This window comes from Heptranchias perlo, chromosome 25, assembly GCF_035084215.1.
Source record: "Heptranchias perlo isolate sHepPer1 chromosome 25, sHepPer1.hap1, whole genome shotgun sequence".
NCBI classification, from domain to species: domain Eukaryota; kingdom Metazoa; phylum Chordata; class Chondrichthyes; order Hexanchiformes; family Hexanchidae; genus Heptranchias; species Heptranchias perlo.
Genome location: NC_090349.1, coordinates 4,262,178 through 4,384,073, shown reverse-complemented (window position 1 = coordinate 4,384,073; position 121,896 = coordinate 4,262,178). Strand labels below are relative to the sequence as shown.

The following is a 121,896-nucleotide window of genomic DNA, read 5'->3' as shown; positions in this document are numbered from 1 at the left end:
CTGTGTTATTCCCAGCATATATACTGTGTGTTATTCTCTATATAATATATACTGCCTGTGTTATTCCCAGCATATATACTGTGTGTTATTCTCTATATAATATATACTGCCTGTGTTATTCCCAGCATATATACTGTGTGTTATTCTCTATATAATATATACTGCCTGTGTTATTCCCAGCATATATACTGTGTGTTATTCTCTATATAATATATACTGCCTGTGTTATTCCCAGCATATATACTGTGTGTTATTCTCTATATAATATATACTGCCTGTGTTATTCCCAGCATATATACTGTGTGTTATTCTCTATATAATATATACTGCCTGTGTTATTCCCAGCATATATACTGTGTGTTATTCTCTATATAATGTATATTGCTTTTGTTATTACCAGCATATATGCTGTGTGTTATTCTCAGTACGGTGTGTATTATCTCCCATATACTATATACCAGGTGTTATTCCCAGTGTAATATATACTGTGTGTTATTTTCTATATAATATATACTGCTTATAGTACTCCCAGTATATATACTGTGTTATTCCCTTTGTAAGAGATAGTGCTTGTGTTATTCCTTGTATAATACATAGTATAGTATTCCTGTACAATATATACCATGTGCTTTCCCTGTATAATATATAGTGTGTGTATTCCCTGTGCAATATTTACGTGCTTTCCCAGTACAATATATTTACTGTGTGTTATTTTCATGATAATATATACCATGTGCTTCCCCTGTATATTATATACCATGTGCATTTCCTTTATAATATATACTGTGTGTTATTCCCAGTAAAATGTATACAGTGTGCTTTCCCTGTACTGTGTGTTATTCTCTTAATATATATTATGTAATATTCCCAGTATATAGCACCTTTAGTAAAACGTCCCAAAGTGCTTCACAGGAGCGATTATCAAACAAAATTTGACACCAAGCCACATAATGAGACATTAGAACAGGTGCAAAGAGGTAGGTTTTAAGGAGCATCTTAAAGCAGGAGAGAGAGGTGGAGAGGTTTAGGGAGGGAATTCCAGAGCTCAGGGCCTAGACAGCTGAAGGCACGGCCGCCAATGGTGGAGCGATTAAAATTGAGGATGTACAAGAGGCCAGAATGAGAGGAGCGCAGAGATCTCGGAGGGTTGTAGGGCTGGAGGAGGTCACAGAGATAGGGAGGGGTGAAGCCATGGAGGGATTTGAAATTTAAAATGGTGGAGAGGTCAGGAAAGACAGTGGGGGGTCAGGAGAGGAGGTGGAGGTGGAGGGGTCGGGGGAGATGGTGAGGGGTCGGGAGAGGAGGGGGAGGGGTCGGGAGAGGAAATGGAGGGGTCGGGAGAGGAGGGGGAGGGGTCGGGAGAGGAGGTGGAGGGGTCGGGAGAGGAGGGGGAGGGGTCGGGAGAGGAGGGGGAGGGGTCGGGAGAGGAGGTGGAGGGGTCGGGAGAGGAGGGGGAGGGGGAGGGAGAGGAGGGGGAGGGGTCGGGAGAGGAGGGGGAGGGGTCGGGAGGTCGGGAGAGGAGGGGGAGGGGTCGGGAGAGGAGGGGGAGGGGTCGGGAGAGGAGGGGGAGGGGTCGGGAGAGGAGGGGGAGGGGGAGGGAGAGGAGGTGGAGGGGTCGGGAGAGGAGGGGGAGGGGTCGGGAGAGGAGGGGGAGGGGTCGGGAGAGGAGGGGGAGGGGTCGGGAGAGGAGGGGGAGGGGTCGGGAGAGGAGGGGGAGGGGTCGGGAGAGGAGGTGGAGGGGTCGGGAGAGGAGGGGGAGGGGTCGGGAGAGGAGGTGGAGGGGTCGGGAGAGGAGGTGGAGGGGTCGGGAGAGGAGGTGGAGGGGTCGGGAGAGGAGGGGGAGGGGTCGAACTGGGTGTCGTCAGCGAACGTGTGGAAACTGGCCCCATGTCTTTGGATGATGTTGACGAGGGGAACCAAGTAAATGAAGAGTAGGAGGGGAATGAGGATATATCCTCGGGGGCCGCAGATGGTGCGGGGAGTAGGAGGAGAAGCCATTGCAGGAGCTGCTCTGGCTGCATTTAGATTGGTGGGAATGGAACCCTGCGAGGGAAGACCCATGGAGCTGGACAGCAGAGGAGAGACGTCAGAGGAGGAGGATGGTGTGGTCGATCGAGTCAAATGCTGCAGAATGTCGAGGAGGATGAGGAGGCAGAATGTGCCATGGTTACTGTTTCAGAGAATGACATTTAAGACTGAGATGAGGAGGAATTTCTTCACTCAGATCTTTGGAATTCTCTACCCAGGCGGGCTGTGGATGCTGAGTCGTTGAATATATTCAAGGCTGAGATCGATAGATTTCTAGACTCTAGGAGTTTGGGCAGGAAAGTGGAGTTGAGGTCGAAGATCAGCCATGATCTGATTGAATGGCGGAGTAGACTCGAGGGGCCATGTGGCCCACTCCTGCTCCTATTTCTTATGTTCTTATGTGTAGAGGAGCAGAGGGATCTGGGGGTACAGATACACAAATCACTAAAAGTAGTGACACAGGTTAATAAGGCCATAAAAAAAGCAAACCAAGCACTGGGGTTCATTTCTAGAGGGATATAATTGAAAAGCAGGGAATTTATGTTGAACATGTATAGAACCTTGGTTAGACCACATTTTGGAGTACTGTGCACAGTTGTGGTCTCCATATTATAAAAAGGATACAGAGGCATTGGAGAAGCAACAAAAAAGATTCACAAGGATGATACCAGAACTGAGGATATCCTTATCAGGAAAGACTGAACAGGCTGGGACTGTTTTCTGTAGAAAAGAGAAGGCTGAGGGGTGACCTGATGGAGGTCTTTAAAATTATGAAAGGGTTTGATAGGGTAGACCTAGAGAAAATGTTTCCACTTGTGGGGGAGACCAGAACTAGGGACCACAAAATCTAAGATAGTCACTAATAAATCCAATCGGGAATTCAGGAGCAACTTCTTTACCCAGAGAGTGGTTAGAATGTGGAACTTGTTATTACAAGGAGTAGTTGAGGTGAATAGCATTTAAGGGGAAGCTGGATAAACACATGAGGGAGAAAGGAATAGAAGGAAATGCTGATAGGGTGAGATGAAGTAGAGAGGGAGGAGGCTCTTGTGGAGCATAAAGACTGGGATAGACCAGTTGGACCGAATGGCCTGTTCCTGCACTGTAGACCGGATGTAACTCCATGTCATTTAAACAAAGACCCTGCCAGCTTCGGTCAACTGCCCTTGGTGCCTGCAATTTAAAATTGCAGTCGGCAGGATCGGGGCCAGACATTAGCAGTTAAGCTCCATTTTAGATGCCCCCTACCTGCTTTCTGCCAGGCAGGGGGGAGAGGTGTTTAACTCCCCCCACCCACATTCTACCAGAATCAGAACTAAAGAGGCTGCACTAGAAAACTAGTGCTACACAGGCCCACCAGGAGGTCCGTGTGTGGGGAGCTCACCGTGATCCTGAGGCAGGAGGCCGCCATCTGCAGCGTGTAACTCCCACTCGCTGATGGGAGAGTCGGCCAGGCCGGTGAAATCAGGACCCAGCAATCAAGCGACTTGTAGCTCCAAACACCCGAGGAAATCTGGGAGCTGCACCCATCAGCCCTCACCCTTCACCTCAGTACAGCACACCGGGTGGGGGAAGGGGGTCAATTTAACAGTGGAGCATGAATCGTGCCCCTGCCCCTGCCCCTGCCCCGACAGAACGGGCGTGGGGCCTGTGCCATCTTCCTGCTCGGGCCGAAGTTAAATGGATTTGGCGGGCTGCCGGAGTGAAAGGCACGCCCTGTGGCAGCTCGACGATTGGGAGGGAGGGAAATCAGGCAGGGTGGCCCGATTTTAAAGGCACCTTAAAGGGAAGGGGGTGGGAGAGTCTGGGCTGAAAGGAAGCACTGGGTTAGGGCAGCATTTTTACAGCACTGATGGCAGCGAGGACGCTGAGTGTGGAAACCTTGAAGCCCATGAGTGACCGGTAAAAAAATGTGCGCCAACCCCATGTACAGGTTTCCCATAGCTGAGGGTCCCTTTAATGCACCAGACGTTTGGGGGGGGGTTGGCGGTAATCCAGAGAACAGAATTGGCCTCAGAGTCGGCAGGGGTTGGGGGTTGGCGAGAGGTCGTGACTATGTCATTTGACCCTGATATTCATGAATCTCCTTCCGTATTCAGGCCCCAACTAGAGTTGCCAACCCTCCTGGAGACTCCAGGAATTAAAGATTAATCTCCAGGGACAGAAATCAAAGGAGCATTAAAAAGGATTGTGTTTTCTTTCATTTTCTTTGAACACTTTCGTTTATTAGCTATAAAAATATTGGAGATGGGAATAAGGCTGTTTGACCGAGTGGACAAGAATCATCCAACGAAAAGTCGCTTTCCAATTGGCCACGGGAAGGCGGAGCATCACGAGGGTGGAGGCAGGAGTTGGGGGGGGAGGGGGCATGTGATGAAACCTCCAGGAATTTGGCCAACCACAGTTGGCAACCGCTCATCCCAGCTCTCACCACCCGGACTGAGGTCCACCTGAAAATCGGAATGGTCAGCGAGAGCTTGGAGGGAGGCCGGAGGGAGGTCAGAGGGGGCTGGGAGGGAGGTCGGTGGGAGATCGGAGGGGGCTCGGAGGGAGGTCGGTGGGAGCTCGGTGGGAGCTCGGAGGGAGATCGGAGGGAGCTCGGAGGGAGCTCGGAGGGAGCTCGGAGGGAGCTCGGAGGGAGCATGGAGGGAGCTCGGAGGGAGGTCGGAGGGAGCTCGGTGGGAGGTCGGAGGGAGCTCAGAGGGAGGTCGGAGGGAGCTTGGTGGGAGCTCGGAGGGAGCTCGGAGGGAGCTCGGAGGGAGGTCGGAGGGAGGTCGGAGGGAGGTCAGTGCTTCCGATGCCCGTGCTATTCTAACCCCGCTGCCTCTCCCAGTTTAAGCCCCAGGCGGGAGAGAAGGGGGGCAGGGGCGAGGACATCTCCCCTTCCGGTTTATAAATCAGAGAATCATAGAAAGGTTACAGCACGGAAGGAGGCCATTCGGCCCATTGAGTCCGTGCCGGCTCTATGCAAGAGCAATCCAGCCAGTCCCACTCCCCCGTCCTTTCCCCGTAGCCCAGCAATTAGTTCAGCTCTGCAGTACTCTGCTCCGAGAGGAGGGGAGGGAGGCCAGGGGGCAGGGGGCTGTATCAAAGGAGAGATTTGGTGAGTTATAAAGACTGTATCAGTTCTTGTTGACTGAAGATTTTTTTAAAAAGACACACCAGGAAATCAGGAATGCAGAAGTTACGAATTGTAAACGAATCTCCTTGATGTTTAATTGAACCACACCCTGAGTTTTGAGCTGTGTTCTCAGCTTCTTGTGAAGGGGCTGAGAACTGATGTTCTTTCCCTGTATTTCCTCCTGACTCAGACAATAGGTATGAATATTCTGCTGAAGTCCTTTTGAGACTTTGGGGACTATTCAAACATCCAGCTTTCGTCTAGACACTGGAATACACAGAGCGATGTGGAGAGAAACTTCAGACTGTAGCACATCTTTACACCCACATTAAACACTGTCAAACTCTCCCCCTAACACAGACAAGCTGGGCTGGCAGTCACCAAGCAGAAATGCAGAGTGGGGGAGGGCTTTGATTTATCCCCCTCCCTCCTGTAGGTGCTGACCATGTAGAGGGAGGTGGACTGTGCGGTGTTTAAGCTGCAGTATTCCTGCACACACCTAGGGGGGGCCCCTAAACCCTGACCTTCACCAACCTGCACCGAGCTCTCTGGACTCAGGTAAGCAGAGCGTGTCCCTCTGGAGAGGGAGTGTGCAGTCTGTCCTGGGCAAACAGAAACCCAGCCTGTGGGGTGTGTCAGGGCTCTGAGAGACCCGTAATCAACAACAACTTGCATTTATATAGCGCCTTTAATGTAGTAAAACGTCCCAAGGTGCTTCACAGGAACAACATCAAACTAAATTTGACCCTGAGCCACATAAGGAGATATTAGGACAGGTGACCAAAAGCTCGGTCAAAGAGGTAGGTTTTAAAGAGAGTCTTAAAGGAGGAGAGAGAGGTGGAGAGGTTTAGGGAGGGAATTCCAGAGCTTAGGGCCTAGACAGCTGAAGGCACGGCCGCCAATGGTGGAGTGATTAAAATTGGGGATGCACAAGAGGCCAGAATTAGAGGAGTGCAGAGATCTCGGAGGGTTGTAGGTCTGGAGGAGGTTACAGAGATAGGGAGAGGTGAGGCCATGGAGGGATTTGAAAACAAGGATGAGAATTTTTAAATCGATGTGTTGCCAGACCGGGAGCCAATGTAGGTCAGCGAGCACTGGGGGTGATGGGTGAATGGGACTTGGTGCGAGTTAGGATACGGATAGCAGAGATGTGGATGAGCTCAAGTTTATGGAGGGGAGAAGATGGGAGTCCGGCCAGGAGAGCATTGGAATAGTCCATTCTAGAGGTAACAAAGGCCTGGATGAGGATTTCAGGCTGTTGTCCTGTGACAGGGTAGTGATCCCTCACTGTTACCTCACCCAAGGGGGCATTCTTCATGTGTGAGCTCAGACAGTGTCAACTGACTATTCAGCCACAGAAGGCATGCCCAGAATTACCCTCAGCTCAAACACACACACTCAAACACACAGACACAAACACAGACACAAATACACAGACACAAATACACAGACACATACATACAAAACACACACAAATACAAAGACACACACATACACAAACATAACACAAATACACAGACAGACACATACACACAAATACACAGACACAAACATACACAAGCACACAAACTCAAACACAGACACAAATACACAGTCAGACACATAGACGAACACAGACACAAACATACATCACAGGAAAGTGATCACGAGCAGGAATCTGACTACTCTTCAGACTCCACTCTCTCTCAGTGTTACAGACCCCACTCCCTGTCAGTGTTTCAGACCCCACTCCCTGTCAGTGTTACAGACCCCACTCCCTGTCAGTGTTACAGACCCCACTCCCTGTCAGTGTTACAGACCCCACTCCCTGTCAGTGTTTCAGACCCCACTCCCTGTCAGTGTTACAGACCCCACTCCCTGTCAGTGTTACAGACCCCACTCCCTGTCAGTGTTTCAGACCCCACTCCCGGTCAGTGTTACAGACCCCACTCCCTGTCAGTGTTACAGACCCCACTCCCTGTCAGTGTTACAGACCCCACTCCCTGTCAGTGTTACAGACCCCACTCCCTGTCAGTGTTACAGACCCCACTCCCTGTCAGTGTTACAGACCCCACTCCCTGTCAGTGTTACAGACCCCACTCCCTGTCAGTGTTTCAGACCCCACTCCCTGTCAGTGTTTCAGACCCCACTCCCTGTCAGTGTTTCAGACCCCACTCCCTGTCAGTGTTTCAGACCCCACTCCCTGTCAGTGTTTCAGACCCCACTCCCTGTCAGTGTTACAGACCCCACTCCCTGTCAGTGTTACAGACCCCACTCCCTGTCAGTGTTTCAGGGCTGAGGGAGGGAGGCTGTTTGGCTGCTCTTAGAAACCGATACTCGCCCATTACAGCGTCTAAATAATTAGTTATTCCAGAAGGTAGGTGAGAGAGTGGGTACGTGGGATTAAGTGATAACGGATGAGGTAAAGTGATATGGGGGAAGGTGGGGATGAGGGATTTGGTGAGTGTGGGTAGGTGGGGTCCAATGGACTTTTTATATATTATTTTCAGTTTTCTCCCCTCCTTTTCTCTCGGCTTCTGCCTCTCACTGGGGTACAGTTCCACAGACACTGCCTCTCACTGGGGTACAGTTCCACAGACACTGCCTCTCACTGGGGTACAGTTCCACAGACACTGCCTCTCACTGGGGTACAGTTCCACAGACACTGCCTCTCACTGGGGTACAGTTCCACAGACACTGCCTCTCACTGGGGTACAGTTCCACATACACTGCCTCTCACTGGGGTACAGTTCCACAGACACTGCCTCTCACTGGGGTACAGTTCCACAGACACTGCCTCTCACTGGGGTACAGTTCCACAGACACTGCCTCTCACTGGGGTACAGTTCCACAGATACTGCCTCTCACTGGGGTACAGTTCCACAGACACTGCCTCTCACTGGGGTACAGTTCCTCATACACTGCCTCTCACTGGGGTACAGTTCCGTAGAGACTGCCTCTCACTGGGGTACAGTTCCGTAGAGACTGCCTCTCACTGGGGTACAGTTCCACAGATACTGCCTCTCACTGGGGTACAGTTCCGTAGACACTGCCTCTCACTGGGGTACAGTTCCACAGATACTGCCTCTCACTGGGGTACAGTTCCGTAGACACTGCCTCTCACTGGGGTACAGTTCCACAGACACTGCCTCTCACTGGGGTACAGTTCCACAGATACTGCCTCTCACTGGGGTACAGTTCCACAGATACTGCCTCTCACTGGGGTACAGTTCCACAGACACTGCCTCTCACTGGGGTACAGTTCCGTAGACACTGCCTCTCACTGGGGTACAGTTCCACAGACACTGCCTCTCACTGGGGTACAGTTCCGTAGACACTGCCTCTCACTGGGGTACAGTTCCACAGACACTGCCTCTCACTGGGGTACAGTTCCACAGACACTGCCTCTCACTGGGGTACAGTTCCACAGACACTGCCTCTCACTGGGGTACAGTTCCGTAGAGACTGCCTCTCACTGGGGTACAGTTCCGTAGACACTGCCTCTCACTGGGGTACAGTTCCACAGACACTACGGGGCCGATTGTCGTGTGATGGAGTGGGTGCGTTGGGGGCGGTTTGGCTCAGAGAATCGCTAAAATGCCGAGCAGGTTCGGAGCCCGGCTCCAAACTGCCGACTTCCGGGTTCCCCAGTGACGAGTCCGGGTGTGCGCGTGCCTCCCGAATGCGGGAGACCATCGGCAATTAAAGCCAGCGGGATGATAATTTGCATAGTTTCTCCGATAGTTGAAGTACTTGAAATACTTGATTGACTCGACATTTTGGCAGGGGAGTAATTTTGAAGGATCCTCAGTGTATTTCCTGTGCTGTGGGAAACAATCCCTGTTGGAGCAGGCGTGTTTCAGTCAGCCGCCAGTGGGAGATGCAAAGGATTATTTGACAGGTGGGGGGAAAACCTCATTTATTGCAGCAGGGCACTCTGTCACTTCAGACAAAGCTTTGGCTGCAACACCTTTGTGTTTTCACTCAAAATTCTTACTTTCCACCCAAACTCTGCTGTGCAAACACATTCACCTACTTTGCGACCCCCTCAAACTCACACCGTCAGGATGGGGGGGCACCATGGCTGCATTCATCACTTCATCCGAGGACAAGCAACATCACCAGCCTCGCCAGGCACAGCGTCCACCTCCACCACGTGGAGCTCCACAACACAGTGCTGCACCACAGGCACCTGCACAACAGCACGGAGGGCAACATCAGAGATAGCGACGTCGCAGGAGGCACTACCCTCGCCACAGGGTCTACAGACCGAGGCTCAGCTTCCTGGACCTCTTTGAGGAGCAGTGCGTACGGAGGCTCCATAAGACCATAAGACCATAAGCGATAGGAGCAGGAGTAGGCCATTCGGCCCCTCGAGCCTGCTCCGACATTTAATGAGATCATGGCTGATCTGATTTTTACCTCAACTCCACTTTCCCGCCCTTTCCCCATATCCTTTGACTCTCTTGCTGATCAAAAATTTGTCTAACTCAGCCTTGAATGTATTCAATCACTCAGCCTCCACAGCTTCTTGGAGTAAAGAATTCCAAAGATTCACGACCCTCTGGGAGAAGAAATTCCTCCTCATTTCCATCTTAAACGGGCGACCCCTTATTCTGAGACTATGCCCCCTAGTTTTAGATTCCCCCATGAGGGGTAACATCCCCTCAGCATCTACCCTATCGAGTCCCCTCAGAATCTTGTATGTTTCAATAAGATCTCCTCTCATTCTTCTAAACTCCAATGAGTATAGACCCAATCTGTTCAATCTTTCCTCATAAGACAACCCTTCCATACCCGGAATCAACCTAGTGAACCTTCTCTGAACTGCCTCCAGTGCAAGTATGTCCTTCCTTAAATAAGGGCACCAGAACTGTACGCAGTACTCCAGGTGTGGTCTCACCAGCACCCTGTACAGTTGTAGCATGACTTCCCTGCTTTTATACTCCATCCCCCTAGAAATAAAGGCCAATATTCCATTTGCCTTCCGGATTACCTGCTGCACCTGTATGTTGACTTTTTGTGTTTCATGTACGAGGACACCCAGATCCCTCTGTACCGCAGCATTTTGTAGTATTTCTCCATTCAAATAATATTTTACTTTTTTATTTTTCCTCCCAAAGTGGATGACTTCACATTTTCCCACATTATATTCCATCTGCCAAATTTTTCCCATTCGCTTAACCGGTCAATATCCCTCTGCAGACACTTTGTGTCCTCATTGCAACTTGCTTTTCCACCTATCTTTGTATCAGCAGCAAATTTGGCCACAAGACACTCTGTTCCTTCATCCAAGTCATTGATATATATTGTAAATAGTTGAGGCCCCAGCACTGAGCCCTGCAGCACCCCACTAGTTACAGATTGCCATATTGAAAATGACCCTTTTATCCCGACTCTTTGTTTTCTGTTAGTTATCCAATCCTCTACCCATGCCAGTATATTACCCCCAACACCATGAGCTCTTATCTTGTGCAGTAATCTTTTATGTGGCACCTTATCGAATGCCTTTTGGAAATCCAAATATACCTGCATCCTTTGGTTCCCCTTTATCCACCCTGCCCGTTACTTCCTCAAAGAACTCTAATAAATTTGTCAGACACGATTTCCCCTTTATAAAACCATGTTGACCCTCCTGGATTGTATTATGAGTCTCCAAATGTCCTGCTACTACTTCCTTAATAATGGATTCTAGCATTTTCCCAATGACAGATGTTAGGCTAACTGGTCTATAGTTACCTGCTTTCTGTCTCACTCCCTTCTTGAATAGGGGTGTTACGTTTGTGATTTTCCAATCCGCTGGGACCTTTCCAGAATCCAGTGAACTCTGGAAGATTACAACCAATGCATCCACTATCTCTGTAGCCACTTCCTTTAAGACCCTCGGATGCAAGTCATCAGATCCAGGGGACTTGTCAGCCTTTAGACCCATTAGTTTACCTAGTACTTTTTCTCTAGTGATAGTGATTGTTTTTAGTTCCTCCCTCCCCTTTGCCCCTTGATTTTCTACTATTATTGGTATATTATTAGTGTCTTCTACTGTGAAGACAGATACAAAATATCTGTTCAATTCCTCTGCCACTTCCTTGTTTTCCATTATTATTTCCCCAGTCTCATCCTCTAAGGGACCAATGCTTACTTTAGCTACCCTCTTCCTTTTTATATACTTGTCGAAGCTTTTACTGTCAGTTTTTATATTTCTTGCTAGTTTACTCTCATAATTTATTTTCTCCCTCTTTATTATTCTTTTAGTCATCCTTTGCTGGTTTTTAAAGTTTTCCCAATCTTCGGGCTTACCAGTAATCTGTGCCATGTTGTATGCTTTTTCTTTTAAACTGATACCATCCTTGACTTCCTTAGTTAGCCATGGTTGGTTCACCCTTTTTGTGGAGTCTTTCCTCTTCACAGGGATATATTTTTGTTGCGAGTCATAAAATATCTTTTCAAATGTTTGCCACGGCTTATCCACCATCATACCATCTAATCTGTTTACCCAGTCCACTTTAGCCAATTATTTTAGCAAATTATTTTCTTGATGGCAAGAGACTGGAAAGTACTGCAGTACAAAGGGATCTGGGGGTCCTAGTGCAAGAAGATCAAAAAGTTAGTATGCAGGTGCAGCAGGTGATCAAGAAGGCCAACGGAATGTTGGCTTTTATTGCTCGGGGGATAGAATATAAAAACAGGGAGGTATTGCTGCAGTTATATAAGGTATTGGTGAGACCGCACCTGGAATACTGCATACAGTTTTGGTCTCCATACTTAAGAAAAGACATACTTGCTCTCGAGGCAGTACAAAGAAGGTTCACTTGGTTAATCCCGGGGATGAGGGGGTGGACATATGAGGAGAGGTTGAGTAGATTGGGACTCTACTCATTAGAGTTCAGAAGAATGAGAGGCGATCTTATTGAAACATATAAGATTGTGAAGGGGCTTGATCGGGTGGATGCGGTAAGGATGTTCCCAAGGATGGGTGAAACTGGAACTAGGGGGCATAATCTTAGAATAAGGGGCTGCACTTTCAAAACTGAGATGAGGAGAAACTTCTTCACTCAGAGGGTAGTAGGTCTGTGGAATTTGCTGCCCCAGGAAGCTGTGGAAGCTACATCATTAAATAAATTTAAAACAGAAATCGACAGTTTCCTAGAAGTAAAGGGAATTAGGGGTTACGGGGAGCGGGCAGGAAATTGGACATGAATTTAGATTTGAGGTTAGGATCAGATCAGCCATGATCTTACTAAATGGCGGAGCAGGCTCGAGGGGCCGATTGGCCTACTCCTGCTCCTATTTCTTATGTTCTTATGTTCTTAATTCCGCCCTCATTCCTTTATAATTGCCCTTATTTAAGTTTAATACAGTAGTTTCAGACCCAAGATCCTCGCTCTCAAACTGGATGTGAAATTCTATCATGTTATGATCACTGCTTCCCAAGGGATCCTTTACTTTGAGATCATTAATTAATCCTGTTTCGTTACCCATTACCAGATCCAAAATGGCCTGTTCCCTGGTTGGTTCCCCGATGTATTGGTCTAAGAAACAGTCCCTAATACACTCTATGAACTCCTCCTCAGGGCTACTTTTGCCAATTTGATTTGTCCAATCTATGTGAAAGTTAAAATCGCCCATGATTATTGCATTACCTTTTTTACAAGCCCCCCTTATTTCCTGATTTATATTTTGCCCTACAGTGTAGCTACTGTTAGGGGGCCTATATACTACTCCCACCAGTGATTTCTTTCCCTTGCTATTTCTTACCTCCACCCAAATTGTTTCGACAGCTTGATCTTCTGAGCCAAGATCATTTCTCACTATTATACCAATTTCATCCTTTATTAACAGAGCTACCCCACCACCTTTACCTTTTTTCCTATCCTTCAGAAATGTTAAATAACCCTGAATATTTAGCTCCCAACCTTGGTCACCTTGCAACCAGGTCTCTGTAATGGCCACGAGATCATTCCCATTTGTTTCTATTTGTGCCGTCAATTCATCTCTCTTATTACGAATGCTCAGAGTCAGTCGCCAGGTAGTCGCAGACATCTGCAGCCTCCTTCATGCCGAGCTGCTCCCAGCTGGGCCGAGCAGCATCTCCTTACCTGTCGCTGTCAAAGTCACCACTGCCCTCAACTTCTTCGTCTCCGGATCATTCCAGGGTGCCACCGGGGACATCGCCGGGGTCTCTCAGTCATCTGCACACAAGTGCATAAGGCAGGTCACCGACGGCTTGTTTCACAGGGCCTCGCACTACGTCAACTTCCCCATGGATCACCTCAGCCAGACGGAGAGGGCAGTGGGATTCCACACTGTGGCTGGTTTCCCACGGGTGCAGGGTGTAATCGATTGCACACATATAGCAATACGAGCACCTCCACACGAGCCAGGACTGTTCATCAACAGGAAGGGCTATCACTCCATCAACACTCAGCTCATCTGTGACCACCGCAAGAGATTCCTTCACGTGTGCACCAGATTCCCTGGCAGCTGTTACGATTCCATCATCCTCCGGGAGTCCAACATCTCACCCCTCTTCCATGCACCGAACACCTGCAAGGGCTGGCTCCTCGAGGACAAGAGATACCCCCTGTACACGTGGCTCATGACACCTCTGAGGAACCCCTCCCACCGAGCAACAGCGTCGATATAACAACAGCCACATCGCTACCAGGTCTATAATTGAGCATGCTATAGGGCTGCTCAAGATGCGCTTCAGGTGCCTTGATCATTCTGGGGGAGCGTTTCAATACGCACCAGACAGAGTGGGACACATTATAGTCATGGCATAACAGAGAGGGGTGCCGCTGGAGGAGGCCCCATCCACATCTGCCACCCACATTGAGGAGGAGGAGCAGGAGGAGGAGCAACCCTTGGGCAGAACAGCGGCTCACCTGGCTGCTCGAGTGGCCAGCGAGTCACTGATATATGAACGGTTCTCCTAACATCAGACAGTGTGAAGAGTCCGGTCCTCACCACCTGGACAGAGCAGCGCCCACACCAGCTCCCAAAAAACAGTCCTGCAACTACACATACACCCACTGTAGAGTGACCCAATGGGTGGCATCAAGTGTATGACGTTCATGGTGAACCTCATGAAAGGGCCATATTACAGAAGCCAGTGAAGAATGGCCATGACGTGGCAGTAGTGGTGACAATAATACTTAATGTGAATTTAACAAAAAGCAAATATAAATAAGAAACATGACCAATTGTCAAACACCCTTGTGCATCCCCTTTGTGCTCACAAAACCTTCGCCTTTCGCTTCCGACTACTTCTACGTGATGCATCCCCTGTGGCTGCAGCAGAGGTAGTGGCAGGTTGCTCTTGGTCATGCCCTGACCGATTAGATGCTTTGGGCCTACGCCCTCTGGGTTTCGGTGCCCGTGCGGGCCCCTCCAAAGACTGCTCCACCTGCACCTGTGCAGGGGCAGATTCGGCCACCTGGAGAGGAGGCAGCATTGTGGGTACTGGTTGAGAGGGGGGCAACGGGTGAGAGGTGGGAGTGCTTTGAGTGGCGTCCCCACTTCCATGTCCCCTTTCACCATCATCCCTCTCCTGAGCCAGGCCCCACATCACTCCTACCACCCTGCTGGACGACAGTTTGGAGGACATGTTTGAAGCCTTGTAAGGCCAGTGCCAGAGTATCTGCCTGCCTGTTTAAGGCGACAGAATGTTGTTCACCCTGAGTCCGAAGGGCCGTTGTTGGGGCCTGAATGGACTCATTTGTGAGCCGTGCTTGAAGCTCCATGGAGGCAAACCTTCCCTCCATCGCAGACATTCCCACACTTACCCGTGACACTATCTCAGAGATGCCCTCACGTCCCTGTGACAGTATCTCGGAGATGCCCTCCCTTACCTGTGCCACCATTCCACTCATGCAGGAGTTGGACTCCTCCATCCTCTGCGCGATTGTGGAGCGTGCCCGTGGCACCTGTTCCAGCACTTCGCAAATGTGCTGCTGCCCCTCGATCATTCTCCTTTTCATGGATGGCCCCCAGGGTTCAGCATCTGCATCCAGCTGAGCAGAGCCTGGAGAAGAGTGCTCCCACCGACACGGACTCTCCACAGCTGCCCCTGCCACCAGGGTCTGCTCGTGCTCACGTGTGTGGTGACTCACCGTGTGCGACCCCAACTAACTGTGGACTGGGACCCCCCGAGGTGTGTGTATCTGTGCTGGTGGATGGCTCGCTCAGATGTGACGGTGCCCCCTCAGTGGCCGGCAGGTCCTCTGAGGAATCGCCCTCCGCCGTCACAGCGTTCGCTGAAGGCCCTGTAAGGGAACAGAAGGCAATATTAAACATGATCACAGATGTATCATGTTGTGATGAGCATACTGAGGTGCTGAAGATGGCAAGACATGTTAACATCAATTCATACTGTGTGTGCTGAATGTTAAAGTTCTGTCACCAGACGTTTGTCGGGTGGCAGTCTCAGCGTCCCCAATGGACAGGCACTCGAGGGTTCGGCTCATTTCCAGCAACTCCTGCTCCGTGTCTGTGAGGACGACGATTTGTTGCTGCCCCACTCCGGTCTTCGCCCTCTCCCGTGCATTCTGGGCTCTCCTCCTATAAGGGGAGAAAGTACAGACGCCTGAGTGAGGGATGGTGACGTGGCCAACCGATGAATGCATTGGATTGGGTGAGGCTGACCATGAAAGAGATGCATGAGAGGGTGAGTATGAGACAGAGCCATGAGATTGTATGAGGATTGGGTTGAGTGGTAGTGGTGGGGTGAGTACTGGGGAGGTGAGGAAGTGCAGGTAAGTTGAGGATGAGGTTTGAGTGGGTGTGAGGAGTGATGTGATAGAGTAGTGTTGGCAGTGCAGAATGAGTTGTGGGGTGGGGGCGGTGATGTGGAAGACGGAGTGTAGGAGAATGAGTAAGTGTACTCACTTTGGCTGACCTGGTTAGGTCATTGAAGCACTTCCTGCACTGGATCCAGGTATGGGAGATGTTGCGTTGCTGGTGACTTCTGGGTTGAGTGGTAATGGTGGGGTGACTAATGGGGAGGTGAGGAAGTGCAGGTGAGTTGAGGATGAGGTTTGAGTGGGTGTGAGGAGTGATGTGATAGAGTAGTGTTGGTAGTGCAGAATGAGTTGCGGGGTGGGGGCAGTGATGTGGAGGACTGCCCCTTTAAATTTAGCTCCTCCAGCTGGCAGCCTGTGATGCGGGTGCGCAGTCTGCCCCCTGCGCACCTTTCCGACGGCAAACCCGGAAGCCTCATTAAGTGGCTCCAATTGATCCGCAATCGCGTGGGGAACGGACGGATTTTACTGGGCAGGTTACCCACGCGCCCAATCGCCCTGCTGCCATCCCGCCTCCCCGCTAATATCCGGGCCTACCTCTCACTGGGGTACAGTTCCTCATACACTGCCTCTCACTGGGGTACAGTTCCTCATACACTGCCTCTCACTGGGGTACAGTTCCACATACACTGCCTCTCACTGGGATACAGTTCCACAGACACTGCCTCTCACTGGGGTACAGTTCCACATACACTGACTCTCACTGGGGTACAGTTCCTCATACACTGCCTCTCACTGGGGTACAGTTCCACAGACACTGCCTCTCACTGGGATACAGTTCCACATACACTGACTCTCACTGGGGTACAGTTCCTCATACACTGCCTCTCACTGGGGTACAGTTCCACATACACTGCCTCTCACTGGGGTACAGTTCCTCATACACTGCCTCTCACTGGGGTACAGTTCCTCATACACTGCCTCTCACTGGGGTACAGTTCCTCATACACTGCCTCTCACTGGGGTACAGTTCCACATACACTGCCTCTCACTGGGGTACAGTTCCACAGCTTCCAGTTATCCCCAGAGTCTCACGTATGTGGCCATTTTTGAGCTGTCACGCCAGACAGCGAACGCCCCTGGGCTATTCGACCATTGCGGGGGTGGGGGGTGTTGGGTGTGGGGGTGGGGGGGTGTTGGGTGTGGGGGTTGGGGGGTGTTGGATGCGGGGGTTGAGGGGGTGTTGGGTGGGGGGGTTGGGGGGGTGTTGGGTTGGGGGCATTGGGGGGGTGTTGGGTTGGGGGCGTTGGGGGGGTGTTGGGTTGGGGGGGTTGGGGGGTGTTGGGTGCGGGGGTTGTGGGGGTGTTGGGTGGGGGGGTTGGGGGGTTGTTGGGTTGGGGGGGTTGGGGGGTGTTGGGTTGGGGGGGTTGGGGGTGTTGGATGCGGGGGTTGGGGGGGTGTTGGGTGGGGGGGTTGGGGGGGTGTTGGGTTGGGGGGGTGTTGGGTGCGGGGGTTGGGGGGGTTGGGGGGTGTTTGGTTGGGGGGGTTGGGGGGTGTTGGGTTGGGGGGGTGTTGGGTTGGGGGGGTTGGGGGGGTGTTGGGTTGGGGGGGTTGGGGGGGTGTTGGGTTGGGGGGGTTGGGGGGGTTTGGGGGGTGTTGGGTGCGGGGCTGAGCCTGTCACTGGATGGTGATGAAGGAACAGGAAGGCTGGTTGAGCAGCTGAGTATTTGAAGCCTTGTGAGGTGTTTAAATGGCGGGCTGGGTCCCGGGAGGAGGGTGTGTGTCAGACTGCTCTCCCGGGCTGACTTTAACTCTTGTCGCCGATCTCCTTTGTGAGCTGATGGAAAAATAATGAGAGCGGGACAAGAAACGGTCACTGCACGTGTGCAGCAGAGTCGCATCATGAGGTCATCGGCCAGTGAGGTGCACAGAGCGCAGAGGGTAAAGGGCGGAGGATAGAGGGCAGAGGGCAGAGGGTGTCCGCTTGATGGTGTTATCGCTGACATCACCGGGGTGTGGGGGAGGGGGGGAACGTGTCTCGATCACTCCAACACTCAGGCGTGGTTATACAAACAGCAGGCACTAAGACCCAGGGGAAAATGGGTCTATAAGGCAGGTAAAGATGTCCTTTGATTTCTTCCCTCACCCTCTCCCCGGGTAACTAAGGGGTTCCATCGCATGTTGGCGCGGTGTGGCGCGGTGTGGCGCATTGGCGCAGTGTTGGCACGGTGTGGCGTGGTGTGGCGCATTGGCGCAGTGTTGGCACGGTGTGGCGTGGTGTGGCACGGTGTTGGCGCGGTGTGGCGCATTGGCGCAGTGTTGGCACGGTGTGGCACGGTGTGGCACGGTGTTGGCGCGGTGTGGCGCATTGGCGCAGTGTTGGCACGGTGTGGCGCGGTGTGGCACGGTGTTGGCATGGTGTGGCGCGGTGTGGCATGGTGTTGGCACGTTGGCGCGGCGTGGCACGGTGTTGGCGTGGTGTGGCGCGGTGTGGCACGGTGTTGGCATGGTGTGGCGCGGTGTGGCACGGTGTGGCGCATTGGCGCGGTGTTGGCACGGTGTGGCGCGGTGTGGCACGGTGTTGGCGTGGTGTAGCGCGGTGTGGCACGGTGTTGGCACGTTGGCGTGGTGTGGCACGGTGTGGCGCAGTGTTGGCACAGTGTGGCGCGGTGTGGCGCAGTGTTGGCGCGGCGTGGCACGGTGTGGCGCGGCGTGGCACGGTGTGGCGCGGTGTGGCGCGGCATGGCACGGTGTTGGCTCGGTGTGGCACGGTGTTGGCGCGGTGTGGCGCATTGGCGCAGTGTTGGCACGGTGTGGCGCGGCGTGGCACGGTGTGGCGCGGTGTGGCGCGGCATGGCACGGTGTTGGCGCGGTGTGGCACGGTGTTGGCGCGGTGTGGCGCATTGGCGCAGTGTTGGCACGGTGTGGCGCGGCGTGGCACGGTGTGGCGCGGCGTGGCACGGTGTGGCACGGTGTGGCACTCAGCTGTCGAGGCCGGACTGACGCAGCCAGCTGATCACCGAGGGCCGCCCAATATACATCTACCTGATCAAATGGACTGGCAGTTCCTTCCGTGGAAGTGGGCCTGGTGTTGTCCCCATTTCCTGTGGAGCTGTGCCTTGGTCATGCTAATTCTCTTTGATATCTGCCAAGCTCCGCAGAGGATGTCCCCTCCTATTGTCTGGGAGGCAGGACCACTTCAAAGGGAAGTGCAGACACCTAAAAAACTCCTGCAGCTCCACCCCAGCCCTTTTTCCCCAGGATATCGTCAATAAACGAGAGCAGCCTTCCCCCTCCCCTCTCCCACCACTCGCACCTCTCTCAGTGTGGGACACAAGCCCTGGGCTGCAGTCACTGATCACATTGCTCTGGCAGTCCCAGTATCGCAGTCTTGTTCTGGCTCCAGCGGATTATTAAACCCAAAGATTAGGCGAGTTTTTGTGTCGGAAACGATGGAGCAGGTGTCTCAGGGTGAGTTCACACTTTGTTGATCTACAACCTCTTGTCCTGTGTGTTGTATTTTTTTGTTGATCCCATGTCTGTACCTCTCTGGGAAAATTGGCATCGACAAATGGCCAGAGGCTGGTCTGTCCTGTCGTTCCTTTACCGTAATGTTTTATATTATCACAGGAAATCTTGTGCAAATCATAACCCAAAACCGGTAAATTGCCAGAAGGTTGAAGGAATGGGAAATGAAATTTAACACGGAGAAGTGTGAAATGATGCATTTTGGTAGGAAGAATGAGGAGAGGCAAAATAAACTAAATGGTACAATTTTAAAAGGGGGTGCAGGAACAGAGAGACCTGGGGGTGTATGTACACAAATCACTGGACGTGGCAGGACAAGTTGAGAAGGATGTTAAAAAAGTATATGGGATCCTGGGCTTTATTAATTGAGGTATAGAGTATAAAAGCAAGGAAGTTATTCTATACCTTTATAGGTTCAGCACAAATCTTTACTGGTTAGGCCTCAGCTGGAGTATTGTGTCCAATTCTGGGCACCACACTTTAGGAAGGATGTCAAGGGATGAGGGACTTCAGTTATGTGGAGAGACTGGAGAAGCTGGGGTTGTTCTCCTTACAGCAGAGAAGGTTAAGAAGAGATTTGATAGAGATGTTCACAATCGTGAAGTGTTTTGACAGAGTAAATAAGGAGAAACTGTTTCCAGTGGCAGAGGGTCGGTGACCAGAGGACACAGATTTAAGGTAATTGGCAAAAGAACCAGAGGGGAGATGAGGAGAATTTTTTTTTTATGCAGCGAGTTTTTATGATCTGGAATTTCTGCCTGAAAGGGCGGTGGAAGCAGATTCAATAATAACTTTCAAAATGGAATTGGATAAATATGTGAAAAGGAAAAATTTGCAGGGCTCTGGGGAAAGAGCGGGGGAGTGGGACTGATTGGCTAGCTCTTTCAAAGAGCCGGCACAGGCATGATGGGCCGAATGGCCTCCTCCTGTACTGTATCATTCTGTGAAGGAGTGAAGCTAGTCCTGTGTCGGGTGTCACAGACACACTGCAGTCTCTGGGAGGTCAGGGCAGCGGCCGGTCTTAATTGTATCAGTGATTTATATCAATTAGTGTTAATTGTATTCAGGTGGTGCGTATCAATCGGGGACTCTCGTATCCATTTATATGAGAGCTTATCCAGGGTGTGGAGTGGGTAATGTGGATCTCTGTGAATAAAGGCTTGGAAACAACTGAAGATCAGGCTCCAGGATTCTATCCTTCACCACAGGGCTATCCAATTTATAACAGCCGGTGAAATTTTCATACTCTGTACACTGGAGTTAACACAGAGAAACCCAGCTCACTCATCCCAGCAACAGAACCCGACACACAGCTAAAACTGGCTCGCAGACGCCAGTCTGACTCAGGCTGGTGTCTGTGAGTTAGACTGGCGTCTGTGAGTTAGACCGGTGTCTGTGAGCCAGACCAATATCTGTGAGTTAGACCGGTGTCTGTGAGCCAGACTGGTGTCTGTGAGTTAGACCGGTGTCTGTGAGTTAGACCGGTGTCTGTGAGTTAGACCGGTGTCTATGAGTTAGATCGGTGTCTGTGAGCCAGACCGGTGTCTGTGAGCCAGACCGGTGTCTGTGAGTTAGACCGGTATCTCTGAGTTAGACCGGTGTCTGTGAGTTAGACCGGTGTCTCTGAGTTAGACCGGTGTCTGTAAGCCAGACTGTGTCTGTGAGTTAGACCGGTGTCTGTGAGTTAGACCGGTATCTCTGAGTTAGACCGGTGTCTGTGAGCCAGACTGTGTCTGTGAGTTAGACCGGTGTCTGTGAGTTAGACCGGTGTCTGTGAGTTAGACCGGTGTCTGTGAGTTAGTCCGGCGTCTGTGATTTAGACCGGTGTCTGTGAGCCAGACCGGTGTCTGTGAGTTAGACCGGTATCTCTGAGTTAGACCGGTGTCTCTGAGTTAGACCGGTGTCTCTGAGTTAGACCGGTGTCTGTAAGCCAGACTGTGTCTGTGAGTTAGACCGGTGTCTGTGAGTTAGACCGGTATCTCTGAGTTAGACCGGTGTCTGTGAGCCAGACTGTGTCTGTGAGTTAGACCGGTGTCTGTGAGTTAGACCGGTGTCTGTGAGTTAGACCGGTGTCTGTGAGTTAGTCCGGCGTCTGTGATTTAGACCGGTGTCTGTGAGCCAGACCGGTGTCTGTGAGTTAGACCGGTGTCTGTGAGTTAGACTGGTGTCTGTGAGTTAGACCGGTGTCTGTGAGCCAGACCGGTGTCTGTGAGTTAGACCGGTGTCTGTGAGTTAGACCGGTGTCTGTGAGTTAGACCGGTGTCTGTGAGTTAGACCGGTGTCTGTGAGTTAGACCGGTGTCTGTGAGTTAGACCGGTGTCTGTGAGTTAGTCCGGCGTCTGTGAGTTAGACCGGTGTCTGTGAGTTAGACCGGTGTCTGTGAGTTAGACCGGTGTCTGTGAGTTAGACCGGTGTCTGTGAGTTAGACCGGTGTCTGTGAGTTAGACCGGTGTCTGTGAGCCAGACCGGTGTCTGTGAGTTAGACCGGTGTCTGTGAGTTAGACCGGTGTCTGTGAGTTAGTCCGGCGTCTGTGAGTTAGACCGGTGTCTGTGAGTTAGACCGGTGTCTGTGAGCCAGACCGGTGTCTGTGAGTTAGTCCGGTGTCTGTGAGTTAGACCGGTGTCTGTGAGCCAGACCGGTGTCTGTGAGTTAGACCGGCGAGTGATTTCCCTAGATTTAGAAGACATTAGTTATGTTCTTGGTTTTATAGCAGTTTATTTAGCAAAACAAAAATATCACAATTTGGCCAGTTTTATCTCCTGTGCACTTTGATTAATTTTTGCACATGTTGATATTTGTACAGTTATTGAATTTTGCAGGGCTATGTGGAAAGAGCTGGGGAATGGGTCTGATTGGATAGCTCTTTCAAAAAGCCGGCACAGGCAAGATGGGCCGAATGGCCTCCTTCTGTGCAAGATGATACTATGAAATACAAAGACGTCCTGTCGAGTGAGTTTTATTTCAAATGAAGCTTGTTTAAGCTAAACAAATACTGTAAACAAATTCCTCTTTTTATCAAGTGCTTTAAATGGGAAATTAAGTCGAGTAGTTCAGTCCAATGGTTATTGAATTAGCCTTTTTTTTTATTCGTTCATGGGATGTGGGCGTCGCTGGCGAGGCCGGCATTTATTGCCCATCCCTAATTGCCCTTGAGAAGGTGGTGGTGAGCCGCCTTCTTGAACCGCTGCAGTTCGTGTGGTGAAGGTTCTCCCACAGTGCTGTTAGGAAGGGAGTTCCAGGATTTTGACCCAGTGACGATGAAGGAACGGCGATATATTTCCAAGTCGGGATGGTGTGTGACTTGGAGGGGAACGTGCAGGTGGTGTTGTTCCCATGTACCTGCTGCCCTTGTCCTTCTAGGTGGTAGAGGTCGCGGGTTTGGGAGGTGCTGTCGAAGAAGCCTTGGCGAGTTGCTGCAGTGCATCCTGTGGATGGTGCACACTGCAGCCACAGTGCGCCGGTGGTGAAGGGAGTGAATGTTTAGGGTGGTGGATGGGGTGCCAATCAAGCGGGCTGCTTTGTCCTGGATGGTGTCGAGCTTCGAGTATTGTTGGAGCTGCACTCATCCAGGCAAGTGGAGAGTATTCCAACACACTCCTGACTTGTGCCTTGTAGATGGTGGAAAGGCTTTGGGGAGTCAGGATGTGAGTCACTCGCCACAGAATACCCAGCCTCTGACCTGCTCTTGTAGCCACAGTATTTATATGGCTGGTCCAGTTAAGTTTCTGGTCAATGGTGACCCCCCAGGACGTTGTTGGTGGGGGATTCGGCGATGGTAATGCCGTTGAATATCAAGGGGAGGTGATTAGACTCTCTCTTGTTGGAGATGGTCATTGCCTGGCACATCTTTGTTAAGAAATATAGTCTGAAGTTATTTCTGTTTTTAAAGTTTGTTGAAACCAGTCTTTTATTTGTGGTTTAACAAACATTGTGATTCCATCTCACCCCTTGTCCCAAACTTGGTGACCCCACCTTTCCCCGGTGTGACCCCTCTCATTCACTATGCTGACCACAGCCTTTTCGAGGTTCTCCTCCATCGGACTGGGGGCCAGGTCAGGAATGGTGGAGAGTCGGAACGTGAAGCTGTCACATGGGAGATCAGTCGTCGATTCCAGGAGACTCTCCGACAGTCCAGGAGGGGGATGGTAAATCTCGGTACATGGTGCCCATTTTAGGGATGGTGACCCTCGGTACATGGTGCCCATTTTAGGGTTGGTAAATCTCGGTACATGGTGCCCATTTTAGGGATGGTAAATCTCGGTACATGGTGCCCATTTTAGGGATGGTAAATCTCGGTACATGGTGCCCATTTTAGGGATGGTAAATCTCGGTACATGGTGCCCATTTTAGGGATGGTAAATCTCGGTACATGGTGCCCATTTTAGGGATGGTAAATCTCGGTACATGGTGCCCATTTTAGGGATGGTGACCCTCGGTACATGGTGCCCATTTTAGGGTTGGTAAATCTCGGTACATGGTGCCCATTTTAGGGATGGTGACCCTCGGTACATGGTGCCCATTTTAGGGTTGGTAAATCTCGGTACATGGTGCCCATTTTAGGGATGGTAACCCTCGATACACGGTGCCCATTTTAGGGATGGTAACCCTCGATACACGGTGCCCATTTTAGGGATGGTAACCCTCGATACATGGTGCCCATTTTAGGGACGGTGACCCTCGGTACATGGTGCCCATTTTAGGGACGGTGACCCTCGGTACATGGTGCCCATTTTAGGGATGGTAAATCTCGGTACATGGTGCCCATTTTAGGGATGGTAAATCTCGGTACATGGTGCCCATTTTAAGGATGGTAAATCTCGGTACATGGTGCCCATTTTAGGGATGGTAACCCTCGGTACATGGTGCCCATTTTAGGGTTGGTAAATCTCGATACATGGTGCCCATTTTAGGGATGGTAACCCTCGATACATGGTGCCCATTTTAGGGATGGTAACCCTCGGTACATGGTGCCCATTTTAGGGATGGTAACCCTCGATACACGGTGCCCATTTTAGGGATGGTGACCCTCGGTACATGGTGCCCATTTTAGGGTTGGTAAATCTCAGTACACGGTGCCCATTTTAGGGATGGTAACCCTCGGTACATGGTGCCCATTTTAGGGATGGTAACCCTCGGTACATGGTGCCCATTTTAGGGATGGTAACCCTCGGTACATGGTGCCCATTTTAGGGTTGGTAAATCTCGATACACGGTGCCCATTTTAGGGATGGTAAATCTCGGTACATGGTGCCCATTTTAGGGATGGTAAATCTCGGTACATGGTGCCCATTTTAGGGATGGTAAATCTCGGTACACGGTGCCCATTTTAGGGATGGTAACCCTCGGTACATGGTGCCCATTTTAGGGATGGTAACCCTCGGTACATGGTGCCCATTTTAGGGATGGTAAATCTCGGTACATGATGCCCATTTTAGGGATGGTAACCCTCGGTACATGGTGCCCATTTTAGGGATGGTGACCCTCAGTACATGGTGCCCATTTTAGGGTTGGTAAATCTCGGTACATGGTGCCCATTTTAGGGATGGTAACCCTCGGTACATGGTGCCCATTTTAGGGATGGTGACCCTCGGTACATGGTGCCCATTTTAGGGATGGTGACCCTCGGTACATGGTGCCCATTTTAGGGATGGTGACCCTCAGTACATGGTGCCCATTTTAGGGATGGTGACCCTCGGTACATGGTGCCCATTTTAGGGATGGTGACCCTCGGTACACGGTGCCCATTTTAGGGATGGTGACCCTCGGTACATGGTGCCCATTTTAGGGATGGTGACCCTCAGTACATGGTGCCCATTTTAGGAATGGTAAATCTCGGCACACGGTGCCCATTTTAGGGATGGTGACCCTCAGTACATGGTGCCCATTTTAGGGATGGTAAATCTCGGTACATGGTGCCCATTTTAGAGATGGTAAATCTCGATACACGGTGCCCATTTTAGAGATGATGTGGAGATGCCGGTGATGGACTGGGGTTGACAATTGTAAACAATTTTACAACACCAAGTTATAGTCCAGCAATTTTATTTTGATAATAAAATTGCTGGACTATAACTTGGTGTTGTAAAATTGTTTACATTTTAGAGATGGTAACCCTCGGTACATGGTGCCCATTTTACCTCCAGCAGGGTGTGAAGCCTCTCCGTTCTCACTCTGTAAAGAATTGGCTTTTCCCTCCTAAAGAAAGGAAGACTTGTATTTCTATAGCGCCTTTCATGACCTCAGGATGTCCCACAGTGCTTCACAGCAAATGAAGTCCTTTTAAAGTGTAGTCACTGTTGTAATGTCGGAAATTTGAGCACAGCAAGATCCCACAAACAGCAATGAGATAATGACCGAATAATTTGTATTGGTTATGTTGATTGAGGGATCAATATTGGCTGGGACACCGGGGAGAACTCCCCTGCTCTTCTTCCAGTAGTGCTCCCACGGGATCTTTTACATCTACCCGAGGGGGCAGATGGGGCCTTGGTTTAGCGTCACTCCCTCAGTACTGCACTGGAGTGTCAGCCGGGATTATGGGCTCAAGTCTCTAATTCTCCCTCTATAAAGAACGCAGACCTCTTTCACAAATTTTTAAACGGTGAAATTATTTCCGCTGCAGGTTTTGCGAAGGAGGGCAGGCTTTGGCCTAGGCCTAGGCCTCAGGCTGTGCGTGTTCAGGGTGCTGATTCTGGCTCACTAAATCCATTGTTTTTCTTCCTCAGTGCCAAAGCCACGCCTGGAGCGCGAGCCCTCACCATCCCCGAGGGCCGTTGCCAGCCAGGCCGACTCCTGGAGCAGCATCAGGGTGACCCTGGAAGACCAGCAACTGTGGCAGAAGTTTCATGAGATTGGCACCGAAATGATCATCACCAAAACGGGCAGGTAAAGTGCCCCAACAATCACAAGGGGCCACAGCGATCCCAGGATACGGGCAGATACAGGGAGGCAGAGAGAGAGGGAGGGGCAGGTGCAGAAGCAGAGAAAGGGAGAAGGTTGAGGGCTGGGGCAGAGGTACGGCCGAGGATACAGCTGACGGTGTCGATAGGGCCCGTGGCTAACTTTGCACCTGAACCTCCCACACGAAGGGCTCCCATCTCCCCATGCCATTGCAGGCCTGGGCCTGATGAAGTGCAGACAGGAGGTCGTGCACTGACCCATCTGTAGAGGCCTGGGATGAGGCTCCCCTGTACTCTTAGACTGGTGAAATGGGCAGACACATGGCAGATACAATTTAACGCAGAGAAGTGTGAAGTGATACATTTTGGTAGGAAGAGTGAGGAGATACAATATAAACTAAATGGTACAATTTTAAAGGGGGTGCAGGAACGGAGACCTGGGGGTATAGGTACACAAATCTTTGAAGGTGGCAGGACAAGTTGAGAAGGATGTTAAAAAAGCATACAGGATCCTTGGCGTTATAAGTAGAGGCCATAGACCATAAGACCATAAGAGATAGGAGCAGGAGCAGGCCATTTGGCCCTTCGAGCCTGCTCCGCCATTTAATGAGACCATGGCTGATTTGATTATTACCTCAACTCCACTTTTCCACCTTTTCCCCATATCCTTTGACTCCCTTGCTGATCACAGAGTACAAAAGCAAGGAAGTTATGCCAAATGTTTATAAATCACTGGTTAGGCCCCAGCTGGAGTGTTGTGTCCAATTCTGGGCACCACACTTTAGGAAGGATGTCAAGGCCTTGGAGAGGGTGCAGAGGAGATTTACTAGAATGGTTCCAGGGATGAGGGACTTCAAATACGTGGAGAGTCTGGAGAAGCTGGGGTTGTTCTCCTTAGGACAGAGATGGTTAAGAAGATATTTGACAGAGGTGTTCACAATCATGAGTGGTTTTGATAGAGTAAATAAGGAGAAACTGTTTCCAGTGGCAGAGGGTCGGTGACCAGAGGACACAGATTTAAGGTAATTGGCAAAAGAACCAGAGGGGAGATGAGGAGAATTTTTTTATGCAGCGAGTTGTGATGATCTGGAATGCGCTGCCTGAAAGGGTGGTGGAAGCAGATTCAACAATAACTTTCAAAAGGGAATTGGATAAAATACTTGAAGGGGAAAAATTTACAGGGCTATGGGGAAAGAGCAGGGGAGTGGGACTAATTAGATAACTCTTTGTGGTTGGTGTTAAGGGAATAATGCCCGGTTTCTGATGGCCCAGAGACTGCCTGCAATGAATCGCTGAGCCATACAGGCCCAGAATGGTCCAGGTTTGATTCCTATTCTGTACTGAGTTACTAATCTCAGCCGGGATAGGAGGACCAACACTACAACTGGCTCACCTGCCAAGCCCCACGTGACTCACCCTCCTGCAACCCCGCGGTCCTGAGTTCAAATCCCACCAGTGGCGGGTTATGAAATCTGGTAATTTGTGGAGCTGGCAGCAGAAAGAAATGGCCAATGGAAACTGTTGGGATTTTGTAAAAGCCCAACGGGTTCACTCGTTCTTCGGGCAAGGAATCTCAGCCCAGGTCCCGCTCTTCATTGCTGGAAACTGTCTAGATGTCGGGTAAGGACAGAATTGGGCTTGGTTGCGATGCCCCCCAGAGTTGAACATCATCACACCACTCGGCCTCCAGGCTCACACGCCAGGAATGGGTCACTTGGGCAACGTATTGAGAGTGTCGCCCAGCAGGTCTCAGGACCTCCAGGTGAGGAGGGGGAGGAAGAGTGGGGAGACCCTGAAGGGGGGGAAGGAAATGGATCAGACAGTAAAGAGGGAAGTGTTTGATTTGCTTTTTAATGGAGTGTGTTCCTTTAGGAGGATGTTCCCTCAGTGTAAGGTCAGCGTGACTGGGTTAATGCCGTTCTCCAGATACATGATCATGGTCGACCTGGTCCCCGCTGATGGAATGCGGTACAAGGTGAGGACTCGAGGGAACAAAAGCCCAGGGGACAACGGGGCATCGCTATAGCAACCGGTGCTGTCACTCAGCCTTCAGTGTCAACAACGGCTCGGTGGGAGCACACTCGCCTCCGAGTCAGAAGGTCATGGATTCAAGTCCCAATTCAGAGGCTTGAGCTCATATACAAGGCTGACATTTCAGTGAGGTACTGAGGGAGTGCTGCACTGTCGGAGGGTCAGTACTGAGGGAGCGCTGCACTGTCGGAGGGTCAGTACTGAGGGAGCGCTGCACTGTCGGAGGGTCAGTACTGAGGGAGCGCTGCACTGTCGGAGGGTCAGTACTGAGGGAGTGCTGCACTGTCGGAGGGTCAGTACTGAGGGAGTGCTGCACTGTCGGAGGGTCAGTGCTGAGGGAGTGCTGCACTGTCGGAGGGTCAGTACTGAGGGAGTGCTGCACTGTCGGAGGGTCAGTACTGAGGGAGTGCTGCACTGTCAGAGGGTCAGTACTGAGGGAGTGCTGCACTGTCGGAGGGTCAGTACTGAGGGAGCGCTGCACTGTCGGAGGGTCAGTACTGAGGGAGTGCTGCACTGTCGGAGGGTCAGTACTGAGGGAGCGCTGCACCGTCGGAGGGTCAGTACTGAGGGAGCGCTGCACTGTCGGAGGGTCAGTACTGAGGGAGCGCTGCACTGTCGGAGGGTCAGTACTGAGGGAGTGCTGCACTGTCGGAGGGTCAGTACTGAGGGAGCGCTGCACTGTCGGAGGGTCAGTACTGAGGGAGTGCTGCACTGTCGGAGGGTCAGTACTGAGGGAGTGCTGCACTGTCGGAGGGTCAGTACTGAGGGAGTGCTGCACTGTCGGAGGGTCAGTACTGAGGGAGCGCTGCACTGTCGGAGGGTCAGTACTGAGGGAGTGCTGCACTGTCGGAGGGTCAGTACTGAGGGAGCGCTGCACTGTCGGAGGGTCAGTACTGAGGGAGCGCTGCACTGTCGGAGGGTCAGTACTGAGGGAGCGCTGCACTGTCGGAGGGTCAGTACTGAGGGAGCGCTGCACTGTCGGAGGGTCAGTACTGAGGGAGTGCTGCACTGTCGGAGGGTCAGTACTGAGGGAGCGCTGCACTGTCGGAGGGTCAGTACTGAGGGAGTGCAGCACCGTCGGAGGGTCAGTGCTGAGGGAGTGCTGCACTGTCGGAGGGTCAGTACTGAGGGAGTGCTGCACTGTCGGAGGGTCAGTACTGAGGGAGTGCTGCACTGTCGGAGGGTCAGTGCTGAGGGAGCGCTGCACTGTCGGAGGGTCAGTACTGAGGGAGCGCTGCACTGTCGGAGGGTCAGTGCTGAGGGAGTGCAGCACCGTCGGAGGGTCAGTGCTGAGGGAGTGCAGCACTGTCGGAGGGTCAGTACTGAGGGAGTGCTGCACTGTCGGAGGGTCAGTGCTGAGGGAGCGCTGCACTGTCGGAGAGTCAGTGCTGAGGGAGCGCTGCACTGTCGGAGGGTCAGTGCTGAGGGAGCGCTGCACTGTCGGTGGGTCAGTGCTGAGGGAGCGCTGCACTGTCGGAGGGTCAGTGCTGAGGGAGCGCTGCACTGTCGGAGGGTCAGTGCTGAGGGAGCGCTGCACTGTCGGAGGGGCGGTACTGAGGGAGCGCTGCACTGTCGGAGGGGCGGTACTGAGGGAGCGCTGCACTGTCGGAGGGGCGGTACTGAGGGAGCGCTGCACTGTCGGAGGGTCAGTACTGAGGGAGCGCTGCACTGTCGGAGGGTCAGTACTGAGGGAGCGCTGCACTGTTGGAGGGTCAGTACTGAGGGAGTGCTGCACTGTCGGAGGGTCAGTGCTGAGGGAGCGCTGCACTGTCGGAGGGTCAGTACTGAGGGAGCACTGCACTGTCGGAGGGTCAGTGCTGAGGGAGCGCTGCACTGTCGGAGGGTCAGTACTGAGGGAGCGCTGCACTGTCGGAGGGTCAGTGCTGAGGGAGTGCAGCACCGTCGGAGGGTCAGTGCTGAGGGAGTGCTGCACTGTCGGAGGGTCAGTACTGAGGGAGCGCTGCACTGTCGGAGGGTCAGTGCTGAGGGAGCGCTGCACTGTCGGAGGGTCAGTGCTGAGGGAGCGCTGCACTGTCGGAGGGTCAGTGCTGAGGGAGCGCTGCACTGTCGGAGGGTCAGTGCTGAGGGAGCGCTGCACTGTCGGAGGGTCAGTGCTGAGGGAGCGCTGCACTGTCGGAGGGTCAGTGCTGAGGGAGCGCTGCACTGTCGGAGGGTCAGTGCTGAGGGAGCGCTGCACTGTCGGAGGGTCAGTGCTGAGGGAGCGCTGCACTGTCGGAGGGTCAGTGCTGAGGGAGCGCTGCACCGTCGGAGGGTCAGTACTGAGGGAGCGCTGCACTGTCGGAGGGTCAGTACTGAGGGAGTGCTGCACTGTCGGAGGGTCAGTGCTGAGGGAGCGCTGCACTGTCGGAGGGTCAGTACTGAGGGAGCGCTGCACTGTCGGAGGGGCGGTACTGAGGGAGCGCTGCACTGTCGGAGGGGCGGTACTGAGGGAGCGCTGCACTGTCGGAGGGGCGGTACTGAGGGAGCGCTGCACTGTCGGAGGGGCGGTACTGAGGGAGCGCTGCACTGTCGGAGGGTCCGTACTGAGGGAGCGCTGCACTGTCGGAGGGTCAGTACTGAGGGAGCGCTGCACTGTCGGAGGGTCAGTACTGAGGGAGCGCTGCACTGTCGGAGGGTCAGTACTGAGGGAGTGCTGCACTGTCGGAGGGTCAGTACTGAGGGAGTGCTGCACTGTCGGAGGGTCAGTACTGAGGGAGCGCTGCACTGTCGGAGGGTCAGTACTGAGGGAGCGCTGCACTGTCGGAGGGTCAGTACTGAGGGAGCGCTGCACTGTCGGAGGGTCAGTACTGAGGGAGTGCTGCACTGTCGGAGGGTCAGTACTGAGGGAGTGCTGCACTGTCGGAGGGTCAGTACTGAGGGAGTGCTGCACTGTCGGAGGGTCAGTACTGAGGGCGTGCTGCACTGTCGGAGGGTCAGTACTGAGGGAGCGCTGCACTGTCGGAGGGTCAGTACTGAGGGAGTGCTGCACTGTCGGAGGGTCAGTACTGAGGGAGCGCTGCACCGTCGGAGGGTCAGTACTGAGGGAGCGCTGCACTGTCGGAGGGTCAGTACTGAGGGAGCGCTGCACTGTCGGAGGGTCAGTACTGAGGGAGTGCTGCACTGTCGGAGGGTCAGTACTGAGGGAGCGCTGCACTGTCGGAGGGTCAGTACTGAGGGAGCGCTGCACTGTCGGAGGGTCAGTACTGAGGGAGTGCTGCACCGTCGGAGGGTCAGTACTGAGGGAGTGCTGCACTGTCGGAGGGTCAGTACTGAGGGAGTGCTGCACCGTCGGAGGGTCAGTACTGAGGGAGTGCTGCACTGTGGGAGGGTCAGTACTGAGGGAGCGCGACACTGTCGGAGGGTCAGTGCTGAGGGAGCGCTGCACTGTCGGAGGGTCAGTACTGAGGGAGCGCTGCACTGTCGGAGGGTCAGTACTGAGGGAGTGCTGCACCGTCGGAGGGTCAGTACTGAGGGAGCGCTGCACCGTCGGAGGGTCAGTACTGAGGGAGCGCTGCACTGTCGGAGGGTCAGTGCTGAGGGAGCGCTGCACTGTCGGAGGGTCAGTGCTGAGGGAGCGCTGCACTGTCGGAGGGTCAGTGCTGAGGGAGCGCTGCACTGTCGGAGGGTCAGTACTGAGGGAGTGCTGCACTGTCGGAGGGTCAGTACTGAGGGAGTGCTGCACTGTCGGTGGGTCAGTACTGAGGGAGCGCTGCACTGTCGGAGGGTCAGTGCTGAGGGAGCGCTGCACTGTCGGAGGGTCAGTGCTGAGGGAGCGCTGCACTGTCGGAGGGGCGGTACTGAGGGAGCGCTGCACTGTCGGAGGGGCGGTACTGAGGGAGCGCTGCACTGTCGGAGGGGCGGTACTGAGGGAGCGCTGCACTGTCGGAGGGTCTGTACTGAGGGAGCGCTGCACTGTCGGAGGGTCAGTACTGAGGGAGCGCTGCACTGTCGGAGGGTCAGTGCTGAGGGAGCGCTGCACTGTCGGAGGGTCAGTGCTGAGGGAGAGCTGCACTGTCGGAGGGTCAGTACTGAGGGAGCGCTGCACTGTCGGAGGGTCAGTACTGAGGGAGCGCTGCACTGTCGGAGGGGCGGTACTGAGGGAGCGCTGCACTGTCGGAGGGGCGGTACTGAGGGAGCGCTGCACTGTCGGAGGGTCAGTACTGAGGGAGTGCAGCACCGTCGGAGGGTCAGTGCTGAGGGAGTGCTGCACTGTCGGAGGGTCAGTACTGAGGGAGTGCTGCACTGTCGGAGGGTCAGTGCTGAGTGAGCGCTGCACTGTCGGAGGGTCAGTGCTGAGGGAGCGCTGCACTGTCGGAGGGTCAGTACTGAGGGAGAGCTGCACTGTCGGAGGGTCAGTGCTGAGGGAGCGCTGCACTGTCGGAGGGTCAGTGCTGAGGGAGCGCTGCACTGTCGGAGGGTCAGTGCTGAGGGAGCGCTGCACTGTCGGAGGGTCAGTGCTGAGGGAGCGCTGCACTGTCGGAGGGTCAGTACTGAGGGAGCGCTGCACTGTCGGAGGGTCAGTACTGAGGGAGCGCTGCACTGTCGGAGGGGCGGTACTGAGGGAGCGCTGCACTGTCGGAGGGGCGGTACTGAGGGAGCGCTGCACTGTCGGAGGGTCAGTACTGAGGGAGTGCAGCACCGTCGGAGGGTCAGTGCTGAGGGAGTGCTGCACTGTCGGAGGGTCAGTACTGAGGGAGTGCTGCACTGTCGGAGGGTCAGTGCTGAGGGAGCGCTGCACTGTCGGAGGGTCAGTGCTGAGGGAGCGCTGCACTGTCGGAGGGTCAGTACTGAGGGAGAGCTGCACTGTCGGAGGGTCAGTGCTGAGGGAGCGCTGCACTGTCGGAGGGTCAGTGCTGAGGGAGCGCTGCACTGTCGGAGGGTCAGTGCTGAGGGAGCGCTGCACTGTCGGAGGGTCAGTGCTGAGGGAGCGCTGCACTGTCGGAGGGGCGGTACTGAGGGAGCGCTGCACTGTCGGAGGGGCGGTACTGAGTGAGCGCTGCACTGTCGGAGGGTCCGTACTGAGGGAGCGCTGCACTGTCGGAGGGTCAGTACTGAGGGAGCGCTGCACTGTCGGAGGGTCAGTACTGAGGGAGCGCTGCACTGTCGGAGGGTCAGTACTGAGGGAGTGCTGCACCGTCGGAGGGTCAGTACTGAGGGAGTGCTGCACCGTCGGAGGGTCAGTACTGAGGGAGCGCTGCACTGTCGGAGGGTCAGTACTGAGGGAGCGCTGCACTGTCGGAGGGTCAGTACTGAGGGAGCGCTGCACTGTCGGAGGGTCAGTACTGAGGGAGCGCTGCACTGTCGGAGGGTCAGTACTGAGGGAGTGCTGCACTGTCGGAGGGTCAGTACTGAGGGAGTGCTGCACTGTCGGAGGGTCAGTACTGAGGGAGTGCTGCACTGTCGGAGGGTCAGTACTGAGGGAGTGCTGCACTGTCGGAGGGTCAGTACTGAGGGAGCGCTGCACTGTCGGAGGGTCAGTACTGAGGGAGTGCTGCACTGTCGGAGGGTCAGTACTGAGGGAGCGCTGCACCGTCGGAGGGTCAGTACTGAGGGAGCGCTGCACTGTCGGAGGGTCAGTACTGAGGGAGCGCTGCACTGTCGGAGGGTCAGTACTGAGGGAGTGCTGCACTGTCGGAGGGTCAGTACTGAGGGAGCGCTGCACTGTCGGAGGGTCAGTACTGAGGGAGTGCTGCACTGTCGGAGGGTCAGTACTGAGGGAGTGCTGCACCGTCGGAGGGTCAGTACTGAGGGAGTGCTGCACCGTCGGAGGGTCAGTACTGAGGGAGTGCTGCACTGTCGGAGGGTCAGTACTGAGGGAGTGCTGCACTGTCGGAGGGTCAGTACTGAGGGAGTGCTGCACTGTCGGAGGGTCAGTACTGAGGGAGTGCTGCACTGTCGGAGGGTCAGTACTGAGGGAGTGCTGCACTGTCGGAGGGTCAGTACTGAGGGAGTGCTGCACTGTCGGAGGGTCAGTACTGAGGGAGTGCTGCACCGTCGGAGGGTCAGTACTGAGGGAGTGCTGCACCGTCGGAGGGTCAGTACTGAGGGAGTGCTGCACCGTCGGAGGGTCAGTACTGAGGGAGTGCTGCACCGTCGGAGGGTCAGTACTGAGGGAGTGCTGCACCGTCGGAGGGTCAGTACTGAGGGAGTGCTGCACCGTCGGAGGGTCAGTACTGAGGGAGTGCTGCACTGTCGGAGGGTCAGTACTGAGGGAGTGCTGCACTGTCGGAGGGTCAGTACTGAGGGAGTGCTGCACCGTCGGAGGGTCAGTACTGAGGGAGTGCTGCACTGTCGGAGGGCCAGTACTGAGGGAGTGCTGCACTGTCGGAGGGTCAGTACTGAGGGAGTGCTGCACTGTCGGAGGGTCAGTACTGAGGGAGTGCTGCACTGTCGGAGGGTCAGTACTGAGGGAGTGCTGCACTGTCGGAGGGTCAGTACTGAGGGAGTGCTGCACTGTCGGAGGGTCAGTACTGAGGGAGTGCTGCACTGTCGGAGGGTCAGTACTGAGGGAGTGCTGCACTGTCGGAGGGTCAGTACTGAGGGAGTGCTGCACTGTCGGAGGGTCAGTACTGAGGGAGTGCTGCACTGTCGGAGGGTCAGTACTGAGGGAGTGCTGCACTGTCGGAGGGTCAGTACTGAGGGAGTGCTGCACTGTCGGAGGGTCAGTACTGAGGGAGTGCTGCACTGTCGGAGGGTCAGTACTGAGGGAGTGCTGCACTGTCGGAGGGTCAGTACTGAGGGAGTGCTGCACTGTCGGAGGGTCAGTACTTGGCAACTCCTCGCCCATACCCTGAGAATGAACATTTTAATCAATCCGGTTTTGAAACCGGTTTCAATCAGCAGGTTCAAACAGTGCCCTGGATTTTCCTGGCATATCCCCACGCTGAATTGACAGCATAGCGGCAGAAAATGCAGGAAACACAGGCCATCCCCGCATCCCTGTCCGTCCGAGACTTTCCTCCCCCCGGCCCGAGCCGGAGAGCCTGCCAGCTGTCCTTCACCGTGCTCTGCATGTCAGTGAGGCCAGGCCCGGTGACCTGGCCCATTACCCTACCTTTTGCTGCTGATCCCATCACCCTCGGGTGCTGCCAGGCGAGCAGGAGAGGGCAGTGGAAGAAATCAGAGAATCATAGAAAGGTTACAGCACGGAAGGAGGCCATTCGGCCCATCGAGTCCTCGCCGGTCTGTGCAAAAGCAATCCAGCTGGTCCCACTCCCCCGCCCTATCCCCGTAGACCTCCAATTTTTTTCCTTTCAAGTACTTATCCAATTCCCTTTTGAAGGCCATGATTGAATCTGCCTCCACCACCCCCTCGGGCCGTGCATTCCAGATCCTAACCACTCGCTGTGTAAAATAGTTTTTCCTCATGTCGCCTTTGGTTCTTTTGCCAATCACCTTAAATCTATGTCCTCTGGTCCTTGACCCTTTCGCCAATGGGAACAGTTTCTCTCTATCTACTCTGTCTAGACCCTTCATGATTTTGAATACCTCGATCAAATCTCCTCGCAACCGTCTCTGTTCCAAGGAGAACAACCCCAGCTTCTCCAGTCTATCCACGTAACTAAAGTCCCTCTTACCTGGAATCATTCTAGTAAATCTCTTCTGCACCCTCTCTAAGGCCCGGCACAGTAGCAAATGACTCCCAGATGTCCTTTTTGGAAAGAGAATGCCCTGTAATGGGAATCCCTCCTTCACCTTAGGTGCTAGTCCTTAAAGCACATTTTTCTGGGGCCTTGGCTTTGGCTCAGTCCATGGCCTAAAAAATGAATCCGATTTCTGATCTTTGGGGTTCTTCCACTCTGTTCAAGTGGTTCCTCCCCCTGCACTGGCGGGCTCCCTTTTGGGGGTGTCTAACCCAGTCCCAGCTGGGCTAGAGTGGACCGTGGAACACTGGGGTGAAGGCTTGTATCTGGGGCCTGTGGCCTGGGCCCTGGGTGAAGGCTGGTATCTGGGGCCTGTGGTCTGGGCCCTGGGGTGAAGGCTGGTATCTGGGGCCTGTGGCCTGGGCCCTGGGTGAAGGCTGGTATCTGGGGCCTGTGGTCTGGGCCCTGGGGTGAAGGCTGGTATCTGGGGCCTGTGGCCTGGGCCCTGGGTGAAGGCTGGTATCTGGGGCCTGTGGCCTGGGCCCTGGGTGAAGGCTGGTATCTGGGGCCTGTGGTCTGGGCCCTGGGTGAAGGCTGGTATCTGGGGCCTGTGGTCTGGGCCCTGGGGTGAAGGCTGGTATCTGGGGCCTGTGGCCTGGGCCCTGGGTGAAGGCTGGTATCTGGGGCCTGTGGCCTGGGCCCTGGGTGAAGGCTGGTATCTGGGGCCTGTGGCCTGGGCCCTGGGTGAAGGCTGGTATCTGGGGCCTGTGGCCTGGGCCCTGGGTGAAGGCTGGTATCTGGGGCCTGTGGTCTGGGCCCTGGGGTGAAGGCTGGTATCTGGGCCCTGGGGTGAAGGCTGGTATCTGGGGCCTGTGACCTGGGCCCTGGGGTGAAGGCTGGTATCTGGGCCCTGGGGTGAAGGCTGGTATCTGGGCCCTGGGGTGAAGGCTGGTATCTGGGGCCTGTGGCCTGGGCCCTGGGTGAAGGCTGGTATCTGGGGCCTGTGGCCTGGGCCCTGGGTGAAGGCTGGTATCTGGGCCCTGGGTGAAGGCTGGTATCTGGGGCCTGGGTGAAGGCTGGTATCTGGGGCCTGTGACCTGGGCCCTGGGTGAAGGCTGGTATCTGGGGCCTGGGAGAAGGCTGGTAACTGGGGCCTGTGGCCTGGGCCCTCGGTGAAGGCTGGTATCTGGGGCCTGTGGCCTGGGCCCTGGGTGAAGGCTGGTATCTGGGGCCTGGGTGAAGGCTGGTATCTGGGCCCTGGGTGAAGGCTGGTATCTGGGCCCTGGGTGAAGGCTGGTATCTGGGGCCTGTGGCCTGGGCCCTGGGTGAAGGCTGGTATCTGGGCCCTGGGTGAAGGCTGGTATCTGGGCCCTGGGTGAAGGCTGGTATCTGGGGCCTGTGGCCTGGGCCCTGGGTGAAGGCTGGTATCTGGGGCCTGTGGCCTGGGCCCTGGGTGAAGGCTGGTATCTGGGCCCTGGGTGAAGGCTGGTATCTGGGCCCTGGGTGAAGGCTGGTATCTGGGGCCTGTGGCCTGGGCCCTGGGTGAAGGCTGGTATCTGGGCCCTGGGTGAAGGCTGGTATCTGGGCCCTGGGTGAAGGCTGGTATCTGGGCCCTGTGTGAAGGCTGGTATCTGGGGCCTGGGTGAAGGCTGGTACCTGGGCCCTGGGTGAAGGCTGGTATCTGGGCCCTGGGTGAAGGCTGGTATCTGGGCCCTGTGTGAAGGCTGGTATCTGGGGCCTGGGTGAAGGCTGGTATCTGGGGCCTGTGGCCTGGGGCCTGGGTGAAGGCTGGTACCTGGGCCCTGGGTGAAGGCTGGTATCTGGGCCCTGGGTGAAGGCTGGTATCTGGGGCCTGGGTGAAGGCTGGTACCTGGGCCCTGGGTGAAGGCTGGTATCTGGGGCCTGGGTGAAGGCTGGTATCTGGGGCCTGGGTGAAGGCTGGTATCTGGGCCCTGGGTGAAGGCTGGTATCTGGGCCCTGGGTGAAGGCTGGTATCTGGGCCCTGGGTGAAGGCTGGTATCTGGGCCCTGGGTGAAGGCTGGTATCTGGGCCCTGGGTGAAGGCTGGTATCTGGGCCCTGGGTGAAGGCTGGTATCTGGGCCCTGGGTGAAGGCTGGTATCTGGGGCCTGTGGCCTGGGCCCTGGGTGAAGGCTGGTATCTGGGGCCTGTGGCCTGGGCCCTGTGTGAAGGCTGGTATCTGGGGCCTGTGGTCTGGGCCCTGGGGTGAAGGCTGGTATCTGGGGCCTGTGGCCTGGGCCCTGGGTGAAGGCTGGTATCTGGGGCCTGTGGTCTGGGCCCTGGGGTGAAGGCTGGTATCTGGGCCCTGGGGTGAAGGCTGGTATCTGGGGCCTGTGACCTGGGCCCTGGGGTGAAGGCTGGTATCTGGGCCCTGGGGTGAAGGCTGGTATCTGGGCCCTGGGGTGAAGGCTGGTATCTGGGGCCTGTGGCCTGGGCCCTGGGTGAAGGCTGGTATCTGGGGCCTGTGGCCTGGGCCCTGGGTGAAGGCTGGTATCTGGGCCCTGGGTGAAGGCTGGTATCTGGGGCCTGGGTGAAGGCTGGTATCTGGGGCCTGTGGCCTGGGCCCTGGGTGAAGGCTGGTATCTGGGGCCTGTGGCCTTGGCCCTGGGTGAAGGCTGGTATCTGGGGCCTGGGTGAAGGCTGGTATCTGGGCCCTGGGTGAAGGCTGGTATCTGGGCCCTGGGTGAAGGCTGGTATCTGGGGCCTGGGTGAAGGCTGGTATCTGGGGCCTGTGGTCTGGGCCCTGGGTGAAGGCTGGTATCTGGGCCCTGGGTGAAGGCTGGTATCTGGGCCCTGGGTGAAGGCTGGTATCTGGGGCCTGTGGCCTGGGCCCTGGGTGAAGGCTGGTATCTGGGCCCTGGGTGAAGGCTGGTATCTGGGCCCTGGGGTGAAGGCTGGTATCTGGGGCCTGTGGCCTGGGCCCTGGGTGAAGGCTGGTATCTGGGCCCTGGGTGAAGGCTGGTATCTGGGCCCTGGGTGAAGGCTGGTATCTGGGCCCTGGGTGAAGGATGGTATCTGGGGCCTGTGGCCTGGGGCCTGGGTGAAGGCTGTTACCTGGGCCCTGGGTGAAGGCTGGTATCTGGGGCCTGTGGCCTGGGGCCTGGGTGAAGGCTGGTACCTGGGCCCTGGGTGAAGGCTGGTATCTGGGCCCTGGGTGAAGGCTGGTATCTGGGCCCTGGGTGAAGGCTGGTATCTGGGGCCTGGGTGAAGGCTGGTATCTGGGCCCTGGGTGAAGGCTGGTATCTGGGCCCTGGGTGAAGGCTGGTATCTGGGCCCTGGGTGAAGGCTGGTATCTGGGGCCTGTGGCCTGGGGCCTGGGTGAAGGCTGGTACCTGGGCCCTGGGTGAAGGCTGGTATCTGGGCCCTGGGTGAAGGCTGGTATCTGGGCCCTGGGTGAAGGCTGGTATCTGGGTCCTGGGTGAAGGCTGGTACCTGGGCCCTGGGTGAAGGCTGGTATCTGGGCCCCGGGTGAAGGCTGGTATCTGGGGCCTGGGTGAAGGCTGGTATCTGGGGCCTGTGTGAAGGCTGGTATCTGGGCCCTGGGTGAAGGCTGGTATCTGGGCCCTGGGTGAAGGCTGGTATCTGGGGCCTGGGTGAAGGCTGGTATCTGGGGCCTGTGTGAAGGCTGGTATCTGGGCCCTGGGTGAAGGCTGGTATCTGGGCCCTGGGTGAAGGCTGGTATCTGGGCCCTGGGTGAAGGCTGGTATCTGGGCCCTGGGTGAAGGCTGGTATCTGGGGCCTGTGGCCTGGGGCCTGGGTGAAGGCTGGTACCTGGGCCCTGGGTGAAGGCTGGTATCTGGGCCCTGGGTGAAGGCTGGTATCTGGGCCCTGGGTGAAGGCTGGTATCTGGGCCCTGGGTGAAGGCTGGTATCTGGGCCCTGGGTGAAGGCTGGTATCTGGGCCCTGGGTGAAGGCTGGTATCTGGGCCCTGGGTGAAGGCTGGTATCTGGGCCCTGGGTGAAGGATGGTATCTGGGGCCTGGGTGAAGGCTGGTATCTGGGCCCTGTGTGAAGGCTGGTATCTGGGCCCTGGGTGAAGGCTGGTATCTGGGCCCTGGGTGAAGGCTGGTATCTGGGCCCTGGGTGAAGGCTGGTATCTGGGGCCTGGATGAAGGCTGGTATCTGGGGCCTGGGTGAAGGCTGGTATCTGGGCCCTGGGTGAAGGCTGGTACCTGGGCCCTGGGTGAAGGCTGGTACCTGGGACCTGGGTGAAGGCTGGTACCTGGGCCCTGGGTGAAGGCTGGTATCTGGGCCCTGGGTGAAGGCTGGTATCTGGGCCCTGGGTGAAGGCTGGTATCTGGGCCCTGGGTGAAGGCTGGTATCTGGGCCCTGGGTGAAGGATGGTATCTGGGGCCTGGGTGAAGGCTGGTACCTGGGCCCTGGGTGAAGGCTGGTATCTGGGCCCTGGGTGAAGGCTGGTATCTGGGCCTTGGGTGAAGGCTGGTATCTGGGCCCTGGGTGAAGGCTGGTATCTGGGGCCTGTGGTCTGGGCCCTGGGTGAAGGCTGGTATCTGGGTCCTGGGTGAAGGCTGGTATCTGGGCCTTGGGTGAAGGCTGGTATCTGGGCCCTGGGTGAAGGCTGGTATCTGGGGCCTGTGGTCTGGGCCCTGGGTGAAGGCTGGTACCTGGGCCCTGGGTGAAGGCTGGTATCTGGGCCTTGGGTGAAGGCTGGTATCTGGGCCCTGGGTGAAGGCTGGTATCTGGGCCCTGGGTGAAGGCTGGTATCTGGGGCCTGTGGTCTGGGCCCTGGGTGAAGGCTGGTATCTGGGCCCTGGGTGAAGGCTGGTATCTGGGGCCTGTGGTCTGGGCCCTGGGTGAAGGCTGGTATCTGGGGCCTGTGGTCTGGGTCCTGGGTGAAGGCTGGTATCTGGGCCCTGGGTGAAGGCTGGTATCTGGGCCCTGGGTGAAGGCTGGTATCTGGGGCCTGTGGTCTGGGCCCTGGGTGAAGGCTGGTACCTGGGCCCTGGGTGAAGGCTGGTATCTGGGCCCTGGGTGAAGGCTGGTATCTGGGCCCTGGGGTGAAGGCTGGTATCTGGGCCCTGGGTGAAGGCTGGTATCTGGGCCCTGGGTGAAGGCTGGTACCTGGGCCCTGGGGTGAAGGCTGGTACCTGGGCCCTGGGTGAAGGCTGGTACCTGGGCCCTGGGTGAAGGCTGGTACCTGGGCCCTGGGTGAAGGCTGGTACCTGGGCCCTGGGTGAAGGCTGGTACCTGGGCCCTGGGTGAAGGCTGGTACCTGGGCCCTGGGTGAAGGCTGGTACCTGGGCCCTGGGTAATGTTGCTCTGTTTCTCTCTGCAGTGGTATAAGGACCAATGGGGGGTGGCTGGAAAGTCTGAGCCCCAGCCTCCCTGTGTGACCTACATCCACCCGGACTCCCCGGCTCTGGGCAGCCACTGGATGAAACAGGCCGTCCACTTCCGCAAACTGAAGCTCACCAACAACACGCTCGACCAATCCGGACATGTAGGTGACAACGACCCCTGACCCCCACCTGCTGCTTGATTTACTGTTTCTGAACCTTTCTCTCCTGCTCATCGCTCGGTATCCGGCGTTCCCTGCTCAGGGACCACACGGCCCTTACAGCTTTCCCCGGGTGCTGCTTCCCACAGACCCATCAAGTCTCACTGCCAACAAGACCCAAATTCCCCAGGGTCATAGAGCCCGCCTGCTCTAACCGAGCCTCGTCAAAGTGCTGCACTGGCTGCATGCACTAGACACGCCTCTCGTTGATGACATCGTCATGTACATGCCACCATCCCATAATATATGTTTTGCGTGTCATGGCATTACTAATCAGTGCCGTTAATTACACCGCTTACTGGACAAACTGTCATCAACGGGTTAGATACAGAGTAAAGCTCCCTCTACACTGTCCCATCAAACACTCCCAGGGCAGGTACAGCACGGGTTAGATACAGAGTAAAGCTCCCTCTACACAGTCCCATCAAACACTCCCAGGGCAGGTACAGCACGGGTTAGATACAGAGTAAAGCTCCCTCTACACTGTCCCATCAAACACTCCCAGGACAGGTACAGCACGGGTTAGATACAGAGTAAAGCTCCCTCTACACTGTCCCATCAAACACTCCCAGGACAGGTACAGCACGGGTTAGATACAGAGTAAAGCTCCCTCTACACTGTCCCATCAAACACTCCCAGGGCAGGTACAGCACGGGTTAGATACAGAATAAAGCTCCCTCTACACTGTCCCATCAAACACTCCCAGGGCAGGTACAGCACAGGTTAGATACTGAGTAAAGCTCCCTCTACACTGTCCCATCAAACACTCCCAGGACAGGTACAGCACGGGTTAGATACAGAGTAAAGCTCCCTCTACACTGCCCCATCAAACACTCCCAGGGCAGGTACAGCACGGGTTAGATACAGAGTAAAGCTCCCTCTACACTGTCCCATCAAACACTCCCAGGGCAGGTACAGGGTTAGATACAGAGTAAAGCTCCCTCTACACTGTCCCATCAAACACTCCCAGGGCAGGTACAGCACGGGTTAGATACAGAATAAAGCTCCCTCTACACTGTCCCATCAAACACTCCCAGGGCAGGTACAGCACAGGTTAGATACTGAGTAAAGCTCCCTCTACACTGTCCCATCAAACACTCCCAGGACAGGTACAGCACGGGTTAGATACAGAGTAAAGCTCCCTCTACACTGTCCCATCAAACACTCCCAGGGCAGGTGCAGCACGGGTTAGATACAGAGTAAAGCTCCCTCTACACTGCCCCATCAAACACTCCCAGGGCAGGTACAGCACGGGTTAGATACAGAGTAAAGCTCCCTCTACACTGTCCCATCAAATACTCCCAGGGCAGGGACATCGACCTACATAAACCCTGCCCCAAAGGCCAAAGGTCACGTCCTTATTGAGGTCAGCTACTCAGTGTAAGGTGGGATTGAGGCCAGGACCTTGTGCTCCGTGTGGCCCACACTGGCTGGTGCCTTGACCCAGTGAGCTGGTGTGGGCCATGTAAGGATGTCTCCCTGCACTGATGCGCAGTCACTGACCATTTCACCCTTGCCCTGTTTCAGATTATCTTGCACTCGATGCACCGTTACCAGCCTCGCTTCCACATTGTGCAGGAGGAGAACCCGTTTGGTGTTCGATGGAGCATCTTCCAAACCTTCACCTTCCCTGAGACCGTCTTTATGGCAGTCACCGCCTACCAGAACGAGAAGGTGAGGGCCCGCACTATGTATCGGTCACGCCTGCGTAGGAGCAGTTTCTGGCGGTGGGACGGGACCCGCCGTGTGGAGAGGCCTCAAATACAGACCGTGTACCTCCCCTCAGTCAGCGAGAGGCAGAGGGGGGAGCAGGAGTGAGGCTCAGTTCAGAGGGGCCGGCCTTGAAACAAGAAGGAACGAGGAGCCGGGTCCGTTTGTTGGGGAGTGGGGCGCTTGCTGTTTCATAATTCATCCTCAGGATATGGCCGTCATTGGCTAGGCCGCATTTATTGCCCATCCCTAATCGCCCTGAGAAGGTGGTGGTGGGCCTTCTTCAACCGCACTGGGAGTATCTTGCTCGGCCTCTTCAGAGGGCAGTTAAGAGTCAACCACGCTGGGCTGAGACTGGAGTCACATATAGGCCCAGAACGGGTGAGGATGGCAGGTTTCCTTCCCTAAAGGACATTAGTGAACCAGATGGCTATTTATGACACTCCAACAATCCAAATTGTTTAAACTGAATTTGTGGTGATTTGACCTCGATGATTAGTCCAGTTATAGAACCACTACAACTACCAGACCCACATGGTTCTTGATGGTGAGTGCAGTGCTGGCTCTCTGGGTCAGTCAGGGGTGGTGTGTGCGATCGGGTACTGAAGGACAGGGCCAAAGTTCACTCTCTGGATTACTAGTGTAGAATGGGCACCTGGGCAAGATACCAGAGAGTTACATCGAGTCTACATCCAAGAAACAGGCCATTCGGCCCAACTGGTCCATGCCGGTGTTTATGCTCCACACGAGCCTCCTCCCTCCCTACTTCATCTAACCCCATCAACATATCTTTCCATTCCTTTCTCCCTCATGTGTTTATCCAGCTTCCCCTTAAATGCATCTATGCTCTTTGCCTCAACTACTTCTGATAGCGTGGTTTGGCAGGAAGAACGAGGAGAGGCTAGAGAAACTAAATGGCACAATTCCAAAAGGGGTACAGGAACAGAGAGATCTGGGGGTATATCTGCACAAATCGTTGAAGGTGACAGGGCAGGTTGAGAAAGCAGTTAAAAAACACGTGGGATCCTGGGCTTTATAAATAGAGGCATAGAGTACAAAGGCAAGGAAGTCATGATGAACCTTTATAAAACACTAGTTTAGCCACAGCTGGAGTATTGTGTCCAGTTCTGGGCACCGCACTTTAGGAAAGATGTGAAGGCCTTAGAGAGGGTGCAGAAGAGATTTACCAGAATGATTCCAGGGATGAGGGACTTTAGTTATGTGCATAGACTGGAGAAGCTGGGGTTGTTCTCCTTGGAACAGAGACGGTTGCGAGGAGATTTGATCGAGGTATTCAAAATCATGAAGGGTCTAGACAGAGTAGATAGAGAGAAACTGTTCCCATTGGCGGAAGGGTCAAGAACCAGAGGACGTAGATTTAAGGTGATCGGCAACAGAACCAAAGGTGACATGAGGAAAAACTTTTTTACACAGCGAGTGGTTAGGATCTGGAATTCACTGCCCGAGGGGGTGGTGGAGGCAGATTCAATCATGGCCTTCAAAAGGGAACTGGATAAGTACTTGAAAGGAAAAAAATTGGAGGTCTACGGGGATAGGGCGGGGGAGTGGGACCAGCTGGATTACTCTTGCAGAGAGCTGGCATGGGCTCGACGGGCCGAATGGCCTCCTTCTGTGCTGTAACCTTTCTATGATTCCATGAGTCTACAGTGCTGTACCTTATCGAAGGCCTTTTGAAAACCCATCCACTGCATTAGCAGAGGGTGTGGTAGCTGGGCACGAGTCGACTTCTCCCACTGCACCGGGGTGGGTGCAGTGATCCTGTGCTGCCTCCAGGGGGTCGGCTTTAACTGGGGGGGGGGGACTCCCCCCCCGAGGAGAGTTCAGCATGAGGCCCGGGGCCGTTTTAACGTCCGGGCCTCGTTTCAATAAAGCGGTGCAGTCTCTCACGCGAATGTGGCAGGAGTGGGCGGTGGGAGAAATCGGGTCACGAGCCCGAGGACACAGGGGAACACCGCCCGGCGTGAGGTTCGTGCTCCTCTGGGAGTTCGAATGAAGCTGCAAGGACTGGGCAGGTGAGGTAAGGCCCGGGGCTCAGGAGGCCCGCTATCTCCTTGCAGGGCTCAGGGCAGCACTCCTACTCCTCCTGGCCCACCAGGATTCCACAGAAAAGTAACATTGAAACACTTACCCTGCCTTCTCCTGGTCACTCCGCTGCCTCCCGCCATGATATAGATGTTTGGCCCCAAATCCGTGAGTATAAACGGACTGTAGAGCCGATTACATCATTGGGCCGTGACTTTAGACTCTCGAGTAGGCCCCCGCCTGCCCATGGGGGCGGCCCTCCCATGCCTGATCTGATGTCACTTAAGATGGTTGGGGGCGGGAACGTGTTGGGAACATGGTCCAATCCCCACCCGCCATCTTAACCCTCCGCCCGCACTGTTGCTGCCAGGCGGTAGGGGTAAAATTAATCCCCGGGTGTAATTCGCCCCTTCTGTTTGGAACGTCCTCAGATCCATTTTACAGCACCCATTTGGATTGTCCATTACAGACTTGGGCAAGTGCCACGCTGACCCGTCACGTTGACCCGTCACGCTGACCCGTCACGGTGACCCGTCACGCCGACCCGTCACACTGACTCATCATGGTGACCCGTCACACTGACTCATCACACTGACCCGCCACACTGACTTATCACGGTGACCCGTCACGCTGACCCGTCACGGTGACCCGTCACGCCGACCCGTCACACTGACTTATCACGGTGACCCGTCACGCTGACCCGTCACGGTGACCTGTCATGCTGACCCATCACACTGACCCATCACACTGACCCATCACGGTGACCCGTCACACTGACCCGTCACACTGACCCGTCACCCTGACCCGTCACACTGACCCATCACACTGACCCATCACGGTGACCCGTCACACTGACCCATCACACTGACCCGTCACACTGACCCGTCACCCTGACCCGTCACACTGACCCGTCACACTGACCCATCACACTGACCCGTCACCCTGACCCGTCACACTGACCCATCACACTGACCCGTCACCCTGACCCGTCACGGTGACCCATCACACTGACCCGTCACACTATCCCGTCACACTGACCCGTCACGCTGACCCATCAGGCTGACCCGTCACGCTGACCCGTCACGGTGACCCGTCACGCCGACCCGTCACACTGACTCATCACGGTGACCCGTCACACTGACTCATCACACTGACCCGCCACACTGACTTATCACGGTGACCCGTCACGCTGACCCGTCACGGTGACCCGTCACGCCGACCCGTCACACTGACTTATCACGGTGACCCGTCACGCTGACCCGTCACGGTGACCTGTCAGGCTGACCCATCACACTGACCCATCACACTGACCCATCACGGTGACCCGTCACACTGACCCGTCACACTGACCCGTCACCCTGACCCGTCACACTGACCCATCACACTGACCCATCACGGTGACCCGTCACACTGACCCATCACACTGACCCGTCACACTGACCCGTCACCCTGACCCGTCACACTGACCCGTCACACTGACCCATCACACTGACCCGTCACCCTGACCCGTCACACTGACCCATCACACTGACCCGTCACACTGACCCATCACACTGACCCATCACGGTGACCCGTCACACTGACCCATCACACTGACCCGTCACACTGACCCATCACGGTGACCCGTCACACTGACCCATCATACTGACCCGTCACCCTGACCCGTCACGGTGACCCATCACACTGACCCATCACGGTGACCCGTCACACTGACCCATCACACTGACCCGTCACACTGACCCATCACGGTGACCCATCACACTGACCCGTCACACTGACCCATCACACTGACCCGTCACACTGACCCGTCACACTGACCCATCACGGTGACCCGTCACACTGACCCATCACGGTGACCCGTCACACTGACCCGTCACACTGACCCATCACACTGACCCGTCACACTGACCCGTCACGGTGACCCATCACACTGACCCGTCACACTATCCCGTCACACTGACCCGTCACGCTGACCCATCAGGCTGACCCGTCACACTGACCCGTCACACTGACCCGTCACCCTGACCCATCACACTGACCCATCACACTGACCCGTCACCCTGACCCGTCACGGTGACCCATCACACTGACCCGTCACACTGACCCGTCACGGTGACCCATCACGCTGACCCGTCACGCTGACCCGTCACACAGCACGGATTTACTGAATTATCACCTTACCCTGGGTGAAAGCAAATAACTGATTCTATTATTCACCATCGTTCCAGATTACAAAATTGAAGATTGACCATAATCCATTCGCTAAAGGATTTAGAGAGGTCGGATTGAACAATAAAAGGTAAATTAATATCATATTATGTGTGGCATTTACTGTATGTGTAATGTTTTGCATGTGCTTTGTACTGTATGTCTCATGTACTCTATGTGCCATGCAGTGTATGCACCACGTACTCTATGCACCATGTGCCGTGTACTCTATGTGCCGTGTACTCCATGTGCTGTGTACTCCATGTGCCATGTACTCCATGTGCCGTGTACTCTATGTGCCGTGTACTCCATGTGCCATGTACTCCATGTGCCGTGTACTCCATGTGCCGTGTACTCTATGCGCCGTGTACTCCATGTGCCGTGTACTCTATGTGCCATGTACTCCATGTGCCGTGTACTCTATGTGCCATGTACTCTATGTGCCATGTACTCTATGTGCCATGTACTCCATGTGCCGTGTACTCCATGTGCCGTGTACTCTATGTGCCATGTACTCTATGTGCCATGTACTCCATGTGCCGTGTACTCTATGTGCCATGTACTCCATGTGCCGTGTACTCTATGTGCCATGTACTCTATGTGCCATGTACTCCATGTGCCGTGTACTCTATGTGCCATGTACTCCATGTGCCGTGTACTCTATGTGCCATGTACTCTATGTGCCATGTACTCCATGTGCCGTGTACTCCATGTGCCGTGTACTCCATGTGCCATGTACTCTATGTGCCATGTACTCCATGTGCCGTGTACTCTATGTGCCATGTACTCCATGTGCCGTGTACTCTATGTGCCATGTACTCTATGTGCCATGTACTCCATGTGCCGTGTACTCTATGTGCCGTGTACTCTATGTGCCATGTACTCTATGTGCCATGTACTCTATGTGCCATGTACTCTATGTGCCGTGTACTCCATGTGCCGTGTACTCCATGTGCCGTGTACTCTATGTGCCGTGTACTGTTTGTGCCGTGTACTGTTTGTGCCGTGTACTGTTTGTGCCGTGTACTGTTTGTGCCGTGTACTCCATGTGCCGTGTACTCTATGTGCCGTGTACTGTTTGTGCCGTGTACTCCATGTGCCGTGTACTCTATGTGCCGTGTACTCTATGTGCCGTGTACTCTATGTGCCATGTACTGTTTGTGCCGTGTACTGTTTGTGCCGTGTACTCTATGTGCCATGTACTGTTTGTGCCGTGTACTGTTTGTGCCGTGTACTCCATGTGCCGTGTACTCCATGTGCCGTGTACTCTATGTGCCATGTACTGTTTGTGCCGTGTACTGTTTGTGCCGTGTACTCCATGTGGCGTGTACTCCATGTGCCGTGTACTCTATGTGCCATGTACTGTTTGTGCCGTGTACTGTTTGTGCCGTGTACTCCATGTGCCGTGTACTCTATGTGCCGTGTACTGTTTGTGCCGTGTACTCTATATGCCATGTACTGTTTGTGCCGTGTACTCTATGTGCCATGTACTGTTTGTGCCATGTACTCTATGTGCCGTGTACTGTATTTGTGATCTTACCAATCTGCAGGAAGGAGGGTAGGAATGGGGCCCACTCCTGGGAATGGGAGAGGAGGCCAAGGGTGGGTAGTGCCCGACATCTACACCATGCCTGTTGGCCATGCCGTGTACCACGGCCGGTCAACTGGCCCTAAGATAGTGCAGGGTCCATGTCACCAGTGTCAACGGGAATCATACAGCTTCCCTGATGGTTCGATGGATGTAGGAGCCAGAAAGCCCTAGGGTTGAGCCCTGGGTCTGTGTTCTTGGGAAATCTGAGCCAGGACAGCAGTTCAGGGAGGGTGGGAGTTGGGAGAGGGGCTTCACCTCAGCGCCCCAGGCAGGGAGTAGAAGAATCAGGCAGCGGGCCCATCCTGTGAGTGTACATTATGTGGATGTTGGGGGCTCGGCATTGATGCCTCTGCAGTTGAACAGCCTGACGATACTCACTGTTTAGGTTCAAACATGAAGCAAGGTCACGTGGAACACGACCTCTGACAGGCTCAGCACCTTCAGGAGAGGAGAGGAGAAAACAATTTGCATTTATATAGTGCCTTTAATGTAGTGAAACGCCCCAAAGTACTTAACAGGAGCGATTATCAGACAATATTTGACACCAAGGCACATATGGAGATATTAGGACAGGTGACCAAAAGATTGGTCAAAGAGGTAGGTTTTAAAGAGAGTCTTAAAGGAGGGGAGAGAGGCGGAGAGGTTTAGGGAGGGAATTCCAGAGCTTAGGGCCTAGGCAGCTGAAGGAACGGCCGCCAATGGTGGAGCGATTAAAATCGGGGATGCGCAAGAGACCAGAATTGGAGGAGCACAGAGATCTTGGTGGGTTGTAGGGCTGGAGGAGGTTACAGAAAGAGGGAGGGGTGAGACCATGGAGGGATTTGGCCATAAGGATGAGAATTTTAAAATCATTGCGTTCCCGGACCAGGAGCCAATGTAGGTCAGCGAGCACAGGGGTGATGGGAGAATGAGACTTGGTGCGAGTTAGGATACAGGCAGCAGAGTTTTGGATGAGCTCAAGGTTATGGAGGGGGGAAGATGGGAGGCCGGCCAGGAGAGCATTGGGATAGTCAAATCTAGAGGTAACAAAGGCATGGATGAGGGAAAACCCATCAATCTTATCTCATTTATTGAGTGCTATCCTCACAGGGAACGGTTGGTAAGACCCCAATTATGCCAGAATGCCGCACTCAAAAGGAGAAGGACAGACCAGGCCGGGCCAGACCGAGGGAGCACAGACCAGACTGGACCAGACCGAGGGAGCACAGACCAGACCGGACCAGACCGAGGGAGCACAGACCAGACCGGACCAGACCGAGGGAGCACAGACCAGGCCGGGCCAGACCGAGGGAGCACAAACCAGGCCGGGCCAGACGGAGGGAGCACAGACCAGACCGGGCCAGACCGAGGGAGCACAGACCAGACCGGGCCAGGCCAAGGGAGCACAGACCAGACCGGGCCAGATCGAGGCCTCGATGGTGAGGGAGCGAGCCGTTCGATTATTGAGTTATTACACATTTCAAGTAAGGAAACTGAGTCACACATGGGGGGTTACTGGGTAATAGAGGGTGTTACTAGGTAATAGAGAGAGTTACTGGGTAATAGAGAGAGTTACTGGATAACAGAGAGAGTTACTGGGTCATAGAGAGAGTTACTGGGTAATAGGGAGAGTTACTGGGTAATAGAGAGAGTTACTGGGTCATAGAGAGAGTTACTGGGTAACAGAGAGAGTTACTGGGTAATAGAGAGAGTTACTGGATAACAGAGAGAGTTACTGGGTCATAGAGAGAGTTACTGGGTAATAGAGGGTGTTACTGGGTAATAGAGAGAGTTACTGGGTAATAGAGAGAGTTACTGGATAACAGAGAGAGTTACTGGGTAATAGAGAGAGTTACTGGGTCATAGAGAGAGTTACTGGGTAATAGAGGGTGTTACTGGGTAATAGAGGGTGTTACTGGGTAATAGAGAGAGTTACTGGGTAATAGAGGGTGTTACTGGGTAATAGAGGGTGTTACTGGGTAATAGAGAGAGTTACTGGGTAATAGAGGGTGTTACTGGGTAATAGAGAGAGTTACTGGGTAATAGAGAGAGTTACTGGGTAATAGAGGGTGTTACTGGGTAATAGAGGGTGTTACTGGGTAATAGAGAGAGTTACTGGGTAATAGAGGGTGTTACTGCGTAATAGAGGGTGTTACTGGGTAATAGAGAGAGTTACTGGGTAATAGAGAGAGTTACTGGGTAATAGAGAGAGTTACTGGGTAATAGAGGGTGTTACTGCGTAATAGAGAGAGTTACTGGGTAATGGAGAGAGTTACTGGGTAATAGAGGGAGTTACTGGGTAATAGAGAGAGTTACTGGGTAATAGAGGGTGTTACTGCGTAATAGAGGGTGTTACTGGGTAATAGAGAGAGTTACTGGGTAATAGAGAGAGTTACTGGGTAATAGAGAGAGTTACTGGGTAATAGAGGGTGTTACTGCGTAATAGAGAGAGTTACTGGGTAATAGAGAGAGTTACTGGGTAATAGAGGGAGTTACTGGGTAATAGAGAGAGTTACTGGGTAATAGAGGGTGTTACTGGGTAATAGAGAGAGTTACTGGGTAATAGAGGGTGTTACTGCGTAATAGAGAGAGTTACTGGATAATAGAGGGTGTTACTGGGTAATAGAGAGAGTTACTGGGTAATAGAGAGAGTTACTGGGTAATAGAGGGTGTTACTGGGTAATAGAGAGAGTTACTGGGTAATAGAGGGTGTTACTGGGTAATAGAGAGAGTTTCTGGGTAATAGAGAGAGTTTCTGGGTAATAGAGAGAGTTACTGGGTAATAGAGAGAGTTACTGGGTAATAGAGGGAGTTACTGGGTAACAGAGAAAGTTACTGGGTAATAGAGGGTGTTACTGGGTAATAGAGAGAGTTACTGGGTAATAGAGGGAGTTACTGGGTAATAGAGGGTGTTACTGGGTAATAGAGAGAGTTACTGGGTAATAGAGAGAGTTACTGGGTAATAGAGGGAGTTACTGGGTCATAGAGAGAGTTACTGGGTAATAGAGAGAGTTACTGGGTCATAGAGAGAGTTACTGGGTAATAGAGGGTGCTACTGGGTAATAGAGAGAGTTACTGGATAACAGAGAGAGTTACTGGGTAATAGAGGGTGTTACTGTGTAATAGAGAGAGTTACTGGGTAATAGAGAGAGTTACTGGGTAATAGAGAGAGTTACTGGGTAATAGAGGGTGCTACTGGGTAATAGAGAGAGTTACTGGGTAATAGAGAGAGTTACTGGGTAATAGAGGGTGTTACTGGGTCATAGAGGGAGTTACTGGGTAATAGAGAGAGTTACTGGGTAATAGAGAGAGTTACTGGGTAATAGAGGGTGTTACTGGATAATAGAGAGAGTTACTGGGTAATAGAGAGAGTTACTGGGTAATAGAGGGAGTTACTGGGTAATAGAGGGAGTTACTGGGTAATAGAGAGAGTTACTGGGTAATAGAGGGTGTTACTGGGTAATAGAGAGAGTTACTGGGTCATAGAGAGAGTTACTGGGTAATAGAGGGAGTTACTGGGTAATAGAGGGTGTTACTGGGTAATAGAGCGAGTTACTGGGTAATAGAGGCAGTTACTGGGTAATAGAGAGAGTTACTGGGTAATAGAGGGAGTTACTGGGTAATAGAGAGAGTTACTGGGTAATAGAGGGTGTTACTGGGTAATAGAGGCAGTTACTGGGTAATAGAGGGAGTTACTGGGTAATAGAGGCAGTTACTGGGTAATAGAGGGTGTTACTGGGTAATAGAGGGAGTTACTGGGTAATAGAGGCAGTTACTGGGTAATAGAGGGAGTTACTGGGTAATAGAGGGTGTTACTGGGTAATAGAGAGAGTTACTGGGTAATAGAGAGAGTTACTGGGTAATAGAGAGAGTTACTGGGTAATAGAGGGTGTTACTGGGTAATAGAGAGAGTTACTGGGTAATAGAGGGAGTTACTGGGTAATAGAGGCAGTTACTGGGTAATAGAGGGTGTTACTGGGTAATAGAGAGAGTTACTGGGTAATAGAGGGTGTTACTGGGTAATAGAGAGAGTTACTGGGTAATAGAGGGTGTTACTGGGTAATAGAGAGAGTTACTGGGTAATAGAGAGAGTTACTGGGTAATAGAGGCAGTTACTGGGTAATAGAGAGAGTTACTGGGTAATAGAGAGAGTTACTGGGTAATAGAGGCAGTTACTGGGTAATAGAGGGTGTTACTGGGTAATAGAGAGAGTTACTGGGTAAAAGAGGGTGTTACTGGGTAATAGAGGGAGTTACTGGGTAATAGAGAGAGTTACTGGGTAATAGAGGGTGTTACTGGGTAATAGAGAGAGTTACTGGGTAATAGAGAGAGTTACTGGGTAATAGAGGGTGTTACTGGGTAATAGAGGGAGTTACTGCGTAATAGAGAGAGTTACTGGGTAATAGAGGGAGTTACTGGGTAATAGAGGGTGTTACTGGGTAATAGAGAGAGTTACTGGGTAATAGAGGGAGTGATATGGGGGAGGGGGTGTGCTGGGTACAGCCTCGGTGTTGTAATGTCGGGTAATGTGATGGGAGGGGACATTCCCTGGCCCCTTCCCTCTACTTCTGCAGTGTCAATGGTGCCCCCAGTTGCCATGGTGGGCTTGGACTCGGACCCTCTTCAGATCAGAGGGTCTGAACGGGCCCCTGTACCAAGGCGGAGGTAGAATCATAGAATCATAATCAGGGAAGGAGGCCATTCGGCCCATCGAGTCCTTGCCGGTCTGTGCAAGAGCAATCCAGCTGGTCCCACTCCCCTGCCCTTTCCCCGTAGCCCTGCAATTTTTTTCCTTTCAAGTACTTATCCAGTTCCCTTTTGAAGGCCATGATTGAATCTGCCTCCACCACCCCCTCGGGCAGTGCATTCCAGATCCGAACCACTCACTGTGTAAAAAAGTTTTTCCTCATATCACCTCTGGTTCTTTTGCCAATCACCTTAAATCTATGTCCTCTGGTTCTTGACCCTTCCGCCAATGGGAACATTTTCTCTCTATCTACTCTGTCTAGACCCTACATGATTTTGAATACCTCTATCAAATCTCCTCTCAACCTTCTCTGTTCCAAGGAGAACAACCCCAGCTTCTCCAGTCTATCCACGTAACTAAAGTCCCTCATCCCTGGAATCATTCCAGTAAATCTCTTCTGCACCCTCTCTAAGGCCTTCACATCTTTCCTAAAGTGCGGTGCCCAGAACTGGACACAATACTCCAGTTGTGGCTGAACTAGTGTTTTATAAAGGTTCATCATGACTTCCATACTTTTGTACTCTATGCCTCTATTTATAAAGCCCAGAATCCCGTATGCTGTCTTAACCGCTTTCTTAACCTGCCCTGCCACCTTCAACGATTTGTGCACATATGCCCCCAGATCTCTGTTCCTGTACCCCTTTTAGAGTTGTGCCCTCTAGTTTATATTGCCTCTCCTCATTCTTCCTACCGAAATGTATCACTTTGCATTTTTCTGTGTTAAATTTCATCTGCCACGTGTCCGCCCATTCCACCAGCCTGTCTATATCCTCTTGAAGTCTATCACTATCCTCCTCACTGTTTACTACCCTTCCGAGTTTTGTGTCATCTGCAAATTTTGAAATTGTGCCCTGTACACCCAAGTCCAAGTCATTAATATATATCAAGAAAAGTTACAAAAGGTTTACAATGCACCCAACCAGATCCTGGGGCCTGTGGCCTGGTGCTGCTAACCTCAGGCAGCTGTCAGACGGTCCCTAGACTCAGACCTGTGGCGGGGGGAGGGGGGGGCAACCCTTTTAATAGCCCAGGACACCAAAACCTGCCGCAGTTGGGCCTGGACAGGCATAGGGTGCTTCTGCAGGGGGAAGGGGGGTTTGGTGACGCTCCCTAGTGTGGCCACTGGGCAGGCAGGGGGAGAGGGGGGAGGAAACCTGGCCCCCAACATTCCTGAAAGGGCTCAGTCGTCCCTGTTATTCCACCAGCTGCTTTGGCTGGGAACATGAATTGTTACCTTGCAAGCCAACTATCCGAGATGCACCCGCCACAGGACCTGCTGTGTATTCCTTCTCATCTCAATTGTTTCTCAATATAACGTTTGAACTCAGATCCTGGAAAGTCCTTCGGGGAAGCGAGCAAAGCGGGAATGAGCGGGGACCAGGAGAGCGCAGCTTTCACCGGGCAACCGGCACGATGGTATTTACAGCGAGAACCCGAGCAAAAGGAATGCCCAGTGCTTAACATCTCAGCTCGTTCCAGAGAAGAGGGCAGAGCCTGCACAGCCGAACAGATCCATCCCAATGCAGTCCCGTTTCTAATATACGGGTAAGGGAAACACCAGGAGTTTCTGCTCCCTGCGGGTCTCCAAGTGTGGTACAGAGCCAAACATGTCAGGGAGTTCAAGGTTCAATCCCTGTGCTCACCTCGGTTCTAGTTATTGAGACATCCAGGGGATACAAGTTTAGATTTTCTCAGGTACAGTGGGACCAGTCACTTTCATAAGTGGTCTGAGCATCTCATGCCCAGGAGTGTGCCCCAACTGCCCCGGGGTGTGCCCCGACTTTTATTTTATTCGTTCATGGGATGTGGGCGTCGCTGACGAGGCCGGCATTTATTGCCCATTCCTAACGGAGATATATTTCCAAGTCGGGATGGTGTGTGACTTGGAGGGGAACGTGCAGGTGGTGTTGTTCCCATGTGCCTGCTGCCCTTGTCCTTCTAGGTGGTAGAGGTCGTGGGTTTGGGAGGTGCTGTTGAAGAAGCCTTGGCGAGTTGCTGCAGTGCATCCTGTGGATGGTGCACACTGCAGCCACAGTGCGCCGGTGGTGAAGGGAGTGAATGTTTAGGGTGGTGGATGAGGTGCCAATCAAGCGGGCTGCTTTGTCCTGGATGGTGTCGAGCTTCTTGAGTGTTGTTGGAGCTGCACTCATCCAGGCAAGTGGAGAGTATTCCATCACACTCCTGACTTGTGCCTTGTAGATGGTGGAAAGGCTTTGGGGAGTCAGGAGGTGAGTCACTCGCCGCAGAATACCCAGCCTCTGACCTGCTCTTGTAGCCACAGTATTTATATGGCTGGTCAATGGTGACCCCCAGGATGTTGATGGTGGGGGATTCGGCGATGGTAATGGTCAAGGGGAGGTGGTTAGACTCTCTCCTGTTGGAGATGGTCATTGCCTGGCACTTGTCTGGCACGAATGTTACTTGCCACTTATCAGCCCAAGCCTGGACGTTGTCCAGGTCTTGCTGCATGCGGGCTCGGACTGTTTCATTATCTGAGGGGTTGCGAGTGGAACTGAACACTGTGCAATCATCAGCGAACATCCCCATTTCTGACCTTATGATGGAGGGAAGGTCACTGATGAAGCTGAAGATGGTTGGGCCTAGGACACTGCCCTGAGGAACTCCTGCAGCAATGTCCTGGTGCTGAGATGATTGGCCTCCAACAACCACTACCATTTTCCTTTGTGCTAGGTATGACTCCAGCCACTGGAGAGTTTTCCCCCTGATTCCCATTGACTTCAATTTTACTAGGGCTCCTTGGTGCCACACTTGGTCAAATGCTGCCTTGATGTCAAGGGCAGTCCCTCTCACCTCACCTCTGGAATTCAGCTCTTTTGTCCATGTTTGGACCAAGGCTGTAATGAGGTCTGGAGCCGAGTGGTCCTGGCGGAACCCAAACTGAGCATCGGTGAGCAGGTTATTGGTGAGTAAGTGCCGCTTGATAGCACTGTCGACGACACCTTCCATCACTTTGCTGATGATTGAGAGTAGACTGATGGGGCGGTAATTGGCTGGATTGGATTTGTCCTGCTTTTTGTGAACTGCCCCAGGGTGTGCCCCGACTGCCCAATATCTAATTATATGATTGCGTAACCCGGGGGTTTAACGTACAGAGTGACAGTTATAATCAAAATGTGCTTAACTTCAATCACCTTGTGAATAAGAAAAGTAATAAAGATGCCAGACTACCCCATGTTAGTGGGTTAACTTGACTTTACCTGGTCAGCCAACACTGGTTCTGACCAGCTCTGGGCTTAAGGTGAGTGAGTTTACCCTCACTAGGCCAGGATCCCTTCCCAAAGCTACCTAGACTGACGGACACGGATAATAGTTACCCACCATGGACAATAATTACCCACCGCGGGCAATAGTTACCCACCGCGGGCAATAGTTACCCACCACAAGCAAATAGTTACGCACCGCGGACAATAGTTACCCACCGTGGACAATAGTTACCCACCACGGGCAATAGTTACCCACCACAAGCAAATAGTTACGCACCGCGGACAATAGTTACCCACCGCGGACAATAGTTACCCACCGCGGGCAATAGTTACCCACCACAAGCAAATAGTTACGCACCGCGGACAATAGTTACCCACCGCGGAAAATAGTTACCCACCGCGGGCAATAGTTACCCACCACAAGCAAATAGTTACCCACCGCGAACAATAGTTACCCACCGCGGACAATAATTATCCACCGCGGACAATAGTTACCCACCGTGGACAATAGTTACCCACCGCAAGCAATAGTCACCCACCGCGGACAATAATTATCCACCGCGGACAATAGTTACCCACCGCGGGCAATAGTTACCCAACGCAAGCAAATAGTTACCCACCGCGGACAATAGTCACCCACCGCGGACAATAATTATCCACCGCGGACAATAGTTACCCACCGCGGACAATAGTTACCCACCGCGGGCAATAGTTACCCAACGCAAGCAAATAGTCACCCACCGCGGACAATAGTCACCCACCGCGGACAATAATTATCCACCGCGGACAATAGTTACCCACCGCGGGCAATAGTTACCCGGGTTTATGTTACCTCTGACCACAGGAAGTGGGTGGGCTCTCCCTCCAACTTGTTTCCCATTCAGTGATGCGCCAGTGGTTTTGTCAATGAAACAGCTACTTCCCTCCCAGAAGATTGGAACTTAGGCAGACGCCATTTGCTGGGCCCCAGTGCATAGGTCATCCCAACAATAATAGGTGAGGACCTTTCTAGGAAGCCTGAGATGAGATAACTATTGTCTGCGGTGGGTGACTATTGCCCGCGGTGGATGACTATTGCCCGCGGTGGGTAACTATTGCCCGCGGTGGATGACTATTTCCCGCGGTGGGTAACTATTGCCCGCGGTGGATGACTATTTCCCGCGGTGGGTAACTATTGCCCACGGTGGGTAACTATTGTCCGTGTTGGATAACTATTGTCCGCAGTGGGTAACTATTGCCCGCTGTTTATAACTATTGTCCATGTTGGATAACTATTGCCCGGGGTGGGTAACTATTGCCCGCGGTGGGTATCTATTGCCCGCGGTGGATGACTATTTTCCGCGGTGGGTAACTATTGCCCGCGGTGGATGACTATTGTCCGTGTTGTATAACTATTGCTCGCGGCGGGTAACTATTATCTGCGGTGGATGACTATTGTCCACTGTGGATAACTATTGCTCGCGGTGGATAACTTTTGTCCGCGGTGGGTAACTATTGCTCGCGGTGGGTAACTATTGCTCGAGGTGGATGACTATTGTCTGCGGTGGATAACTATTGCTCGTGGTGGATGACTATTATCCCGGTGGGTGACTATTGTCCGCGGTGGATGACTATTGTCCGCGGTGGGTAACTATTGTCCGCGGTGGATAACTATTGTCCGTGTTGGATAACTATTGCTCGCGGTGGGTAACTATTGCTCGCAGTGGGTGACTATTGTTCGTGTTGTATAACTATTGCCCTCGGTGGGTAACTATTGCTAGCGGTGGATAACTTTTGTCCGCGGTGGGTGATTATTGTCCGCGGTGGATAACTATTGCTCGCGGTGGATAACTTTTGTCCGCGGTGGATAACTATTGCCCGTGTTGGATAACTATTGCTCGCGGTGGATAACTATTGCTCGCGGTGGGTAACTATTGCTCACGGTGGATAACTATTGCTCGCGGTGGGTAACTATTGCTCGCGGTGGATAACTATTGCTCGCGGTGGATAACTATTGCTCGCGGTGGGTAACTATTGCTCACGGTGGATAACTTTTGTCCGCGGTGGATAACTATTGCTCGCGGTGGATGACTATTATCCCGGTGGGTAACTATTGCTCACGGTGGGTAATTTTTGTCCGCGGTGGGTAACTATTGCTCACGGTGGGTAACTATTGACTGCGGTGGATAACTATTGCTGGCGGTGGATGACTATTGTCCGCGGTGGATAACTATTGTCCGCGGTGGATGGCTATTGTCCGCGGTGGGTGACTATTGTCCGCGGTGGATGACTATTGTCCGCGGTGGGTAACTGTTGTCCGCGATGGATAACTATTGCTCGCAGTGGGTGACTATTGTTCGTGTTGTATAACTATTGCCCTCGGTGGGTAACTATTGCTCGCGGTGGATAACCTTTGCCTGCGTTGGGTGATTATTGTCTGCGGTGGGTGACTATTGTCCGCGGTGGGTAACTATTGCCCGCGGTGAGTAACTATTGTCCGCGGTGGATAACTATTGTCCGCGTTGGATAACTATTGCCCGCGGTGGGTAACTATTGCCCGCGGTGGGTAACTATTGTCCGTGTTGGATAACTATTGTCCGTGTTGGATAACTATTGTCCGCGGTGGGTGACTATTGTCCGTGTTGGATAACTATTGCCCGTGTTGGATAACTATTGTCCGCGGTGGATAACTATTGTGCGCGGTGGATAACTATTGCCCGCGGTGGGTAACTATTGTCCGTGTTGGATAACTTTTGTCCGCGGTGGATAACTATTGCTCGCGGTGGATGACTATTATCCCGGTGGGTAACTATTGCTCACGGTGGGTAATTTTTGTCCGCGGTGGGTAACTATTGCTCACGGTGGGTAACTATTGACTGCGGTGGATAACTATTGCTGGCGGTGGATGACTATTGTCCGCGGTGGATAACTATTGTCCGCGGTGGATGGCTATTGTCCGCGGTGGGTGACTATTGTCCGCGGTGGATGACTATTGTCCGCGGTGGGTAACTGTTGTCCGCGATGGATAACTATTGCTCGCAGTGGGTGACTATTGTTCGTGTTGTATAACTATTGCCCTCGGTGGGTAACTATTGCTCGCGGTGGATAACCTTTGCCTGCGTTGGGTGATTATTGTCTGCGGTGGGTGACTATTGTCCGCGGTGGGTAACTATTGCCCGCGGTGAGTAACTATTGTCCGCGGTGGATAACTATTGTCCGCGGTGGATAACTATTGTCCGCGTTGGATAACTATTGCCCGCGGTGGGTAACTATTGCCCGCGGTGGGTAACTATTGTCCGTGTTGGATAACTATTGTCCGTGTTGGATAACTATTGTCCGCGGTGGGTGACTATTGTCCGTGTTGGATAACTATTGCCCGTGTTGGATAACTATTGTCCGCGTTGGATAACTATTGCCCGCGGTGGGTAACTATTGCCCGCGGTGGGTAACTATTGTCCGTGTTGGATAACTATTGTCCGTGTTGGATAACTATTGTCCGCGGTGGGTGACTATTGTCCGTGTTGGATAACTATTGCCCGTGTTGGATAACTATTGTCCGCGGTGGATAACTATTGTGCGCGGTGGATAACTATTGCCCGCGGTGGGTAACTATTGTCCGTGTTGGATAACTATTGTCCGCGGTGGGTAACTATTGTGCGCGGTGGGTAACTATTGTGCGCGGTGGGTAACTATTGTCCGTGGTGGGTAACTATTGCCCGCGGTGGGTAACTATTGCTCGCAGTGGGTGACTATTGTCCACGGTTGGTGACTATTGTCCGCGGTGGGTAACTATTGCTCACGGTGGATGATTATTGCCCGCGTTGGGTAACTATTGCTCGCGGTGGGTAACTATTGCTCATGGTGGATAATTATTGCCTGTGGGGGATAATTATTGCCCGTGTTAGATAACTATTGCCCTCGATGGGTAACTATTGCTCGCGGTGGATAACTATTGCCCACTGTGGGTAACTATTGCTCGCGGTGGATAACTATTGCCCACTGTGGGTAACTATTGCTCGCGGTGGATAACTATTGCCCACTGTGGGTAACTATTGCTCGCGGTGGATAACTATTGCCCACTGTGGGTAACTATTGCTCGCGGTGGATAACTATTGCCCACTGTGGGTAACTATTGCTCGCGGTGGATAACTATTGCCCACTGTGGGTAACTATTGCTCGCGGTGGATAACTATTGCCCACTGTGGGTAACTATTGCTCGCGGTGGATAACTATTGCCCACTGTGGATAACTATTGCTCGCGGTGGATAACTATTGCCCACTGTGGATAACTATTGCCCACTGTGGGTAACTATTGCCCACTGTGGGTAACTATTGTCCGCGGTGGATAACTATTGTCCGTGTTGGATAACTATTGCTCGCGGTGGATAACTATTGCCCACTGTGGATAACTATTGTCCGTGTTGGATAACTATTGACGTGGTGGATAACTATTATACGCGGCCGTGGAACGGGAGAAGCCGGAGGGAGCTCCCAACGATAAACTCCACTCTGAATGGTCAAAAAGTCCTGAAACGTGACATCGTGTGAAGGGCCCAAGACCCAGTAGTGCAGAACCCCCAGATTTAAAAGAGTAAAACAGATGAAGTAGATCAGGAAGTATTGGGTTAGGTGACTCTAAGCTTGAAGATCATGGGAGGAAGACTGAGGAAGGTGAGGTGAGGGAGTGGATAAAATGATTTAGAATAATGGGGTGCACACTGAGTTTTGATTTATGTCAATGCTGGGCATGGCTCAGCACTCTCTGCCCTCTGAGTCCGAAGGTCATGGGTTCGAGCCCCACTCCAGAGACTCGAGCACATAATCTAGGCTGTGGGAGGAGCTGTCTTTCGGATGAGACGTTAAACCGAAGCCCCGTCTGCTCTCTCAGGTGGACATAAAAGATCCCATAGCACTATAACAACATAAGAACATAAGAAATCGGAGCAGGAGCAGGCCATACGGCCCATCGAGCCTCCTCTGCTATTCAATAAGATCATGGCTGATCTTTTATCGCATCTCCATTTTCCTGTCCTATCCCCATATCCCTTGTTTCCTTTAGTGTCCAAATATCCATCAATCTCAGTCTTGCAGACTTTGTATCTGAATGCACGTAGCATTCGTAACAAAATGGATGAATTGACAGCTCAAATAGAAATAAATATGTACAATCTGATAACCATTACAGAGACATGGCTACAAGATGACAAAGGCTGGAAACTGAATATTCAAGGGTACTTGAACATTTTGGAAGGACAGGAAGCTCGGAAAAGTTGGAGGGGTAGCTCTATTAATTAAGGATGACATGAATATAATAGAGAGAAATGACCTTAGTTCTAAAGACCAAGATGTAGAATCAGTTTGGGTAAAGATAAGAAATAGTAAAGGCAAGAAGTCACTTGTGGGAGTAGTTTATAGGCCCCCGAACAGTAATCACACTGTAGGACAGGGTATACAGGAAGAAATAATGGGGGCTTGTGAGAAAGGGACAGCGATAATCATGAGTGATTTTAATCTACATATAGATTGGAAGAATCTGATTGGCAAAGGTAGCCTGGAAGATGAGTTCATAGAGTGCTTTCGGGACAGTTTCTTAGAGCAGCACGTTCTAGAGCCAACCAGAGAGCAGGCTATTCTAGATCTGGTAATGTGTAATGAGACAAGATTAATTAATGACCTCATTGTAAAGGAGCCTCTAGGTAGCAGTGATCACAATATGATTGAATTTCGCATTCCATTTGAGGGAGAGAAGAGTAAGTCTAAGATTGGTGTTTTAAACTTAATAAGGGCAATTATGAGGGCATGAAGACAGAGCTGGCTAAAGTGAACTGGGAACCTAGGTTAAGGGATAGGTCTGTGGAGATGCAGTGGCAGACATTTAATCAGATATTTCATAACACTCAGCAAAGATACATTCCAGAGAGAAAGAAAGACTCTAGGGGAAGGATGTACCATCCGTGGCTAACTAAGGAAGTTAAAGAGAGTATCAAATTGAAAGAAAAAGCATACAATTCCACAAAGATTAGTGGCAGGTCAGAAGATTGGACAGAATATAAAAAACAGCAAAGAATGACTAAAATAATAATAAGGAGGGAGAAATTAGAGTACGAGAGGAAGCTGGCTAGAAATATAAAAACAGATAGTAAGAGTTTCTACAGGTATTTAAAAAGGAAAAGACTAAGTAAAGTGAGCTTTGATCCTCTAGAGAGAGTCTGGGGAATTAATAATGGAAAACAAGGAAATGGCGGATGATTGATATTTTGCCTCTGTCTTCACTGGAGAGGATACAAATAACATGCCAGAAATAATTGTGAATCAAGAGGTGAAAGGGAGGGAGGAACTTAAAACAATCACCAGTGAAAGGGTTCTGAAAAAATTATTAGAACTAAAAGCTGACAAGTCCCCAGGTCCTGACGGACTTCATCCAGGATCTTAAAAGAAGTGGCTGCAGAGATAGCGGATGCATTGGTATTAATTTTCCAAAATTCCCTAGATTCTGGAAGGGTCCCATTAAATTGGAAAATAGCGAATGTAAATCCTCTATTCAAGAAAGGAGGGAGACAGAAAGCAGGAAACTACAGGCCAGTTAGCTTAACATCTATCATAGGGAAAATGCTAGAATCTATTATTAAGGAGGTTATAGCAGGGCACTTAGAAAATCTCAGTGCAATCAGGCAGAGTCAACACGGCTTTGTGAAAGGGAAATCGTGTTTGACTAATTTATTAGAGTTCTTTGAGGAAGTAACAAGCAACGTGGATAAAGGGGATCCTGTGGATGTGGTGTACTTGGATTTCCAGAAGGCATTTGACAAGATGCCACATCAAAGGCTACTACACAAAATAAGAGCTCATGGTGTAGGGGGTTACATATTAGCATGGATAAAGGATTGGTTAGCTAACAGGAAACAGAGAGTAGGCATAAATGGGGCATTTTCAGGTTAGCAAGATTTAACGAGTGGAGTGCCACAGGGATCAGTGCTTGGGCCTCAACTATTTACAATCTATATCAATGACTTGGATGAAGGGACCGAATGTATGGTTGCTAAATTTGCTGATGACACAAAGGTAGTAAGTTGTGAAGAGGACATAAGGAGTCTGCAAAGGGATATAGATAAGTAAGTGAGTGGACAAAAATTTGGCAGATGGAATATAATGTGGGAAAATGTGAACTTGTCCACTTTGGCAGGAGGAATAGAAAAGCAGTATATTATTTAAATACAGGGAGATTGCAGAACTCTGAGGTACAGAGGGATCTGGGTGTCCTAGTACATGAATCACAAAATGTTAGTATGCAGGTATAGCAGTGGTTAGGAAGGAAAATGGAATTTATTGCAAGGGGAATGGAATATAAAAGTAGAGATGTTTTGCTACAGTTGTACAGGGCATTGGTGAGACCACATCTAGAATACTGTGTGCAGTTTTGATGTCCATATTTAAAAAAGGTCATAATTGCTTTAGAGGCGGTTCAGAGAAGGTTCACCCGACTGATTCCTGGGATGAGGGGATTATCTTATGAGGAAAGGTTGGACAAGTTGGGCCTGTACACACTGGAGTTTAGAAGAATGGGAGGTGATCTTATTGAAACATATAAGATTCTGAGAGGACTAGAAGGGGTAGATGCTGAGAGGATGTTTTCCCATGTGGGAGAGACTAGAACTAGGGGCCACAGTTTAAAAATAAGGGGTCTCCCATTTAAGACGGAGATGAGGAGAATTTTTTTCTCTCAGAGGGTCGTGAGTCTGTGGAACTCCCTTCCCCAGAGAGTGGTAGAGGCAGGGTCATTGAATATTTTTAAAGCTGAGTTAGATAGATTCCTGATTAACAAGGGAGTCAAAGGTTATAGTATGTGGATGGGAAAGTAGGGTTGAGGTCACAATCAGATCAGCCATGATCTTATCAAATGGCAGAGCAGGCTCGAGGGCCGAATGGCCTACACCTGTTCTTAATTCGTATGTTCATATAGAATCATAGAATCATAGAAGTTACAACATGGAAACAGGCCCTTCGGCCCAACATGTCCATGTCGCCCAGTTTATACCACTAAGCTAGTCCCAATTGCCTGCACTTGGCCCATATCCCTCTATACCCATCTTACCCATGTAACTGTCCAAATGCTTTTTAAAAGACAAAATTGTACCCGCCTCTACTACTGCCTCTGGCAGCTCGTTCCAGGCACTCACCACCCTTTGAGTGAAAAAGTTGCCCCTCTGGGCCCTTTTGTATCTCTCCCCTCTCACCTTAAATCTATGTCCCCTCGTTATAGACACCCCTACCTTTGGGAAAAGATTTTGACTATCTACCTTATCTATGCCCCTCATTATTTTATAGACTTCTATAAGATCACCCCTTAACCTCCTACTCTCCAGGGAAAAAAGTCCCAGTCTGTCTAACCTCTCCCTATAAGTCAAACCATCAAGTCCCGGTAGCATCCTAGTAAATCTTTTCTGCACTTATTACTTAAGATAAAAAATCACGGGATTGGGGGTAATATTCTGGCATGGGTGGAGGATTGGTTATCAAACAGGAAGCAGAGAGTTGGGATAAATGGTTCATTTTCGGACTGGCAACCAGTAACCAGTGGTGTTCCACAGGGGTCGGTGCTGGGTCCCCAACTCTTTACAATCTATATTAACGATTTGGAGGAGGGGACCGAGTGCAACATATCAAAATTTGCAGATGATACAAAGATGGGAGGGAAAGTAGAGAGTGAGGAGGACATAAAAAACCTGCAAGGGGATATAGACAGGCTGGGTGAGTGGGCGGAGATTTGGCAGATGCAATATAATATTGGAAAATGTGAGGTTATGCACTTTGGCAGGAAAAATCAGAGAGCAAGTTATTTTCTTAATGGCGAGAGACTGGAAAGTACTGCAGTACAAAGGGATCTGGGGGTCCTAGTGCAAGAAAATCAAAAAGTTAGTATGCAGGTGCAGCAGGTGATCAAGAAAGCCAACGGAATGTTGGCTTTTATTGCTAGGGGGATAGAATATAAAAACAGGGAGGTATTGCTGCAGTTATATAAGGTATTGGTGAGACCGCACCTGGAATACTGCATACAGTTTTGGTCTCCATACTTAAGAAAAGACATACTTGCTCTCGAGGCAGTACAAAGAAGGTTCACTCGGTTAATCCCGGGGATGAGGGGGCGGACATATGAGGAGAGGTTGAGTAGATTGGGACTCTACTCATTGGAGTTCAGAAGAATGAGAGGCGATCTTATTGAAACATATAAGATTGTGAAGGGTCTTGATCGGGTGGATGCAGTAAGGATGTTCCCAAAGATGGGTGAAACTAGAACTAGGGGGCATAATCTTAGAATAAGGGGCTGCTCTTTCAAAACTGAGATGAGGAGAAACTTCTTCACTCAGAGGGTGGTAGGTCTGTGGAATTTGCTGCCCCAGGAAGCTGTGGAAGCTACATCATTAGATAAATTTAAAACAGAAATAGACAGTTTTCTAGAAGTAAAGGGAATTAGGGGTTATGGGGAGCGGGCAGGAAATTGGACATGAAGCTGAGTTCGGATCGGTCAATGCCCTGTGGGTGGCGGAGAGGGCCCAGGGGCTATGTGGCCGGGTCCTGCTCCGACTTCTTGTGTTCTTTAGATTTGTGGTTGGGATCAGATCAGCCATGATCTTATTGAATGGCGGAGCAGGCTCGAGGGGCCGATTGGCCTACTCCTGCTCCAATTTCTTATGTTCTTATGTTCTTATGTTCTTTCTAGTTTAATAATATCCTTTCTATAATAGGGTGACCAGAACTGTACACAGTACTCCAAGTGTGGCCTTACTAATGTCTTGTACAACTCCTGTATTCAATGTTGAATATACTCAACGTCTGAGCATCCACAGCCCTCTGGGGTAGAGAATTCCAAAGATTCACAACCCTCTGAGTGAAGGAATTTTTCCTCATCTCAGTCCTAAATGGTCCACCCCTTATCCTGAGACTATGACCCCTAGTTCTGTTTCCCCTGACTTTCCAGCCAAAGGAAACAGCCTCTCAGCATCTACCCTGTCAAGCCCCCTCTGAATCTTGTATGTTTCAATGAGATCACCTCTCATTCTTCTAAACTCCAGAGAGTATAGGCCCATTCTACTCAATCTCTCCTCATAGGACAACCCTCTCATCCCAGGAATCAACCTAGTGAACCTTCATTGCACCGCCTCTAAGGCAAGTATATCCTTCCCTAGGTAAGGAGACCAAAACTGTACACAGTATTCCAGGTGTGGTCTCACCAGAGCCCTATATAATTGCAGCAAGACTTCCTTACTCTTGTACTCCAACCCCCTTGCAATAAAGGCAACATACCATTTGCCTTCCTAATTTCTTGCTGTACCTGCATGTTAACTTTCTGTAATTTGTGTTCAAGGACACCCAAATCCCTCTCAATACCAACATTTCTTAATCTCTCAAACTTTAAAAAAAATATTCTGCTTTTTTATTCTTCCTACCAAAGTAGATAATTTCACATTTCTCCACATTATACTCCATCTGCCACCTTCTCACCCACTCACTTAACCTGTCTATATCCCTTTGCAGACACTTAGTGTCCTCCTCAGATCTTACTTTCCCACCTGGCTTTGTATTGTCAGCAAACTTGGATACATTACATTCGGTCCCCTCATCTAAGTCATTGATATAGATTGTAAATAGCTGAGGCCCAAGCACTGATCCTTGCGGTACCCACTAGTTACAGCCTGCAAACCTGAGAATGACATGTTTATATATTCCGCTAATATATTACCCTCAATCCCATGAGCACTAAACAACCTCTTGTGAGGCACCTTATCGAATGCCTTTTGAAAATCCAAATATACTACAACCACTGGTTCCCCCTTATCTACCCCTGCTAGTTACATCTTCAAAAAACTCTAATAGATTTGTCAAACATGATTTCCCTTTCATAAAACCGTGTTGACTCTGCCAAATCATATTAAGATTTTCTAAGTGCCCTGTTACTATGTCCATAATAATAGATTCCAGCATTTTCCCTACTTCTGATGTCAGGCTAACTGGCCTGTAGTTCCCTGTTTTCTCTCTCCCTCCTTTCTTGAATAGCGGGGTTACATTTGCTACCTTCTAATCCGCAGGGACCGTTCTAGAATCTAGGGAATTTTGGAAGATCACAACCAATGCATCCACTATCTCTGCAGCCACCTCTTTTAAAACCCTAGGATGGAGGCCATCAGGGCCAGGGGATTTGTCGGCTTTTAGTCCCATTAATTTCTCCAGTACTTTTTCTTTACTAATCTTAATTTCTTTAAGTTCCTCACTCTCACTAGACCCTTGGTTCCCCACTGTTTTTTGTGTCCTCTAATGTGAAGACAGATACAAAATATTTGTTTATGGTCTCTGCCATTTCCTTATTCCCCATTATAACTTCTCCTGTCTCTGTCTCTAAGGGACCCACGTTTACTTTTGCTAATCTCGTCCCTTTTACATATTTGTAGAAGCTCTTACAATCTGTTTTCATATTTCTTGCTAGTTTACTCTCATTCAATTTTTTGCCTCGATATCAATTTTTTGGTCATCCTTTGCTGATTTCTAAAACTCTCCCAATCCTCAGGCTTACTACTCTTTTTGGCAACATTATAAGCATCTTCTTTTAATCTAATACTATCCTTAACTTCTCTAGTTAGCCACTGTTGGATCACTTTTCCCATGGAGTTTTATTCCTCAAGGGAATGTTCAAATTTAAGACCCTAGTTTCGGACTTAACTACATCATTCTCAAACTCTACATAAAATTCTATGATATTATGATCACTCTACTCCAGAGGATCCTTAACTATAATGTTATGAATTAACCCTGTCTCATTACACAATACTAGATCTAAAATAACCTGTTCCCTAGTTAGTTCCTCGACATATTGTTCTAGAAAACTGTCTCCATGAACTCATCCTCCAAACTACTTTTGCCAATTTGGTTTGCCCAGTCTATGTGAAAATTAAACTCCCCCATGATTATTGCATTAACCTTGTTACATGCTCCTCTAATTTCCTGATTTATACTCTGTCCAACTCTATAACTGCTGCTAGGGGGCCTGTAAACTACTCCCACCAGTGTTTTCTGCCCCTTGTTATTTCTTAGCTCCATCCATATGATTCCACATCCTGATTTCCTGAGCTAAGATCCTTTCTCACTGCCTTCATTTCATCCTTTATTATCAGGGTTACCGCTCCACCTTTTCCATTTTGCCTATCTTTACTAAAAGTCAAGTACCCTGGAATATTTAGTTCCTAATCTTGGTCACCCTGCAACCACGGCTCAGTAATGGCTACTAGATCAAACCCTTTTATCTGAATTTGTGCCATTAATTCATCTATCTTGTTACGAATGCTTCATACATTCAGATTGAGCGCCCTTAATTTGAACTTTTTACTGTTTTTCCCTGATGTGACCTTAGTCACTAATACCCTATTATCTTCGTTAAACTTTCTGTCCCTTCCTGACACACTCTGCTTGTTTTTACCCAAATCACTACTCTGCTCTACAGCCTTGACATTTCTCATTAGACTTGGAATTTACCCTTACCTGAGCCCTTCCCCCCACTTTAGTTTAAAGCCCTATCTACCGCCCTAGTTATTCAATTCACCTGGACACTGGTCCCAGCCCGGTTTAAGTGGAGCCCGTCCCAACGGAACAGCTCCCTCTTTCCCCAGCACTGGTGCCAGTGCCTCACGAATTGAAACCCCTGCTTCCCAGAGGAGGAGCTGGGGAATTCTCCCGGGTGTCCTGGCCAATATTTATCCCTGAGCCAATGTGTGGTCATTATCTCATTGCTGTTTATGGGAGCTTGCTGTGTGAAAATTGTCTGCCATGGCTTCCCTTTAAGTGTTCTTTCTGACCGTGGGATGGGGGGTCTCTCTTCAGACGGGGGACTCGAGAGGACGAGTTGTTGTGCTTTTGATGTTGAACTGATTATCTCCCATTTCTCTTCATTTGGCAGCAACGAACCACGGCCTCCATCGGGGAGTGAATTCAGAGCCCGGCCCTGCTCCGATCCCCGGCCTCCTGTGGGAGACGGTCCCGGGAGATCCAGCCAGGATTTTAAACCAGCCCTGACGACGGAGCCCTACGTCAGCTCGCTGCCCACCTGCCGCCCGTCCCAGGACTACACGGGGGTCTGCAACGTGGCTGCAGTCAGCACCGCTGGCAAAGTGGGAGGCGTCGGCCGCATCTACAGCCATTCCGCCGGCCCACCGAACCCTTGGAACATCCCCGGGCAGCAGCTCAACGAGTTTAACCCGAGCGGGCACCCCTCGCACCTTGGCACTGACTTTGGCAGCCACGGGATGCACGGGTACCCTGCTGGCACTGGGGTGATGGAATGGAGCCCTTACCCCCTGTACCCGTACCCATGTTGGTGAAAAGGACTAGACGGCCAACTGGGGCTGGGTTGGTTGGGGGGGGGGAAGTGTTACCCCTTTGTTTATTCTCTCGTCCCCCTGACTCCTGACTGAAGTCCAGTTTCACCAGCGCCAGTCACCCCCTGGCACCTCACCCATCTACTCGTGCGCCCGACCAGGATTCACCACTGCCTTCAACAGCTGCTCTCCAGTCAGGGGGAGCGGTCAAGGTGGTGGGAACTCTGGCCAGTGGCCCCTCCCTCTCCTTCATCCCGCCCCAGGAGCGCTGGGGTCAATTGCAACAGCCCCCAATCCCCCAGCTCATTCATCACAGGCCAGGGGCTGGTCTTGGCGTCTCACTGAGCCATCTTGGCAGCAGCTCTGCCCAGCCCAGTCAGGGAGAGGCAGAAGGAGTGACGCCACTAGCAGAGTCAGTCGGCCATGTTGTCTTCGAGAGGGCAAGGCTTCATTTGCATATGTTAATGAGGCATTTTGGAGTGTTTAATGTACTTTGAAAAAATTACTTCAAGCTACACCTCTGCTACGTGAGCTGGGTTAGGACCGTGCCAGACCAGACAGTCCCGGGTTGGAGTCTGGGTCCAGACTGCTTTACCTGACCTCAACTGGGTCAACAATTGGAGTGCTGCAATTTTTTTTCATACATTATACTTTATTCATAAAATTTGCAGCAATACATACAATACAGTTGTCATATCACATTCCAAACCTACACAATACAGATCATACAATTTGCAGGTTGCATCAAGTATGGTTCAATGAATACATTGGACATAATTACAGTTCATCACACTCTAGGGTGCCTCATTGCATCACACTCAATACAGATTATTGATAACAGGTACTTTACAGATTCATTACAGATTCATTACAGTTACATTACATCAATTTGAATTTTACATTCTGCCCAAGGGGGTTTTTCCCTGATTGCAGCCCCTCGGTATACAATGGCGGGAAGGCTCTAAACGGTTGCCTTTCCCCACAGAGCCTTTGCGGCAGCCGCACCCATCCTCAGTGCGTCCCTGAGCACGTAGTCCTGGACCTTGGAATGCGCCAGTCTGCAACACTCGGTCGAGGACAGCTCCTTGCACTGGAAAACCAGCTAGTTTCAGGCAGACCAAAGGGCGCCTTTCACTGAGTTGATGGTCTTCCAGCAGCAGTTGATGTCCGTCTCAGTGTGCGTCCCCGGGAACAGCCCATAGAGCACAGAATCCTGTGTTACGGAACTGCTCGGGGCGAACCTGGACGGATACCACCGCATCTCTCTCCAGACCTTCTTTGCAAAGGCACATTCCAGAAGGAGATGGCTGACGGTCTCGTCTCCACCGCAGCCTCCTTGGGGGCAGCGTGCGGTGGCGCTGAGAGTCCGGGAGTGCATGAAGGATCTGACGGGAAGGGCCCTTCTCACCACCAGCCAAGCTAGGTCTTGGTGTTTGTTTGAAAGCTCTGGCGATGAGGCGTTCTGCCAAATGACATTGACAGTCTGCTCGGGGAACCAACCGACAGGATCCACCGTCTCCTTTTCCCGCAGGGTCTCGAGGACGTTACGTGCGGACCACGTGCTGATCGCCTTGTGGTCAAAGGTGTTTTTTTGCATAAACTTTTCGACAAAGGACAGGTGGGGCGGAACGGTTCAACTGGACGGGGCATTCCGTGGCAGCGTGCTGCATTTTGGCCTGGTTGTTCCTGGGCTAAAGAGGGAATCATTCAGCCCGGGTTCTTGCTCCCGATCACTATTCAGTCACCTTCCTACTGAAAGGTGGACGTGGGCAGAAATTGGGCGAGAGCAGATGGCCGTCTCGTTGAGCTGTGACACTTCCCCCTATGTTTGAATGGCCCGGCTACACGGTGGGGGCGGGGGGGGGCGACGTCCCAGCCTTACTCATGAGCGAGCTCTCTCGGGAGATGAGGGAAGGGAGGGGAGGGAAGGGAGGGGAGAGGAGATGAGGGGAGGGGAGAGGAGATGAGGGGAATGGAGGGGAGATGAGGGGAGAGGAGATGAGGGGAAGGGAGGGGAGAGGAGATGAGGGGAATGGAGAGGAGATGAGGGGAAGTGAGGGGAGAGGAGATGAGGGGAATGGAGGGGAGATGAGGGGAGAGGAGATGAGGGGAAGTGAGGGGAGAGGAGATGAGGGGAAGGGAGGGGAGATGAGATGAGGGGAAGGGAGGGGAGATGAGGGGAGAGGAGATGAGGGGAAGGGAGAGGAGATGAGGGGAAGGGAGGGGAGATGAGGGGAGAGGAGATGAGGGGAAGGGAGGGGAGAGGAGATGAGGGGAGGGGAGAGGAGATGAGGGGAATGGAGGGGAGATGAGGGGAGAGGAGATGAGGGGAAGGGAGGGGAGAGGAGATGAGGGAAATGGAGAGGAGATGAGGGGAAGTGAGGGGAGAGGAGATGAGGGGAATGGAGGGGAGATGAGGCGAGAGGAGATGAGGGGAAGTGAGGGGAGAGGAGATGAGGGGAAGGGAGGGGAGATGAGATGAGGGGAAGGGAGGGGAGATGAGGGGAGAGGAGATGAGGGGAAGGGAGAGGAGATGAGGGGAAGGGAGGGGAGATGAGGGGAGAGGAGATGAGGGGAAGGGAGGGGAGAGGAGATGAGGGGAGGGGAGAGGAGATGAGGGGAATGGAGGGGAGATGAGGGGAGAGGAGATGAGCGGAAGGGAGGAGAGATGAGGGGAGAGGAGATGAGGGGAAGGGAGAGGAGATGAGGGGAAGGGAGAGGAGATGAGGGGAAGGGAGGGGAGATGAGGGGAGAGGAGATGAGGGGAATGGAGGGGAGATGAGGGGAGAGGAGATGAGGGGAAGTGAGGGGAGAGGAGATGAGGGGAATGGAGGGGAGAGGAGATGAGGGGAAGGGAGGGGAGATGAGGGGAGAGGAGATGAGGGGAAGGGAGGGGAGAGGAGATGAGGGGAATGGAGGGGAGAGGAGATGAGGGGAAGGGAGGGGAGAGGAGATGAGGGGAAGTGAGGGGAGAGGAGATGAGGGGAATGGAGGGGAGATGAGGGGAGAGGAGATGAGGGGAAGGGAGGGGAGATGAGGGGAGGGGAGATGAGGGGAAGGGAGGGGAGAGGAGATGAGGGGAATGGAGGGGAGAGGAGATGAGGGGAAGGGAGGGGAGATGGGGGAGGGGAGATGAGGGGAAGGGAGGGGAGATGAGATGAGGGGAATGGAGGGGAGAGGAGATGAGGGGAAGGGAGGGGAGATGAGACGAAGGGGGGGCAGGGGAGACGAGGGAAGGGGGAGATGTGGGGAGGGGAGGGGGAGATGAGGGGAAGGGGAGGCCCCTTTGGTCAGCTGTCCAAGGAACAAATAGAGGCAGTGGTTGACGGGAATGAGGTCATGGGGAAGCTTTGGCGCGACAAAGCCCCTTTAAAACCTGCAGAGACTGGGCTTTCGAAACTTTTAAGTCTTCAGGAGGGGCGGAAGGTTCCGGCTTTCTCATTATACACCAGTGCCCTCTCTCCTCCCCTGACCCTGCGATGGTGCCCAGCCCCCATTCAAGGCCAGCACCTGACCTCTCAGGAGTCTGGTACAGTGGTTGCTTGGATGCTCCGTCTGCCCTTACTGGCTTCACCTCCCGTCCCCTGAGAATAGCCCGAGGGGATTGCCCCTTGTAGCACCCTCCATGGAGACCCGGAGACAGACACCAGACACGATGTGGGGGAAGGGGGGGAATGGTGAACCGTTACAAGGAGAGAGTCTGCTGTTAAACAAACTTTACAATCGAATAAAGCTTTTTCCTCCTGTACAGTGTCTATGGTCTGTGCCTCTGTGTGTAGCTGTTTGTGTCTCTGTGCGTATGGGATTAATTTTAACCTATCTGATGGGCTTGGATTGTCTGCCCGATTTTACCCTCCATTGGAGGCCCGAGATTTCCCTCCTGGCCCACAAGGAAACAGCAATAGCTTGCCTCGCGGGCCCTGGGTCCATTCCCTGATGGGTTTAATCTTGTGGAGGCTCCAGCAGTGCTCTCCCCGCTCAGGCCTGGGGTTAAAACTACAGTCGGGCCGCGTCGATGTCATCGGGACCTGATCTGCATATTTAAGGAAGATCGGGTGGGAACCAGACTCCCACTCCATTTTAACTGCTCCCCACCCAGCTCCCTTCAGGCAGGAGTGGTTGGAATTCCCCTGATACGTCTATATCTCTGTCTATCTGGTCTGTGTCCGTCTGCCTGTGTCTGTGTATCGGTCTGTGTCTGTGTCTATTACTCTATCGAGATCCCAGGCTAAAGTTTCTGTTGTAAATTAATTTAATTCATTTTACTGTTTGAAATGAATCGAATGTCACTCTCTGCTCCTGGACTCAGTTTGAATATGAATAAAACCTGTTTTGTTGATATTCACTGTGCATTCTGCTAATCAGATATCGTCTCAGCAAGATCCCGCACCACTGGGACATAACAAGATCGGGGAACGAGTCACAAAGGGACCCTCCCCCCACATACACCAGGATTCCCCTCGCTCTCTGCACACGTTTAACCTCCGCTTTACTGCCATTGACCGGCTCGCTGACCCCGCTCACTCGCTGACCCCGCTCTCTGACCCCGCTCACTGACCCCGCTCTCTGACCCCGCTCACTGACCCCGCTCTCTCTCTGACCCTGCTCACTCGCTGACCCCGCTCTCTGACCCCGCTCACTCGCTGACCCCGCTCTCTGACCCTGCTCTCTCTCTGACCCTGCTCACTCGCTGACCCCGTTCGCTGACCCCACTCACTCACTGACCCCGTTCACTGACCCCACTCACTCACTGACCCCGTTCACTGACCCCACTCACTCGCTGACCCCGTTCGCTGACCCCACTCACTTGCTGACCCCGTTCACTGACCCCACTCACTCGCTGACCCCGCTCTCTGACCCCGCTCACTGACCCCGCTCACTGACCCCGCTCTCTCTCTGACCCTGCTCACTCGCTGACCCCGTTCGCTGACCCCGCTCACTCGCTGACCCCGTTCACTGACCCCGCTCACTCGCTGACCCCGCTCACTCGCTGACCCCGTTCACTGACCCCACTCACTCACTGACCCCGTTCACTGACCCCGCTCACTCGCTGACCCCGCTCACTCGCTGACCCCGTTCACTGACCCCACTCACTCGCTGACCCCGCTCACTCGCTGACCCCGTTCACTGACCCCACTCACTCGCTGACCCCGCTCACTCGCTGACCCCGCTCACTCACTGACCCCATTCACTGACCCCACTCACTCACTGACCCCACTCACTCACTGACCCCGCTCACTCGCTGACCCCGCTCACTCGCTGACCCCGCTCACTCGCTGACCCCGTTCACTGACCCCACTCACTCGCTGACCCCGCTCACTCGCTGACCCCGTTCACTGACCCCACTCACTCGCTGACCCCGCTCACTCGCTGACCCCGCTCACTCGCTGACCCCGTTCACTGACCCCACTCACTCGCTGACCCCACTCACTCACTGACCCCGTTCACTGACCCCACTCACTCACTGACCCCGTTCACTGACCCCACTCACTCACTGACCCCGTTCACTGACCCCACTCACTCACTGACCCCGCTCACTCACTGACCCCACTCACTCGCTGACCCCGTTCACTGACCCCACTCACTCACTGACCCCGTTCACTGACCCCACTCACTCGCTGACCCCGCTCACTCACTGACCCCGTTCACTGACCCCACTCACTCACTGACCCCGCTCACTCGCTGACCCCGTTCACTGACCCCACTCACTCACTGACCCCGCTCGCTCGCTGACCCCGTTCACTGACCGACCCCGTTCACTGACCCTGCTCACTCGCTGACCCCGCTCACTCACTGACCCCGTTCACTGACCCCGCTCACTCGCTGACCCTGTTCACTGACCCCGCTCACTCACTGACCCCGTTCACTGTCCCCACTCACTCGCTGACCCCGTTCACTGACCCCACTCACTCGCTGACCCCGCTCACTCGCTGACCCCGTTCACTGACCCCACTCACTCACTGACCCCACTCACTCGCTGACCCCGCTAACTCACTGACCCCACTCGCTCGCTGACCCCGTTCACTGACCCTGCTCACTCGCTGACCCCGCTCGCTCGCTGACCCCGTTCACTGACCGACCCCGTTCACTGACCCCGCTCACTCGCTGACCCCGTTCATTGACCCTGCTCACTCGCTGACCCCGCTCACTCACTGACCCCGCTCACTCACTGACCCCATTCACTGACCCCACTCACCGACCCCGTTCACTGACCCCACTCACTCGCTGACCCCGTTCACTGACTCCGCTCACTCACCGACCCCGTTCACTGACCCCACTCACTCGCTGACCCCGTTCACTGACTCCGCTCACTCGCTGACCCCGCCCACTGACCCTGATTTCTGACCCCACTCACTGACCCCTTTCACTGACCCCGCTCACTCACTGACCCCACTCTCTGACCCTGCTCACTGACCCCGCTCACTGACTCCGCTCTCTGACCCCGCTCACTCTCTGACCCTGCTCACTGACCCCGCTCGCTGACTCCGCTCTCTGACCCCGCTCACTCGCTGACCCTGCTCACTGACACCACTCACTGACCCCACTCACTCGCTGACCCTGCTCGCTCACTGACCCCGCTCGCTCACTGACCCTGCTCACTGACCCCGCTCACTGACCCCGTTCACTGACCCCGCTCACTGACCCCGCTCTCTGACCCCGCTCTCTGACCCCGCTCTCTGACCCCGCTCTCTGACCCCGCTCTCTGACCCCGCTCTCTGACCCCGCTCTCTGACCCCGCTCTCTGACCCCTTTCACTGGCCCCTCTCAGTGGCCCCTCTCAGTGGCCCCTCTCAGAGTCTGATTTTACTCTCCATTGATTTCCGAGTCCCTGCTGGACAGGTTCGGTTAAAATCGGGGCTACACAGTCTGACCCAAGGTTACCCTGTGTCTCCAACCAAGGATTCCCGAAAGGGCCCATTGACCCCGGAATTCCTGGGGCATGAGAGGGCGTAGGTCACGTTGAGGGCGGAGGGTCTGGGATCCAGGGTCGCGAATGCTCCCAGTGTCTCCCAGACACCTGCTGCGAACAACACCAGCAGGGAAATCATCGGGGCACAAAAAAATAACTGGAGGAGGGGAGAAAGGGTGTTTGATTGGCAGTCAAGCATCATCCAATCAGGTAGCAAAGAGCCTGCTCGCTTTCCAATTGGCCGTGGGAAGGCGGGGTGGTGTGAGGAGTGACGTGTCGGGTGACCAATCGTGGGAGTCTTGGGGGCAGGACAGTGGGAGGTGGGAAGTCATGTGATGAAACTTCCAGGAATCTGTCCAACCAGAGTTGGCGAATCGACTGGACGAATGTCTGGGTCTCGGCTCTGCCAGGATTCGGCTCGATTTGGACCAGGGGGCTGTGGGGCGGGTCACAGGGCCGTGTCAGGGGGAGTTGCCGGACTTCACCGGAAAATCTCTCCCTTCATATCCTTGAAAGGCCTCAGTTGAGATGAGGCAAGTCTTGCATTGGGGCTTTCTAAAGGCCCAGGACCCTCACTAGGCTAAGGAAATCGATCCCAGAGACTGTCAATTATCTTCACGGAGGCAGTTGAAGAGATCAACCCATTTGAGCCACGACAGAACTCCATCCTTCCATACAATATAACCGCTACATCAGTCTCTCTGTACCCCCCCATCAGTCTCTCTGTACCCCCCCATCAGTCTCCCTGTACCCCTACATCAGTCTCCCTGTACCCCCACATCAGTCTCTCTGTAACCCAATATCAGTCTCTCTGTACCCCTATATCAGTCTCTCTGTACCCCTATATCAGTCTCTCAGTACCCCAATATCAGTCTCTCAGTACCCCTATATCAGTCTCTATGTACCCCAATATCAGTCTCTCTGTACCCCAATATCAGTCTCTCTGTCCCCCTACATCAGTCTCACTGTCCCCCCATATCAGTCTCTCTGTACCCCCACATCAGTCTCTCTGTACCCCTATATAAGTCTCTCTGTACCCCCACATCAGTCTCTCTGTACCCCTATATAAGTCTCTCTGTACCCCTACATCAGTCTCTCTGTACCCCCACATCAGTCTCTCTGTACCCCTATATAAGTCTCTCTGCACCCCTACATCAGTCTCTCTGTACCCCTACATCAGTCTCTCTGTACCCCAATATCAGTCTCTCTGTCCCCCTACATCAGTCTCACTGTCCCCCCATATCAGTCTCTCTGTACCCCCACATCAGTCTCTCTGTACCCCTATATAAGTCTCTCTGTACCCCTACATCAGTCTCTCTGTACCCCTACATCAGTCTCTCTGTACCCCTACATCAGTCTCTCTGTACCCCTTCATAAGTCTCTCTGTACCCCCACATCAGTCTCTCTGTACCCCTTCATAAGTCTCTCTGTACCCCTACATCAGTCTCTCTGTACCCCTACATCAGTCTCTCTGTACCCCTTCATAAGTCTCTCTGTACCCCACATCAGTCTCTCTGTACCCCCACATCAGTCTCTCTGTACCCCTTCATAAGTCTCTCTGTACCCCTTCATAAGTCTCTCTGTACCCCTTCATAAGTCTCTCTGTACCCCCACATCAGTCTCTCTGTACCCCTTCATCAGTCTCTCTGTACCCCTATATCAGTCTCTCTGTACCCCCACATCAGTCTCTCTGTACCCCCACATCAGTCTCTCTGTACCCCTACATCAGTCTCTCTGTACCCCTACATCAGTCTCTCTGTACCCCTGCATCAGTCTCTCTGTACCCCTACATAAGTCTCTCTGTACCCCGATATGAGTCTCTCTGTACCCCTACATCGCTCTCCCTGTACCCCCCACATCAGTCTCTCTGTACCCCTACATCAGTCCCTCTGTACCCCAATATCAGTCCCTCTGTACCCCTTCATCAGTCTCTCTGTACCCCTATACCAGTCTCTCTGTATCCCTATACCAGTCTCTCCCTGTAACCCCCCCCCATCAGTCTCCCTGTACCACACTACGTCAGTCTCCCTGTACCCCCACTTCAGTTTCTCTGTACCCCAACACCAGTCTCTCTATTCCCCTACATCGCTCTCCCTGTACCCCCCCCGCAACAGTCTCCCTGTACCCCTATATCAGTCTCTCTGTACCCCTATATAAGTCTCTCTGTACCCCTACATCAGTCTCTCTGTACCCCAATATCAGTCTCTCTGTCCCCCTACATCAGTCTCACTGTCCCCCCATATCAGTCTCTCTGTACCCCCACATCAGTCTCTCTGTACCCCAATATCAGTCTCTCTGTACCCCTACATCAGTCTCTCTGTACCCCTACATCAGTCTCTCTGTACCCCTGCATCAGTCTCTCTGTACCCCAATATCAGTCTCTCTGTACCCCTACATCATTCTCTCTGTACCCCTGCATCAGCCTCTCTGTACCCCTATATCATTCTCTCTGTACCCCTACATCAGCCTCTCTGTACCCCTGCATCAGCCTCTCTGTACCCCTGCATCAGCCTCTCTGTACCCCTGCATCAGCCTCTCTGTACCCCGATACCAGTCTCTCTGTACCCCTACATCAGTCTCTCTGTACCCCTATATCATTCTCTCTGTACCCCTACATCAGTCTCTCTGTGCCCCTACATCAGTCTCTCTGTACCCCTACATCAGTCTCTCTGTACCCCTACATCATTCTTTCTGTACCCCGATACCAGTCTCTCTGTACCCCTACATCAGTCTCTCTGTGCCCCTACATCAGTCTCTCTGTACCCCTGCATCAGCCTCTCTGTACCCCTACATCATTCTCTCTGTACCCCTGCATCACCCTCTCTGTACCCCTACATCATTCTCTCTGTACCCCTGCATCAGTCTCTCTGTACCCCTATATCGGTCTCTCTGTACCCCTACATCATTCTCTCTGTACCCCTATATCAGTCTCTCTGTACCCCTATATCAGTCTCTCTGTACCCCTATATCAGTCTCTCTGTACCCCGATACCAGTCTCTCTGTACCCCTACATCAGTCTCCTTGTACCCCTACATCAGTCTCTCTGTACCCCTATATCAGTCTCTCTGTACCCCTATATCAGTCTCTCTGTACCCCGATACCAGTCTCTCTGTACCCCTATATCAGTCTCTCTGTACCCCTACATCAGTCTCTCTGTACCCCTACATCAGTCTCTCTGTACCCTTATATCAGTCTCTCTGTACCCTTATATCAGACTCTCTGTACCCCTACATCCGTCTCTCTGTACCCTTATATCAGACTCTCTGTACCCCTACATCCGTCTCCCTGTGGCCTTGCGTGGCCCCGGCTATTGTAAGTGTCCCGATCCTCAGCATTTGGGCCAGGGTCTCAGGTAAGGATGGGCAGGGGGCTTGCTCCACTTCCACCATGGGGTGCGGGGCTCTGCCATTGTCATTCCCACTGGGGGTTCCTCAATGCAACAAGGGGTTAATTTTCTCTGCGTGTTGCTCAGAGTTCACCTGCTAATTCTCCAGTAACGTGCTGGTATTAATGGAGGGGGCACGAACCAACTACTAAAATTGATCCAGGAGCACTCAGCTTTAATGCACTATAAAAGGACTTATTTCTTGCCTTTTAAGCTGCAATTAACGGGTAATGTGCAAAACTCCCTCGCATTTAGAAGATTCACAACACACATTAGAGATGGTGAAACAGTATCAGAGGGTGCAGGGCATAGAGAGAGGGACCAGAGCATAGAGAGGGATTAGGGCATAGAGAGAGAGACTAGGGCAGAGAGAGAGAGAGAGACTAGGGCATAGAGAGAGAGACTAGGGCATAGAGAGAGAGGGATTAGGGCATAGAGAGAGAGAGACCAGGGCATAGAGAGAGAGGGATTAGGGCAGAGAGAGAGAGAGACTAGGGCATAGAGAGAGAGGGATTAGGGCATAGAGAGAGAGAGACCAGGGCAGAGAGAGAGGGATTAGGGCATAGAGAGAGAGGGACTAGGGCATAGAGAGAGAGGGATTAGGGCATAGAGAGAGAGGGACTAGGGCATAGAGAGAGAGGGATTAGGGCATAGAGAGAGAGAGACCAGGGCATAGAGAGAGAGAGGGACTAGGGCAGAGAGAGAGAGAGACTAGGGCATAGAGAGAGAGAGACTAGGGCAGAGAGAGAGAGGGACGAGGGCATAGAGAGAGAGGGATTAGGGCATAGAGAGAGGGATTAGGGCATAGAGAGAGAGAGACCAGGGCAGAGAGAGAGGGATTAGGGCATAGAGAGAGAGACTAGGGCATAGAGAGAGAGAGACTAGGGCAGAGAGAGAGAGAGACTAGGGCATAGAGAGAGAGGGACTAGGGCATAGAGAGAGAGAGAGACTAGGGCAGAGAGAGAGAGAGACTAGGGCATAGAGAGAGAGGGATTAGGGCATAGAGAGAGAGAGAGACTAGGGCAGAGAGAGAGAGAGACTAGGGCAGAGAGAGAGAGAGACTAGGGCATAGAGAGAGAGGGACTAGGGCATAGAGAGAGAGGGATTAGGGCATAGAGAGAGGGATTAGGGCATAGAGAGAGAGAGACCAGGGCAGAGAGAGAGGGATTAGGGCATAGAGAGAGAGAGACTAGGGCATAGAGAGAGGGATTAGGGCATAGAGAGAGAGACTAGGGCATAGAGAGAGAGAGACTAGGGCAGAGAGAGAGGGACGAGGGCATAGAGAGAGAGAGACTAGGGCAGAGAGAGAGAGGGACCAGGGCATAGAGAGAGAGAGACTCGGGCATAGAGAGAGAGACTAGGGCATAGAGAGAGAGGGATTAGGGCATAGAGAGAGAGACTAGGGCATAGAGAGAGAGACTAGGGCATAGAGAGAGAGAGACTAGGGCAGAGAGAGAGGGACGAGGGCATAGAGAGAGAGAGACTAGGGCAGAGAGAGAGAGGGACCAGGGCATAGAGAGAGAGAGACTAGGGCATAGAGAGAGAGACTAGGGCATAGAGAGAGAGAGACTAGGGCAGAGAGAGAGGGATTAGGGCATAGAGAGAGAGAGACTAGGGCATAGAGAGAGAGAGACTAGGGCATAGAGAGAGAGGGACTAGGGCATAGAGAGAGAGAGACTAGGGCATAGAGAGAGAGACTAGGGCATAGAGAGAGAGAGACTAGGGCATAGAGAGAGGGACGAGGGCATAGAGAGAGAGAGACTAGGGCATCGAGAGAGAGGGATTAGGGCATAGAGAGAGAGAGACGAGGGCATAGAGAGAGAGAGACTAGGGCATAGAGAGAGGGACGAGGGCAAAGAGAGAGAGAGACTAGGGCATAGAGAGAGAGAGACTAGGGCATAGAGAGAGGGACGAGGGCATAGAGAGAGAGAGACTAGGGCATAGAGAGAGAGAGACTAGGGCATAGAGAGAGAGGGACCAGGGCATAGAGAGAGAGAGACTAGGGCATAGAGAGAGGGACGAGGGCATAGAGAGAGAGAGACTAGGGCATAGAGAGAGAGAGACTAGGGCATAGAGAGAGAGGGACCAGGGCATAGAGAGAGAGAGACTAGGGCATAGAGAGAGGGACCAGGGCATAGAGAGAGAGAGACTAGGGCATAGAGAGAGAGAGAGACTAGGGCAGAGAGAGAGGGATTAGGGATTAGAGAGAAGGACTAGGGCAGAGAGAGGGACTAGGGCAGAGAGAGAGAGAGACTAGGGCTTAGAGAGAGGGACCAGGGCAGAGAGAGGGGGACCAGGGCAGAGAGAGAGGGATTAGGGCAGAGAGAGAGAGAGAGACTAGGGCATCGAGAGAGAGAGAGACTAGGGCAGAGAGAGAGACCAGGGCAGAGAGAGAGAGACCAGGGCAGAGAGAGAGGGTCCAGGGCAGAGAGAGAGGGTCCAGGGCAGAGAGAGAGGGACCAGGGCAGAGAGAGAGAGACCAGGGCAGAGAGAGAGGGATTGGGGCAGAGAGAGAGGGACCAGGGCAGAGAGAGAGAGACCAGGGCAGAGAGAGAGGGATTGGGGCAGAGAGAGAGGGACCAGGGCAGAGAGAGAGGGACCAGGGCAGAGAGAGAGGGATTAGGGCATAGAGAGAGAGACTAGGGCATAGAGAGAGAGAGACTAGGGCATAGAGAGAGGGATTAGGGCATAGAGAGAGAGGGACCAGGGCATAGAGAGAGAGAGACTAGGGCATAGAGAGAGGGACGAGGGCATAGAGAGAGAGAGACTAGGGCATAGAGAGAGAGGGACCAGGGCATAGAGAGAGAGAGACTAGGGCATAGAGAGAGAGGGACCAGGGCATAGAGAGAGAGAGACTAGGGCAGAGAGAGAGGGATTAGGGATTAGAGAGAAGGACTAGGGCAGAGAGAGGGATTAGGGCATAGAGAGAGAGAGACTAGGGCAGAGAGAGAGGGACGAGGGCATAGAGAGAGAGAGACTAGGGCAGAGAGAGAGGGACGAGGGCATAGAGAGAGAGAGACTAGGGCATAGAGAGAGAGAGACTAGGGCATAGAGAGAGAGGGACCAGGGCATAGAGAGAGAGAGACTAGGGCATAGAGAGAGAGACTAGGACATAGAGAGAGAGAGACTAGGGCAGAGAGAGAGGGATTAGGGATTAGAGAGAAGGACTAGGGCAGAGAGAGGGACTAGGGCAGAGAGAGAGAGAGACTAGGGCTTAGAGAGAGGGACCAGGGCAGAGAGAGGGGGACCAGGGCAGAGAGAGAGGGACCAGGGCAGAGAGTGAGGGATTAGGGCAGAGAGAGTGAGAGAGACTAGGGCATCGAGAGAGAGAGAGACTAGGGCATCGAGAGAGAGAGAGACCAGGGCAGAGAGAGAGAGACCAGGGCAGAGAGAGAGGGACCAGGGCAGAGAGAGAGGGACCAGGGCAGAGAGAGAGGGAGAGACTAGGGCATCGAGAGAGAGAGAGACTAGGGCAGAGAGAGAGAGACCAGGGCAGAGAGAGAGAGACCAGGGCAGAGAGAGAGGGACCAGGGCAGAGAGAGAGAGAGAGACTAGGGCATCGAGAGAGAGGGATTAGGGCAGAGAGAGAGAGAGAGACTAGGGCAGAGAGAGAGGGATTAGGGCAGAGAGAGATAGAGAGACTAGGGCAGAGAGAGAGGGACGAGGGCAGAGAGAGAGGGACCAGGGCAGAGAGAGAGGGATTAGGGCAGAGAGAGAGGGACCAGGGCAGAGAGAGAGGGATTGGGGCAGAGAGAGAGGGACCAGGGCAGAGAGAGAGGGATTAGGGCAGAGAGAGAGAGAGAGACTAGGGCAGAGAGAGAGAGAGAGACTAGGGCAGAGAGAGAGGGATTGGGGCAGAGAGAGAGAGAGAGACTAGGGCAGAGAGAGAGGGATTAGGGCAGAGAGAGAGAGAGAGACTAGGGCAGAGAGAGAGGGATTAGGGCAGAGAGAGAGAGAGACTAGGGCATAGAGAGAGAGAGAGACTAGGGCATAGAGAGAGAGAGAGGGACCAGGGCATAGAGAGAGGGACCAGGGCAGAGAGAGAGGGACCAGGGCAGAGAGAGAGGGACCAGGGCAGAGAGAGAGGGATTGGGGCAGAGAGAGAGAGAGAGACTAGGGCAGAGAGAGAGGGATTAGGGCAGAGAGAGAGAGAGAGACTAGGGCATAGAGAGAGGGACCAGGGCAGAGAGAGAGGGACCAGGGCAGAGAGAGAGGGACTAGGGCAGAGAGAGAGAGACCAGGGCAGAGAGAGAGGGACCAGGGCAGAGAGAGAGGGACCAGGGCAGAGAGAGAGGGATTAGGGCAGTGAGAGAGAGAGACTAGGGCAGAGAGAGAGGGATTAGGGCAGAGAGAGAGGGACCAGGGCAGAGAGAGAGGGACCAGGGCAGAGAGAGAGAGAGACTAGGGCAGAGAGAGAGAGATTGGGGCAGAGAGAGAGGGACCAGGGCAGAGAGAGAGGGACCAGGGCAGAGAGAGAGAGACTAGGGCAGAGAGAGAGGGACGAGGGCATAGAGAGAGAGAGACTAGGGCATAGAGAGAGAGGGACCAGGGCATAGAGAGAGAGAGACTAGGGCATAGAGAGAGAGGGACCAGGGCATAGAGAGAGAGAGACTAGGGCAGAGAGAGAGGGATTAGGGATTAGAGAGAAGGACTAGGGCAGAGAGAGGGATTAGGGCATAGAGAGAGAGAGACTAGGGCATAGAGAGAGAGAGACTAGGGCAGAGAGAGAGGGACGAGGGCATAGAGAGAGAGAGACTAGGGCATAGAGAGAGAGAGACTAGGGCATAGAGAGAGAGGGACCAGGGCATAGAGAGAGAGAGACTAGGGCATAGAGAGAGAGAGAGACTAGGGCAGAGAGAGAGGGATTAGGGATTAGAGAGAAGGACTAGGGCAGAGAGAGGGACTAGGGCAGAGAGAGAGAGAGACTAGGGCTTAGAGAGAGGGACCAGGGCAGAGAGAGGGGGACCAGGGCAGAGAGAGAGGGAGACTAGGGCTTAGAGAGAGGGACCAGGGCAGAGAGAGGGGGACCAGGGCAGAGAGAGGGGGACCAGGGCAGAGAGAGAGGGACCAGGGCAGAGAGAGAGAGACCAGGGCAGAGAGAGAGGGACCAGGGCAGAGAGAGAGGGATTGGGGCAGAGAGAGAGGGACCAGGGCAGAGAGAGAGGGACTAGGGCATCGAGAGAGAGAGAGACTAGGGCATCGAGAGAGAGAGAGACTAGGGCAGAGAGAGAGAGACCAGGGCAGAGAGAGAGAGACCAGGGCAGAGAGAGAGGGACCAGGGCAGAGAGAGAGAGAGAGACTAGGGCATCGAGAGAGAGAGAGACCAGGGCAGAGAGAGAGAGACCAGGGCAGAGAGAGAGGGACCAGGGCAGAGAGAGAGGGACCAGGGCAGAGAGAGAGGGACCAGGGCAGAGAGAGAGAGACCAGGGCAGAGAGAGAGGGACCAGGGCAGAGAGAGAGGGACCAGGGCAGAGAGAGAGGGATTGGGGCAGAGAGAGAGGGACCAGGGCAGAGAGAGAGGGACTAGGGCAGAGAGAGAGAGAGAGACTAGGGCATCGAGAGAGAGGGATTAGGGCAGAGAGAGAGAGAGAGACTAGGGCAGAGAGAGAGGGATTAGGGCAGAGAGAGAGAGAGAGACTAGGGCAGAGAGAGAGGGACGAGGGCAGAGAGAGAGGGACCAGGGCAGAGAGAGAGGGATTAGGGCAGAGAGAGAGGGACCAGGGCAGAGAGAGAGGGATTGGGGCAGAGAGAGAGAGAGAGACTAGGGCATCGAGAGAGAGAGAGACTAGGGCAGAGAGAGAGAGACCAGGGCAGAGAGAGAGAGACCAGGGCAGAGAGAGAGGGACCAGGGCAGAGAGAGAGAGAGAGACTAGGGCATCGAGAGAGAGGGATTAGGGCAGAGAGAGAGAGAGAGACTAGGGCAGAGAGAGAGGGATTAGGGCAGAGAGAGAGAGAGAGACTAGGGCAGAGAGAGAGGGACGAGGGCAGAGAGAGAGGGACCAGGGCAGAGAGAGAGGGACCAGGGCAGAGAGAGAGGGACCAGGGCAGAGAGAGAGGGACCAGGGCAGAGAGAGAGGGATTAGGGCAGAGAGAGAGAGAGAGACTAGGGCAGAGAGAGAGAGAGAGACTAGGGCAGAGAGAGAGGGATTGGGGCAGAGAGAGAGAGAGAGACTAGGGCAGAGAGAGAGGGATTGGGGCAGAGAGAGAGAGAGAGACTAGGGCAGAGAGAGAGGGATTAGGGCAGAGAGAGAGAGAGAGACTAGGGCAGAGAGAGAGGGATTAGGGCAGAGAGAGAGAGATTAGGGCAGAGAGAGAGAGAGAGACTAGGGCAGAGAGAGAGGGATTAGGGCAGAGAGAGAGAGAGAGACTAGGGCAGAGAGAGAGGGATTAGGGCAGAGAGAGAGAGAGAGACTAGGGCATAGAGAGAGGGACCAGGGCAGAGAGAGAGGGACCAGGGCAGAGAGAGAGGGACCAGGGCAGAGAGAGAGGGATTGGGGCAGAGAGAGAGAGAGAGACTAGGGCAGAGAGAGAGGGACTAGGGCAGAGAGAGAGGGATTGGGGCAGAGAGAGAGAGAGACTAGGGCATCGAGAGAGAGGGACCAGGGCAGAGAGAGAGAGGGACTAGGGCAGAGAGAGAGAGACCAGGGCAGAGAGAGAGGGACCAGGGCAGAGAGAGAGGGACCAGGGCAGAGAGAGAGGGATTAGGGCAGTGAGAGAGAGAGACTAGGGCAGAGAGAGAGGGATTAGGGCAGAGAGAGAGGGACCAGGGCAGAGAGAGAGGGACCAGGGCAGAGAGAGAGAGAGACTAGGGCAGAGAGAGAGAGATTGGGGCAGAGAGAGAGGGACCAGGGCAGAGAGAGAGGGACCAGGGCAGAGAGAGAGAGACTAGGGCAGAGAGAGAGGGACCAGGGCAGAGAGAGAGGGACCAGGGCAGAGAGAGAGGGACCAGGGCAGAGAGAGAGGGACCAGGGCAGAGAGAGAGGGACTGGGGCAGAGAGAGAGGGACCAGGGCAGAGAGAGAGGGACCAGGGCAGAGAGAGAGGGATTAGGGATTAGAGAGAGGGACCAGGGCAGAGAGAGAGGGACTGGGGCATAGAGAGAGAGAGAGACTAGGGCATCGAGAGAGAGGGACCAGGGCAGAGAGAGAGGGACTAGGGCAGAGAGAGAGGGACTAGGGCAGAGAGAGAGGGACTAGGGCAGAGAGAGAGGGATTGGGGCAGAGAGAGAGAGAGACTAGGGCATCGAGAGAGAGGGACCAGGGCAGAGAGAGAGGGACTAGGGCAGAGAGAGAGGGACTAGGGCAGAGAGAGAGGGATTGGGGCAGAGAGAGAGAGAGACTAGGGCATCGAGAGAGAGGGACCAGGGCAGAGAGAGAGAGAGACTAGGGCAGAGAGAGAGGGACCAGGGCAGAGAGAGAGAGACCAGGGCAGAGAGAGAGAGAGACTAGGGCAGAGAGAGAGGGACCAGGGCAGAGAGAGAGGGACCAGGGCAGAGAGAGAGGGACTAGGGCAGAGAGAGAGAGGGACCAGGGCAGAGAGAGAGAGGGACCAGGGCAGAGAGAGAGAGAGACTAGGGCAGAGAGAGAGGAACCAGGGCAGAGAGAGAGGGACCAGGGCAGAGAGAGAGGGACCAGGGCAGAGAGAGAGGGACTGGGGCTTAGAGAGAGAGAGACCAGGGCATCGAGAGAGAGAGAGACTAGGGCATCGAGAGAGAGAGACCAGGGCAGAGAGAGAGGGACTAGGGCTTAGCAAGAGAGGGACCAGGGCAGAGAGAGAGGGACTAGGGCAGAGAGAGAGAGAGAGACTAGGGCATCGAGAGAGAGGGACCAGGGCAGAGAGAGAGGGACAAGGGCAGAGAGAGAGGGACTAGGGCTTAGCAAGAGAGGGACCAGGGCAGAGAGAGAGGGACTAGGGCAGAGAGAGAGGGACCAGGGCAGAGAGAGAGGGACTAGGGCATAGAGAGAGAGAGAGACTAGGGCTTAGCAAGAGAGGGACCAGGGCAGAGAGAGAGGGACTAGGGCAGAGAGAGAGGGACTAGGGCATAGAGAGAGAGAGACTAGGGCAGAGAGAGAGGGACTGGGGCAGAGAGAGAGGGACTGGGGCAGAGAGAGAGGGACCAGGGCAGAGAGAGAGGGACTAGGGCAGAGAGAGAGGGACTAGGGCATAGAGAGAGAGAGACTAGGGCAGAGAGAGAGGGACTGGGGCAGAGAGAGAGGGACTGTGGCAGAGAGAGAGAGAGACTAGGGCAGAGAGAGAGAGGGACTAGGGCTTAGCAAGAGAGGGACCAGGGCAGAGAGAGAGGGACTAGGGCAGAGAGAGAGGTACTAGGGCATAGAGAGAGAGAGACTAGGGCAGAGAGAGAGGGACTGGGGCAGAGAGAGAGGGACTGGGGCAGAGAGAGAGAGAGACTAGGGCAGAGAGAGAGGGACCAGGGCAGAGAGAGAGGGACCAGGGCAGAGAGAGAGGGACCAGGGCAGAGAGAGAGGGACTAGGGCAGTGAGAGTGGGGGAGCAGGGCAGAGAGAGAGGGAGAGAGGGAGCAGGACATAAAGAGAGGGACCAGGGCAGAGAGAGGGTGGGTAAAAAGGGAGTGGGAGAAAGAGCTGGACAGAGAGAGAGAGAGCAGCACGAAGAGAGAGAGAGGGCAGGACAGAGAGAGAGAGCAGGACCGAGGAAGAGAGAGGACAGAGAGAGAGAGAGAGAGCGAGACTGAGAGACAGCTTTAAAGCCAAAGAAGCCCATTTTATGCCCCTCCCCCTGCTTATTTCCATTGAAGGGAGAGATGTAATACAGGCACTCTCACTATCATCTCTTTTACACTATTGCAAAGTCAAAATCTACCCATTTTGTTTTTAAGGCCCTTATGAGTTTTCTCCTGGTTTCACCCTCACAGCGGTGACCAGGAGATTAATCGTTAATTCCTGGAGATACCAGGACAATCCTGGAGGGTTGGAGACCCTGCCCAGGGTTCTGCTAATCTGGAACAGTCAGAAGAGTACAATTGGGCCTTGGTGTCCCTGAGCTGGGAAGGGTCCATTCGGCCAGGGTTCCTGCTCCTGATGCCTATCCAGGGAGCCCTGTGGATGTGGGGTGTGTTCAGGGAGTGGGCTCCAGGAATGTGGCCACTCGCTGCCCACAATCTCACGTGCAGAATGGACCCTTGGGTGAGGGAGCAGACACTGCCCAGTGCCTGGGAAACCTGTACCACAGGAGGGGGCCGGAGCCGACGGGGAACCAATGCCATGCGAAGAACCCCGGGTCTCAGAGACAACGGTGACCTTTCGAGGAAAAATCATCAACAAACAAATTCCAGTCAGATTGTCGCCCGCCATCTCGCACCTTCTCCAACGATAAACCGACTTGTTTCATCAGGCCTGGAGCTCAACAACACAAACATGCATTTATACAGAGCCTTTAACGTAGTAAAACATCCCATGGTGCTTCACAGGAGCGGTTATCAGACAAAAATTGACACCGAGCCACATAAGGAGATATTCGGACAGGTGACCAAAAGCTTGGTCGAAGAGAGAGGTTTTAAGGAGCGCCTTAGAGGAGGAGAGGTTTAGGGAGGGAATTCCAGAGCACAGGGCTCAGGGTGTCATCAGCGTTCATGTGGAATCTGATGTCGGATGATGTCGCCGAGGGGCAGCATGTGGATGGGAAATAGGAGGGGGCCGAGGATAGATCCTTGAGGGGGGGACTCCAGAGGTAATGGTGCGGGAACGGGAAGGGAAATCGTTCCAGGTGATTCTCTGGCTACGACGGGATAGATAGGAATGGAACCAGGTGAGGGCAGTCCCACCCAGCTGGATAATGGTGCTCGCTTGTGTTGTACCTCTGGGTCAGTCAGGAAAGAAAGATTTGCATTTATATAGCGCCTTTCATGGACTCAAGACGACCCTGCAGTGCTTTCCAGCCAATGAAATACTTTATGAAGTCTCAAAGCCATTTAATGGCCAATGAAGTACTTTTGAAGTGTCGTCACTGTTGTAATGTAGGAAACGCAGCAGCCAATTTGTGCACAGCAAGATCCCACAAACAGCAATGAGATAATGACCAGATAATCTGTTTTTAGTGATGTTGGTTGAGGGATAAATATTGGCCAGGACACCGGGGAGAACTCCCCCGCTCTTCTTCGAAATAGTGTCATGGGATCTTTTTCATCGACCCAGGAGGGCAGACAAGGCTTCAGTTTAACATCTCAGCTGAAAGACGACATCCTCCGACAGTGCAGCACTCCCTCAGAACTGCATTGGGGTGTCAGCCGAGATTCTGTGCTTGAGTCTCTGGGGTGGGGTTTGAACCCATGACCTTCTGACTTTGAGGTGAGAGTGATGCCCACTGAGCCACAACTGACTAAGCCGTGACTGAGAGGAAGACGCCTTCTGGTCTCTTCCCCCCACCCCCGCCATCTCTGGGTGCCCAGTGCTGGGCTGCCTGTTCCCCCCTCACTCTACGGTTCATCTCTCAGCCTCAGGCTGGCCCACCCCATGAGGCCTGCTTCATGGCAGCCGGGAGTCTAACGGTGATGAGGGGCTCCAATGTTGAGAGAATGTGACCTGAATGAAGGCACTAGGTGCGGCGGAGGGAGGAGGAGGTTTCTGAGGGGCTGCAGGCCTCCTCTCCTGCCCGTGCGTCTGACACCAGACCGAAAGTGACCAGAACCAAATGTAAGACTGAGCTGGAAATCCTGGCGACCAGTGCTGGGGCGGGTGGGGGGTGCGGATTTAACATGGAAAGAAAGAACTTGTGTTTATAAAACGCCTTTCACAACCTCAGGACGTCCCAAAGCGAATTACAGGCAATTAAATACTTGCAAATTGTAGTCACTGTTGTAATGTAGGGAACAGTGCGCACAGCAAGCTCCCACAAACAGCAATGTGATAATGACCAGAGTCATTCCCCATGGAGCAGAAGGTCAGGGAGCAGAGGGTCAGGGAGCAGAGGGACTCAGAGCAGAGGGCCAGGGAGCAGAGGGTCAGGGAGCAGAGGGCCAGGGAGCAGAGGGTCAGGGAGCAGAGGGTCTCGGAGCAGAGGGTCTCGGAGCAGAGGGTCTCGGAGCAGAGGGTCAGGGAGCAGAGGGTCAGGGAGCAGAGGGTCAGGGAGCAGAGGGTCAGGGAGCAGAGGGTGTCAGAGTGGAGGGTCAGGGAGCAGAGGGTCTCAAAGTGGAGGGTCGGGGAGCAGAGGGTCAGGGAGCAGAGGGTCAAGGAGCAGAGGGTCAAGGAGCAGAGGGTCAAGGAGCAGAGGGTCAAGGAGCGGAGGGTCAAGGAGCGGAGGGTCAGGGAGCAGAGGATAAGGGAGCAGAGGGTCAAGGAGCGGAGGGCCAGGGAGCAGAGGATAAGGGAGCAGAGGGTCAGGGAGCAGAGGGTCAGGGAGCAGAGGGTCAGGGAGCAGAGGGTCAGGGAGCAGAGGGTCAGGGAGCAGAGGGTCAGGGAGCAGAGGGTCAGGGAGCAGAGGGTCAGGGAGTAAAGGGTCATGGAGCAGAGGGTCAGGATGAGGGACCTCTCTCCCCTCCTCTTCTGAAGGTGCTCCCACTCATCCAGTGATATGTGAACATACAAAATTGATGGGCAGGAAAAGACCAGCTCATCCATCAAGCCTGCCCCACAACATGATGGCCGGTCCATCATGACTAAACACTTCTTCCCTCCCATCCACCCCCGCAGCCATGTAATCTCCTGGCAGAGGCAAAAAAACCCAGGGCCAATAGGGGAAAAATATTCTGGAAAATTCCTCTCCGACCCCCTCAGGCAATCGAAACCTTTCCAGGAGATCACATGGACCAAATGTTATCTATAAAGACACTAACCTTCAATAAGATTCGATCTCTGCCCCAGTCCAACTCCCTCTTGAAGGTATAGAGAGAGTCAGCACTCACCACACCAGCTGGCAATGTATTCCAGAGGTTCACTACTCTCTAGGAAAAGAAGAACCGTCTAATATCCAGTCTATTCCTACTCTTACATAGTTTAAACTTGTGTTCCCTGGTCCTCCCCAATCTGTTAAACAACAACAATGACAACTTGCATTTATACAGAGCCTTTAACATGGTGAAACGTCCCAAGGTGCTTCACAGGAGTGATTATCAAACAAAAGTTGACACTGAGCCACATAAGGAGATATTAGGACAGGTGACCAAAAGCTTGGTCAAAGAAGTCGGTTTTAAGGAGTGTCTTAAAGGAGGAGAGAGAGGTGGAGGGGTTTAGGGGAGGGAATTCCAGAGCTCAGGGCCTAGGCAGCTGAAGGCACGGCCGCCAATGGAGGAGCGAAGGAAATCGGGGATGTGTAAGAGGCCAGAATTTGAATTGGAGGAGCGCAGAGATCTCGGAGGGTTGTAGGGCTGGAGGAGGTTACAGAGATAGGGAGGGGCCAGGAAACAAGGATGAGAATTTTAAAATTGCGGTGTACCTGGACCGGGAGCCAGTGTAGGTCAGCGAGCACAGGGGCGATGGGAGAATGAGGCTTGGTGCGAGTTATAATACAGGCAGCAGAGTTTTGGATGAGCTCAAGTTTGGAGGGTGGAAGATGGGAGACCGGCCAGGAGATCATTGGAATAGTCCAGTTGAAAGGTAAGAAAGGCCTGGATGACGGTTTCAACAGCAGATGAGCCAAGGCAGGAGCAGAGTCAGAAGATGTTACAGAGGTGGAAGTAGGCGGTCTTGGTGATGGAGAGGATTTGAGGTCAGAAGCTCATCGGTCAAATAGGACGCCAAGGTTGCAAACGGCCTGATTCAGCCTCAGACAGTGGCCAGGGAGGGGGATGGAATCGGTGGATAGGGAACGGAGTTTGTGGTGGGGACCAAAGACAATGGCTTCAGTCTTCCCTATATTTAATTGGAGGAAATTTTTGTTCATCCAATACTGGATGTTGGACAAGCAGTGTGACAAATGAGAGACAGTGGAGGGGTCGAGGGAGGTGGTGGTGAGATAGAGCTGGGTGTCGTCAGCGTACATGTGGAACCTGTACGATGTTGCCGAGGGGCAGCATGTAATAAACTGGAATAATCTATCAATAGGGACCCTATCTAGCCCTTTAATTATTTTATAGACCTCTATCAGGTCACCTCTAAGTCTACTCTGCTCTAAAGTAAACAGACCAATAGTAAATAGGTAAACAGGTAAAAAAGTAAATAGGTCCTTGAGCCTGTCTGAGTAGCTGAGGTCCTTTAAGCTAGGAATCATTCTCAGGACCTTTTCCAAGGCCACTATATCACCCACCGTGTGGGGGGCACAGTAATCCAGATGTGGTCTGATTAATGACCAGTATAGTGTCAATATGATTTACACTGAATGGTTCTATTCATACAACCCAATACCTAAACCTTTATAAATCACTGGTTAGGCCTCAGCTGGAGTATTGTGTCCAATTCTGGGCACCGCACTTTAGGAAGGATGTGAAGGCCTTGGAGAGGGTGCAGAGGAGATTTACTAGAATGGTTTCAAGGATGAGGGACTTTAGTTATGAGGAAATATTGGAGAACCTGGGTTTGTTCTCCTTAGGTTATGGGGAGATTTGATAGAGGTGTTCAAAATCATGATCGATTTTGATAAGAGTAAATAAGGAGAAACTGTTTCCAGTGGCAGAAGGATCGGTGACCAGAGGACACAGATTTAAGGTGATTGGCAAAAGAGCCAGAGGCGACATGAGGAAACTTTTTTTACCCAGCGATTTTTTATCATCCGGAAAATGCTGCCTGAAAGGGTGGTGGAAGCAGATTCAATTATAACTTTCAAAAGGGAATTGGATAAATATTTGAAGGGTAAAAATTACAGAGCTATGAGGAAAGGGCAGGGGAACGGGACTAATTGGATTGCTCTTTCAGAGAGCCGAAAATGGGCCGAATGGCCTCCTCCTGTGCAGTACCTACTATGATACTGTGATATACTGTGATATACGAACATAAGAACATAAGAAATAGGAGCAGGAGTAGGCCAATCGGCCCCTCGAGCCTGCTCCGCCATTCAATAAGATCATGGCTGATCTGATCCTAACCTCAAATCTAAATTCATGTCCAATTTCCTGCCCGCTCCCCGTAACCCCTAATTCCCTTTACTTCTAGGAAACTGTCTATTTCTGTTTTAAATTTATTTAATGATGTAGCTTCCACAGCTTCCTGGGGCAGCAAATTCCACAGACCTACTACCCTCTGAGAGAAGAAGTTTCTCCTCATCTCAGTTTTGAAAAAGCAGCCCCTTATTCTAAGATTATGCCCCCTAGTTCTAGTTTCACCCATCCTTGGGAACATCCTCACCGCATCCACCCGATCAAGCCCCTTCACAATCTTATATGTTTCAATAAGATCGCCTCTCATTCTTCTGAACTCCAATGAGTAGAGTCCCAATCTACTCAACCTCTCCTCATATGTCCGCCCCCTCATCCCCGGGATTAACCGAGTGAACCTTCTTTGTACTGCCTCGAGAGCAAGTATGTCTTTTCTTAAGAATGGAGACCAAAACTGTATGCAGTATTCCAGGTGCGGTCTCACCAATACCCTATATAACTGCAGCAACACCTCCCTGTTTTTATATTCTATCCCCCTAGCAATAAAAGCCAACATTCCGTTGGCCTTCTTGATCACCTGCTGCACCTGCATACTAACTTTTTGATCTTCTTGCACCAGGACCCCCAGATCCCTTTGTACTGCAGTACTTTCCAGTTTCTCGCCATTAAGATAATAACTTGCTCTCTGATTTTTCCTGCCAAAGTGCATAACCTCACATTTTCCAATATTGTATTGCATCTGCCAAATCTCCGCCCACTCACCCAGCCTGTCTATATCCCCTTGTAGGTTTTTTATGTCCTCCTCACTCTCTACTTTCCCTCCCATCTTTGTATCATCTGCAAACTTTGATATGTTACACCCGGTCCCCTCCTCCAAATCGTTAATATAGATTGTAAAGAGTTGGGGACCCAGCACCGATCCCTGCGGAACACCACTGGCTACTGGTTGCCAGTCCGAGAATGAACCATTTATCCCAACTCTCTGCTTCCTGTTAGATAACCAATCCTCCACCCATGCCAGAATATTACCCCCAATCCAGTGATTCTTTATCTTGAGCAATAATCTTTTATGTGGCACCTTGTCGAATGCCTTCTGGAAGTCTAAATACACTACGTCCACTGGTTCCCCTTTATCCACCCTGTACGTTATGTCCTCAAAGAACTCAAGCAAATTTGTCATACATGACTTCCCCTTCGTAAAGCCATGCTGACTTTGTCCTATTAAATTATGTTTATCCAAATGTTCTGCTACTGTCTCCTTAATAATAGACTCCAAAATTTTACCCACCACAGATGTTAGGCTAACTGGTCTATAATTTCCAGCCTTCTGCCTATACTGTGATACTATGATAGACTGTGATATACTATGATATACAGTGATATACTGTGATATACTGTGATACTATGATATACTGTGATATACTGTGATATACAGTGATATACTGTGATATACTGTGATATACTGTGATACTATGATATACTGTGATATACTATAGAATCATAGAATCATAGAAGTTTACAACATGGAAACAGGCCCTTCGGCCTAACATGTCCATGTCGCCCAGTTTATACCACTAAGCTAGTCCCAATTGCCTGCACTTGGCCCATATCCTTCTATACCCATCTTACCCATGTAACTGTCCAAAATAGAATACACTGTGATATACTGTGATATGTGATATACTGTGATATACTATTATATACTATGATATACTGTGATATACTGTGATACAATGATATACTATTATATACTATGATATACTGTGATATACTGTGATACAATGATATACTGTGATATACTGTGATACAATGATATACTGTGATATACTGTGATATACTGTGATACAATGATATACTGTGATATACTGTGATATCTTGTTAGCTTTATCTACAGTTTCTCTACATTGATCATGAGCCATCGATGATCTGTGCACAATAACACCAGGATCTCTTTCAGTAATGTTCCCTGCAACTGTGTATTCTGTGTTGACCAACCATCATGCATGGCACTACATTTATCTAAATTAAACGCCATTGGCCGTTATGTAGCCCACTCCCCCAGCACATGTAAACCTTTTTGGATTTGATTGCACTCCTCTACTCTATTAACCCTTGCACAGATTTTGGTATCATCTGCAAACTTACTGACCATACTCCCAACACCACTGTCCAGGTTATTAATAAAGACTGTGAAGAGTAGCGGGCCTAGGACTGATCTCTGGGGGACACCACCAGTAACATGCCTATTCCTAATCCAGCGTTTCAAATTCTTACTCATAGCACAAGATTCTATCTTGTGAAGTAACCTAGTGTGAGGGACCTTATCAAAGGCTTTCTGAAAGTCCAGGTAGACAATGTCTATCAGATTACCCTCATTCACTATCCTAGTGACTGCCTCAAAAAACTCTTATCACCTTTGTTAGGTGGAACCTATTTTTTCAGAAGCCATGTTTTTTTTTATTATTTGTTCACGGGATGTGGGCGTCGCTGGCAAGGCCAGCATTTATTGCCCATCCCTTATTGCCCTTGAGAAGGTGGTGGTGAGCCGCCTTCTTGAACCGCTGCAGTCCGTGTGGTGAAGGTTCTCCCACAGTGCTGTTAGGAAGGGAGTTCCAGGATTTTGACCCAGCGACGATGAAGGAACGGCGATATATTTCCAAGTCGGGATGGTGTGTGACTTGGAGGGGAACGTGCAGGTGGTGTTGTTCCCATTTGCCTGCTGCTCTTGCCCTTCTAGGTGGTAGAGGTCGCGGATTTGGGAGATGCTGTCGAAGAAGCCTTGGCGAGTTGCTGCAGTGCATCCTGTGGATGGTGCACACTGCAGCCACAGTGCGCCGGTGGTGAAGGGAGTGAATGTTTAGGGTGGTGGATGAGGTGCCAATCAAGCGGGCTGCTTTGTCCTGGATGGTGTCGAGCTTCTTGAATGATTTTGGAGCTGCACTCATCCAGGCAAGTGGAGAGTATTCCATCACACTCCTGACTTGTGCCTTGTAGATGGTGGAAAGGCTTTGGGGAGTCAGGAGGTGAGTCACTCGCCACAGAATACCCAGCCTCTGACCTGCTCAGTATTTAAATGGCTGGTCCAGTTAAGTTTCTGGTCAATGGTGACCCCCAGGATGTTGATGGTGGGGGATTCGGTGATGGTAATGCCGTTGCATTTCAAGGGGAGGTGATTAGACACTCTCTTGTTGGAGATGGTCATTGCCTGGCACTTGTCTGGCGCGAATGTTACTTGCCACTTATCAGCCCAAGCCTGGATATTGTCCAGGTCTTGCTGCATGCAGGCTCGGACTGCTTCATTGCGAATGGAACTGAACACTGTGCAATCATCAGCGAACATCCCCATTTCTGACCTTATGATGGAGGGAAGGTCATTGATGAAGCAGCTGAAGATGGTTGGGCCTAGGACACTGCCCTGAGGAACTCCTGCAGCAATTTCCTGGTGCTGAGATGATTGGACTCCAACAACCACTACCATCTTCCTTTGTGCTACGTATGACTCCAGCCATTGGAGAGTTTTCCCCCTGATTCCCATTGACTTCAATTTTACTAGGGCTCCTTGGTGCCACACTCGGTCAAATGCTGCCTTGATGTCAAGGGCAGTCACTCTCACCTCACCTCTGGAATTCAGCTCTTTTGTCCATGTTTGGACCAAAGCTGTAATGAGGTCTGGAGCCGAGTGGTCCTGGCGGAACCCAAACTGAGCATCGGTGAGCAGGTTATTGGTGAGTAAGTGCCGCTTGATAGCACTGTCGACGACACCTTCCATCACTTTGCTGATGATCAAGAGTAGACTGATGGGGCGGTAATTGGCCGGATTGGATTTGTCCTGCTTTTTGTGGACAGGACATACCTGGGCAATTTTCCACATTGTCGGGTAGATGCCAGTGTTGTAGCTGTACTGGAACAGCTTGGCTAGAGGCGCAGCTAGTTCTGGAGCACAAGCCTTCAGCACTACAGCTGTATTTCTAATGGCCCCTTCGCTTTCCCAGTGATCATAAAGGGCCTCTCTTACCATCCCTTCTAGCATCTTCCCAATAATTGATGTCAGGCTGATGGGCCTGTAGTTCCCCGGCTCAGATTTGTCCTCTTTTTTGACAATAGGAACTAGTTCCCTTAGTCTGGAGCGAGCTTCCAGACTAAGGGAACTATCCCTGACTCTATTGAACTATTGAAGACATGATGTGGAGATGCCGGTGATGGACTGGGGTTGACAATTGTAAACAATTTTACAACACCAAGTTATAGTCCAGCAATTTTATTTTAAATTCACAAGCTTTCGGAGGCTACCTCCTTCCTCAGGTGAACGATCACCTGAGGAAGGAGGTAGCCTCCGAAAGCTTGTGAATTTAAAATAAAATTGCTGGACTATAACTTGGTATTGAAGACATGTGATGGAAAGAGTTACCTCCGTATCCCAGGGACACCGAGGCCAATTCCAGCAACACAACTTACTCCTGATTGAACCGCTGATCTCCGTACCACACTGGGTGGTGCCTGACTCCACTGAGGCAGCAAGGGACAGGTCGACATATTCTTAAAGGGAGCAGATTCTAGTTGAACTAATGGAGGGGGAGGGCTTTGGATGAGTGAATGAGCTCATCTCTCAGTCAGTTGATGGGAGAGGATTCACAGCAGGATCCTAATAAACAGCATCACACAACAGGACACTTTACAAAGGATCACAGGGGCCGGGGGTTGTGGCTGTACGTGAAATGTGGGGCAGTTCACACGGCAACGCTCTTTTTAACACAATGCTGCAGAGAGGTCTGTGCTGGGCCTCAGGTGAATGAAGGCAATTCACCCTGAATAATCCGAATGAGGACTAAAGTCGATTTCTTTAATTCCAGTTTGCAACTTCTCTCCACAAATCTCCCGAATGCACCAACATTCTCCCATCACCACCGTCCCCATTACCCCATCACCACCGTCCCCATTACCCCATCACCACCGTCCCCATTACCCCATCACCACCGTCCCCATTACCCCATCACCACCGTCCCCATTACCCCATCACCACCGTCCCCATTACCCCATCACCACCGTCCCCATTACCCCATCACCACCGTCCCCCTCGCCCCACAGTCCCCATCGCCCCCCCCCACAGTCCCCATCGCCCCCCCCCACAGTCCCCATCGCCCCCCCCCACAGTCCCCATCGCCCCACCCCACAGTCCCCATCGCCCCACCCCACAGTCCCCATCGCCCCACCCCACGGTCCCCATCGCCCCACCCCACGGTCCCCATCGCCCCATCGCCCCACCCCACAGTCCCCATCACCCACCCCACAGTCTCCATCGCCCCACCCCACAGTCCCCATCGCCCCACCCCACAGTCCCCATCGCCCCACCCCACAGTCCCCATCACCCCACCCCACAGTCCCCATCGCCCCCCCCCACAGTCCCCATCGCCCCACCCCACAGTCCCCATCACCCCACCCCACAGTCCCCATCGCCCCCCCCCCACAGTCCCCATCACCCCACCCCACAGTCCCCATCGCCCCCCCCCACAGTCCCCATCGCCCCCCCCCACAGTCCCCATCGCCCCACCCCACAGTCCCCATCGCCCCACCCCACAGTCCCCATCGCCCCCCCCCACAGTCCCCATCGCCCCACCCCACAGTCCCCATCGCCCCACCCCACAGTCCCCATCGCCCCACCCCACAGTCCCCATCGCCCCCCCCCACAGTCCCCATCGCCCCACCCCACAGTCCCCATCGCCCCACCCCACAGTCCCCATCGCCCCATCGCCCCACAGTCCCCATCGCCCCACCCCACAGTCCCCATCGCCCCACCCCACAGTCCCCATCGCCCCACCCCACAGTCCCCATCGCCCCACCCCACGGTCCCCACCGCCCCATCGCCCCTGTCCTCACGGGGTCCCACTTGCACTCAGTGCCCCAGCCAATTGATTTTAAGATCCTGGCCTTCATCTTTGAGTGGGTCGAGCCTCACCCCTCCCGACCCAGTAATCCCCTCCAGCCCCTCTGTGCACTCTCTCTGCTCATCTGAAGTCAGATCACTCCTTATTCCCCACTTTCTGGAACCCCTCCCTTGGCACCACAGCCTCGTCACCTCCCTCCCCGTATTTAAAGCCCCCTAAATCCTTTCATGGCATCGCCCCTCTCTATCACTGTTACCTCCTCCAGTCCTATTCTCCATTCCCCTGACTCTGGCCTCTTGTGACATCCCCACTCCCTTCACTCCACCATTGGTGACCGTGCCTCCAGGCCATCTCGGACCGAAGCTCTGGAATTCCCTGTCTAAACCTCTCCACCTCTCCATCTTCCTCTCCTTCTTTAAGACTCTCTTATAACCCAACACTTTGACCAAGATTTTGGTCACTCCTCCTGATATCTCCTTCTTTGTCTTGGCTCTATTTTTACCCTACTCCTCTATGAAGAAAAGATTTGTATTTATATAGCGCCTTTCGCAACTCAGGACTTCAGCGCTTTACAGCCAATCAAGCACTTTTGTTTTGAAGTGTAGGCACTGTTGTAATGTAGGGAAATGCGGCAGCCAATTTGCGCACAGCAAGATCCCACAAACAGCAATGAAATAATGACCAGATAACCTGTTTTAGGTGTTGGCTGTGGGATAAATATCGGCCAGGATGCCAGGGATAACTCCCTGGTCTTCTTCAAAATAGTGCCATGGGATCTTTTACGTCCACCTGAGAGGACAGATGGGTCCCTGGTTTAACGTCTCATCCGAAAGACGGCACCTCCGACAGTGCTGCACTCCCTCAGTACGGACCTGGAGTCTCAGCCTGGAGTGGGACTTGAACCCACGACCTTCTGACTCAGAGGCGAGAGGGATACTGATCCAAGGCCGACACATATGAAATGCTCGGTGATGCTTTTCTACACTAAAGGAGCTTTATAAACACAACATGGGGGGCAATACCGAGATCGATGTTGTTATTCTGACTGGACTGAACTTGGGTGGGGATTCTCCTGCTCGTCCGCTGTGGCTTCTGTGGAAGAGCCATCCCTGGAAAAGGGACGGAGACCCAGCCCGTCCTTTCTTCTCCGGTTTAATGGAGGTGAGTGAGAGCCTGGCCTGGTGTATCTGCTCCCAGGGCTTATCACACAATCTCACTCAAAACAAATCACACCGCACAGAAATCAAACCCCCCAGGAGTTGGTCTTTCACTTAAGCTGCGAGTTCTAATCGAGTATTTTCTGTGCTGCACTGATTTAAGGTTTAATGATATATTCATTCTGACGATGTGGGCACCACTGGCAAGGCCGGCATTTATTGGCCATCCCAAGTAACCCTGAGGAGGAGGTGATGGGCCTTCTGGAACCACGGGTAGCAGTTTGATACAACTGAATGGTTTGCTAGGCTGCTTCAGAGGGCAGTTAAGAATCAACCGTGCTGGTGTAGGACTGGAGTCACGTGTAGGCCCAGACCGGGTAACGAGGCAGGTTTCCTCCCCTAAAGGACATCAGGGAACCAGTTGGATTTTAATGGCAATCCGACAGTTTCAGGGTCACTTTTACTGAAATTAGTTTATGTTTCCAGATTTTTCAAACTGAATTCAAAGTCTCTAACTGCCATGGTAGGGCTTTAAACTCACCAAAAACCAATACCCCACCGTAAACCCTGTCCAGATATTCAGCAACGGCACTGCAGGGATTGTCCCATCGGGCGGTTTCAGCCCCTAATGTTTCTGCTTCACAGTGAGGATGACGAGGAGTTTGTTGGGGTCCCAGTCTGAGGGTGGGCTCTCAGTGCTCGCTCTGCCACCCCATTGTATAAATAACGCTTACTCTCTGGGTTGTCAGTGTGGTGTATCTGAGGCCAGTGCACCAGGTGACCAAGAACTCTCCGGCCCCTTCGCACTCCCTGCCCGGTGCTGGGCTCCTCCACCCTGTCAGAAATCACAGCCCCCTTCAAAGTGCCACCTAACTTCATGTAGAATCTAACAGCACAACAGATCCCTGCTCCACACCAGCCTCCTCCCTCCCCTCTTCATCTCACCCCATCAGCATACCCTTCGAATCCTTTCTCCCTCGTGTTTATCTAGCGTCCCCTTAAATGCATCTATGCTGGTCGCCTCAACTAATCCTTGTGGTAGAGAGTTCCACATTCTCACCACTCCCTGTGTAAAGAAGTTTCTCCTGAATTCCCAATTGGATTTATTAGTGACTATCTTACATTTATGGCCCCTAGTTCTGGTCTCCCCCTCAAATGGAAACAACGGGGGGAGTTTAAACCTCCCAGAACAGGCGGGAGAGGGTCGGGGTGGGGGGTTAATTCTTAAAAATGGGAAACCCAACCCCAACCTGCCATGAACGTGCCGACTTCTGGTTTATCTCCGGACCGAGTCGGGGGGCGGGTGAGTAACCTGCTCTCGAGAGGCGGGTCATTTAAATATGTTAATGAGGCTGCGTGCCTCAGATTTTGGCAGCCATTCGGATTTAACGGCTGCGGGCCAGATTTCCCAGGGCTCGGGAAACCCAGCAGCTGAAGGGAGGCGCGAGCTGCCGAATCCAGCAGGTGAGGGCCTTTCCAGCACTGCCTGTGGGCCAGGAGGAGCAGGAGTGCTTCCCCCAACCCCCCCGTCCCTCAAGCAAATCTTCTGCCGCGATCTCCCCCTCCCCACGATTCAATGCTCCCCCTCCCCCCGACCCCGATCTCCAGAGCCCTCCCTCCTGATCTCCAGGCCGACCCTCGATCACTCCCCTCTCCCCCCGCTATCTGTCCCTCCCTCCCCCTTCTCCGGTCCCCAGCTGCGGCCTAGTACCGCAGGCCTTCCTGCCCAACAGCCAGTCAGCCTCCAAATCGGAAGCACCCCCCCCCTGCCATACGGCTCTGTTCCTTTCCTCCAGCTCGGGACTGGCTGTCACCGAGCAAGCAGCAGAGAAGCTGAGCTCGGGCCTTTTCCCACAGATAAATAAATCCTGGGATGTAAACTAGGCCGTCAAGCAGGATTTAATTGGGCTGGGCGAGAAAGTGTCAGGCTGGAGAGTCCATTAAGGATTAGATGAAGCAGCTGCTGACTATTTAGACCTGCTGACCTGCCCCATTGGGACACTAAACTGTCACAAGCACTTGCAAGGGCAGTGGTTTCGGGCATTTGTGAGTAAATAGGCCCCAGGCACTCATTAGACCTCAATCTCGCACACATTTCCACCTTCTGCCGGGATCTTTAACACTACAAAGAGCCTATTGATCCCTAAGTACTTGGGTAATGGCGAGTAAAAAGCTTTTAATCAAATAAACCCAATAAAACAGCAGTTGGTAGTTTGGTGTGAGTGAGGGCCTCCCATCTGACTGTGGCCCAGGGCCTGCTGTGTCATGCAAATGAATTGGTTCTGCAGCTTAGTGTTGGGAAAAGGGCTTTTAACAAGTGCGGCAGCGAGGCCTTCTCCCGCAAATCACGATCAGAGGCCCACTTCCACTTTAATCCTGATCTCTGTAACCTCCTCCAGCCCTACAACCCTCCGAGATCTCTGCGCTCCTCCAACTCTGGCCTCTTGTTCATCCCTGATTTTAATCGCTCCACCATTGGCGGCCGTGCCTTCAGCTGCCTGGGCCCTAAGCTCTGGAATTCCCTCCATAAACCTCTCCGCCTCTCTACCTCTCTCTCCTCTTTTAAGACTCTCCTTAAAACCTACTTCTGTGACCAAGCCTGTCCTAATAGCTCATTATGTGGCTTGGCGTCAAATTCTGTTTGATAAGGCCTGTGAAGCGCCCTGGGACGTTTTGCTACTGGGAGATAAATTTCACACATTCAGTGCGTGGAGTCTAGCTGGATTCCCCAGAGTGGATATTTTTGGAATGGGCGGGAATGGGGTGGGGGAGGGAGGGGTGGGGGTGTTGTTGACAGCAGGCATGTTTTGTTTCACATCTTGGTGTGAAAAGAGGGGGGGTGGTGTGGAGTCAGGCCGGGGTGCCCCGGGTGCTGTAGATAGAGAGTCTAGACATTAATGAACATTGTCAGTCTTTGCAATTTAACAGCGGATGGAAGGAAGGGGCTGCCTCTCAGATCAAGAAACACACACCTGAGACTCACATGAAAAGGAGAGTCAATGGGCATCCCAGCAGAGATTTACAGCCCCCGTCTCCGAGGGGACGGTGTCAGGCGAGTGCGGAGGAGGGGGCTCCTTTGGCAGCTGTGTGCGACCTTTCTCAGCTGGATACTATGTTATGTATAAACAGGATGCCAATTATCAGCAGCTGAGTCACCCAGTGCTTTCCTCCCTTTGTACTGCTGTGGCCAGTCAGAATTGGAGTCAATTTAAAATTCACAACAATTTAGAATTCTCATCCTTGTTTCCAAATCCCTCCATGGCCCTCGCCCCTCCCTATCTCTGTAACCTCCTCCAGCCCTACAACCCTCCGAGATCTCTGCGCTCCTCCAATTCTGGCCTCTTGCGCATCCTCGATTTTGATCGCTCCACCATTGGCGGCCGTGCCTTCAGCTGCCCAGAGCCTAAGCTCTGGAATTCCCTCCCTAAACCTCTCTGCCTCTCTACCTCTCTCTCCACCTCTCTACCTCTCTCTCCTCCTTAAAACCGATCTCTTTGACCAAGCTTTTGGTCACCTGTCCTAATATCTCCTTATGTGGCTCGGTGTCAAATTTTGTTTGATAATCGCTCCTGTGAAGCACCTTGGGACGTTTTACTGCATTGAAGGTGCTTTAAAAATGCACGTTGTTGTTGTTGTTGTTGGTTCTCGATTCCAATCACAATCCAGTGACTCCCAGAGAAAGGGCGTGAGCCTGGGCCGGGTCAGCACAGGATCAGTGTCAGCTGGGAAACCCACTGTGGCCGGATGGCCTGCTGACTGTCACTGACTAAGGCCAGGACCTCAACCGTGGCCATTAGAATGAGGCACAAGAGGGCAACGAACTGGGAGGGGGCACTTGTGGGAGGGGCACTGACCAAAGAAAGTATCTGGGGCGGACTCCACCCTGTACTGTCTGCTATGAAGTAAACGCCCTGGTCCCAAACCAGAACATACGGCCCCCATACTTAGGGCGCTAAATTGGGCCGTGTGGCGCCCGTTGTTTCGGCGCTACACGGCCTCTCCGACATCCAAGATGGCGTCTTGGATGCGCACGCACGTTTCCAGGGTGACATGCGCCGGATGCCATCTTGGTATAGGAGTTAGTGCAGGCGCAGATAACGAACATTGGGATCATGTAAAGTAGGGAGAAAATGGCTTCAATCAGAGTGCAACGCTGATTTAAAGTGATAGACACCATTTTGTGATTTAACGCTCAACTCAACGCACAGTCTTAACCCCGACCATCTGAACGTGTCTTCGAGTGCCTGGAGGACCCCCCACCGGTGCTACTTAAAGGGACCATGCAGGATTTACAGGTTGGTGGCTGGATTATTGCTTCTGGCTGTCAAGACATTTGTAACTGTTTTTGGAGATCTCCTAGACTTGAATACTAGGACGTGGGGACATAGCCCAACATTTAGAGCCAGGTCGTGCAGGAGTGAAGTTAGGAAATGCTTCTACTTGCAAAGGGTGGGAGACATTTGGAACACTCTTCTGCAGACGGCAGTTGATGCTAGCTCACTTGTGAATGTTAAATCTGAGATTGATAGATTTCGGTGAACCAAGGGTATTAAGGGAATGGGGCTAAAGTGGGTATATGGAGTGAGGTCACAGGTCCACCATGATCTCATTGAATGGTGGAACAGGCTCAACGGGCTAAATGCCACTTGCTGTCTCCTGATATCCGCCACCTTCTCCTGCAAGAAAGCAGGACGTGTATCTGGATGATGTGCCTGTCACGGTTGAATAGCTGTCAGTGTGTGTGGCCTGTGAGTTGTGGGTGGGCGGCTTGAAACAGTGGTAATGTGTAAGGGTGAGAGGAAGTATCTGATTGGAAGAGTTGAGTACTGATGGAAAGAGTTTATTGGTATGTGGGTGATGGGGGTGTAGTCCGTGGTGCGGTTGGTAGGAGACGCCACTTGACAGTTGACCTCAGACACCTTGACCACTCATGTCAAAACATTGAACTTCTTCCTGCACTGCATCCATGTTCATGATGCTGTGCGCCTGACATTGACTTAGTCTCCCACTGCCTTTTGGATATATGTCTGGAGGGCCTCTTGCCCCTCCACCCCCCCACTGTAGATATAGGAGGTCCCTCCTCTGTCCACCTCTTGCACCAAGGCCTCTAGTGCACCAGTGGAGAACCTTGGTGTACGCACTCTCACAGGCCTGGTACCAACTCAGATCGGCAGATTGGTGAGGTCCAGCGTGCAGATTGGAGGATGTGGGATTTAGTAGTGTGCAACCTTTATTCAATGTTTTAACAAAACTCATCAGCGTGTAAACATAGGGATGGGACCTGTCTCTGTGTTTTACGTGTGCGATGCCTCCATGCAGACAGTAGACTTTTATTTTCAGCAAATAACAGGTACCAGCTACCTTTAAGAGATTTCTAAGAAACATCCTCCCTTTAAGAGATTGCACTCTCTCTGGTGGTGGAAAGTGTAAATTGCATTGATTCCATGTGCAAGGCCTGGAAAGGGACGCAGATTGCAGGTGAGTTCTTGGGTGAGCCCAAACTTGCGTCCTGCCTGCGCGGGGCCATTGGGCGCGGGGTAATAGAGGATCACGCGACACCCGCCCGAAACGGACCCTTATCCAATTTTTCCCCCATAGAATCATAGAAAGGTTACAGCATGGAAGAAGGCCATTCGGCCCATCGAGTCTGTGCTGGCTCTGTGCAACAGCAATCCAGCTGGTCCCACTCCCCCGCCCTTTCCCTGTAGCCCTGCAATTTTTTTTCCTTTCAAGAACTTATCCAGTTCCCTTTTGAAGGCCATGATTGAATCTGCCTCCACCACCCCCTCAGGTAGTGCATTCCAGATCCTAACCACTCGCTGTGTAAAAGCTTTTCCTCATGTCGCCTTTGGTTCTTTTGCCAATCACCTTAAATCTATGCCCTCTGGGTCCTTGACCTTTCCGCCAATGGGAACATTTTCTCTCTATCTACTCTGTCTAGACCCTTCATGATTTTGAATACCTCTATCAAATCTCCTCGCAATCATCTCTGTTCCAAGGAGAACAACCCCAGCTTCTCCAGTATATCCACGTAACTGAAGTCCCTCATCCCTGGAATCATTCCAGTAAATCTCTTCTGCACCCTCTCCAAGGCCTTCACATCCTTCCTAAAGTGCGGTGCCCAGAACTGGACACAATACTCCAGTTGTGGCCGAGCCAGTGTTTTATAAAGGTTCATCATAACTTCCATACTTTTGTACTCTTTGCCTCTATTTATAAAGCTCAGGATCCCGTATGTTTTTTTAACCACTCTCTCAACCTGCCCTGCCACCTTCAACGATTTGTGTACATATACCCCCAGATCTCTCTGTTCCTGTACCCCTTTGAGAGTTGTGCCCTCTAGTTTATATTGCCTCTTCTAGTTCTTCCTACCGAAATGTATCACTTTGCATTTATCTGCGTCAAATTTCATCTGCCACGTGTCCGCCCATGCCACCAGCCTGTCTATATTCTCTTGAAGTCTATCACTATCCTCCTCACTGTTTACTACCCTTCCAAGTTTTGTGTCATCTGCAAATTTGGAAATTGTGCCCTGTACACCCAAGTCCAAGTCATTAATATATATCAAGAAAAGCAGTGGTCCCAGCACCGACCCCTGGGGAACACCACTGTGCACCTCCCTCCAGTCTGAAAAACAACCGTTCACCACGACTCTCTGTTTCCTGTCATTTAGCCAATTCTGTATCCTTGTTGCGACTGCCCCCTTTATTCCATGGGCTTCAATCTTGATGATAAGCTTACCGTGCGGCACTTTATCAAATGTCTTTTGAAAGTCCGTATACACCACATCAACTGCATTGCCCTCATCTACCCTCTCCGGTACCTCATCAAAAAACTCTATCAGGTCAGTTAAACACAATTTGCCTTTAACAAATTCGTGCTGGCTTTCCCGAATCAACCCACCATACCAGCACATACTGCCCCTATATCATTATATACTGCCCCATACCATCACATACTGCCCCTATACCATCACATACTGCCCCGATATCATTATATACTGCCCCATACCATCACATACTGCCCCATACCATCACATACTGCCCCTATATCATTATATACTGCCCTATACCATCACATACTGCCCCTATACCATCACATACTGCCCCCATACCATCACATACTGCCCTATACCATCACATACTGCACCAGACCATCACATACTGCCCCATACCATCACCTACTGCCCCATACCATCACCTACTGCCCCATACCATCACCTACTGCCCCTATAACATCACATACTGCCACATACCATCACCTACTGCCCCATACCATCACATACTGCCCCTATACCATCACATACTGCCCCTATACCATCACATACTGCCCCATACCATCACCTACTGCCCCTATACCATCACATACTGCCCCTATACCATCACATACTGCCCCTATACCATCACATACTGCCCCATACCATCACCTACTGCCCCATACCATCACCTACTGCCCCTATACCATCACATACTGCCCCTATACCATCACATACTGCCCCATACCATCACCTACTGCCCCTATACCATCACCTACTGCCCCTATACCATCACATACTGCCCCTATACCATCACACACTGCCCCTATACCATCACACACTGCCCCTATACCATCACACACTGCCCCTATACCATCACATACTGCCCCATACCATCACCTACTGCCCCTATACCATCACATACTGCCCCATACCATCACATACTGCCCCTATACCATCACATACTGCCCCTATACCATCACATACTGCCCCTATACCATCACATACTGCCCCATACCATCACCTACTGCCCCTATACCATCACATACTGCCCCATACCATCACCTACTGCCCCTATACCATCACATACTGCCCCATACCATCACATACTGCCCCTATACCATCACATACTGCCCCTATACCATCACATACTGCCCCATACCATCACATACTGCCCCTATACCATCACATACTGCCCTATACCATCACATACTGCCCCTATACCATCACATACTGCCCCATACCATCACATACTGCCCCTATACCATCACATACTGCCCCTATACCATCACACACTGCCCCTATACCATCACATACTGCCCCATACCATCACCTACTGCCCCTATACCATCACATACTGCCCCATACCATCACATACTGCCCCTATACCATCACATACTGCCCCTATACCATCACATACTGCCCCTATGCCATCACATACTGCCCCTATACCATCACCTACTGCCCCTATACCATCACATACTGCCCCATACCATCACCTACTGCCCCTATACCATCACATACTGCCCCTATACCATCACCTACTGCCCCTATACCATCACATACTGCCCCTATACCATCACCTACTGCCCCTATACCATCACACACTGCCCCTATACCATCACACACTGCCCCTATACCATCACATACTGCCCCATACCATCACCTACTGCCCCTATACCATCACATACTGCCCCTATACCATCACACACTGCCCCTATACCATCACATACTGCCCCTATACCATCACATACTGCCCCATACCATCACATACTGCCGCTATATCATCGCATACTGCCCCTATACCATCGCATACTGCCCCTATACCATCACATACTGCCACATACCATCACATACTGCCCCTATACCATCACATACTGCCCTATACCATCATATACTGCCCTATACCATCACATACTGCCCCTATACCATCACATACTGCCCCTATACCATCACCTACTGCCCCTATACCATCACATACTGCCCCATACCATCACCTACTGCCCCTATACCATCACATACTGCCCCTATACCATCACATACTGCCCCTATACCATCACATACTGCCCCATACCATCACCTACTGCCCCTATACCATCACATACTGCCCCTATACCATCACCTACTGCCCCTATACCATCACATACTGCCCCTATACCATCACATACTGCCCCTATACCATCACATACTGCCCCATACCATCACCTACTGCCCCTATAACATCACATACTGCCCCATACCATCACCTACTGCCCCATACCATCACCTACTGCCCCTATACCATCACATACTGCCCCTATACCATCACATACTGCCCCTATACCATCACATACTGCCCCATACCATCACATACTGCCGCTATATCATCGCATACTGCCCCTATACCATCGCATACTGCCCCTATACCATCACATACTTCCACATACCATCACATACTGCCCCTATACCATCACATACTGCCCTATACCATCATATACTGCCCTATACCATCACATACTGCCCCTATACCATCACATACTGCCCCTATATCATCGCATACTGCCCCTATACCATCACATACTGCCCCTATACCATCACATACTGCCCTATACCATCACCTACTGCCCCTATACCATCACATACTGCCATACCATCACATACTGCCCCTATATCATTATATACTGCCCCATACCATCACATACTGCCCCTATACCATCACATACTGCCCCTATACCATCACATACTGCCCCATACCATCACATACTGCCCCATACCATCATATACTGCCCCTATACTATCACATACTGCCCTGATACCATCACATACTGCCCCTATATCATTATATACTGCCCTATACCATCACATACTGCCCCATACCATCACATACTGCCCCATACCATCACATACTGCCCCTATACCATCACATACTGCCCCGATACCATCACATACTGCCCCATACCATCGCATACTGCCCCTATACCATCACATACTGCCCCATACCATCACATACTGCCCCTATACCATCACATACTGCCCCATACCATCACATACTGCCCCATACCATCGCATACTGCCCTATACCATCGCATACTGCCACATACCATCACATACTGCCCCTATACCATCACATACTGCCCTATACCATCACATACTGCCCCTATATCATCACATACTGCCCCTATACCATCACATACTGCCCCTTTACCATCGCATACTGACCCTATACCATCACATACTGCCCCATACCATCACCTACTGCCCCTATACCATCACATACTGCCCCATACCGTCACATACTGCCCCCATACCATCACATACTGCCCCATACCATCGCATACTGCCCTATACCATCGCATACTGCCACATACCATCACATACTGCCCCTATACCATCACATACTGCCCTATACCATCACATACTGCCCCTATATCATCACATACTGCCCCTATACCATCACATACTGCCCCTTTACCATCGCATACTGACCCTATACCATCACCTACTGCCCCTATACCATCACATACTGCCCCTATACCATCACATACTGCCCCATACCATCACATACTGCCCCTATACCATCACATACTGCCCCTATACCATCACATACTGCCCCTATACCATCACATACTGCCCCATACCATCACATACTGCCCCTATACCATCACATACTGCCCCTATACCATCACATACTGCCCTATACCATCACCTACTGCCCCTATACCATCACATACTGCCCCATACCATCACATACTGCCCCTATACCATCACATACTGCCCCTATACCATCACATACTGCCCTTTACCATCACCTACTGCCCCATACCATCACATACTGCCCCAATACCATCACATACTGCCCCGAAACCATCACATACTGCCCTATACCATCACCTACTGCCCCTATACCATCACATACTGCCCCTATACCATCACATACTGCCCTATACCATCACATACTGGCCCGATACCATCACATACTGCCCTATACCATTACCTACTGCCCCTATACCATCACATACTGCCCCATACCATCACATACTGCCCCTATACCATCACATACTGCCCCTATACCATCACATACTGCCCCATACCATCACATACTGCCCTTTACCATCACCTACTGCCCCATACCATCACATACTGCCCCAATACCATCACATACTGCCCCGAAACCATCACATACTGCCCTATACCATCACCTACTGCCCCTATACCATCACATACTGCCCCTATACCATCACATACTGCCCCGATACCATCACATACTGCCCCGATACCATCACATACTGCCCCGATACCATTATATACTGCCCGATACCATCACATACTGCCCCATACCATCACATACTGCCCCTAAACCATCACATACTTCCCTATAACATCACATAATGGCCCGATACCATCACATACTGCCCGATACCATCACATACTGCCCCTATACCATCACATACTGGCCCGATACCATCACATACTGCCCTATACCATCACCTACTGCCCCTATACCATCACATACTGCCCCAATACCATCACATACTGCCCTATACCATCACCTACTGCCACTATACCATCACATACTGGCCCGATACCATCACATACTGCCCTATACCATCACCTACTGCCCCTATACCATCACATAATGCCCCAATACCATCACATACTGCCCCTATACCATCACATACTGCCCTATACCATCACCTACTGCCCCTATACCATCACATACTGCCCCTATACCATCACATACTGCCCCGAAACCATCACAGACTGCCCTATACCATCACCTACTGCCCCTATACCATCACATACTGCCCCTATACCATCACATACTGCCCTATACCATCACATACTGACCTATACCATCACATACTGCCCCTATACCATCACATACTGCCCCGATACCATCACATACTGCCCCATACCATCACATACTGCCCTATACCATCACATACTGCCCCATACCATCACATACTGCCCTATACCATCACATACTGCCCCTATACCATCACATACTGCCCTATACCATCGCATACAGCCCCAATACCATCACATACTGCCCCATACCATCACATACTGCCCTATACCATCACATACTGCCCCATACCATCACATACTGCCCTATACCATCACATACTGCCCCTATACCATCACATACTGCCCCAATACCATCACATACTGCCCCATACCATCACATACTGCCCTATACCATCACATACTGCCCCATACCATCACATACTGCCACTATACCATCACATACTGCCCCTATACCATCACATACTGCCCCAATACCATCACATACTGCCCCTATACCATCACATACTGCCCCTATACCATCACATACTGCCCTATACCATCACATACTGCCCTATACCATCGCATACAGCCCCAATACCATCACATACTGCCCCATACCATCACATACTGCCCCTATACCATCACATACTGCCCTATACCATCACATACTGCCCCTATACCATCACATACTGCCCGATACCATCACATACTGGCCCTACACCATCACATACTGCCCTATACCATCACATACTGCCCAAAACCATCACATACTGCCCATATACCATCACATACTGCCCCTATACCATCACATACTGCCCTATACCATCACATACTGCCCCATACCATCACATACTGCCCCATACCATCACATTCTGAATCTATATCATTACATACTGCCCCATACCATCACATACTGCCCCTATACCATCACATACTGTCCCTATATCATCACATACTGGCCCTATACCATCACATACTGCACCTATACCATCACATACTGCCCCTATATCATCACATACTGGCCCTATACCATCACATACTGCCCCTATATCATCACATACTGGCCCTATACCATCACATACTGCCCGAAACCAACACATACTGCCCCTATATCATCACATACTGGCCCGATAGCATCACATACTGTCCCTATACCATCACATACTGGCCCGATAGCATCACATACTGCCCCTATATCATCACATACTGGCCCGATAGCATCACATACTGTCCCTATACCATCACATACTGCCCCATACCATCACATACTGTCCCAATATCGTCCAATACTGCCCTATACCATCACATACTGCCCCTATACCATCACATACTGCCCCTATACCATCACATACTGCCCTTTACCATCACCTACTGCCCCATACCATCACATACTGCCCCAATACCATCACATACTGCCCCGAAACCATCACATACTGCCCTATACCATCACCTACTGCCCCTATACCATCACATACTGCCCCTATACCATCACATACTGCCCTATACCATCACATACTGGCCCGATACCATCACATACTGCCCTATACCATCACCTACTGCCCCTATACCATCACATACTGCCCCATACCATCACATACTGCCCCTATACCATCACATACTGCCCCTATACCATCACATACTGCCCTTTACCATCACCTACTGCCCCATACCATCACATACTGCCCCAATACCATCACATACTGCCCCGAAACCATCACATACTGCCCTATACCATCACCTACTGCCCCTATACCATCACATACTGCCCCTATACCATCACATACTGCCCCGATACCATCACATACTGCCCCGATACCATCACATACTGCCCCTATACCATTATATACTGCCCGATACCATCACATACTGCCCCATACCATCACATACTGCCCCTATACCATCACATACTGCCCTATAACATCACATAATGGCCCGATACCATCACATACTGCCCGATACCATCACATACTGCCCCATACCATCACATACTGCCCCTATACCATCACATACTGGCCCGATACCATCACATACTGCCCTATACCATCACCTACTGCCCCTATACCATCACATACTGCCCCATACCATCACATACTGCCCCATACCATCACATACTGCCCCTATACCATCACATACTGCCCCTATACCATCACATACTGCCCTATACCATCACCTACTGCCCCTATACCATCACATACTGCCCTAATACCATCACATACTGCCCCTATACCATTATATACTGCCCGATACCATCGCATACAGCCCCGATACCATCACATACTGCCCCATACCATCACATACTGCCCTATACCATCACATACTGCCCCATACCATCACATACTGCCCTATACCATCACATACTGTCCCTATATCATCACATACTGGCCCTATACCATCACATACTGCCCCTAACCATCACATACTGCCCTATACCATCGCATACAGCCCCAATACCATCACATACTACCCCATACCATCACATACTGCCCTATACCATCACATACTGCCCCATACCATCACATACTGCCCTATACCATCACATACTGCCCCTATACCATCACATACTGCCCTATACCATCGCATACAGCCCCAATACCATCACATACTGCCCCATACCATCACATACTGCCCCATACCATCACATACTGCCCTATACCATCACATACTGCCCCATACCATCACATACTGCCCTATACCATCACATACTGCCCCTATACCATCACATACTGCCCTATACCATCGCATACAGCCCCATACCATCACATACTGCCCTATACCATCACATACTGCCCCTATACCATCACATACTGCCCCAATACCATCACATACTGCCCTATACCATCACATACTGCCCTATACCATCACATACTGCCCCAATACCATCACATACTGCACCTATACCATCACATACTGCCCGATACCATCACATACTGGCCCTACACCATCACATACTGCCCTATACCATCACATACTGCCCAAAACCATCACATACTGCCCATATACCATCACATACTGCCCCTATACCATCACATACTGCCCTATACCATCACATACTGCCCCTATACCATCACATACTGCCCCATACCATCACATACTGCCCCATACCATCACATTCTGAATCTATATCATTACATACTGCCCCATACCATCACATACTGCCCCTATACCATCACATACTGTCCCTATATCATCACATACTGGCCCTATACCATCACATACTGCACCTATACCATCACATACTGCCCCTATACCATCACATACTGGCCCGATACCATCACATACTGCCCTATACCATCACCTACTGCCCCTATACCATCACATACTGCCCCATACCATCACATACTGCCTCATACCATCACATACTGCCCCTATACCATCACATACTGCCCCTATACCATCACATACTGCCCTATACCATCACCTACTGCCCCTATACCATCACATACTGCCCCTATACCATCACATACTGCCCCAATACCATCACATACTGCCCAAGACCATCACCTACTGCCCCTATACCATCACATACTGCCCCTATACCATCACATACTGCCCCAAAACCATCACATACTGCCCTATACCATCACCTACTGCCCCTATACCATCACATACTGCCCCTATACCATCACATACTGCCCTAATACCATCACATACTGCCCCTATACCATTATATACTGCCCGATACCATCGCATACAGCCCCGATACCATCACATACTGCCCTATACCATCGCATACAGCCCCAATACCATCACATACTGCCCCATACCATCACATACTGCCCCTATACCATCACATACTGCCCTATACCATCACATACTGCCCCTATACCATCACATACTGCCCGATACCATCACATACTGGCCCTACACCATCACATACTGCCCTATACCATCACATACTGCCCAAAACCATCACATACTGCCCATATACCATCACATACTGCCCCTATACCATCACATACTGCCCTATACCATCACATACTGCCCCATACCATCACATACTGCCCCATACCATCACATTCTGAATCTATATCATTACATACTGCCCCATACCATCACATACTGCCCCTATACCATCACATACTGTCCCTATATCATCACATACTGGCCCTATACCATCACATACTGCACCTATACCATCACATACTGCCCCTATATCATCACATACTGGCCCTATACCATCACATACTGCCCCTATATCATCACATACTGGCCCTATACCATCACATACTGCCCGAAACCAACACATACTGCCCCTATATCATCACATACTGGCCCGATAGCATCACATACTGTCCCTATACCATCACATACTGGCCCGATAGCATCACATACTGCCCCTATATCATCACATACTGGCCCGATAGCATCACATACTGTCCCTATACCATCACATACTGCCCCATACCATCACATACTGTCCCAATATCGTCCAATACTGCCCTATACCATCACATACTGCCCCTATACCATCACATACTGCCCCTATACCATCACATACTGCCCTTTACCATCACCTACTGCCCCATACCATCACATACTGCCCCAATACCATCACATACTGCCCCGAAACCATCACATACTGCCCTATACCATCACCTACTGCCCCTATACCATCACATACTGCCCCTATACCATCACATACTGCCCTATACCATCACATACTGGCCCGATACCATCACATACTGCCCTATACCATCACCTACTGCCCCTATACCATCACATACTGCCCCATACCATCACATACTGCCCCTATACCATCACATACTGCCCCTATACCATCACATACTGCCCTTTACCATCACCTACTGCCCCATACCATCACATACTGCCCCAATACCATCACATACTGCCCCGAAACCATCACATACTGCCCTATACCATCACCTACTGCCCCTATACCATCACATACTGCCCCTATACCATCACATACTGCCCCGATACCATCACATACTGCCCCGATACCATCACATACTGCCCCTATACCATTATATACTGCCCGATACCATCACATACTGCCCCATACCATCACATACTGCCCCTATACCATCACATACTGCCCTATAACATCACATAATGGCCCGATACCATCACATACTGCCCGATACCATCACATACTGCCCCATACCATCACATACTGCCCCTATACCATCACATACTGGCCCGATACCATCACATACTGCCCTATACCATCACCTACTGCCCCTATACCATCACATACTGCCCCATACCATCACATACTGCCCCATACCATCACATACTGCCCCTATACCATCACATACTGCCCCTATACCATCACATACTGCCCTATACCATCACCTACTGCCCCTATACCATCACATACTGCCCTAATACCATCACATACTGCCCCTATACCATTATATACTGCCCGATACCATCGCATACAGCCCCGATACCATCGCATACTGCCCCATACCATCACATACTGCCCTATACCATCACATACTGCCCCATACCATCACATACTGCCCTATACCATCACATACTGTCCCTATATCATCACATACTGGCCCTATACCATCACATACTGCCCCATACCATCACATACTGCCCTATACCATCGCATACAGCCCCAATACCATCACATACTACCCCATACCATCACATACTGCCCTATACCATCACATACTGCCCCATACCATCACATACTGCCCTATACCATCACATACTGCCCCTATACCATCACATACTGCCCTATACCATCGCATACAGCCCCAATACCATCACATACTGCCCCATACCATCACATACTGCCCCATACCATCACATACTGCCCTATACCATCACATACTGCCCCATACCATCACATACTGCCCTATACCATCACATACTGCCCCTATACCATCACATACTGCCCTATACCATCGCATACAGCCCCATACCATCACATACTGCCCTATACCATCACATACTGCCCCTATACCATCACATACTGCCCCAATACCATCACATACTGCCCTATACCATCACATACTGCCCTATACCATCACATACTGCCCCAATACCATCACATACTGCACCTATACCATCACATACTGCCCGATACCATCACATACTGGCCCTACACCATCACATACTGCCCTATACCATCACATACTGCCCAAAACCATCACATACTGCCCATATACCATCACATACTGCCCCTATACCATCACATACTGCCCTATACCATCACATACTGCCCCTATACCATCACATACTGCCCCATACCATCACATACTGCCCCATACCATCACATTCTGAATCTATATCATTACATACTGCCCCATACCATCACATACTGCCCCTATACCATCACATACTGTCCCTATATCATCACATACTGGCCCTATACCATCACATACTGCACCTATACCATCACATACTGCCCCTATACCATCACATACTGGCCCGATACCATCACATACTGCCCTATACCATCACCTACTGCCCCTATACCATCACATACTGCCCCATACCATCACATACTGCCTCATACCATCACATACTGCCCCTATACCATCACATACTGCCCCTATACCATCACATACTGCCCTATACCATCACCTACTGCCCCTATACCATCACATACTGCCCCTATACCATCACATACTGCCCCAATACCATCACATACTGCCCAAGACCATCACCTACTGCCCCTATACCATCACATACTGCCCCTATACCATCACATACTGCCCCAAAACCATCACATACTGCCCTATACCATCACCTACTGCCCCTATACCATCACATACTGCCCCTATACCATCACATACTGCCCTAATACCATCACATACTGCCCCTATACCATTATATACTGCCCGATACCATCGCATACAGCCCCGATACCATCACATACTGCCCCATACCATCACATACTGCCCTATACCATCACATACTGCCCCATACCATCACATACTGCCCTATACCATCACATACTGTCCCTATATCATCACATACTGGCCCTATACCATCACATACTGCCCCATACCATCACATACTGCCCTATACCATCGCATACAGCCCCAATACCATCACATACTACCCCATACCATCACATACTGCCCTATACCATCACATACTGCCCCATACCATCACATACTGCCCTATACCATCACATACTGCCCCTATACCATCACATACTGCCCTATACCATCGCATACAGCCCCAATACCATCACATACTGCCCCATACCATCACATACTGCCCCATACCATCACATACTGCCCCATACCATCACATACTGCCCCTATACCATCACATACTGCCCTATACCATCGCATACAGCCCCATACCATCACATACTGCCCTATACCATCACATACTGCCCCTATACCATCACATACTGCCCCAATACCATCACATACTGCCCCATACCATCACATACTGCCCTATACCATCACATACTTCCCCAATACCATCACATACTGCACCTATACCATCACATACTGCCCGATACCATCACATACTGGCCCTACACCATCACATACTGCCCTATACCATCACATACTGCCCAAAACCATCACATACTGCCCATATACCATCACATACTGCCCCTATACCATCACATACTGCCCTATACCATCACATACTGCCCCTATACCATCACATACTGCCCCATACCATCACATACTGCCCCATACCATCACATTCTGAATCTATATCATTACATACTGCCCCATACCATCACATACTGCCCCTATACCATCACATACTGTCCCTATATCATCACATACTGGCCCTATACCATCACATACTGCACCTATACCATCACATACTGCCCCTATATCATCACATACTGGCCCTATACCATCACATACTGCCCCTATATCATCACATACTGGCCCTATACCATCACATACTGCCCGAAACCAACACATACTGCCCCTATATCATCACATACTGGCCCGATAGCATCACATACTGTCCCTATACCATCACATACTGGCCCGATAGCATCACATACTGCCCCTATATCATCACATACTGGCCCGATAGCATCACATACTGTCCCTATACCATCACATACTGCCCCATACCATCACATACTGTCCCAATATCGTCCAATACTGCCCTATACCATCACATACTGACCTATAACAACACATACTGCCCATATACCATCACATACTGCCCCAATACCATCACATACTGCCCTATACCATCACATACTGCCCTATACCATCACATACTGCCCGATACCATCACATACTGCCCCATACCATCACATTCTGACCCTATATCATCACATACTGCCCCATACCATCACATACTGCCCCTATACCATCACATACTGTCCCTATATCATCACATACTGGCCCTATAACATCACATACTGCCCTATACCATCACATACTGCCCCGATATCATCACATACTGGCCCTATACCATCACATACTGCCCAAAACCAACACATACTGCCCCTATATCATCACATACTGGCCCTATATCATCACATACTGTCCCTATACCATCACATACTGTCCCTATATCATCACATACTGGCCCTATACCATCACATACTGGCCCTATACCATCACATACTGGCCCTATACCATCACATGCTGTCCCTATATCATCCAATACTGCCCTATACCATCACATACTGACCTATACCATCACATACTGCCCATATACCATCACATACTGCCCCTATACCATCACATACTGCCCCTATACCATCACATACTGCCCCTATACCATCACATACTGCCCCTATACCATCACATACTGCCCCATACCATCACATACTGC

General features: G+C 52.1%; 1 protein-coding gene across 1 annotated transcript; it reads left to right on the top strand.

Annotated features, from left to right (window-relative positions):
• Window positions 1–19,319: 19,319 nt before the first annotated feature.
• On the top strand, window positions 19,320–70,290 carry tbx16 (T-box transcription factor 16). The gene is made up of 7 exons (XM_068006349.1): window positions 19,320–19,338; window positions 26,122–26,281; window positions 28,168–28,270; window positions 41,224–41,388; window positions 42,973–43,119; window positions 47,427–47,497; window positions 69,870–70,290. Exons 1-7 carry the CDS (start codon window positions 19,320–19,322, stop codon window positions 70,288–70,290), a joined length of 1,086 nt encoding a protein of 361 aa, XP_067862450.1.
• Window positions 70,291–121,896: the final 51,606 nt, after the last annotated feature.

What these genes read in the sequence shown, in the direction of transcription:
- tbx16 (XM_068006349.1), top strand. An exon ending in CGCTCGACCAATCCGGACAT is followed by an intron (nt 41,389 to 42,972) that starts GTAGGTGACAAC and finishes GCCCTGTTTCAG; the next exon opens with ATTATCTTGCACTCGATGCA. An exon ending in GTCGGATTGAACAATAAAAG is followed by an intron (nt 47,498 to 69,869) that starts GTAAATTAATAT and finishes TTCATTTGGCAG; the next exon opens with CAACGAACCACGGCCTCCAT.